The following is a 126,855-nucleotide window of genomic DNA, read 5'->3' as shown; positions in this document are numbered from 1 at the left end:
AACTACTGAGCCTGCGCTCTAGACCCTGCGAGCCACAACTACTGAAGCCCACGCGCCTAGAACCCGAGCTCCGCAACAAGAGAAGCCACCGCGATGAGAAGCCCGCGCACCGCAACGAAGAGTAGCCCCCGCTCGCCGCAACTAGAGAAAGCTGTGCGCAGTAACAAGCACCCAACACAGCCAAAAAGAAATAATAATAAATAAAATAAATATTAAAAAAAAAAGAGTTGGACGGGGTCTTGTGATTCATTGACTCCAACCCACCTGCACCAAACCACATTTCCGTTCAGTAGCTTTCCAGCTTTTGCTTGAATACTTCAGTGACAAGAAACTTACTACCTGACTACCTTGGTTGAACCCAACTCTGTTGTCCTGTAGTTTTTCTACACTGTTTGGTCCTCATTCTGTTCTCTGAAGTGAAAACACACATCTTTCATCTCTCTGCCAGATGGCATCCCTAAAGAGATTTGAAAACAGTAATCATGTCCTCCCACTAACATCCCCAGTTCACTCAACTGTTCTTCTCGTGACCAGGTTTTAAGCATTTCAAACACTGACTGAGCAATTATGGTCTCTGGATAAGTAAGGTTATCAAACTCCCTGCCCAAGTGTGGTACCCAAAACAGACTCCAATACAGCACAGGAAGGAGGACCAGCCCCAGGGAGACAGGATGGTACTTCTGGTAGTTCACTTAGAGATGGAAATAACTTCTGGCTCAAGCCTTACAGCTGCCTCTCATGCAGCTTCAAGGAAACTCAGCCCACTAGGTCTCTCCCACACATACTGCTGCTAAGCTGCCTCTTCGGACCAGTTCCTTTGTATCCCTGACGTTCAGGATCATATGTGCATCTCTAGTGCACTTAATTCTTTTTTTTTTTTTAAACATATTTATTGGAGTCTAATTGCTTTACAGTGGTGTGTTAGTTTCTGCTGTATAACAAAGTGAATCAGCTATACGTATACATATATCCCCATATCCCCTCCCTCTTGCATCTCCCTCCCACCCTCCCTATCCCACCCCTGTAGGTGGACACAAAGCACCGAGCTGATCTTCTTGTACTGCACTTAATTCTGTTAGAAAAATCCAAGGAAGAGAAGGGAACACTTGAAAATAGGACTCACAATCCCCAACACTAGATTCTTTGTTTTTCTTCTGAAATGTGTAAACATAAAGTTGGCCAGTGAAAATGTAGTGACCCAAAAGTTTGTTGTTTTTTTTTTTTTTTTTGCTTTTTTTTTTTTTTTTAACTGAGCATGGACACAGATTGAATTGAAGGGCAAAGGAGAAGCAAACTTCTTTCCAGAGAGTCCAACCTGAAAGACTTTCAGGTGAGCTGTCATTTCATTTAGAAAATAAAAACTGGAGTGAAAGGGCCCTAGGAGGAGGAGAGGAGAAGTCCTTTGTCTTCTCCCTCGGGCCTCAGTCCTGGGCTGCTCCGCACCTGCTCTGGTTCCAGGATGCCAGAGGGGCCTGTCTTCCCTCCCACCCCCACCCCTTCTGCTTAATTACCCTCAACCTTGACTGTGGCCGGAGCCTTGCCACATTGATTTCATCTACAGACTTTGGACTTTGATTTGACTGTATTTTTCATGCAGGAATTTTCTAGAGAATTTGTTACCTGGGACTAGAAAACTTTTAAAAAAAAATTATTCCTCATTGCTGGGCAGCAAGGGATCACTATTTCTAGCTCCGTTTCACAAAGACATTTCATCCATTGTCCTAGAGGGACTGCAAAGCAGAGAAGAGGCTAAATTGTACGTAGGGGAAAAGAGTCCTTTCACTGTGAAATACTTGTAACTTGAAGGGTATTTGCTCATGAAAAGGATGTCCTTACTCTCTGTTACTGCAACAGAACACACCTCTGAGGTTTGATTCCGTGTTACCAAGTTTGTTCCTGACTTCTTCCTTGCAAGGTCACTTTTTAAATCCCTACTTGATTGAAAAGTGTAATAGGCCAAGAGCACAAAGTTTTTCACAGAGAAGAGCTGTATTGTTTGAAATAAACTATTCAAACAATTTGAAATAGTTTATTCAAAACTATTTTTTTCCCTTTTTTTTTTCTTGCAAGATAATATACAGAGCCTCATCTGTGTATATTCACTTCTTGTGTATAATTGCTATAAAATGCACATCCTCCTAAAACAACGTCCTTTAAAGTTTGCTAAGCTGTTATTATATTAAATTTCATTACGATAATCTTTGCCCCAGCCTTAATCATTCCCAATTTTAAAACTTTTGCAACGGGTGATTTGAAGAGTAGTTTTACAAATGTGGTCTTACAGGAGATTAGGAAGTGTTCCTCGTTCACATAGTCTCACATGGAAACCATCTTTCTGCCAGGGGTTAGGACAGATTCTGAAGGAAATGTGAGGAAACAATGAGTTTAAAAACAGCTGTGCCTTTTCTCTTTAATGAGGAGAGTCATTTTAGAAGAAAACGTTAAGTCTATGTTAAAAAAAATCCAAAGACTCCATTGGGTTTTCTTCATAAGATTCGGACATAGTCATGAAAATAGAAATTTGTTGAATCTCAAGAGGGGATTTTTTTCTTTTAATGCAGAAAGAACTATCGTGTTCAAATACCCTTTATACCCTAGTGGGTATTTCCAAAATGTTTGCTGGCATTTAGTTTATCTCTAGTTGTTATGTTAATCTACAGTGTTTTTTATGAAACAACCACTTTCATTAATGTTTAATTTTGTACACTAAGAAGTTTCCTATCTTTGCATTGAATATATAGGAAAAAAAAGATAAGTAATGTATATCCATGGTTGATTAGTGGAATCTTGTGCCTTTTGTTCTTAACAATATTTTAACTGCCCTAATTTTGGATTTTTCATGGGAAAAAAGTGTCATTTCTCTTTTCATCGGCTTTTGAAAACACAGCATGCACACATAAAAACAACTCATTAAGTAACCAAAATCAACACCGTTTCTTTCAACTCCCCTAATCCATCAGTTAGAACATGAACTTGACAACACAAGTGCCAACTAGGACATGGTTTCCTAACTCAGCAGAGCCTGGTGGATGTTTGCTACCCATAAGTCTGACTTCCTGAGATTGGGGGCACGAGAGTGCTGTATGAAGTTGGGAGTGGGGCAGGAAATAAAGCAATGATATTCTGAGTTCAGAAGTCATAGTATAAGAAATGAGTCTTCCAAGCCTGGACGTTCCACAAGGATTTTCTTTTAGGGAACCTTGGGAACCATATACTTTTAATTTTCAGTAAGAAGATAAGTCAGTGGCCCAACTTGTTAATAGGAGCTCTGTAGAGCACCTGCCCTCTTCTTAGGGGATTTAAGCCAGCGTTTGAAATGCTGGTCAACACCTCCACTGTTCTCACCTGACACCTAAAATTGGATGCATTTCATGATTTTGTGCTTGTTATTAATGACTCTGTGGTATCCCTGACCCTGTGACTATCACGGTAAAGCTGGAGTTGCACTTGATGTCCTCAAATCTACTGGAATAGCTATACTGTGACATTTACCCCTCTAATCATATTTTTTTCCACGTAATTTTCTGAAACGTAATCTACAGCTTCCAAAAAGTGAAGGGTAGATTCTTTGCAGCAAGAGATATTTTTCTGTGGAACCGGGTAAGGTTCTTATAAGAGCTGGTTTTAATTTGCAACAAAGTAACAATCAGGGTAAAATTTGCTCAACCTCTATCCACTAATTGGACATTTTTGATCAATGAAATGGAATTGAGCTTTCCACTATTTAAAGGGGAAAGGATTTGCTACATAAATCAATAATCTAAACACGATTACAAAGAGCCCTTTCAGCCTGCTTAAGAAAACCAATCTCTAAGAATTTTAAAAACTACTGTAGTGTTACTGCCTTTGCAACATCACATGATCGTTTACAAATATCATTGATTAAAAAAAAAACAGGTCCAGTAGGAGTACCTCTAAGCAAAACTTTACCAGATGTTTTCAATACTAGTTGAGAATATCAAATAGCATCTGTTTTTAAATAGTCTTAAATGTGATCTTTGTTGGATGCGCCCCACTCCCGTGAGAGCCATTGTTCTACCTTGGGAAGCTCTCTGGTCTGCGGGGTGACCTAGTTGTCTGCATTCTGGCAGCAAGCAAGCGCTTAATTCAATGTAGCCTTAAAGGAGGAGATGTGTAAAGCCACAAGCTTTATCTTCCCTCCCGCACAATTTCCTTTCCTGCAGAGATCTGAGGAAAGGCTTTGAGAAACATGCAAATCTCTGGCAATGTCCTCACTCAGACTGAAGTTCACTCATGTTTGTTCTTTTCTACAGTTTGATCCCTTTACCTTCAGTTTTCTGAAGAGTGTATGTGTTATTAGTCACATATATCAGGTAGGACAGATAGATACTGAATAATCTTGAATTGCTGAATAAGTCTTTCACAGATCCCAACTTGAATTTCTTTGCCCTGCCCTGAAAAGGACCCTAGGCTGTGATTGGTAGGTACAGTAAATTTCCTTTGCTGAATGACTTCCCGGCCAATCATGACAAATTATACAGCACTTTGGTAAATATCTACACGTTGCCATCAGAGAGTAAGCAGAGGTTAGAAAAGCCCATTTTGAGACAAAATTCAATCCTTCCTCTGAATCACTATGATTCAGAAAAAACTAATTTAGGCACAAATCCTGCCTTGGTAACAAAAACTGCAATTTTTTTCATCTGTGGGTTGATTCTTTAAAACCACCCTGGGCCGGGAGAACTCATCTTGAGCACCGTCAGAGATGGATGGAAGGTTTTATATTCTGTGTTTTGATGTCATATTTGGGTCTTGGGAGAATCCGACTAATCCATCTTTTTAAGCAGTTTGGGCCATTCTGAAGGGAGCTGCAGGTAATTAGAGTAGGGAGTCTCTCTGATACCAAGGTTTGCCATCTGCATCCATCACCTGCTATTGTAATTGTCTGATTATCTGTCTCTCTCACTAGACTAAACTCTTGAGATCAGGCACTCTTCAGCACCTTGCTGTGCTGAAGTAACAAAACTTTACCCAAAGTCCATTGCATTCAGGGCACAGCGGAGGGCCTCTGATGATGTAGAACCTCTGCTTTCAAGAAAGCTTAAAAAGTCTTTAAAAAGCAAAATTGATGCCCTCCAAGAAAAAGGAATTTGCAAAGCAAGTAATTGCACAAGTAAGACATTTTTTTTTAGTGGGAGAGATGAAAAATATTGAAACTAGGATTCAAATAGACTCAAACATTTTTAGAATCATCCTGATATGAAGCAGCAAGGCCTTAAAACATATCAAGGGATTTGGAGTTTAAAAACCAAAGACTTAGGTTGAAGAGCAAGACCAACCACTTTTGAATACCTCAGCTTCCCCATATATAAAGCTGATAATACCTACCTCACAGGGTTGCAAGGATGAAATGAGAGGAGACCTGGTAAAGCTACCACTTATAGACATCACTGTCCCGGGAGTTGTTATGCCCCTCATGTCATTCTGGTCTTATTGGAGCACAACCTGCAAAGACTGAGCAGCCATCCTTGGTGAGCTGATTCTGTGTCACACAGACGCCATCTATATACCTGCCTGCATTACAACTATTGTGTATATTGTAGAGTATGTAAATGTGTGTACATACATGTTTTCAGTATATATGTTTGTGCAAATACTTCAGTATAATAAAAACTTTATCCCACTCCAGTCTGTCTCACTATGACTGACCATCATCCTGTTTTAAATAAGCTGTATTTACTTATGTTCCAAAAGTTGTATCAATGTTTTCATCCACTATATTCTTGGGGTACCACAGAGATATTTTCTACCCCAACTTTATAACCTATATTGTTTAAAGTTATCTTTCGTATTATGGTTGTAGAATATTTGTTTATAGTTTGTAACTTACCTTTACATGATCCTCATTTAAATTAATTCAACCTACACTGTGAGGTGTCTGCTAAGTTTTGAATGAATGAATAAGTAAACTGATGGATGGTTGGGTGGATGGATGGATGGATGTGTTACCAAGTCCAAGCTCATATTGCTTGCCACACCAGAGGCCAATAAATTGAGAGACGAGTTGTTGGGACAAGGAATAGTCACTTTATTCGGAAAGTCATCAGACCAAGAAGATGGTGGACTAGTGTCCCAAAGAACCATCTTACGCAAGTTAGAATTCAGGCTTCTTTTATACTAAAAGGAGAGGGGGTGTGTTTGGTTGCTGCAAAGTTCTTGGTGTGAGAATCCTTTGTTCTTACATCTGTCCACTTAAGTCAGGTCATGATGTTCCTGTAAACCTCCAACAAGAAAATATTATTCCCTTTTCTGCAACTTTTTATCTCTATATGAATGGAAAAGTGTTATACCTTTAGAGGTCAGAGCCTTGGGAATGGGCTATCCTGTACATTTCAGACTATAGGCAACACTCTTAACTTGTAGCAAAAGCAATAGAATACAAAGGTTAAAGTAAAAGAAACAGAGCCAATATGGAGTCAGATTTGTTCTTCCCTATTACAGATGGATGGTTGAAGTAGTCTAGACAGATATTTTTGCCCTATTTAATGATGAAATTGAGGTTAAGAGACTTAACTTCATCACTCAACTGACAAGTGCCAAGCTAGGAGCCCAAGGTTTTTTCCAGGATATGAACATACCATGATTAAGTTATTTTTTAAAATAATTAATCATTCCTTGATGTTATCTTAATTTTAACAGTCTGTATGACCACTCTCATGATGCAATTATTCATTAGCCTGTTAATCGTTATTTAGTTCTTATTCAAGGTAGATACATATTTTTCTAGACTTTTTTTTTTTTTACTATTTATACACGTGAATACTGCCACATAAAGTTCATTTCATATTTATTTTGAGGAGTTGAAAAACAAAACTCAAGATCCACAGTGGTTTTTACTGCAATGAACTGAACTGAAAATGAAAACTTCAGAAAAAGGACAAACACTATTCACATTTTTCAGAAGATACATTTTATTTTAAAATCTCCTAACGTGGAATTTTTACTAATACAGACTGACTTTTCCTTGACTTGCCTGTCATCTATTGTACAATAGATTCACTCATTTATGCAACAGATCTTGCTGAGATCCTGCACTGAGCCAACTGCTGTCTCAGGAGCGGTACCTGCAGACAATAAGGTCCATGCTTTCCAAGAGCCCAGAGGAGTAACCAGATCTTTACAAAAGACAAATGACTGCCTGGAGGAAAAAGCAGTTTTATAACAACACCTGTAACAGACGGAGGATGAATATCTCTATCATACAAATCGAAAAGGAAAGGAGCCCCAGTTGAAAAATGGGCAAATGATATAAACAAGCACTTTACAGAAGGAGGAATATAAATGGACAATCTGCTCACTAGATGACTTACCATTTTAACCAATCAGTTTGGCCAGAATTTTAACGATGGATAAAGTCCAGCGTTGGAGAGAATGTGGGGAAAGAGACACTGTTTGGATGAGTGAAAATCAACACAATATTTTGAAAGGGCAGATTCTGACAATGATTGTGAATGTTTATAGTCTGTGATACAAGAGTCCCATTCTAGGAATCTTTCCTTCAGAAAGGACGGCATGAGTATGATGCAGATGTTCGTGACAAGAATTTGAAACAAACTTAATGTCCACCAATAGACCCCTGGTTAAACAAAACTATGAAATTCTTTGTATTGCCCTTAAAAGATGATGCAGATATTTATAAGCTAACTATGGTATATTGTTAAGTGAGAAAAAAATAAAGAGTTGTGAATAAAGTGTTTAGAATGATATACACAGACCTTTTAGCAGAGGGTCCCTTTGGGGAGTAGAGTCCAATGTGGGACTAATTATTAACGAAGGAGTAATTTCATGTTATTTCTATACTTTTTTCAAAGTGCTTGTAAGTGATTTTAACTTTGTTTTAAATATTTTTAGAATAAGAAAATTGGGAAATTCCCTGGCGGTCCGGTGGTTAGGACTCCACGCTTTCACTGCCGTAGCCCGGGTTCAATCCCTGGTCGGGGAAATAAGATCCCACAAGCCACAAGGCACGGCCGAAAAAAAAAAAAAGAAAAGAAAAACATTAAATGTCCAAATGGCACTGTTCAGCATAATTGCTGTAATCGAGGTGTGTACAAAATGTCATGGGAAACAGAAGGGAAAGGGGGAAGGAATCCTGAAGGTTTACTCTCTATCCATGTAGCCCCTTTGCATCCATTAACCATTTAATCCCTCAATAACCTTTTGAAGTCAGCAATATTATCCCTATTTTATAGATGTGCAAACTGAGAAGAAAAATCAGGAAACTTTTGTAAGATCACATAGCTATGTAGTGGCAGAACTAGATTTTTAACCCAGGTCTGTCTGTCAGGCTCCCAGACCCACATGCAAACACTTGGTCCAGGTATTGTGGGTGGTGACCAGAGGAGAGAGCTACAGTCCAGATGGAAGAAACTGCACAGGCAAGAGTTCACTTAAAAGAATGTAGCCTGGTTAAGGGACCATCTCTAACAACTGAGGATCGTTGTTAAAATTTCTCACACCTGATACAGGAAGACTATAAAAGAATGACAGAATCTATAAGTCACAGCAAAATCAAAATCTTTTTTTCTATGGACTTCCTCACTTCCTTGAAAATTAAAGTCTGAACAAGGGGCTTCTGGAATGAAGACAGATCAAGAAAATGCAGATCTGAATCTACACTTCCTGTCTCCCCCAGTGATTAGTGGAAAGGGGATTCTTCATGTGTAGTGGACTTTGGCCATCCATGGGTACCCCAAATTTTAACAGCATCTCCATATTTTGAAAGCTTCCCCCGTATTGTGAGTCTACCTTCCCATTATAGCATCCAAAACACTGCTTCCCAGCCTCCCTAGGAGTGTCACAAGGCTGCAGACACATGACAGGTTCTACTAATCCAATGTAACCACGTCAGATCTGGGGTTGAAAGTGATGCCACAAGCAGGGATCGGGACATTTATTTGCAAATGCAGGTGCTTCTGGGTTGGTAGATGACAGTAGCTCCCTTCCCAGGACCATTCTTCAGTGAGGGGCCAGAAGTTGTTCCTGGGATCTTGGAATAAGTGCCTTCAGCCTTTGCGACATTTCAGTGAGTTTTCTAATATCCCTCAGTAAATCCCCACCCGCTGAAAATCAGCTAGAAGAGATTCTGTCGTCTGCAATTCAGAAACAACACTGATCAACATAACATGGGAACTCTAAGGGGAGAGAAAGAGGCTTTTTACCATCTCATCAGTCTCCCCTTCATAAAAGGAATGAGCAAGAAGTGAAATAAACATAAGGTGCACTGGCCTCTCTGCCAATACCTGTCTTCAAGTCCCTGAGGTCCGTGAGTTCCAATCATGTTTAGGATTTACCCTGGTGTTTTAAGCTCTACCCAGAAGCCACTGAGTCTTCATATATTTACAAGTATTCTAAATATTCCAGTAATAATGTTTGGACCTCATAGCTTCTGAAACATCCACTTCCCCAGCAAATGCTAACAGTGGAAACAGCTCCACCCAAACGCATAACTGCCGGGATGGAGGCAAGGCTGTGCCTAATCCCCCAGCGCCTTCCCTGTGAGACCTGCCCGTCTGAAAAAGAAGAGGGGCAGGGAGGCAGAGGGATGAGAGACGCCATTAAAGTCCTTTGATTTCCTTTGGAGAAGATGATTTGTTAATGCAAGGAGCTGGGAAAAAACATCATGGAGACAGTTCTGCTGGAGCTCACACCGCCTGCTGGGCTTGTCCTGGGCTCTTCGTCCACGTTAATAACAGGAGGTGGATTCAGAGCCCTGACATACAAAGAAGATTCTAGTCACTGCAGGTTGCCGTGCCCTAGGGGAGTCGTATCTTAAGGAAAAAACCCTGAGATAGATTTTCCGCTGCCCAGAACAATTTAGGAGAGCCGGGCCTGTCCGCTGGGATTAGTGTTGGGCCTGGAGGGGGGATTAAACCACGGAGGCCACGTGAGGCCAGTCTTGTGGGTAAATGATGCTCTAGATCTCTGTCCTCTTTGGAGTTAGAGGCAGAATTATTTTTTGTTTATTTAATGAGCAAAGTTTTATTAAAACAAAAACAAAGACTGAGACCAGCAATTGAATATTGAGCGGGACAGTTTTACTGTCTAGTAGGGAACCCAGCTCATCAGCTGAGGCTCAGGACAAGAAACGGGGTAGATCTTTTAAGCCAACAGCCTATGACCTGTCTCTGCCACATTCGGAAAGCAAAGACTGGCGTCACCAGCTTGCCTAAGGGTGAGCTAGACAGAGGAGACAGAGCCTGCAGTGTCCATCTGGGTCACAGGAATCTGTCTCTGCTGGATCCAGGAGGTGCCTGCCTGGCAGGCCACCTGCTGTTGCCCGGCTCTGCCTGGTGCTGTTACCGAGTCCAAGCTGGTACTGATCGCCGCAGCACAGGCCAGTAAATTGAGAGACGAGTTGTTGGGACAAGGAATAGTGACTTTATTCAGAAAGCCAGCAGACCAAGAAGATGGTGGACTAGTGTCCCAAAGAACCATCTTACGCAAGTTAGAATTCAGGCTTCTTTTGTACTAAAAGGCGAGGGCGTGTGCTTGGTTGTTACAGACTTCTTCGTGCTGGAATGTGCTGGAATCATTTGCTCTTGCAGCTGTTAATGCCGAGATCTGGTCACAATGTTCCCATAAAGCTTCAACAAGACTATTGTTATTCTCTGTTCTGCAACTTTTTATCTCTATGAGAATGGAAAAGTGCTATGCCTTTAAAGGTCAGAGCCCTGAGAATGGGCTCTCGTGTGTATTTCAGGCTATCGGCAACATTCTTTTACAAAAGGTGCAGAGCCAGCATGACTAAGCGCAGGTCACAGAGCACAAGGGTCAGAGCTAAGGGAATAGATCCAATATGGAGTCAGGTTTGTTCTTCTCGGTTACGGTGTCAGCTGGCTGGGTGGCCAGTGGGGTTGGTCAGCTTCTTATCTGGGCTGCCATCAGGTGCAGAGTTAAGGCGGCCCTGGAGGGGGAGAAGGGGCCTGTCTTCTGCAGAAAGTGACGTGGTTTACTGTGGGTTCATTCTTACAGGGTGTCCGGGGCCATGCTGGCCTGGGCCCTTTCTTGCCACCGTCCTGCTTGCTGGTATTTGCCTTGGACCCCCGTCCCCTGCTTTCTCACACTGAAGGCCCTGTGGCGCCCACCTCACCCCCTGGGAAAAAGCCCACTGGGAAGCGGCTGCCTGGAGTCGGGCAGGAAACACGCAGGGCACAGGGAGAGAATGGGCTGCTCCTCCTTATCTATGGGCCGGAGCAGGTTGAGAGGAGTAAACAGGAGGCCGCCCCAGCCCTGGAAATTCCTGAGCGCGCTATTTCTTTTTAACTGGAAAGAAGGGATATCCTGACATTGATCAGCGAGATGGGCCCTGCTCGGCATCTTTTCCAGACCCACAAGAGGAAGGGCCAGGACACGGGCTTTGTCCTGTGAACCGAAGGCCAGGACGCTCCCAGGCCAGGCTTGGAGGGACAGCGCAGAGGGAGACCAAGGGCCTGGGAGCCCTGGCCGTGGGGACGCAAGTCCGGCTCCACCCCCCCTCACCACTGGCAATTGAAGCCCATCCCTTCGCCTGCCTGGGTCTGGGCTGTGAGTGGGAACAGCGCTGCTTGCCTCCCCAGGCTGTGTGTGACCTTGGTCCCAGGTGGGCATCCTCTAGGACACCCACAGGCTTGTTCCCCTGTCATTCAGAAGCAACGTCTTGGCTGTGAGGGCAGGAACATGAATGGGGGCCACCTGTCCCAAGGCACTTGGTCTCTCCACACTGGTCCCTCTTCTGCAGAGACCCTGGAGGACAGAGCCTAAGGGGACATAGTGGCCACCTGGTGACCAGGAACTGCAGGTCTGGGTTGGAGCCTGGGTGGAGCTGGGGACACCAGCTGGGAGCTGGCCCACATTGCTGGTCCCTGTTAGACACACGCAGACCCCAGCCAAATCTGCAATGGGGACCCTCTGAGGACGCAGGGAGGACCCCCGAGGAGGGGGCACGAACCTCTACTGTGTCTGGGCAACAGGGCAGAGCTGGAAATGGACAGTGAGGCCCGATAGCCACCAGCCTCAGGTGCCTATTGAGCGCCTAACATGTGGCTCGGGTGACTGAGGAACTGAATTTTGAATTTTAATTTATTGCCTCTTAAATGGCTGCACATGGCTAGCGGCTGCCGCAGTGGACAGTCCAACCCAGGCCTCAGTGGTTCTCAAACTTTCATAAACATGAGCATCACCCAAGCAGCTCGGTGAAAAGTGGAGTCACAGTGGACGCTCAGACACCGGGTTTCCACAGGTCGGGAGAGAGGCCCTGAGGGGTTGGTGACGAGCCGTCCAGCTGACTCGGGTCACCATCCACATGCCCCTTTCCCTCCTTCGTTCCTCCCAGGCCCCGGCCTTCTCCGTCACTATCTTCTTTCTTCTTTCCCTCCACCACTTAATTTCCATTCTTCTCTGCAAATCTAACTGAACAGGCCAATGAGTGCTGACGGGCTGTGATGCAGGCTTGATGGTGGAGGACCGGGGTGCCGAGGCCAGACTGTGCCCACTCAGCCCGGGCCGGTGGAGTCAGACGGACTTGTGAGCGTGGACACTAATTCTCTGAATCTCGGTTTCCTCATCTGAAGAGGAGGGTTGTAACACTTACGGTCCAAGACGTCTGAAGGGCTCAGTGGCACATGGTGGAATCCAACCGTGGCAGGTTCCTCCCTGCATCCCTCAATCCCTCGCTCTCCTCTGGTCCCTTTCAGTGAAGAGGAACCCCAGCAAATCCAGCATCTCACCTCGTGCTTCTCGTTAGATCACAGACCCACCACTCAGCATCCCCTTTCGGCCCATTGTAAACACTGTCTCTACTTGCCCCTCAACATGTTTGAATTCTGAACTTTTGGGGTTTTCATAAGAAAGGGCTTAGCCGGTAAACTGAGTGTTTGGGCTGGGAAAAGTCCTGGGCTTTCTCCAGGAGGCTGGAGAGCATGCCCCCATCATGGTAGATCAAGGGCGTCTGAAATATCCCAAAGGCCTTAGGGAGGCCCCGGGCATTTGACGAGGGTATCTGGGTGAAGTCAGGAATGACAAGCATTCTCAGAAACCAGTAGCAACTGACTGGGGCCTCAGGACCTCAGAAATGGCCACCGTGTCTCAGCAGTTTATGGGGTGAGCCTGGGTCCCGTCATGAAGTCTGGCAACCATCCGTCCCCTGCTCTGGGGCCCCCAGGTCCCTGCTTCCCGACTGAGAGAGAATCACTTTGCAGTGAGGAGATGATGACCCTTTAATCCCAGCGCTGCCGCCTCCCCAGGGTCACTGTGGAGGCTGGTGGTTTCTGTCTGCCAAGCTCTTCTCAATAAATTATAGGCTTCTCAGCTTTCTCAGAGCGATCTTATTACCCCTGGTGTGTTTCAGGTTCAAATAATGCAGTCCACCTTCCTGGAAACTGGATATTGGGCTATCCCAGGGCCAGAGCACAATTGTTGCCTGATGTGGGGAAGGAGCAGGGGCTGGGAGGCGGCGGGCGGCCTCACCTCAGGTCAGGGGGCCAGAGGAAGCCTCGGATTCCTGAGGAAGGAGGGCAGCCGGCAGACCTCATGGGATCCAGACGCCCCCCTGGAGCTAGGACCAAAGTCAGGGCCGCCTGTGATCCTTGCGCTCCTCTCAGCTCCCAGGACCCCCTTGGAGAGAGGTGAGAGGTCGCCCTCCAGGCGAGGAAGGCTGGGCATCCCCGGAGCCGGCCTGGCCTCTAGGCCCAGGGCTGTCAAGCTGTGCGGCCTGGGGATCTTACAAGAATGATGCGCCTGCACAGACCAGAATTTCCATCTCTTTCCAATTCAGTGGGAAGATTTTTGTGAGAGGAATCGGGGTGCCTCACGGAACCCTAGGGGAGGCTTCCCCGGGGGCTGGCACCCAGACAACTACCCCCAGCCAGGCTCCATCTCTATCTCTGGGGTGACACGATCGCCTGTCTCTGTGTCGGCCTCTCTCCATCTCCTCTTGCTTGATGTGAATCCGCTTCCTCTGCCCTTCGTACAGGCTGATCGGGGCCGCTCCGAATGGGTCTTCTGCCTTGAGGCCACAGCCCCAGACGCTCTGCGCCCCGGGCTCCCAGAGTCCCAGCGGCAAACTGCACACCTGACAGCTGGGTGGGCCAGCCCGGCCCCCGGGGTAGGTGGGCCCTCCTGTTCAATCAGCCCCATGGCGGGGAGCAGAGTCACCAGGAGGTGGCCTTGGCCTCTCCCCGGGCCGCATGGGGGAGCACGGCAGAGGAAGGAGGGCTGTGAAGGCGGCAACAACACCGAAAGGGGCCTGTTGCCAGAAGCTTCCTACACCCTTTCAGCTCTAAAAGCACAGAGCGCTTACTTACATTTACCTGTCAGCACACCAGCTAGGCCCTGACAGGGCAGGGAGAGCCGCAGAGCGGGGGCCAGACGGCCCTGCCTGGCCTCTCCTTATGGGCGGCAGGAAGCGCCCTGCCCTGGCCCGTTGCTCCCTTACTCTCCCAGCCCCGTTCAAGGACTGAATTCCAACCCAGGTCATCGGTCTCCAGCTCTCCCGGCACCGGGTTCTGACCCAGGGCCAGCAGGGGCTTCCCCAGGCACTTCCTCCCGGAGGGCCGTTTGAGCTGGGTTCAGGGACCAGTTCATCTGTGTGCTTGAGGATCCCCCGGAAGCTGCCTTGGTCATTGCCTCTCCCTAATCCAGCCCCAGCAGCTGAGCTGCCCCCAGGGGATTCCCTGGCCTGTTGCCTGGCCTGGCCGGCAGTCTCCCCAGGGTCCCAGCTTCCCGGGGAGGCAGCTGCCCCTGTCCATCCCCCGCTGCGTGGTTTGCATCCCAGAGGCCCCGGGAAACTCACAAGGGTAGGAAGGCAGAACTGAGGGCCCGCAGGGGCAGGAGGAGGCACGTGTGTGTTTCCAAGCTCCCCAGGCAGGGGCAGGATGGAGAACCCACGTATCAGGCCAGTACTTCTCAAACATTCCAGTGTGTGTGTGTGCATACCCTGGGGATCTTGTTAAAAAGAAGATTCTGAGTCAGTAAGGAGGAAATGGGGCCTGAGATTCTACGCTTCCAACAGGCGCCAAAGCGGTACTGCTCCTGCCGGGTCCTCGGGCTCCCTGTGGAGAGAGAGGGACCGCAACAGGGGGCCCAACCAGAGCCTGCCGGGCAACAGAGACCAGGATGGGGTCCCCACGGTGTACCCAGCCTGGGGCGTCCCTCCTCTGCTTCTGCAGGGATTGGGCCACAGCCCTGCAGCATCTCACTGCTGCGTCCCCAGAGCCGGGGCTTCTTGCTGGACAGGCTGGGATTGGGGCTTGACATGAAAAACAGCTGGAGCCCAAGGCGTTCACACTTGCTCGGATTTCACACTGTTGTGATTTAGGATTAGCAGGAAGGAGAGGCAGATCAGATGCTGCCATCATTAGAGGCTTATCTCCCCCGGGGCCAGCCCTCAGCCCTGCCCTTCCCTCCTTCCGGCTCCTCTCCTCGCTCTCTCAGCTGCGCTGGGCCCACCCTTCCTTAGGGAGCGCCAGGCGGCCGCAGCTGGTGTGGGTTTCAGCTGCAGGATGTGCCTTTCTGAGTCTAGTAGCCTCGAAGCTCTGGCCCCGCACGGCCAGCGGTTCAGGCAGCCAGGTGGGCTCTGGGCCGCCCACGGAGAGGATGTTGGGTGTTGCCAACAAGCAGGAGGCCCCTGGGTCTGTTTGGGGTGGGAGCACCCGCAGGACTATGGATTTGGGCACTTTGAAATCCATTCTGTTCAGTTCATTACTTGATGCATGCATGCACGCGGCGATTGAACTCTACCTTGTGCTATCAGTGGCGAGGCTCAGTGGTGAGCAAGGCTGTGACCTTGCCCGCAGTCTGGTGAGAAGGAAACCAGCAATCAGAGTGTGAGAGGGCCCAGCTGGGGCTGTACTCAGGGCAGTTCCCCCAAATTCCAAGTATAATCTAGTGCCTTAAGTGTGCCTGTGGACCGGGCAGGAGCTGTACCCCTTTGGCGCCTGTTTGAAGGATGGAATCTCAGGCCCCGTTTCCTCCTTACTGATTCAGAACCTTCCTTTTAACAAGATCCACATGGGATTCTCACACACCCTGTAACGTTTGAGAAGTACGGGCCTGGTAGGTGGGTTCTTCATCCTGCCCGGGAGGTTGGAAACGCACACATGGCCGGTTCCCTCCCCATAGATTCTGATCGAATTGGTCAGGATGCAGCCCTGGCATCAGGGTGTTTGAAAGACCCCGGGGTGATTGTAATATGCAGCCAAGGCGAGAACCACTGGTCTAGAGGGAAATCCTTCTGGAGGAAACGACATGCAAGCTCACTGACTCACTCGTACACTTTCTCACTCTTTGGTTTGAACAGTCCCATTGATTCAGCGTCGAGAGGGTGGAGAGAGATCGGAACACTCCAGCCCTTCACAACTCACGAGCGGAACACAAGCATCACCAGAATCAACTAGAGAACAGAAGCAAGGGACAGATTTTTTTTTAAAATTTATTTATTTATATTTATTTTTGGCTGCGTTGGGTCTTTGTTGCTATGCAGGGGCTTTTCTCTAGTTGGCGGCGAGCGAGGGCTACTCTTCGTTGTGGTGCACGGGCTTCTCATTGTAGTGGCTTCTCTTGTTGCAGAGCACGGGCTCTAGGCGCGCGGGCTTCAGTAGTTGTGGCACTCGGACTCAGTAGTTGTGGCACACGGGCTTAGTTGCTCCGCGGCATGTGGGATCTTCCCAGACCAGGGCTCGAACCCGTGTCCCCTGCATTGGCAGGCAGATTCTTAACCATTGTGCCACCAGGGAAGCCCTAAGGGACAGATTTTAGGGCACAATTCACAGAAAGTTTAAAGCCCCCAAGGCAATGCAGTGAGTCCCACGGGTGGGAGTGGTCAGGAGGGAGGTCAGGGCACACTGGGTCTCCTGGCCAGGGTCATGGGCACAGAGAGAGTTGGGGCAGCACAAGCACAGTCATGGGTTTGGGATCTGGGAGGCTCAGGGCCGGGTTGGGGAACGGGATCCACTTATTCCGGGCTGCAGTGGATGGGAAATGGGCACCAGGGTGTAACTGCCCAGTGGGAAATGTCTCGAGACCCGGTCTGGACTAAATGGGGCGGGGGGTGGGAACTGTGGGCTGGGAGCCACGGGCTCACTTGTCTGGCAGAGCGGATCAGGAAGTTTCCCTTCCACACCCAGGATGTTCTGTCTCCTTGGCAATGAGCCGCAGAGAAGGGCTCAGGATCCCCTCAGACTCATCAGCCTCCTCCTGCGGACTCAGCATCCGGGGGGTCTGGTGTGTCCTTAGTCGGTGATGTGGGCACTGGGGCCTCACGTCACTGATGTGCCTGCTCCAGAGTGCGGCCTCTCTTTGCGCTTCCTTGCAGAGCCCCTTGTGCTCTGGACACAGCGAATCCACCGCTGACTCTAGGGCCCGGACCAGGCCCGTCGCGGACAGTTGTTGGAAAAATCCAAGTGGCCGGCAGAGTCTGATCAATTTCTTTCCTGTAACTTCCTTGGATTTTTCTTCCTCCTTGGGGATGGGAGGAAAGTTGTGTTTTTAAACCTCACATCCCAGTAGCCCTTCCTTCCCGGGGGGGGGTAGTGCCGGGAGAGCAAGCCGCCTGCGCTGGTGGCCAGGGAACAAGGGGTGCCCAGGGACAAGCACGTTCTGGTGCCTCGTAGACCCGAGCCACGTCGTCCACCGCGTCCGTCTGTCCTCTGCTTCTTAGCCGGGGCCCAGCTCTCCCAGGTGGAGTTCTGGGCTGCACACACCCAGGCCCCTCACACACTTTCCGGGATCCCAGTTCATGGCACTAATTGCTGGTCTGTCCTATCTTCCTCCAAGGAACGTCAGATGGCTGGGAAGGTTTTCCTCCCCATTTCGAAAGAACATAATAACTAAGCATTTGGAGGTGAAGATGTGTTTGTCTATGTTCAAATTGGCTGCTCTGTCGGGAAATGACAGCAGCGCTGCCAAGAAGAGCCGCAGGCAGTGCTGGTGGCGAGAGAGGTCGTGTTCAACGGAAACATGAGCGAAAGCAACGTGGACCCGCCAGGGCAGGCGCGCAGACCCTTCTCAGCACCGTTGCAAATTCCACATCTGGTCCCGGGGGAAACAGATGCAAGGGCAACTGGCACCTCATCTCTGCCACCCCTTGGGAGTCCCAGGCATGGGGGGCGGGCAGGCTGGCCTGACCCTTCACGTCCAGGGCCAGCCCTCCCCACAAGCGGAGCCAGGACCCCAAAAGGACACCCCATTGAGAGGTGTTCGCCAGCACAAATGTTTCCTGTCCTTATTCTCCCTAAGCTCCTAGGCTGTGGAATTGCCTTCCCCGAGGCCTCTGGCCTGGGAGACACACTCGGGTCGGCTGTGGCCCAAGCAGCCGCTATCTGTGAGCCCGGGGCTGGCTTCCCAGGCCTTCTAGGAGCAACTGCGTGTCTGGGATCCTCTGGTGACCAGACCGACACTCGGGTCAGGGGAGATGGGGTGTGAGGGTGTTGGGGGCGGTGCCTGCCACATGGATGTCCTGAAAGCGCCACGCCCACACCTGCCAGGGTCTCCCGGGCAATCACCATGGCTCTGGGTAGCTTCCCCACCCCTGTCCAGCTCCGGAGCAAGGCCTGGTCACCCTCCATCCCCAGGGCCAGGCGCCAGGCCTGCTAGCCCAGCAAGGGCCTTTATAGAACGGTACTTGCTTGGTGCCTCAGCTGCCCATCAGGTTCTCGAGAGAAGGGACAGTGCTGGGTCTTAGACACCTCGTTCATCACAAGGCGGCACTAGCCAGACAACGGCCAGCATGACCGTAGCTACTGTTTTCCAGTGCCTCTGTGTACCTGGCGCTTTATATCCATTGCTTCTAATTATTCAACTAGGCACTAGAACTTCCATCTCCAGGTGAGGACATTGGGGCTCTGAGAGGGAAAACGACTTCCCTAAAGACAGAAGCAACGAGAGCCAGAACTGGGTTTCGCACCTGGATTTGTCCTCATGGCCCGTCTTGTTCCCACCCAGTCTCTCCCGTACTGCAGCCATTAGGTGCTCCTGTACCCGCTCCCACCCTCTTCCTCTCCCCATCTTACTGCCGTTTCCCATGCTCACTCGTCTCTGGAAAGAGCACCGTGAGAACCAGCTGCCTGGGAAGGGCAATGATCCAGCGTCCGTCACCAGGTACCCGGCTGAGAAGGGCAGAGGGGCTGGGGGCCCTGGGGCTCCCCACGGGCAGCCTCGCCAGCCCTCGGCTTGGCAGATACAATCTGGGCCATATCTGTACCAAAAAAAAAAAAAAAATTGGTTTTTTATTTGGTATTCGGATTTGACTGGGAGTCCTGCCTTTTACCTGGCCACCTGGCCCTGGACCCCTACTCCCCTGGAGTCCTGTGGGGAGGTGAACCCCAGGGACAGACAGGGAAGGAGCCAAGGAGAGCAGGGAAGGAGAGGTGGGGGCGCGGAGGGCAGGAGGAAAGAGAGGCTGAGAGAGGAGGGTGAGATGGCTCCCCGTGTCCAGCCCGGTCCCAGTCTCTCCGCAGGCAAGGAGGGCTGGGGGCTGAGATCCCACGGCAGGCGGTGGGGTGGGGGGGGCTGGAAAGACAGTGCCTCCTCCGCCCCCCGCGGGGCCTTCTCAGGGAGACGATGGAGGCGGGGCGTCCAGCGGGCGGCCTCTGGGGTGTACGCTCCAGGTGCGCCAGGGAGTTAGTGCCTCCCAACGAGGAGGGCCCAGGAGCTGTGCTTGCTTCCCTCCTCCTGCCAGGGAAGCAGTTCCAGGGACAGAGCAGGGCCAGTGAAGGAGGGCTGAGCGTCCGGACTGGAGATGTCGGCCCCGCTGCTTTCACCCCTCGACCCCTCGTCCGAGCTGGGACAGCCTCCGGTGGGCCCTGGAAGAGGGCCCTGCAGGGCTGGCTCAGGGTGTTTCCAGCCTCTACCCTCGAATCCTCCGGAAGTTCCCTTTGCTCCTCCTTCTCCTGGAAACATAGTCTCTGCAGCTTTTTAAGGCGTGATTACAGGTTTTGCCCTGTGGCTTTTTCTGCTGGGCGTTTCTGCTTTCAGACACAATTGGGAGGCTTCTGAGCCTCTGGTCCCGCCTCCCTCTGCGTTGCTGTGTTTGTGGGATTCCTGTAACCAGGCAGACCTATTTCCAGGTTCAGGAAAGGATGGCAGCCCGCCTGTGTAAATGCCTCCGCCACGTGACGGGACTGGCCCCAGGGCCCAGCTCTGTGTCGGCTGCCCCCCGCCCCCAGCGTTTCCTGTGAGGCTCCCAGGCGTCCTCTGTATGGCTGGCAGCCCCCACGGGCCTCCAGTCATTGGCAGGGGCCCTGGAGCAGCAGCAAGGCCGGGTCCATGGGGCCCAGAGGGGTGTGTGGCGTCCGGTAGAGACCTGTAATGTCCAGGTTGCTTAGTAAGGACCAGGCAGGTGGACACGGGAATCCGCAAGATGTCAGAGGTGGAGGAAATAGGGCACTGGCGATGGCAGTGGTGGGGACCGGGGAGGCCGGCTCAGTGTCCTACCATCCCACCAGACAGGGGGTCCTGTGGAGGCTGAGTCTGACACTGGCAGGTGAAAAATGATGCTCACAGGGCCCTGGGAAGAGTGTCTCAGGCCCATCGTGCTCTGGTTGTCAGGATCGAGATTAGGGTGAGGCGAGTGAGGTGCAAGGGTTCAAAATGTAAGGAGGCGCCACGCTCAGGGCCAACCCCGCACTCGCATGACCCTGAGACCTAGGAGTGAGCACCTCCTTAAAGTGTGTACCTCACTCACCTCAACCCAATCCTGGCCCTGCTGGCTGTGTCTTGGGCGACCCAGCCAGTGGCTCCTTTGGCTCCACGTGACAGCGCAGGTGGGGTGTGTCATGGTCTCTGGGGTTGGGTGGGGTCTTCGCCCTGTCTTTACGCACCTGTCCTGATGGGACCCCTCAGCGGGCCCATGGCAGTTACTCCCCGTGTCCCCATCTCAGGGAAGGGCAATATCCATTCACCCAACTGACCGAAACAGATCCCTGGAGACCTTTTCCTTCCTTCTCACCTGGACAGTTGTGTTGGTTCCTAACTGGTCTCCCAGTCTCCAGTCCCGCCCACACCCACCCATTCCTTCCAGTCAGCAGGGAGGACTTCCTAAATCCCAGATCTGGCATTTCCTCACCATGGCTCTTCTGTTTGAAAACTAAAGGAAAGGAGGAAGTGTGGTCTTTGTGGGGGAGGAGTTCCCACAATTCTTTATCCAATAGAGCTTTGTTTTCTGACTATAAGCATAGTAAATAGGGAACACAGTGAAGTACCAAAAAATAAAAAGAGGATTAGTCCTTTTGGTCCCGTGAAGCTCAGATGTGGTCACATGACTTACTTTGGCCAATGAGCTGTCAGTAGAAGTGACTTGTGTCACGTCAGGCAGAAGCCTCCAGAGCCAGTGTGTGATTTTCCATGCTCTCTTTGCCCCACTCTGAGGGTATGTATGTGTCTGACATAAATAAGACCTATCACTGGTAAAAGTGGCCTGGATGGAGGGTAATGAGGCCGCATCTCCTGATTACTCTCCTGCCTTAGCTGGTCAGCTTTGTACGAGAGGCCATCCCATCCCAGTGCAGCCACCAATTCTGACCCAGCAGCAAGAGAACGTGGATGGCTCCATCCATGCCATCTCCCCTTCTGGAAAGATAATCCATTCATTGAATAAATTCTTATGGTGTGACCAGGCACTAGCCAGCTTTCCAGGACACAGAGGTGAACAAGCAGACAAGGGCAGGTTCCTGCTGTCAGGGAGCTTACCTTTGTGGGCACCTGGACACACAGGTAAGTAAAATAATGCATTAATTGCAGACACTGCTAAGTGCTTCGAGGAAGAGAAAACCAGGCAATGGGTGTGTAGGGGCAACAGGAGACCAGAAAGAGTGACCAAGGAGGGCTTTTCCTGAGAAGGTGACCTGAGCTGAGGAACCAGGACAAGGAGCCAGACATGGCAAGAGGCTGGAAAGAGCACCCCAGGCTCTGGGACACATTTATCATGCCCAAGGAACAGAAAGGGTCCAGCGTGTTGCTGGGGAGTCATAGGAAGGGCTGGGCTGGGAGGGGGACAAGGCTGGAGAGAGGCAGCAAGGATGGATCATGGGGGCCATGTGCCCAGTGGGGATGTGACTCTAAGCATCGTTGGGAAGCTCTTAGGAGGGCTGATACCCTGAGTGTGACCTGCTCTGATGTACCTTGACTTACCTGTTTGAAAGCTTACTTTGGCCATTGGTAGGAGACTTGATTGTAGTGGGGAGAGAGAGACATTGATGACTTCGACTCAGGTGGTGGCAGTGAGATGGGGAGAAGCACACACACTTGGGAAATCCTTTGAACACAGAGCTGATGAGATTGCAAATGAATTGGTTGTGGGAGGTAAGACACAAAGACATCAAAGGTGACTCCTGAGCTTTTACCTTGAGAAGGTCCAGATGCCACTAAAACCTGGACAGTAATATCTCCTAATGGAAATAACAAGAGATTTTTAATTTCCTCAGCTGTTTTCCTAAGAGGTTATTTTTAATGAAGCAGGGTGAGGGCTGAGGTTTGTGTCCCCCTCACACTCTTTTGTCTTCGCCTGGAGGAGGGAACACATGGCCTGTGGTGAAGCCTGAGGAGGAGGATGGCGTGTAGAGGGTTCATCTGTCTGCTTCCTGCCACGTGCCCAGAGGCTGTGGTTTATTACTGCTGGTTTTGACATGAGTCTTTACTGGCATCTGATCAAGCTTGAGAAGGTCAGGGGGTTAATTTTGTCCTGAAGGCAGACATTATGCCTGGCATCTACGCAAGAATTTAGAGTATGTTGAGATCTCTCTGATGTCCAGCTTTGAGTGGAAGGGTGCTTAAGGCTACACTGGAAATAGGACTTGCTCTGCCCTCAAAGACGTGGGACATGAGATGACTGACACAAGAACTCCTGCTCCAAGAAGTTCTTAAAGCACCAAGTGAGATATTTGTCTAGGTGGAGCTGCAGAGAAGCACAGTGTATGTGCCTGGTTGGCTCCCTAAGGATTTAGGGCTTGCCCTGGACTCAGCTTCCCCTCCCCCCTGAGAGGCAGCATACCTGTTCCTATTCCTGTTCTCAGCATCTTGTGTGGAGAATGATTAGAGAAGCAATAAAACTATTGGTAAAGATGCTGAGGTGGGGCAGGGCTGGGGTGAGGGTACAGGTAACAGGTGTTCTGTTGAGATGCGTTACGATTGTTCCTTTGGTACCAGTTCCTATACTTCATTGCTGGCTTTGAATGTGGGACTGAAGCAACCACATGATATAGCTGTGAAATGGGTCTGTTTTCTCTTTTGACATTTCTCCTCTCATCCTTTCATCTTTAAACAAACAAATAAACAAGAACAAATGAACAAAAATTCCTAGATTAAAAAAAATATATTCTCATTTAAAAAAAAAGTCAGTTCAAATGTCCCACACTTATTCAGTCTCATTACCCAGTTAACTACCAGTAACAAAAGCATTCTTCTAGAAATTTTTCATGCATAAACAGTATATAGGGCTTCCCTGGTAGCGCAGTGGTAGAGTCTGCCTGCCAATGCAGGGGACGCGGGTTCGAGCCCTGGTCTGGGAGGATCCCACGTGCCGCGGAGCAACTGGGCCCGTGAGCCGCAATTACTGAGCCTGCGCGTCTGAGCCTGTGCTCCGCAACAAGAGAGGCCGCGATGGTGAGAGGCCCGCGCCCCGCGTTGAGGAGTGGCCCCTGCTTGCCACAACTAGAGAAAGCCCTCGCACAGAAACTAGGACCCAACACAGCCATAAATTAAATAAATAAATAAATAAATATTTTTTTAAAAAACAGTATATATACATACACACATATGGAATATTTATATAATATAATATATAGCATTGTAATATGATATAATTTTGAAATGTAAATGTCAGCAAACTATAAGGCTCTTCTGCATCTATTTTTTTTTTCACATACCTTTTTAGAGTGTTCTACTTCAGCATATATAGATCCATCTCACTTTTTCAGCGACTGAATAACACTCCACCAAACTGCTATACCACAATTTACTTAACTGGTCTCCTACAGTGGATAGTTAGGTTATTTCCAGTTATTTGATGCTGTAAGAATCAAATCAATGAACACGTACAAAAACACACATAGTTAAAGTTAAAAAGTGAAATAAACAAAGACTTCACTCATTAAGAAATGAGAGAAACAGGAAGATGTGGCCTGGTAATCTCTAAGAACTAAAACTAAAAATGATTAGTGGTCGGTAATGCTCTCGGGATGCCTGATAGAAACAAACACATATCCCTTCTGAAGGATGAGGCTTTCAACCTCAGGCCAACAGTCCACTGGAGAAAGCCTAAAAATATGAGCTCAAAAATTTCAAACTACAAAAATAAGCTAGCAAAAACAGCAAACAGAAGAATCAAATCCCCAAGAAAATCAGATATTAGAATTATCAAGTGTAGGCTATAAAATATATATGCTTAAAATTATTATAGGAACTTAAAAGTAAAATTGAAAATATAAGAAAAGAACAAAGTTACTATATTGAAAAAAATATCAGGTCAAGTGAGAAAAAAATACTTCTAGAAATAAAAATAAGATAGGGGAATTTAAAAACACAACCAAAAAAAATAATTATTTATAAATAGAAGAAACAATTAGTTACCTGGAAGATATATCTGAATAAATTACTCAAAACTTGGTGCAAAGGGCTTCCCTGGTGGTGCATTGGTTAAGAATCCACCTGCCAATGCAGGGGACACGGGTTCGAGCCCTGGCCCGGGAGGATCCCACATGCCACAGAGCAACTAAGCCCATGCGCCACAACTACTGAGCCTGTGCTCTAGAGCCTGTGTGCCACAACTACTGAAGCCCACATGCCTGGAGACCATGCTCTGCAATAAGAGAAGCCACTTCAATGAGAAACCCATGCACCGCAATGAAGAGTAGCCCTCTCTCGCTGCAACCAGAGAAAGCCCGTGCACAGCAACGAAGACCCAACACAGCCAAAAATAAAAATAAATAAAATAAATAAATTTATTAAAAAAAAAAACTTGGTGCAAAGAAGAAAGGAGATGGAAAATATGAAAAAGAAATTAATGTCATGGAGGAGATTATGAGATGATCTAACATACGTATAATTGAAGTTCTTGAAAGAGACAATAGAGATTGGGAGAGAGGCAATATTCAAAGAGATTTTTTTTTCTGAGAATGTTCCCAAATTGATGAAAGATATGAATACTTAGATTCAGGAAATAATGAATCACAAGCAAGATAAATAAAGATAAATTTACATTGAGATACACTGTAGTGAAATTCTCTGGGGGAGACCCTTAGTCTAATTCATGTCCTTTTTTATTCTTGTGCTAAATGCAGTAACGGTAGCAACAGTAAAGATACATTATTTTCATTTTCTACTTTTCAAAGTATTTAATAGATATGGTCTCTAAAGATGTCATAGGTAAGGCCTTTAACAGATGAGAAGATGCATGTCAAAGATGAAGGGACTAGTTCAGGGCCAGCTTGCTTGGCAGCAGATGAAAGACTAAACACCTGGTCTCCTAACTGCAACCCTGTCCACTTTGTGCTCCTAAGAGAAAGTGATTTGGAAGCCTACTCCAACTCTAGAGGCAGTTGCACTTTAGAGGCTATTAAGTAGGGGCTGGAAGGAGAAGATTCCTTGATGTGGGGAAGGTCCCAGGCTGCAAGGTCAACTGCATCCAGACTTGCCCTTCAGTCCCAGGATAACTGAGATGCCTCCTGCCTCAGCTGGAAGTTGCTGCCTGTTGGGGTGGGAGGATGGGGCCCAGGGGCTGTGGGAGATAAATTCCTTTCAGCTACTTTGGCTGTGGGCCTGGTTATTCCTGTTCAGCCTTTGATGTTCAAGTGGGTTTGACAGTCTGTGGAGAAAGCCACTGCTAGTGCATCAGTGCATGCTAAGTGCCTCTCCTGAGTCGCTGACACCTTCACTGCCTGCCTAGGGCTGTCTTCCCACTGATGCAGGGAACTGACAAGCAGGAGGCACTTCTGCTTGAGGAAGAACTAAGCCCATCGATGAGTCAGTCTTGCAGCTCTTTCTCACTATCTGTCTCTAAGAGATTTTGGTGTGGCAGTGGTTTTGCCACAGGCTGTGTGATGTAGTGAAAAGACAGTGGTTAATAAGAGTCAGAAGTTATGGGTCAGGTCCTGGTTCTGCCACTTGTTTACTGGGCTTTGGTTTTATAATTAAGAGTTTGTTTCTAACCAGGAGAAGAGTGTGTGTACTTGAAGGAGGTGGGGATGTTTGTAGTTTGCAAAAGTGATCTAGGATAAGACTTCAACTTGCTATTGAGGTTGTCACTGAATAGCTTAAAGTTTCTCAAATAAAGAAATACAGGAAGGGACGAGCTTTTAATGTTTGTCAAAATGGGACATGGGTGGAAAAGATTGAAAAACACATAACAGAAAAATCTTGTTGGTGGTATTACAGGATGAATTTTGTCCCCTCAAAGAAGAAATGCTGAAGTCCTAACTCCAATCCCGCACGCAGAATATGACCTTATTTAGAAACAGAGTCATTACAGATGTACTGTAATAATTAGTTATGTTGAGATGAAGTCATACTGGAGTAGGGTGAGCCCTAATCCAACATGACTGGTGTCCTAATAAGAAGACGGTCATGTGAAGAGGGAGACACAAGGAGAACCATGGGAAGACAGAGGATTGGGGTGATGCATCTATAAGCCAAGGAATGCCAAAGATTGCTGGTAAACCACCAGAAACTAGGAAAAGGCTGACCGTGGAGATGTCTCTTAAGCACAACCAATCATATGCTCCTGCTGCTGTTTCTGAATTTTGAAGAAGTAAATAAAGATTCTGGATCAGTTAGAGACTTCTTTTTAATGGTGGCTGCAGACAGTCTAATGGCTCAGTAGCTGGTGCCAGCAGTGTTAAAGCAAGCATGCAGGGATGGTTACAATGGTCCTACTGGCTGCTGTACTACATTTGGGCTGGATCTCCCCCTCCCTCCCATTTCCTGGTCAGACGCGTGTTCCAGGCTTTCCATGATTCTGTGAGCTACTGGCCCTCCTCTACTTAAGTGGAGGCCATTTCTATTGTTTGGAACATAGAACACTGATCAGTGCTTTACAACCTGTAAGGTTCCTTTCAATTTTAAAGGATGACTACTCTCCATATAGTTTATCTTTAATTACCAATTAACATTTAACCCAGAACCCACAGAGTGCCAATTCCTAATCAGGGGGCCATGCTCAGAGAAAGGCTACTGGTTGATTCTCCCCAGGGTGGAAGGCTCACGCAGAGTGCAAAAGGACCAGATTTCAGATATGACAAGTGAGCCTTTGGGGCACAGTCACATGGGCTACAGAGAACTCCAGAGATCATCTCATCCAATCCTGTTCTTTCCTGTCGGGAAAAAATATGAAAGACTGAAATGGGTAAACAAATGATTACTGAGTGGCCTGTCTAATGCACCTTTTACAGCTCTGTAAATTGTAGAAAACTGCTAATATGCAAATGATTTTTTTTTTTTTTTGTCCACAGAAAAGCAAATTAGTTGTGTACAGTAGGATGCAACTGATTATTGACTTGTTTTGGATCTATCTGTAAATTCATTTCAGCATCCTTTATCTGCCTATGTATATTGAACCAGTAACATCATATTGGTTCCCTCAACAGTTAGTGAATTAAATAAAATGTCTGGTATGTGTTCTTTTTGTTCATTTTATGTCAGTATGAGAGTCACAAGTATATCCTCTTTTAACAAAACAAATGAGAGATATGGGTCTTGAGATGATTAGTGACTCACCCAAGGTCAGAGTGTTAGTCTGGGTCCTCTGAGAGGCAGATGGCAAGATGGGATTAACCATGTATATATTTTATTGGGGAAATGCCTGTGAGAGAAAACAAAGAGGGGACTGAGAAGGCTGGGTGGGTGGTCAGACCACAGTGCAAGTGTGACCATGAGTGAAGAAGAGTGGAAGGCAAGTTGGGTTGGAGTGTCCTTGACCTTGTGCAGTCTAAGATAGGCTTGTCAAGGCCATTGGGAGCCCATGAGCCAGTCAATCATCAGAGGAGTCCTGTGACTCCTGGCTCTTCCTGGAATTCTTTGGCATTGCTTTCTCCCATTTTTCTGCATTCCCACCTGTTTCATACATTTCCACAACTGGGCATGAATATTTGGGGTCTTTCCCCTGTGGAAGAGGGGATTCTGGGACTGGCCACATGGCAGCCAGTTTGGGACATGCCCTCTGGTGACTGCAGTTACTCTCTGACCATATGATGGCACTGTCTCAAGTTCAGCCTAACAGATCATGCCACTCCCCATACTAGATTCTGTTTGGAAGCCACAAGGAAGTGAGTATCCTCAGAGTGACTGTGATTTGGTTGGACATGTTGGGAGAAGCAAGCAGGGACCAGCCCTATGCATTCAAAATACCCTGAGGTCTTGCTATGCTCCTTGGCTTGGAGGCTTGACGGTGCCTTCCAGGTTAGCCGGCTCACATCAATCAATGGAGATCTTTTTGGTGCTTCTGATTATAAGTTCCCTCAGATGGACCCCCAAGAACATGCCAGAGCCCTACCTCTTGGTGAGGCAGCTTCCCGTGCTTTGGAGTGACCTTTGTTCCCTGGGGACTCCTGATTCTTGAATGCTGTGGGATGAAGGATGTTGCCCATGGTGGGGGGTCGGGGTGGTGTGTCAGAGTCTATTCTTTCCACACACAGATCCTTGTCGTTTGGGACCATTCTGTGGAGCTTTCGATGTGTTGGTTTGATGTCTTCTGGTTTTTACCACACAGTCTCAGGTGTCGAGTTTGGGGTGAAAGGGAGATGGCCAAGTGCTTATCAGGGTGGGGAGCACAGCAACAGCCCTACTCTGTGACGTTAGACGCTTTCACATTGCGATGGCCGTTTGAAAGATGCGAACATCACACCTAGGAAGATAAAGCTCTCCTCTCGCTTTGTCGCAGATTGAATCTGGCGCTGAACTCCCTCAACTCCCAGCCCCTCTGTGCGTCTACTCCCCAGACCTCTGTTCAGGTACGTGTTCTTTCACTTACAAGTGGGCGTTGGATGCCTGCTCTGTGCGCCCAGCCCTGGTAGGCAGGAATAACGACACGGCTTCTCCACGTGCCCCTGTCTTGGGAGAGAGAAAGACTGAGAAACTGCTGGGGGACTGGGCGAGACGTGCTGTAGGAACCAGAGGGCACCCAACCCAGGAAGGCATTCTGGAGGAGGTGACATTTCAGCTGAGTCAGGAAGGACAAAGAAAAAGTGGCCTGGCAGAGAAGCAGGGATGGTGGAGGGAGGAGGGCATAGGACGTTGGAGGCGGGGGTTGGAATAGTTAGGGTGTATGTGGGGCAAGCTGACGGGTGAGTCTGAGCGGGCAAAGCAGACACAGAGGGGCCTGAATGCCACTCCAAAGAATTTCGTCTGGAATCGCGGGGCACTGGAGGTTTGTGCGCACACCACGACACGATCAGATTCACATCTCTCTGGGCACATAGACACGTACCTGAATAATCTCCTTTGTCTTAATCTGACACCTCGAACGAGCAGGAGGAGGCAACACACAAAGGGGTGTAACTGACTCTAGGGACGAACCTTCTTTTACTCATTTTTAGGCAGATTTACGCTTACATTTGTGAGACCCAGGGCAAGAGTCCCATACACTGAGGCCCACATACCATAGATCTAAATATCTTAAAGTTATAAGAGGCCAACAAACCATAAACTATAATGTGTTCTAGTCTCCAACCTTGACAAACATACCTTCGTAACAATTGGATGGCCAGAATTTCAAATTTTGAATTCTTTGGTGTCTGTGTCAGAAGGGAGTGGTGCTCAGAGAGCTGGCCAAGCCCACCCCTTTCCCTTCCCAACCTCTTTCTGTTGAGGTTGTGGAGGCCTTGCTGGCACACATGTGCCTCCCTGCTCCAGCCCAGGGTCTTACCTTGTTTCCATCTCCCACAAATAACTGCCTTTTAGCCATCTCTTGGGAGAGATAAGCCAGGGGAAGAGTCCTATGCAGGTCTTAGAAGCAGCTCTGGACTGTGTGGGTTGGTAATGTAGGGGTCCTGGGTTCACCAAACAGGATCTAAATTCCAAAGGCAGGGCATGGGCTCTGGGCAGGGCCATCCCGCTGGTCATATTGACTCTGCCCCGCGGGGAGGGCTGCAGCCCGAGGAAGCCCAGGGGAGGGTCTTCTACAGCACAGGTATCAGGGCAGGAAGCCCTCTTGTCTAAGGTGGCAGGGACACTAGGCCTCATTTGGCAAAAGAGAAAGTGGCTGTGACGTGGGCAGGGGCTGATGCCCCCTGCAGAGGGTTTCCACCGGGGACAGGATGGAGGCCCTGGTTGGGGACCCAGGTCGCTCGTAAAACTCCTCCACTTCAGCCTCTAGCTCCCACTGCTTGGCTCGGCTCCTGTGCTTGGTGCCCTCTGGGCCTCGAGGGAGGAGGGGCAGGCGGAGGAGGGCTCTCCTCACAGCCTGGCACAGCCCATCTCTTCTCCCTCAGGTTTGCCTTAAATCTGTTTACATGCATTTCTACTGTTTGTCCTTTTCCTTCCATGAGTCTGGCAGTCCTATTTTTGAGGGTCTGGGCAGGGACCAGGGCTGAGCAAGTCCAGCCAAATCACACAGAGGTTTATCTGCCTTTCTCAGCCACCAGCACTGCTTATCTTCCTGCTCCAACTCCTCTCTCTCCCAGAAGAATGGGTCCTGTCTTCACACTCTGGGCATCTCAGCAGAGAGAGAGAGAGAGAGAGACACGGAGGGTGGGTGGGTGAGGTGGAGCCTGAGAGGGAAGAGAGCTCGGCTGGGCCTTGGAAACCAAGAGGAGGTTTATTCCATCGCCTAAAATTGAAATATTCATCCTGGGTTCTCTTTTTGGGAACACTGATGTGTAGGATTAATTTATGACTAGATCCCAAACAAAACAGTCTCTAAGCCCAACACCCAGTAACGTCCCCATTTAGCTCCTCCGCACTTTTCTTCCCCACCTGGCAGGCCTGGGCACACTGGCTCTCAGTGTGTTCACCTGAGCGCGGGCCGGCCTTCTCTGGGCCTCCACTCTGCCCTGTGTCTGCTCTCTCCACAGCTTAGGCCCCCGACACCTCAGTCAGCATTCAGCCAGTGTCCTGCCTTGTTCACAAACACTCGGGAGTCCCCTGATTTTAATCTATCAACTAGTTATTACGCTTGGTAGATGGTGGGCTCTGATTCTGCACCTGGGAAGCCCTGAGGAGGCCTCTGAGAAGCACGGGCTGGTCTTCCTTGTGTGGCAAGCCCCACACAGAAAAGAGACCCAGAGACGCAAGGAAAGTAGGACTAGCTGCCTGACTCGGGCTGTCTCCTCTATGGCACCCAAACACATCTTTTCCTAGCCTCACCAAGTCAGAATGTGAGAACTGAAAGGACCTTGGAAACCCGCTGATCTTACAGAGAGGGAAACTGAGAGGGAAGTGAGTTGCCCAAGGTCATACTTCAAACAAGGATTTAATACCAGTTTTCTGCTGTTTTTATTCCAAATAACCTCAGAGGCCCTGGGTGATGGAATCTGCTTCCCTGGTGGGCCTTTCAGGAGACATTCACCTTTGGCCTCTATCCTAGGGTGAGGGAGGGGCTGATAAGAGTAGATACTATGTCAGGCTCCTGACCTTCAACCCCAGGAAAAGCAGGGAAGACAACATGGCATTGTCCCAGAGCTGCAGGAATGGGGGGCAGCGTCTACAGTGAGGACCTGGTGGGGTGGGGAAGTTCCAGGCAGGGGAGGGGGTTTGGTGGGCTTCCTAGGCCAGACCCTGGGAGTGGAGCTTATCTGTACTAGATTCCCTGCTCAGCAACTGAGTGCATTCTATTCTTCATCATTAGCATCCCCTCCCTCCTAGATCCTTACAACTGCATAGCAACATGCCATAATATCTTCCATTTTAAGCAACTTTCCTGTAACCCTGTCTACACCTGCCTCCAGCCACTGACCCATTTCTTTGCTTCCTGTTATAGCAAAACTTTTCACAAGAGAGTCTTTCCTTGCCATCTCCCATTCATCTCCTCCCATTCTTTCTTTTTTCTTTTCTGACTTTTTTTTTTTTTTGAGATAGTCACATACCTTGAGTGCATGAATCTTAAGTGTACAGCCCAGTGACATTGTACAGATATAATCACTACCCAGATCAAGACATCCAACACTGCCAGCTCCCAAAAGGCTTCCTCATGCCCCTTCCCAGTCGTACCTGCTCAGCCCCCTCCCTACCCCAAGAGGAAACGACTCCTCTGGACTCCAGACTAACACTTCAGGGGCGGTGGCATCATCTTGGATGGTCAGCTGGTGTCCTGCATATGCAAAAGATGACCACCTGTCCACAGACAAGAAATCGTATCGCCTGGGAACATTTCCACGTAGAAGAGGAAGTCCCCTGGGAGAGGGGGGCAGTCCCAGAGTGCTTGGATGTGTGTATGGGTGGACCCCAAGGGAAAGACATCCACATGAGAACACTGAGGAGTATTTGTGGGTGGTGGAACCCTTGGGGACTTTACTTGGAGCCTTTCAGCTGTGGATATGTTTTCCTGCCGCCAGCAAAGGAACTCTTGCAGTTTATTGCGTTTTCCTTATTATTCAGTTTTTCCAAAATGTGCATTTGGAAGCCCAACTTGGATTAATTCTTTTTTTTTTTAATATCTTTATTGTAGCATAATTGCTTTACAATGTTGCGTTAGTTTCTGCTGTACAACAAAGTGAATCAACTATAAGTATACATATATCCCCATATCCCCTGCCTCTTGAGGGATTAATTCTTGAAATCTAATAAGCAAACCATATTATTTGGGGGATACATTAGGAAATCTGGTGTTGAAACAGAAATCAGATGTTCTTTGATTCATGGTTCATTACTTCCACATGTAAACGAATACCTTTTCCTAAAAATTTCACACCCTTACCTCTGTAATTAAGTTCCATTCAGCATACCGGGTTACCATTCCAAATGCTCTATTTATTTGTCAAGTATTCATTTGTTTCCCTATTTTTGTATCATTCTTTTTATTTAATGCATTTTTAATAGGATTCTTTTTTATCAGTTACATTAGGCATCATAATCTCATGTACCCAGGACTCAGTCCACATATAATATAGCTGCTATTCTGAGGAACAATGGTTTTGGGACATAAGAGAAGGTGGAAAGGAGACAATATTCTTGGAGAAAGAGAAAGATTTCATTAGATAGAAGATGGAACCCATGGGTGGGAAGGTTGGACTCCAGATGTTTTCTTTCAGAAGCTGGAAACAGTGAGTGGTCATGTGTGAATATATAGTGGAGAATCTGGAGGGGCTGGAGAACCCATGAGGCTCCCATGGACTTATTAACCCCCAGCTGTGATGTCAGGAAGCCACTGTTGGCCCCGGACCCTATGTGGCCAGTAGCCCTGTCCTTTAAGTCCTCTTTGTAAGGCTTTGTATTTGCAGGAGTGCTTGAAAGTGCTAAAGGATCTGTGGGAAGGATTTTCCAAATTGATGTCAAGGACTGAATTTACAGGATATACCCTAGCTGATAGCAAGGCAATCCTTCACTCAATTTAATATGGTTCTTGGCAAGATGGACTTGAAAGCTGAAAACAACTTCTATAGGAAACCTCCAAATAATACCTTGCTCCAATGTCTCCTCCTGTATCTGTTATATTTTCACTGTCCCTTCTAAAAGGCTCATGTCACTTTCTTCTTAGAATTTAGTAGTAGGAAATTTCATCTTTCCTAACAACCTTGTAAGCTTCCTGTGAGAACCATGGAAATATTCCACTTCGATCTCCCTCTAAAAAAGGACTTGCCAATCATCTCTGAGGTGTGCAGTCAGCTGCGAGCCTCCAGCTGCAATGTTTGAGCTAATGCCACACTCTTCCCAGGCAGCCCCCAGCCAATGACAGAGCAAGGCAGGGGCCCCAGGGAATGACTCTTTCTGTCCAACTTGGGATTCTACTAAAGGCACTTTTTCACCAGAGCTCCCCTTTGGGCCGGCCAAGACTTTCTTGGAGCTGCACAACAGTCAGGGGCTTTTCCTACCCCATCCTTTTTCCTCCCCCTCTCCTCTGCCTGTCACAGCCCTCACAATGGGAAGGCTTACTCCTGCTCCTTCCTCCCTTTATCTTTCACACGCATCACCCCCAATAAACCTCTTGCACTTCTAACTCCATCTTTGAGTCTGCGTCTCAGAATGACCCAACTGACACACTATCAAAATCATGACTCCCTTGATTTCCTGGAATCGAGTTATACCCTTAATTGCATTGTCCCAAGTCAGCAACTCTGAAACTGTTTTGCAGAACAACTGTGTTACACACACACTAAAGATAAGATACATTTCCCCAAAACTTTAATGTAAAAAAGCTCTGAGAAGTCTTGCAATAAGTACTTCTTTTGGGGTTATTTTTGCTTAACACAAGTTTTCACATATTTGAACATGGACTCCCTTTTATACGATATACTTATTAACATCCCATGCAACATTAGTGTGCCTTAAAACACTGTTTGGGAAATGCTAATCTAGGTGGTAGGCATTTAAAAAATATGTATTCTTGTAATCTTCTTCCGGTCTGTGGTTTGTCTTTTCATGCTCTGATGGTGTCTTTTGATGAGCAGAAGCTCTTAATTTCAATGAATTCCATTTTATCAAACTTTCTTTTGTGGTTAATTTTTTGCATCTAATTTAAGAAATCTTTGCTTACTTCAAGGTCATGGAAATATTCTTTCATATTTTATTCTAGCAGTTTTATCATTTTTTGACATTAGGTCTATAATTAATCTGGAATTAATTTTTATATATAGTGTGAGGTGGAGGTCGAGATTCATGTTTTTTTCTTGTAAAAATCTAATTGTTCTGGCACTATGTATTGAAAAGACCCTTCTTGGGACTCCCCTGGTGACACAGTGTTTAAGAATCTGCCTGTCAATGCAGGGGACATGGGTTCGATCCCTAGCCCAGGAAGATCCCATATGACGCGGAGCAACTAAGCCCATGCACCACAACTACTGAGCCTGCGCTCTAGAGCCTGTGTGCCACAACTACTGAAGCCCACGTGCCTAGAGCCCGTGCTCCACAACAAGAGAAGCCACCACAATGAGAAGCCCGCACACCACAATGAAGAGTAGCCCCGCTCGCCGCAGTTAGAGAAAGCCCATGCACAGCAACAAAGACCCAACGCAGTCAAAAATAGATAAATAAATTTATTTAAAAAAAGAAGAAAAGACCCTTCTTTTTCCCTATTGAATAGCAGTCATAAACCAAGTGACTCTATATATATATGTATATATATATTTGAACTCTGCATCCTGTTCCATTGGTCTATGTCTATCCTTTCACCACACTCTTTTAATTACTGCAGCTTTGAAATTAATTACTGCACTTTGAAATGTGCTTACCAACTTTGTTCTTCTTCTCCTGAACACTCTTTTTTTTTGGCTGCACTGCACGGCACGTGGGATCTTTGTTCTCTGACCAGGGATCGAACCCACCCCCCCTTGCATTGGAAGCATGGAGTCTTAACCACTGGACCATCAGGGAAGTCCTGACATTCCTGATTAATCTAGATCCTTTGAGCTTGTATATAAATTTTTAAATCAGTTTCTCCATGTTCTTAAAAAAGCTTGCTGGGATTTTGATTGTGATTGCATTGGCTCTATAGATCTAGTTAGGGAGCATTAGCATCTTTAAAATATTGAGTCTTTCAATTCACAGACATGGTATACGTCTCTATTTATTTAGATCTTTAATTTCTTTCCTCAATATTTTGCAGATTTTTAGTATAGGGATCTTGCACATCTTTTGTTAGGCTTATTCCTAGATAGCTGATGTGTTTTTGATGTTAATGTAAATAACATTTTAAAAAATGTTCCAATAAAAAGACATAGAGGGGCTGAATGGATATAAAAACAAGACCCATATATATGCTGCCTACAAGAGATTTCAGATCTAAAGACACACACGGACTGAAAGTGAGGGGGTGGAAAAAGATACTCCATGCAAATGGAAATCAAAAGAAAGCCAGGGTAGCAATACTTATATCAGACAAAATAGACTTTAAAACAAAGACTGTTGGATAAACAACAAGGTCCTACTGAATAACACAGAGAACTATATTCAATATCTTATGATAAACCATAATTGAAAAGATATAAAAAAGAATATATGTATATATAAGAAAAAATATATATATTTACTATGTCATGTTAATTTTGCTGTCCAGCAAAAGAATATATATATATAACTGAATCAGTTTGCTGTACAGCAAATATATATATATATATATATATATATATATATATATATATATATATATATAACTGAATCACTTTGCTATACAGCAAATTAACACAACATTGTAAATCAACTAAGCTTCAGTTAAAAATATTGATTAAAACAAAGACTGTAACAAGAGACAAAGAAGAACATTACATAATGATCAAGGGATCATTTCAAGAAGAAGATATAACAATTGTAAATATATGCAGCCAACATAGGAGCACCTAAATACATAAAGTAAATGTTAACATACATAAAGGGAGAAATTGACAGTAACACAATAATAGTAGGGAACTTTAACATCCCACTTATATCAATGGACAGATCATCAAGATAGAAAACCAATAAGGAAACACTGGCCTTAAATGACACATTAGACAAAATGAACTTAATAAATATATATAGAACATTCCATCCAAAAGCTACAGAATACACATCATTTTCAAGTGCACATGGAACATTCTCCAGGATAGACCACATGCTAGGCCACAAAACAAGCCTCAGTGAATTTATGAAAATTGAAATTATATCAAGCATCTTTTCTGACCATGACACTGTGAGGCTAGAAATCAGCTACAAGAAAAAATTGCAAAAAACACAAACATGCAGAGGCTAAACAATATGCTACTAAACAACCAATGGATCACTGAAGAAATAAAAAAATACGTGGAGATAAATGAAAATGAAAACACAAAATCTATGGGACACAGCAAAAGCAGTTCTAAGAAGGAAATTTATAGCAAAGTTTAAGCCTACCTCAGGCTTAAACTAATAATAGAAAGATCAATGAAACTAAGAGGTGGTTCTTTGAAAAGACAAACAAAATTGATAAACTTTTAGCCAGACTCATTGAGAATAAAAGAAAGGGGGCCCAAATGAATAAAATCAGAAATGAAAAAGGAGAACTTACAACTAACATCCCGAAAATACAAAAGGGTTATAAGAGATTACTATGAACAATGATATGCCAATAAAATGGACAACCTGGAAGAAATGGACAAATTCCTAGAAATGTACAATCTTCCAAGACTGAACCAGGAAGAAATAGAAAATATGAACAGACCAATTACCTGTAATGAAATTGAATCAGTAATAAACTCCCAAAAAACAAAAGTCCAGGACCAGATGGCTTCACAGGTGAATTCTACCAAATATTTAGAGAAGAGTTAACACCTATTCTTTTCAAACTATTTTAAAAAAATTACAGAAGAGGGAATGTTTCCAAACTCATTCTATGAGGCCAGAATCATCCTAATACCAAAACCAGACAAAGATATCACACACAAAAAGAAAATTACAGGCCAAAATCACTGATGCAAAAATCCTCAACAAAATATTAGCAAACCAAATTCAACAATACATTAAAAGGGTCATACATCTTGATCAAGTGAGATTTATCCCAGGGATGCAAGGCTTGTTCAATATCTGCAAATCAATGTAATACACCACATTAACAAATTGAAGGAAAATATCATATGATCATCCCAATAGATGCAGAAAAAGCTTTTGACGTCCATTTCTGATAAAAACTCTCCACAAAATGGGTATAGAGGGAACATACCTCAACATTATAAGGGCTATATATGATAAACCCACAGCTAACATCGTACTCAACTATGAAAAGTTGAAAGTGTTTCCTCTAAGATCAGGAAGAAGACAAGGATGCCCACTCTCACCACTTTTATTCGGCATAGTATTGGAAGTTCTAGCCACAGCAATCAAACAAGAAAAAGAAATAAAAGGAATCCAAATTGGAAAGGAAGAAGTAAAACTGTTGCTATTTGCAGATGACATGATACTCTACATAGAAAATCCTAAAGACATGACCAAAAATCTACTAGAGCTCACCAATGTTTTTGGTAAAGCTGCAGAATATGAAATTAATATACAGAAATCTGTTGCATTTCTATACACTAACAGTGAACTATCAGAAAGAAAAATTATGGAAAGGATCTCATTTACCATCTCATCAAAAATAATAAAATACCTAGGAATAAATCTAACTAAGGAGGTAAAAGACCTGTACTCAGAAAACTATAAGACACTGATGAAAGAAATTAAAGATGACACTAAAAAATGGAAAGATATACTGTGCTTATAGATTGGAAACAGTAATATTTTTAAATGACCATACTACCTAAGGCAATCTACAGATTCAGTGCAATCCCTATCAAACTACCAATGGCATTTTTCACAGAAGTAGAACAAATAATTTTAAATTTTGTATGGAAACACAAAAGGCCCTGCGGAGCCAAAACAATTTTGAGAAAGAGCTGAAGGTATCACACTCCCTGACTTCAGACTATACTACAGAGCTACAGTAATCAAAGCAGTATGGCACTGGCACAAAAACAGACATATAGATAAATGGAATAGGATAGAAAGCCTGGAAATAAACCCATGCACTTATGGTCAAGTAATCTACAACAAAGGAGACAAAAATATACAATGGGGAAAAAGCAGTCTCTTCAATAAGTATACAGGGAAAACTGGACATCTACATGTAAAAGAATGAAATTAGAACATTTTCACACACCATATACAAAAGTAAACTCAAAATGGATTAAAGACCTAAATGTAAGACAAAAACCATAAAACCCCTAGAAGAAAACATAGGTAGAACACTGACACAAATTGTACCAATGTTTTTTTGGGTCTGTCTCCTAAGGCAAAGGAAACAAACTCAAAAATAAGCAAATAGAACCTAATTAAACTGAAAAGCTTTGGCACAGCAATGGAAACCATTGACAAAATGGAGAGACAACCTACTGAATGGGAGAAAGTCTCTGTAAATGATATGACTGATAAGGGGTTAATACCCAAAATACATAAACGGCTCATTCAACTCAATATCAAAAAACAAAACAAAACCAAAAAACAACCTGATTAAAAAACAGCAGAAGGCCTGAATAGATATTTTTCCAAAGAAGACATGCAGATAGCCAACAGGCACATGAAAAGATGCTCAACATCACTAAGTCTTCAGAGAAATGCCAATCAAAGCCACAATGAGATATCACCTCACACCTGTCAAAATGGCTATCATCAAAAAGGCCACAAGTAACAAATGTCGGTGAGGATGTGGAGAAAAGGGAACCCTCATACACTGTTGATGGGAATGGAAATTGGTGCAGCCACTGTGAAAAACAGTATGGAGGTTCCTCAAAAAACTAAAAATAGAACTACCATATGATTTAGCAATTCCACTACTGGGTGTACACCCGAAGAAAACAAAAAGACTAATTTGAAAAGACACATGCTCCCCAATGTTCATAGCAGCATTATTTACAATTGCCAAGATATGGAAGTAACCTAAGGGTCCATCAACAGATGAATGGATAAAGAAGATGCGGTATATACATACAGTGGAATAGTACTTAGCCATAAAAGAAGAATGAAATCTTGCCATTTGCAGCAACATGGATGGACTTAGAGGGCATTATGCTAAGTGAAATAAGTCAGATAAAGAAAGACAAATACTGCATGATATTGCTTATATGTGGAATCTAAAAAAAATAAGTGAATGAATATAACAAAACAGAAAAAGACTCACAGATATAGAGAAAAAACTAGTAGTTACTGGGGGGAGGAGCAAGATAGGGGTAAAGGATTAAAAGTTACAAACCACTATGTATAAAATAAATAAGCTACAAGGATGTATTGTACAACACAGGGAATATAGCCAATATTTTATAATAACTTTAAATGGAGTATGACCTATAAAATTTTTGAATCAGTATTTTTGTACACCTGAAACTATATAATATTATAAATCAACTATACCTCCATAAAAAATTTCCTTTTCCAATTCTTCGTTGCTAGTATATAGAAATACAAGTAATTTTTTATATTGACCTTCTATCCAGTGACATTGTTAAATTCACTTATTAATTCTAATGGTTTGTGTATTGTTTTGGATTTTCAACATACACAATCACGTCATCTGCTAATAGAGACAGTTTTACTTCTTTTCAGAACAACTGCTATATTTTTCTTTCTTTTGCCTTATGGTACAGTGTTAAATGGAAGTGGTGACATTGGGTATCCTTGTCTTTCTCTCCATAATAATGGTAGAAAGTGCTTTGATAACAAAAGCACTTCTCTGGTGCAAGGTAAAGTAATTGCATTTGACCCTACACAATCCTGTCTTTCCTGCACTGAGACAGCAATCCAATCAGCACTGTTAACTCTTGCCAAACACCGCATTAGTGTCTTGGATATAGCTAGGGCCTTCGTCTCCCAGCAAGGAAGGAAAAGGGAGATATCGTTACCACTGTATAAATGGAGAAACTGGGTCACAGCATTAAATCAAAGCAGAACTAGGGCCAGAATCTATGCTGCCTACTGACCAACTGCCCAGTCCCCTGGACCGGGCTGTCCAGAGACCATATATGGGTAGAACTGGGCTGGGCTGGTGCTTGACCTCACGCCTAACCATTCAGTTTTGTGATCAGAAATTGTGAGTTGAAATGGTTTTGTTTTCTGTGACAGTCACCATTTCAGAGACTCTCAAAACACAGCATTCTCTCCAGTGACACTAGGAAGAATATAGTCACGGCTCTGCCTCTCTGACCCCATTTGTAAGATGGGCACATCAGTCCTGGTCTGGGTCCTTCACAGTAATTTTGGCTGTCAGATCCGAAAAAGGGTTGGTCCTTGGCTGAACTCGGAGTAAATTCATTTGCACTGTGATGGTGCCCATACCTTTGTTTCTGTGTGATTTAATCATTTGCTTATGATATTTAATAAAAATCAGACATCACATCATTGGTGTCCTTCTAAAGCATCACCACTGGCCCCATTCGTGATGCTGGTTGTTGATTTTGGACTAGCAAGTTGAACTGAGAGAGACTGACCCTGTTTTTATGTCTTCTGTCCATTTCTAGACTAAATTGGGGGCAAGTCTGAATCATTTGTCTTATCTTTTGGCTCTACCTTTGATCTAATCACTTCTCACCACCCCCAGTGCTAGGACACCATCTTCTCTCCCTGGATTCTTATACAGCTGCCCAACATTTGCTGTCATTTCCCCTCCAAACAGCCAATGTGAGCAATCACACTCAAAATCCTGTGATGGGGAGTTCTCTGGTGGAGCAGTGGTTAAGAATCCACCTGCCAATGCAGGAGACACGGGTTCGAGCCCTGGTCCGGGAAGATCCCACATGCCGTGGAGCAACTAAGCCTGTGAGCCACAACTAGTGAGCCTGCGCTCTAGAGGCCATGAGCCACACCACAACTACTGAAGCCCACGTGCCTAGAGCACGTGATCTGCAACAAGAGAAGCCACCGCAATGAAAAGCCTGTGCACAGCAACGAAGAGTAGCCCCCGCTTGCCACAACTAGAGAAAGCCCACGTGCAGCAACGAAGACCCAACACAGCCAAAAATAAATTAATTAATTAATTTTAAAAAATCCTGTGATGATCTCTTATCACACACAGGGTAAGCAGAGCACAATTTCTGACCAGAGCCCACCAGGTCCTGCAGGAGAGTGCCTCCTCTGTTCTGTGCCAGATCACATCTTCCCACACAGCGATAGCCAGGTTGGCTTCTTTGTTCTCCCCCAAATAGTCCATGCTCCCACCTTGAGCACTCATTGTTTTATCTGCCCGATTCGATGCTCTTTGCAGACACTCACCAGAAGGACTCACTCTCCCAGGTCCTCAGGTCTCTCTGCTCAAAATTCACCTCATCAGATTGGTGACCGCTTTATTTAAAATAGCCCCTCTAATCAATCTGTATCCTCTTGCATGACTTTATTTTCAACACAGCGATTATACTTATTTGTTTTGTTGATCACTGTATGTTGCCCCATTTTAGAATATAAACTCCTTGAGGTCAGGGACATGTCTGCTTGTTTACAACTCTGAGCATCCAGAGCAGGGCTTATCATAAGCGCTTAATAGATGAGTCTTGAATGAATGGGTGATGAATCACGGGTGATGTCCAGGGGTGCTGGCAATTTCTGGTCCTTGTTCAGGCAAGGAGTCTGCATTAGAGACAGAGTTCAAGTGGCAGGTGTCCCAGCAGGGAAGCAGAGCTGAGCCTAGGAGGCTCCATGGTGGTTGGTGGCTTGGAAAAAAGGTCAGCAGACAGCTGGTGGCTGGGCTCAAGAAGGCAGGTCTGTGTTTTGTTGAGTTAGTTGTGCACGTGTCTCCTGATTACAAGTTTCTTGAGGTGCAAGCCTGTGTTTCATTCATCCTTGTATCCTCAGTGCTAAATACAGTGCCTGCCACAGAGATGATACCCCATAAGTATTTCTTGAGTGAACAAATGATTGACTGAATGAGCAGCTGGTGTTTCCCAGGCAATACCAGTTTTGTGGGCTGAGTTGTGTACACTTCCCCCAAGCTCATGCTTGAATTCCTAACCCCCAGTTCCTCAGAATGTGACTGTGTTTGGAGACAGGGCATTTAAAGAGATGATTAAGTTAAAATGAGGCCATTAGGGTGGACCCTATTCCAATATGACTGGTGCCCTTATAACAAAATGAGGTAAGGACACAGATATGTACAAAGGGAAGACCACGTGAAGACAGAGGAGAAGACAGCCATCCACAAGCCAAGGAGGTCTCAGAAGAAACCAACCCTGCTGACACCTTGATCTTGGACTTCTGGCCTCCGGAACTGTGAGAAAATAAATTTCTGTTGTTTAAGGCAGGGGTCCCCAACCCCCAGGCTATGGACCAGTACCGGTCCGTGGCCTGTTAGGAACCGGGCCACACAGCAGGAGGTGAGTGGCGGGCGAGCAGGCGAAGCTTCATCTGTATTTACAGCCGCTCCCCATCGCTTGCGTTACCGCCTGAGCTCCACCTTCTGTCAGACCAGCAGCGGCATTAGATTCTCATAGCAGCGCAAACCCTACTGTGAACTGTGCACGCGAGGGATCTAGGTTCGTGCTCCTTATGAGAATCTAATGCCTGATGATCTGAGGTGGAGCTGAGGCGGTGATGTTAGCACTGGGGAGTGGCTGCAAATACAGATTATCATTAGCAGAGAGGTTTGACTGCACAGAGACCATAATAGATCAGTTGCTTGCAGACTCATATCAAAACCCTATCAGTGAGGGGCAAGTGACAATTAAGCTGCATCTGGTGGCAGGCTTTATAGTGGCAAGTGAATTGATGTACTTCAACTGTACAGCTGCATCTGGTGGCAGGCTTTAAGTCAGAATCTGACACTTATTTTAGTCCGTGCGTGGCCCACCCATTATTTGATTTACCACTTCTGTCCGCGCCTCTTTCCTGAACTGCACACTTGTCTCAGTCACAGTTTTGGTAAGCCCACCAGCTAACCCTAGCCAAAATGAGTAAAAAACACACGTCGCTGGAGAGCTTCTTTGAAAAGGGGGAAAGAACCAATGATGAGACAGCAGAAGACTCTAAGACTGCCAACAAAAAGAAAGCTGCATTTAAAAGAAAATACCAAGAGTCTTACTTAAATTGCAGGTTCATTGCAACAGGTGATTCACATTCTCCAAGCCCGCTTTGTATAATACGTGGCGACTGGCTATCCAACGAAGCCATGAAACCTTCAAAACTGCTTTGCCACATGGAGACCAATCACCCTGCATTAAAAGACAAGCCTTTGGAGTTTTTCAAAAGAAAAAAATGTGAACACGAAGAACAGAAGCAATTACTGAAGGCCACCACGTCATCAAATATGTCTGCACTGAGAGCATCATTCTTAGTGGCTAACCGCATTGCTAAAGCTAAGAAGCCCTTTACTATTGGTGAAGAGTTGATCCCGCCTGCTGCTAAGGACATTTATTGTGAACTTTTAAGAGAGGCTGCAGTTCAAAAGGTGGCACATGTTCCTCTTTCGGCTAGCACCATAACTAGACGACTTGATGAAATAGCAGAGGATACTGAGACACAGTTGTTGAGAGGATTAATGAGTCACCGTGGTGTGCAATCCAGGTTGATGAGTCTACCGATGTTGACAACAAAGCAACAATGCTTGTTTTTGTGCGATATATTTTTCAGGAGGATGTGCATGCGGATATGTTATGTGCACTTTTGTTGCCAACCAACACCACAGCTGCAGAACTATTCAAGTCTTTGAATGATTACATATCAGGAAAACGGAACTGGTCATTTTGTGTCAGTATGTGCACGGACGGAGCGGCTGCCATGACTGGACAGCTTCCTGGTTTCAGTACTCGGGTCAAAGAAGTCGCTTCTGAATGTAAGTCTACGCACTGGGTCTTCCATAGAGAAATGCTGGCTAGCCGAAAAATGTCACCTGAACTTAACAACGTTTTGCAGGATGTGATTAAAATTATCATCCATGTTAAGGTATACGCCCTTAACCCACGTCTGTTCGCACAGCTCTGTGAGGAGATGGACGCAGAGCATACACGTCTTATACACAGAAGTGAGATGGCTTTCTAAAGGTAGACCACTGGCCAGAGTTTTTGAGTTACGAGAGACACTCTAGAAATTTCTTTTAGAAAAACAGTCACCACTGGCAGCACAATTCAGTGACACAATGGATCGCAAAACTTGCTTACTTGTGTGACATATTCAACCTGCTCAAGGAACTCAATCTGTCACTTCAGGGGAGAACAACTGTGTTCAAGTCGGCAGATAAAGTGGCTGCATTCGAAGCCGAACTGGAATTATGGGGGTGATGAGTGAACACTGGGATTTTTGACATGTTTCAATCATTAGCAGAGATTTTGAAAGAGACTGAGCCAGGACCTTCTTTCTCCCAGCTGGTGCATGGTCACCTATCTCAGCTTTCAGAAGAGTTTGAGCATTACTTCTCAACCACAAAAGACCCCCGAACTGGGAAGGAATGGATCCGCGACCCATTTGTGAATAAGCCAGGTGAATTGACTTTGTCTGTGCTAGAAGAGGATCAACTGCTTGAGATCGCAAATGACGGTGGCCTTAAACGTATGTTTAAGACAACTTCAAATCTCCATACGTTCTGGATTAAAGTCAAGGCGGAATATCCTGAGATTGCCACAAAAGCACTGAAAAGCCTGCTTCCATTTCCAACATCCTATCTTTGTGAAGCAGGGTTTTCTGCAGTGACAGCAACCAAAACGAGATTACAGAGTAGAGTGAACATAAGGTATCACTGTCTCCATCACTCAGGTATCACTGTCTCCCATCACCCCCAGATGGGACCATCTAGTTGCAGGAAAACAAGCTCAGGGCTCCCACTGATTCTGCACTATGGTGAGTTGTATAATCATTTCATCATACATTACTATGTAATAATAATAGAAATAAAGTGCACAATAAATGTAATGCACTTGAATCATCCCGAAACCATCCCTGCCCACCCACCTCCCCCCACACCCCGCCAGTCCGTGGAAACATTGTCTTTCACAAAACTGGTCCCTGGTGCCAAAAATTTTGGGGACCACTGGTTTAAGGTACCCAGTCTGTTTTGGTTTCTTATGGCAGCCTGAGCAGACTGATGCACCGGTCTAGGAATAAAAGGGTTCACAGTCATGAAGCATAATTACTCCAAATCCATCCCCACCTCAAATTGTCCTCCAATTCCCCAGAATCTCTTGGGAGTCTGAACAGATGTCTGCCCCTGCTCTTGAGCTGACGGCCATCTGCCCGCCTCCCTGTGGTGATGTCTAACACTGTGGCCAACCTTGAAGCCCCGTGGGTTGGGGGGACTGGCCAGGGGGCTGCTGCCACCCCGCTGCTCACCAGCTCTCACCGGGGGACACTGGTGCCAATGGGGAGGGCCCTGAGATCTCAGGACTGCTGGCCTTTGCTGCTGTCATGTTGATGGTGGGCTGGTGACTGCCAAGGCCACTGGTGACAGCACTGTGCACAGGGGTGCTTTCACACTTAGATACCCAGTATTTAGGGGACCTGGCCTAGACCCCAGTGTGATTCAGTAGGGCCAGGACAGAGCCCAGTGAGTGTAAGATTCTGTGCTAATGACAGATCCAACCCTCTCCTCCAATCCTGGGTCATCGATATTCTTTATCGAACAACTTACAGAATTATGCAATTTTGTTTTATGAGTTTTTATACAAATGGGATAATACTGTTATTACTATTATTTTGTAATTGGCTTTTTGTTGCCTAACACTATATTTCTTTTTTTTTTTTTCTTTATTTTTCGTTCTTTTTGGCCGCATCACATGGCATGTGGGATCTTAGTTCCCTGACCAAGGATTGAACCTGCGCACCCTGCAGTGGAAGCTCAGAGTCTTAACCACTGGACCACCAGGGAATTCCCTGCCTAACACTGTATTCGAGAGATCTTTATTCTAGGAAAATGGAAAACTACTAAGGATAGTATGAATGGACCATGATTTAACCATTCCCTTTTTAGTAGTCCTGGTTTCCAGTTTTTCTAGTTTCTCTTGTTGCAAACAATGTTTCAGGAAACACCCCTGTGCATGTGGGTTCATGTGTTATTATTTCTTAAAGATTTCACATCTTCAAGTGAAATTTCTGCATCTAAGGTAGTGCTGGCCAATAGAGCTTTCTGCAATGATGAAACTATTCTATTCCACACTATCCAAGATGGTAGACACTTGCCAACATGTAACTCTTGAGCACTTGACATGTAGCTACTGCAGCTGAGGAAGTGAAATTGTAATTGTGTTTAATTTTAATTAATTAACATTTAAACTTAAACAAGCACACGTAGCTGGTGACTATTATATATTGGATAGTGCAGGTCTAAGCCAACACATATTTTAAATTTTAATAAATCCAGCTAAAATGTACTTCAAGAGGTCTGTATGAGCATGCCTTCTCGCAGACAGTGCCCATTTTCCCACATCCTCGCCAACACATTAATTTTTGCCAACTGATGAGTAATAGCATCTAATTGTGAGATTAAATTTGTTTTGTGTTGTGCCTATTTTTGTGTATTAATTAGCCATTTTTGTTGCCTCTTCCGTGACTTGCCTATTCATATCCTTCGTTTTTATGCCACTGGATTGGCTTTCTCTTGTTATTTCTTGGAGCACTTCCTGTCTTCTGGGTATTCATACAATCCTTTTATACATGTAGCAGATATTTTCCATCTATAGTAGGAGCAGGCCTGCCCCTCACTGCCCACTGCCTCAAAGAGGCCATGCAGTGGAGATTCTGAGTTTGGAAGCAAACCAGTGAGCCTGCCCTCAGCATGAGACTAGCGTGGGTGTCGATGTGGCCTATTTGCCAGAATGCTGGATGGCCTGTCCTCTCGTTCTCCCAGAGCTTTGCAGTCCAGCCTGAGCTCTGTGACTCGGTCAGCTGAGCCTCAAGTGGAGCCCTGCTCCAAATGAATAAATGAGGATGACTGTTGTGACAATGGGTGCCATCCACAATGGTGTGGGTTGTCCTGCTGGATGCTGATTATACGGGCCTAGCGCCCTTGACCAAGGGGAGCTGGGCAATGCCTCTCGGCCCAAAGCCCAGGAGACTCCTGCACGGGTGGGGGTGGATTAGACGGCCTCAGAGGACCTTTCTAATTCCAACACCGAGTCACACCCTTCCTTGCTTTGTCCCAGCAGAGTGCTGGGGTAACTGGTGGACTTGGACTTGTGTCCAGATATCAGCTGTGTGACCTTGGGAGGGTCTCTGAGTCTGATTTCCCTCATCTGTAACATGAGGATACAATTCCATGTGTGATCTGAACTTGTAGGGCTGCTGTGCAGTGTGTGTGAAATACTGGAAAGGCAACCCTAGAGCCCTGTCACAAGCTGTTAAGAGTGTCTGTCCCTGGGCCTGGCCCATGTGCCGGGAGTCTAGCTGGGTTTCCGTGTAGAATTAAAGCAAGCTGGAGGTTTACCCTGCACGTGAGCCATTCTCTTCTTATTTTCACAAGGGGTTCCCGAGAACTAAAGGGCCCCTCTTTTTGAGTTCCTCAGTTGCTTAGCAGAGATGGTTGACCCCCTTTCACAAGGCTGGGGCCGACCGCAGTGTGCGGCCTGGAACATCTCCACCCCTCCTGCTTCCCAGGTATGTAGGCTTCTTCTAGGAAGGTAAAGGGCAATTTCCCGGCTTCCAAGAGGATCATGAGGGACCCACAGCAGGGAGTTCTGGCAGGGTCTAGAGACAAGATGAGGCTTGTCATCTTGCTGATGAATGCTGTATCTGGATATTTCTCAGAGCAGGGGAATGTCTGTATTCTTACTTTCTCTGACTCTCCGCGAAACACTCATAGTCTTTTAACTTCCCGTCACACCTCCCCAGATAGTCTGGTTCTCATCCTTTTGCCCAGAGTTGGATATACGGTTCCTTTGTGGAGTCAGCCCTGCTTTCAGTGTGGAACGTATTTGGTTTGAAGCCAGGGTCTGCCATTTACCAAATGGAGGAGTTGGTTACCTTGCTCAACCTCTTTGACCCTCAGTTTTCTCATCTTTGAAATGGACATGTTGATTCTTATGGCCCAGGATTGTTCTGAGAAGTCAATGCGAGCCTTAACATAAACACCTATCCAAGTGCCTGGCACTCGGGGAGTTGTTCATCTTTTACTTATTATTGTAATTATTAATGCACAACAAACGTTAATATTGAGAGGTTGATATGGAGATGAATGAAACATGTTCTCTGCTGTTGAGAGGCTGAATCTTGTTGGAGAAGAAACACACGCATCTACAGTTTGAATGTGAACAAGAGGGAAATAGAGAATCATGTTGGCTTTCCAGAGAGCAGGGCGGCTGTGTACAAAGGTGCACATCTGGGCAGCTGTAGATGTAGAATAAAGCTCTGGCTTATGTCATAATAGGCCCAGGTCCAGGGCTACCTCCGACCTGGGTAATAAAACAGTAGGACCGGGCTGCATGCCCACCCTGCTCCTCTTCCTGTGATGTACCCCAGAGCTCCTGGGGGTTCTCCTGCTCCCACTCCCTCTCCTGACACTGCCTTCAGCTCGTCTCCAGAGCTGCCTTGTAGAATTTAGACCTTTACTCTGGATCTGGTGTCACCCCTTGGCTTGAACTCTTGACACTGAAACTTGAACTGTAGCTGGTTCTCGAGCCCTTCACCCATAGCTCCACGAGGCACAACTAAAGGTCAGCTCCGCCCCACGCGAACCTCAGTTCCTGCAGCAGCAGCAGGCCCTGCTCATCTGGGATGGGAGTTCAGATAGGAACGCCCACTCCTGGGGCACACTGCTGTGCTCTCGTGGGCTGGGATGAATCTTCTGGGTTTCCTTGATATCTCCTTGGAGGCCTATGAGACTGGGGACAGGGTGTGGATGGAAGAGTCCCTCAGCCTTGTCCTAGTCATACAAACAGAGGTTGTTCAGTCCTGCTGCTATAAAACATATCATTAAGAAAATAAGCAGTCAATGGACATTTAGGTTGTTTCCATGTGTTGGCTATCGTGACTAATGCTGCTATGAATGTAAGGGTGCAGGTATCTTTTTGAATTATAGCTTTGTCCGGATATATGCCCAGGATGTCTGTCAACAAATGAATGGATAAAGAAGATATGGTACATGTATACAATGGAATACTACTCAGCCATAAAAAAGGAGGAAATAATGCCATTTGCAGCAACATGGCTGCAACTAGAGATTATGATACTAAGTGAAGTAAGTCAGAAAGGGAAAGACAAATACCATAGGATATCACTTATATGTGGAATCTAAAATATGACACAAATGAACCTATCTATGAAACAGAAACAGAATCACAGACATAGAAAGCAGACTTGTGGTTGCCAAGGGGGAGGGATGGACTGCGAGTTTGGGATTAGCAGATGCAAACTATTACTTACAGGATGGATAAACAACAAGGTCCTACTGTACAGCACAGGGAACTATATTCTATATCCTGGGACAAACCATAATGGAAAAGAATATGAAAAAGAATGTATATATGTGTATAACTGAGTCAATTTGCTGTACAGCAGAAATTAACACAACATTGTAAATCAACTATACTTCAATTAAAAAATTAATTTAAAAAATAAGAGAAAAAGAGAAAGAAAGTAATCAGTGCCTACAAGTGGCCGAATGGCGCTAAGATCTAGCCCTGCCCCCTCTTCTGGCATCATTTATTCAGTACTTCGTACTGGAGGAGAATCTGTGATGTATACATGAGACCTGGACTAATTCCAAGGTGGTGGAGAAGGGGACAGTACTCAGTGTTAGAGGAAGCACCGAAGATTTTGTATAAAAAATAGAATTTCCATAAATGATGAATTTTAAAAATCATTTACTCCTAGAGATTATGGCTAAGATCCAAGCATTGGCTAAAATCAACATCAGTCAATTAATGAACAGACTTACAGGAACAAATGGAAAATTACGACACCGTTATCACCATATTAGCATCCCCGAATTTTAGCACGTTGAGTGGAGGGGACCAGCTTTAAGCTCGGCCAACACAGAGACTCTCTGCACATCCTCCCTCAGATTTAACTTGTTTCCGCTCAGGCTGTGGCTGAAATTTTATTTTTTAGAACAAGTTAATTATTGTAAAACTCTCCTTCTATTGAGTTAATAGACAGAGAATTAGAAGTAATTGAATTAAAAACACTTCTGAGTACAAAAACAGTGTGACTGATTAACTTAATTGCCCTGTGCTCACAGTTTTCAAGTCATTGAAAGCACGCTCTCCTTTTAATTAACCTTCTGGGTTTTTTAAGCTCTAAATCAGGCATTTATCAGCTCTTCGCTCAGGAACAGACACCTATGGAGGCCCTGCAGGGCAGAAGCAAGACGATACCCGAGCAGGTCCAATCCATCAGAGCGTGAATGCTCTGGGGTCTGTCTGTGCCCATGAATGAGGATGCCCCATGGTGATCTGTGTGTGCTCTGCATTTCCACACAGTCATGAGACGACCTTGATCAGTTTGTGGAGGTGCAAAGTGACAAGACGGGATGAACGCAGGAAAGCCCACAGGGGCTTCCTCTTCATGAATTTGATAATCCCTCTGTCTGGCTCTCAGCCCCATACGCCCAGAAACTTTGCTGTCAGCACACCAAGAATGGCTCTGTCTCTTGAGTCAAACTTACATTAACCAAACTCGCAGAGGCTGATGTATAGACCAGAATGATAATCCTTAACCATTTAAGGGTTTGCTGAGTTCTCGCTCTATAGCTAGGCTGTTTGGAAAGCTAAGTGACAATTAGAAGATAGTCTTTAAGCTTGGCAGGTCCCCAAGAAGGTAGGGCCATTTGATTTATCCTTCATCTCTAGCACCTAGCACATAGTAGGTGCTCAATAAATATTTGTTAAATCAATGAATAAGTCCCAAAAGGGTAATTCAGATTTGAACAGCTAAGAAGGGAAGGATCATGGTGGTCTGAGAGTGATTAGGAACTATTGTGTTGAGAAAGTGGGTGAAGGATGGGCAGAGGCTGGGTAGGAAAAGAGGAAGAAGGGCATTCTTAGCATGGGAACTTGTAAGGCGACTGGTGGTGAGAGGTCTGAAGATGTCACAGAAAATCAGTCTGGACAGACTGGGACCAGATGTGTGGGTTGGCAAGTCTCTTAAGTGGTCCTACGTGTAGCCCCAAGAAAGACAGTAAAATTGTGAGGAGTTGGTGCTTAAGTTACAGAAGACTGGTTATCCCAATCCTATTTATAACACCAGTGTCATTGGTCTGAAATGAGGTGGTGTGGCCGAGGGGGGAGGGTGTCACTCAGTACCAAGTGACAAACACTGAACCAGCAGATAGTGAGAGCCAGGCAGTGTGCAGGGTACAGAGGACAGAGTGTCCGCTCTCAGGAACCCCACAATTCACGAGTTTCTGGTCTACCTGCACTGAGGAGTAATCTCCAAAAACCAAATTGTGTGGTGCTCAAAAGATCAGAAACCAGGATTTCTTGGCTTGCCAACCGGGGCTGCCCAGACTTCATTCGCCAGAAGTCAATTTTTCACAACAGTTTGCAACTGGAGCTTCCTGTCTGGCAAATGACAATTTCAAGGATGATCTTTCCTGATCATTAACAGATTTTCTTTATCAAGTAGCTGGGTGCTCTGAAACTGAGCCTCAATCCTTCTGAGCCCATGCAAGCAGAGGCAAAGGACTGTTCTAAAAGTCATCAAAATTGTCTTTATTTGGCTCTAAAAGGAGAAGCAGGCTGCACCTCTGAGCTGATCTGTCCCTCACTCTGGGAGGATGACTTTGGCGAGTCCTCTTGTCGCACCAGTGTATGCTGGGCTCCTATTCATTGTTCTCGGGACCAACACTGGAGAAATGAACAAAGACAAGACGTGCAGACGGGGTTGTTATGTTTCCATTTAGGAACATAAAGGCTATACAGGAGAGTTTTTTTTTTTACCATGAAGAAACTGGCCAAGTGGCAAGCTTTTGGGGGTCTCTGGAATAGAGGAGGGAAAATTACAGAAGGGACTCTATGCTGAGGATAAGATTGTTAGGGTTGGGGTTATAATTCCCCAAAACAAGGGCATCCGCTAAGGGGCTCATTCACAAGCCTCCTTGCTCAGTATCATAAATTCAGAAACGGACATGGTGCTCGCCTCTGGACAATACAGTTTTGCTGCTGAAAATCACAAAGTTTTAGACTTTCCCCACATTGGGGGCCTTCTGCAAAGTTGAAGGCGGCCCAGGTCCTCCCCACCAGGCTTTGGCCCCTGCTTCTCCCAGTTACCCCCCTCCACAACTGCAGGCCAGTGTGGGGAGCTGGCTTTCCCGCATCTGCCTGGGACTGCACGGGATATCGGGCATCTGTCATCCTGAGGACGCAGAGGACAGGGCATTGTGGGGAGGAGAGGCAGGGACAAAGGAAAGTGCCAAGGCCCCGCCAATTCCTCCTGGGCTTGTAAAATTCCAGGGCCAAGGCCAAGCTCCCAAAATAGAAGCCGACGGAGAGCAAACTTCCTGGCTTCAGAGGGTCCCTGGTGTGTGGAACGAAGCTGTCGGTCTGCAGGGTCTGGGAGGGTATGTGGGCGGAGGCAGGTGGAGAGGAGCCTGAGCGACCAGGGGTGGCCACGACCCTGGGGGAAGGACACCACCTGGAGCGGTGACCTCAGCCACAGGAGCGGCAAGTTCTGTGCACCCCATCTCGGTGGTCACTTCTTTCTTTAGAAAGAGATAGTTTGCTTTTCGTGGTCTTGGGAAGACAGCAGATGACAAAGCGGTCATAGGCTGTGCATGGCCCGGGTGACACGTCTTTGGCTCGGGGGCAGCATATCTGGGGACACAGGCGGGGTGTGGTTGCTCCGTGTCCACTGGCAGCTGGCAAATGAGAAGCGTGTACCTTGGTTACTGCCTCTGTTCTAAAGGCCACGGCTTATTTATTCAACTGTCGTTAAAAGGTTCTGAGTTCATCATCAGCGCGTTAAAAATTTATAGCTCAACAGTTAGCCTTTAATATATATTTTCTTGCTCACAATTTGTTAGGTTTAGGGAACACTATTTTTGATGTCTTCATGGTCTCTCACGAAGACATCAGACACAGCTAAATAAAAACAGCATCAGATTAAAAAATCCAGACAGCCCTGCAGAACCAACTTGCTTACTGTGATCAGACGGGAGACAACATTAACTTGAATCAATTGTGCATCACCCAGCTCTCCAGATGTGCCCTCGGATTTTGCAGATCGCTTGTGTGAGCAGGGGGCACACGCTTCTTCCTAAGGTGCCTCGGTTTCCTTCTTTGTTAGTTCTTCCCCTAAACGTGGCCGGAGCTGAAACATCCTAAAATAAACAAAGCAATGAAAGAAACAAAATCTCCACGCGCAATCCTCACGCTCAGAAAGTGTCTTCAAGTATTTAATCAGAATTCCCTCTAGGACTCCATTCATTTAAATGCTATTGAAAAGTCCACGCTCAGTAGCTAAGGAATAGCCAAGAGATGGTTCCCCCAGGTGGTGCTGGATTCCAAGGAACCATTGCCATTTTTTTCCTGGTTCCCTTTCTGCGTACAGACACGTGGGGTCAGCTGTCAACAAATGCGTCTGGGGTTGAATTGCATTGAGCACACATGGTGGGGCTGCGTGTGGAGAGTCACTGCACTGGGCAGAGCCTAGCTTATTAGCACCCACTAAGGGGATAAGGGTTTCACTGGGTGAAGCCAATCAGCTCCCAAGGAGAGCTGGATCAGGCCTACGACATATGGCTCCATGGGAGATGGCTTCTCCCACTGGAAACCAAGTCCCTTTGCCTCTTTTTGATCCAACCATTCTCCTCTCAAGATTAAATAAAGCTTGCACCGTTAGCCTATGCATTTCTTCCAGTTGGCTCAAGGTGGCTCATAAGCATTCAAGGATATGGGCAATACGGGCCATGCACACAGAGAAATTGGGTGTTTTCTCCAGTTCAGAGTCCAGAGAAGCTGAGCAGCCAGGTATGTTCACCAGCTGGCACGGTCTGGGCTAGGATTTGAACCTGGGCTGAGAGGAAGCCCACACCCCTTCGCTACCCCATCCTCGGTCCTGAAGGGTCCCTCGGGCATCTAGGGGTGTCCCTAAGGGATCCCCTTCCCGGTCAAGTCTTCCAAACACCACAGCTAATCATCTGACCACAGCAGCCCACGGCAGACCTGTGCCCCACAGGGCTTGGCCGGTCCTACCCAAACAGAGCCATTTTCTTCAATGAGTGATGTTAACATATCAGGGGTTTATGTAATTATTATTGTTACTTCGGTCTTGACTTCCTCTTGCCAGACATGATGTCTAAACAGGAAAGACCAGCCTTCCTGTTTGGAGATCAGTGACTTCCAGAAGCAGTTGGCCTGTGGAGTTCCTCTCGTCCCTCCTCCCCTTCATGTGGTTTCCAAAGATTCCTTTTAGGTCTTGCAGATGAGTGGGAAATGCCAATAATAGCCCCCGTGAAAGGAAGGGAAGCCACAGTAGGCCAAGTGAGTGGACACCATTGCAGCCCAAGAGATGGGCTCTGTTCCAGAAATCTCTCCCTTCCATTCTGCATCCACAGGGAGCATAGTGGCCAGCCTGACCCCGGGCACACGGCACAACCAGAGGGTGGGTGGGGACAAGTGTCCTGGCACCCCTGTGACCTTCCATGGGCACCTGTGCCTCATGCAGTGTCTGCTGGTCATAGTTATGGACAGTGGGGCTGGGTGTGGGCGAGACATCTGGCCTGAAGTCCATCTTCTGGGTTTCAGGGAAGGTCAAGGTCCTTCCCCATTATCTCCACTCCACAAAACTTTAATTTATTTCATTTCATTTAACTTCTGACTTACTGAGCAACTATGATATGAAAGACATTGCCTGCAGAAGGGTCTCTGAGAGACCGAAATGGATATAGGAGCCCTTGTCCTGAGAAGGCCATAGACTCAGTGTGGAGAGGACCATGCAGACACACAGCTAAGCTGGACACAAAGGCCAGGGTGCAGGGACAAAGAGAAGTGGGGCCACCAAATCTTGGGGCCCGAGGTGGTGCCAGGCAGCCAGCCCAGCCCAGAGGGTCACCTTACATCCCCAAGAGGCAGGGTCTAGCTCTGGCTCATGGGGACCCTTTCTCTGGGGCTGAGGGGAAGGAGTCTGGGCAGACTCTTCTCTTTCCCAGGAGCACCCTCGGGCCACCCACTCTGCCCTTCCAGGCCTTCCCAGCCTCCCTGGGTCCGCCTGGGGGTAGGTGCTGCGAGCAGGGCAGGGAGGGAGGAAAGGAGAGTCACTTTCCCCTCGAATCCTGGAGATCCGGAGACCGGTCCCAGAGAGATGAGGTAATGTCTGTAACTGCTCCGTGGAGGAGATGGAACGCGCAGAGCCACGGACCCTTCAGACGCTCCCTCCCACCCTCCCATGCTCGTTTCTCCCTCTGGCAGCCCCCCAAATGCTGATCCTGCAGTGAAGCTGTGAGAGACAGAGAGGGAACAGGATCAATATTTGGGAGGCCTTCAGGAAACCTGGGCCTCCATCCATCAAATCCATGACCTTGTCTGGACGTTTCCCTGCTCTGGCTGCCAGCACTGTCTCTCCATCAGGGCCTGGGCCATGTGAAGCCGGGGAGGGGGGGCCAGGAGGGAAGGAGGGAGGCCTCAGATGGGCACAGGCCCAGCATGCTGCAGGCAGAAGGGTTACAGAGCTGCCACAGAGGAGGGCAGGGGCCTGAGCGTTAGGACGAGGGCTACAGGGCTGGGCTGAACTAGTACGTGGGCATGACTGCAGGTGGGCCAGAGAGAGGGGAGTGGAAGCTTCTGCCCCACGGGGGTCTCATCACTGAGTAGACTCGTCAGAGCTGCTTTACTGCAGGGTGGCTGGAGTTCCCCAGAGAGACGGTGGAAACCGGCAGGCCTTCTAAAGTTTGGGCCTAGAACTAGCGTGGTCACTTCTGCTGCCTTCTATTGGTCCAGGCAGGCTACAGAACCAGCCCAGGGGCAGGGGGCAGGGAGCAAGCCTCCACCTCTTGACAGTGGACAGCACGTGTAGACGGGTAGGGAGGCGGCTGCCGGAAGCCCTCTTTGGAGACTGTCTACACACGGCATGAGGGTCACCAGGTCTCAGAAACGTCAGTGCCTCTGCCCTTCCACATGGGAGGGTTCAGCCCCGAGAGCCATGAACCTGTCCTCTGAGGCTGCCAGCTTTTGGATCCTTTCAACCCCCAGAATCTGAGATCCTTAAAGGTCTACCCTCCACCCCAGCCGCTGGCTCTGGGTGATTCCCAGGAATGAGTGTGGCCATTGGCCTTGGTCCAGCAGCTGTGGTCCCTCCGCCCCCGCGCCCGTTGCAGACAGTGATCAGTGACCAAGTTCCGGGTCATCCTGCCTCGTGGGAAGAGAAGACCCTTCTGCGGAGCTTCAGAGGTGGAATTTGGGCCAGTGGGTCAAAATTCTGGAAAGCAGATTTTGCATCAACATAAGAATGAACTCTCAGCAACAGAGCAGGCTGATTTAGAAAACGGGGAGCCTTCTGTTCCTAGAAGTATTCAAGCAGAAGCTGGATCACCCCTGCCGGAAGGACCAGAACAAACCCCTAGACTAAAGGAGGCTCAAGTCTCAAGATTCCCCGCACCTTTAATCACCCTTCATGCTAACTGTCTGGAACCTACTGGGCGACGGTTGTCATCTTGCAAGTCCTGGCAATTCTCATTTTGGGGGACAACACCCTGTCACTGTTGAGAAACAGGGGCTGGCAGGTTGAACCCTACCTTCCCAGGCACCAAGTTAATGACCAACTCGTCAGGTGGGTCTAAGTGGCTTTGTGTTTCTACTTCAAGCTGCCTGGATGGAACTTGGGCTTCAAGGAATGACTTTGTGCAGAGCCTTGGCCCCTCTCTCTGCTTGGCCTTTGGGCTGAGATGGAGCTGGAGGGGACTCGCAGCTTCGTTCCCTACGAGGTGCCCGGCGCCTGTTGCTTTTCACGTCTCTATTGACCACTGTCCTGGCCCTGAGCACTGTCCTTAGGCCTCCAAGATCCGTAGGGAGCCGAGTTCTGGGGGGTGAGGGCCTCCACAGGTGCGTTTTCTCTCTGGCTCACACACCACCTTGACTGTTGTGAGCAGCGGACGGGCCTGGAGGGAAGGTGGCCTGACCCTGACTCTCACACAGCGCTGGCGTGGCCGACCCTCTGGGGTCTCTGGCCTTAGGGGTTCCAAAGGTCTCACTGGCCTCTGCTCTTGGCTTAATGACAAGCGGTGACCTGCCCTTGAGCTCTGGGAGGGAAGGAACACTGTTCCTGAGTCGCACAGGCCCTTCTTCTGCAAGAAAAGGGAAGAAAATTCTCCCTCATTAGTAGCCAAGGGTTAGGTCCGAAGAGGTTACCTAAAATGTAAAAGATGTGATTTGGGGTCTATCAGCTTTAATCCCCTCCTTTCCATTACCTCATTGATGGTTCTTTCCTTTCAATAGCCTAGAACTCTTGACAAAAATAGCAAAGGTCCGAGGAAACATGTATTGATCAGATTTTCTAGAATATTCCCAAGTCCGTCTCTGCCTGCACTTGTGCCGCCCACTGCAAGTTCTGCAGGTGAATGCAACAGGGGGGTTGGCCAGCTCTTCTCGTGACCTGGCATTTCACGTGGAAGGATGATCACTCAGTTGTTTCCAAATCAGCGTGAATGTCACACAGGGGCCAATTCTGGGATCACCCTTCAAAGCTGCTGTGTGTGGTGTACGTGGTGAGTGTGTGCATGTGTGTGTGTGGTGTGTGTGTGTGTGTATGTGTGTATGTGGTATGTGTGTGTGTATGGCATGTGTGTGCGTAGTGTGTACACGTGGCGTATGTGTTTACATGGTATGTGTATGTGTGTATGTGTTTACGTGGTGTGTGTGTGGTGTGTGTGTGTGTATGTGTGTATGTGGTATGTGTGTGTATGGCATGTGTATGCGTAGAGTGTACATGTGGCGTATGTGTTTACATGGTATGTGTATGTGGTGTGTGTGTGGTGTGAGGTGTGGTATATGTATATGTGCATGTGTGTGTGTGGTGTATGTGTGTGTGTATGTGTGTATGTGGGGTGTGTGTGTGTATGGCATGTGTGTGCGTAGTGTGTACACATGGTGTATGTGTTTACATGGTATGTGTATGTGTGTATGTGCGTATGTGGTGTGTGTGTGTGCGTGTGGTGTGGGTCCCCCCTTGAGTGTGGAGGAATTCCAGGAGGAATGTAGCTGGAGGAGGTAAGCTGATTTCCCAGCCAGAAGGCTCCATCTGTGAAGCCTGGTGTTTGTTTTTTGTCTGTTTTTGTTTGTTTTTTGTGACCTTGAGACTCACAGAGGTTTTCCTCCCTGAAGCGAGCGTCTGTGGATGCTGCGTGGGTCTGGTTTCTGGAGCAGAGGGAGGCGAAGGGGAAGGCGGTCCTCCTCGGCAGGAGGACGGATGGCGGGACGGTGGGCTCAGACCCTTGGGTGCTGGCCCGTGTGGATTCCAGCAGCCGGTCTCTCAGCACTTTGCCACTTCTGACGTCAGGTGGCAGGGACAGGCTAGATGCCTTTGAGTCAACTGCTTGAAAGGCTCTAGAAGGCACTGGAGCATTAGAAGAAGGCCAGGCCTCGAGTTTAAGCTTTAGCCTCTTGGTTTCTTCTCTCCAAGGAAGGTCTCTGGGGGAGCCTTGTGCTGAGGACGGCTCAGGGCTATGGTCCTGCAGCGCCACCTGGGGGCGACGAGGAGAATGGCCACCGGAGGATGAGCCAGAGGGACCCTCCGCGGTGGGTGGCCAGGGGCTCCTCTCTCTGGCACTGACCCCAGAGGAGACTCCCCAGTCTCTTGGGAGACCCTGGGGATTTGCTTCCTGTTTCCATCAGCAGACAGAAAAAAACTTGCCCCGCAAGCCCTGGCTTCTGTGGGATTGCCTTGCTGGGGAATCTCAGAGCGACCAGAAGACCCCATTTCCCACCCTTCCTGCCCCACTTTTTGTTAGAATACCTGTTCTATTAAGAGGTAACAATTATTTAAAGATCCTTAGAAGATTCAAACTGGGGAGACAGTATAACTGATTCACTTTGTTATAAAGCAGAAACTAACACACCATTGTAAAGCAATTATACTCCAATAAAGATGTTTAAAAAAAACAAACAAACTGGGGAGACAGTGGAGTCCGCCAGGCCATTTTACAGATGAGGAAACTGAAGCTCAGAAAGGCTGTCTCCTGAGTCCCAGCCCCGAGCTCCCCCCATCCCCCGTCCTGCAGCGTGTGGCCCACCCGCCGTGCGGAGCAGGCCATCGGACCCCAGCAGAGGGGCTCCGGGGACACACGGAACAGAGCAGAGAGGACCTATGACGATCTGAAGGGAGGGAGGCTGACCAGAGAATAAGGCCAAGGCAAGCGTGGAGCTGAATGTCTCAGAACGGGAGCTGCGGGCACGAGGTGGACAGGGTGACCCTGGGGGGGCGGCACAGAGGCAGCACACTTACCGTGAAGATATCCAGACTTAACCCTGGGTTCGAGAGAGCTGCGGCTCTGGAGAACCTGGACGCAGCTGCATGCAACCTCTGTGGGACAAAGAAGGAATGAATATTGCAATAAATTTCACATCTGAGTTCCACAGCCCAGCCCCCTTCTCCTCTGGCCTGGCCTGGCCGCCTTGTTCTCCGATGCTCCTCATCACCAACCCTCCCCCAGAGCCAGGCCACTGGCCTCCCTGGATGCTCTGTCCCCAGGCATTGGCTTTTGCTGGGTCCCCTTGCTGGGATGCCTGCCTTGCCACTCTCCTCTGCAGCAGGATGAGCTGAAGCCCCACACAGCCAGGGGCTCCTGGAGAGGTGGATTAATTCGCCAGGGTTGCTGTAACAAAGTATGGCAGGCGGCATGGGTGGGGAGGGGCTTAAACAACAGGAATGTATCACCTCAGGGTTCTGGAGGCTGGAAGGCCAAGATCAAGGTGTCAGCAGGGTTGGTTCCTTCTGAGGGCTGGGATGGAGCATGTGTTGCAGGCCTCTCTCCTTGGCTTGCAGATGCCGTATTCTCCCTGTGTCTCTCCACATGGCGTTCTTCCCATATTCCTGCCTGTCTCCAAATTTCCCCTTTTTATAAGGACACCAGCCATATTGGATTAGGACCCACCCTAATGACCTTGTTTTAACTTGATTGCCTTTCTAAAGACCCTGTCTCCAAATAAGGTCACATCCTGAGGAACTGGGCGTGAGGACCTCAACATATGAATTTTGCAGGGGACACAGTTCAGCCCATAACAGTATATAGTTCTGGTCAGACAGTCACTGGGCTCTTCCTCCTGCTAAATCATCTGACAGCTGAAGGGAATGGATTTCTGAATGGAAATTCTGAGATGGAAGATGGCTTGGAAGCTCGGAGAGCACCGAGGAGGAGATTTGGGGGGATGTAAAGGATGGATGAGGCCACTCCAGTAGCAACAGAAAAACTGACGAAGATCAGAGCCCTGTGGAAAGAAACAGTTTGGGGGAAGGTTTTGCTCTTTGAGTGTGAGATAAATTTCTCTTCCATCTCCTTTGGAAAACTTTAGCAAGTGTTACCTTATTTATCCCTAGATTGGAGTTAGATTTGTGTTTGTGTTGGGGATGCAATGTGAGGACACCCAGATTGGCTCAAGGGCAAGGGCAAGCACTGCTGAGGAGCCCAGGGAGAGCCCCAATAAATCTAGATCCTACTCCTCCTCGGAGAGGCTCAAGGCCCTCTTCCCTGCACAGCTGAGCTGCCTTTGTTGCAGCAAAAACACCCACATTACAGTAAACAGATCATCCATACCATTTCCACCACGACCATCCCACTGGCTGTTAGCCTTACTTCCTGGCTGGCTCTTGTGCACATGTCCAGATGCAAACATGAGTCAGTTCTGTTTCTCCCTCAGCCCCACCCCAGGGTGCTTAATATATGCCCTGCACACAGCAGGTGCTCAAAGCATGCTTCTATAAACTGTAGACCTCTGGAAGGCCGACCCACCTCATGCTCCTTTATACCAGCATTAATGCAGCGCCGGGTGCATGCACACCCCCGGCTCCCCAGATGCAGGCCCAGTGCCTAGAATGTTGGTGGGAAGAGTGACCCTCACTTTGTACCCCTTCAGTTTGGGAGCGGCTCCCCCCAAGTTCTTCTTCAGATTTCTCCCTTCTCACCAATGTTGGCAGGGTTTAGAAGTTACTAGAAGGGCCCTGTGTTTAAGAGGGTCTGTGGCTGCCGCTCCCTTTGATCTCAGGCCCGCCCTCAGGCAAAGGAGCCAGGGAAGCGTTTGGCACCCCAGGCAGATCTAAACCAGGCTGGAGGGGCCGTTTGCTTCAGGCGCCAAAGCGATGGAATTTGCCTGATAGTCTCCGAGAATCTCTTCCCACTTAATAAATTCTGTTTGAAAGGAATGATAATGGTTTCAGGGACAACGTGTTGCAGATGGATTGGAACAGTCAGGAGAACAACGGGTTCAAGGCTGCCAGACCCGCTGACACAGGCTTTGCTTCAGGCCGCGCGGGAGGACATATGGGCTGTCTAGACTCTGGGCAGGTACAAATCTGGAGCTGGAGTGGGGCCACGCTGTGAGCGGAGGGATGTGCAAGGACAGCTGGAGCCAGAGGACAGCACGAGGGCAGGAAGGGCGGTGGGGGAAGGGTGGGGGGCCCTCTTTGATGCTGTTCCAGCAAATCGAGTCTTTTCTTTAAATATATTTTATTTTTTTATTTGGCCGCGCCGGGTCTTAGTTGCGGCATGCGGGATCTTTAGTTGAGGCATGCGAACTCTTATTTGCGGCATGAGGGATCTAGTTTCCAGACCAGTGATCGAACCCTGACCCCCTGCATGGGGAGTGCAGAGTCATAGCCACTGGACCACCAGGGAAGTCCCTGCAAATCAAGTCTTGAGAGCCCCTGGTTGCCGGTCAGCAGTGCTGCCAGTGGGCCAATCATGGGCCAGTGACAGTGATTGCCGCCTCTGCTGCTTGGGAAACTTGGCACTGCTGAAGGCTCTGGGCTGCCCCTATTCAAACCAGGAGGCAGAGAGCCCTGCTATGGGCTTGCTGGGAGAGGGAGACTGCTCTCAGCACATTCCCATCATTGGGAAGGTATAAATACCCATGCAGTGTGTTTTACACATTGTTTGCATGTAACGTGGAGCGATAATAAAAATAGACTAACATTTTGATAGTACTTTTCAGCTTACAAATTCTTTTGTGTATTTATTCGTTGATCCCTAACTCTGGGAGAGGGAGCTGCCCCAGGAACCATCGGGAAACGCATGGGAGCCAAGGAGTATATTTTAGAGAAAGCAGGCATCATCATCATCATTGTCATTTCCATTTCACAGATGAGAACACTGAGGCTCAAAGAATCTGGGGCTCCCTGAAGAGCAAGAAGTAAATAGCAGAGGCAGAACGTGTAGCTTTGGGGCTTCTGCTCCTGTTACTCCTACATTCAGCTGTTTATTGAACACGTACTATGTACCAGGCCTCACAACAGCCCTGCAAAGAAAAAACTGGGTCTTGGAGAGTCCAAGTCATTATTAGAGCTGGGCTTTGAACCTCGGTCCTCTGATCCCAAACCCCACGTTCCATGTGCTTCCTGGCCTTTCCTCTCCTCGGGGTGTAGCTCATTCCAACCCTACACATAAGGGGAGAGAGAAAGCTCCTCCAGCCCCAGGTTGGGTAGGACTAGGGCATCCCTTACAGACTGACCCAGTCAAGTCTGACTTTTCCTTGTTAGTGTGTTGTCCTCACAGTTTGTCCTTGGATGTAGCTGAGTCATTTTTTAATAGGAGATCCACTATGTTTGAATTTTTAGGCACACTTTGGGGGAATCAAATCTACTGGCCTCCTTACTCTTTTCATGAGCTCAATAGTCAGCTCCCAGTGCCTGGGGTTTACTGTTTGTGCCTTCAAATGCAGGTTTCAAATATCCACATCGGTCCAGAAAAACTCTTGCCATTGTCTCCAGAGTCAGCTAAGGTGTCTGCAGGAGCTTAGGTCTTTGAAGACAGGCTTCGGAGTTTGTCATTTTCCCATGGTGCTGGGTGATAAATGTTGCTTTGCTTTCTGCTCTTTCTTCTATTTTTTCAGGCTTGTTCTTAATGAAAAGAAATGGCAGTTGGCAACGTCCCTGAAGCTTTTTAGTGGGGCTCCTGTAATGAGGTTTGCTGAAATTCTGGGTAGGAAATGTTTCCTCTGTAGGCTCAGATGCAGGATTTAAAATTTTGTGATGTCTGTGGCCTTTTTCCTTTGAGCCAGCTGGGTTTGCCTCTTCAAAGATGTCATCCCCAGCCTTGCCAAGCTTGGAGTTTACTGCTCCACTGTTAGTGAGGTACGTGAGGGTAAAAATAGGTCAGTGCTTTTTCTTCCCTCTCTTTTAAAGAAGAAAGTGTGTGTGTGTGTGTGTGTGTGTGCGTGTGTGTGTATTTTCCAACATCCCATCTGTCAAAAACAGTTGAAGAAATTTTAGCTCACTTTCTCCCCCAAAAGTTTCACTCCAGGACTGACTCAGATTGTGGAACACTTCAAGGAAAAAAATCTCCATTAAAGTTAGCTGCAATTAACGAAGAGGGAGGTGCCGTGGGGGGAAAGAATTCCTCAGTGTTGGCTGTAATGTCAATTTTGCTGCTGTCTGACAAACACATATAAAACACGTAACAGATCCATGGCCTGTTCCCCTCCACATCCAGATTATTATGAGAAGTGAACACTTCTTTCCATTACGAATTTGCATGGCTTCATTTTCCCAGCTGAAACTTTCAACAAGATGAAATTATACACACAGGAGCACATTATAGTCTTTGAAAATACTGATGAAGAACGTTTCCTAAAAATACATAAATCAAGGAGTCAGTTCATCCATGAATAAATTTGCTGTGTGCTAAAAGGGATGGGTTAGAAGCCTAAATGCAAAACTGCTTAAATGCTTTTTACTGACACAGGGAAGGAGTCAGCTCTGTGAAGACTGTGAGTTTTATCCTATTTGTATCTGACTTCTGTTTCTTCCAAGTTCAAAAGTATCCTTATGGCCTTATCTGTAAGTACAGCCATGGATATTTGCATAGAGTTTTATTAGTTTGCCTGGTCCTTCCCCTCCTCCCCCCCCCATTTACTCCCCCGCCCCAGTCCCCCTCCCTCTCCCTCCCCTCCGCCTACCTCCCCCCTGCCCATTTTCTTCCCCACCTCCAACCACGGACCTCCTATTTCTCCTGGGTCCTCAGCGCTCCCCTCCCTACTGGGTCTTCTTTCCATGAGCATGTCAACACCCTCAAGGCTCTTCCATCTGAAAACTGAACAAAAGCCTTCTCTTTGCCACATCTCCCTCCAAAACACCCTACATATTTTCTGCCCTTCACAGCCAAGTTGCTTGCTAGAGCGATCTACACTCTCTCACCCACTAGACATTCCCCAAACAACTGCTGTGTGGTTTCCTGACCCTGCTCTGGGTTCATCAGTGACCTCTACATGGCCACAGCCAGGCCTCCTCTTATGGGATTCTTAAAAAATTGAAGTATAGTTGATTTACAGTCTTTTAGGTGTACAGCAAAGTGATTCTCATATATATATACATATATATGTATATAGATATGAACTTTTTATGTATTCTTTTTCAGATTCTTTCCATTTTAAGTTATTATAAGATATTGACTATAGTTCCCTGTGCTATACAGTAGGTCCTTGTTGTTTATTTATTTTATTATGGGATTTTCATGTAGCATTTGACAATGACCATCCAACCATCCATCTGCCCATCCACTCATCCATCTGTCCATCCACCCACCTACGTACACATCCACTGAGCTACCTAGCCAGCCAGCCAGCCACCCAATCACCTATTCATCCATCCATCCACCCACTTACACATCCATTCATCCATCCATTCACCCTTCCATCCATCCACCCACCTACCTACACATCCACTCATCCATGCATCCATACATCCATCCACCTACCTACACATCCCTGCATCCATCTATCCATGCATCCATGCATCCATTCATCCTTCCGTCCACCTACCTACACATCCATCCATCCATTCATCCTTCCATCCACCTACCTACACATCCATCCATCCATTCATCCTTCCATCCACCTACCTACACATCCATCCATCCATTCATCCCTCCATCCACCTGTCTACACATCCATCCATCCATTCATCCTTCCATCCACCTATCTACACATCCATCCATCCATTCATCCTTCCATCCACCTACCTACACATCCATGCATCCATCTATCCATGCATCCATGCATCCATTCATCCTTCCATCCACCTACTTACACATCCATCCATCCATTCATCCTTCCATCCACCTACATACACATCCATCCATCCACCACACAGTTGCCTGATGTGTCTCCACTTTTAGAACCAGACCACTGGCTTCCATGCTACTGCTCTTCCCTGGTCTACTCCCACCTCTCCAGCTACCTCTCCTTAGTCCCCTCTCCCAGCATCTTTTCTTCTACTTGCCCCTTAAATATCAGTGTTATCCACGGCCCTGTCTTTGACTCTGGGGTTGCTCAGCATCCACACTCTTCCATTCTTTGCTTCAACTTCTCCTTTGGTACTGATGATGCCCAAAGTTGTATCTGCACCTTAGGTCTCTTCCTTAAGCTCCAGAAACCCCCTGGGTCCCTCCAGTATCAGGTCCTCTGATTCTAAGTTATCTTATCCACAGCCCACTCTTCACTCTGTGATCAGAGAATGGCTCCAGAATCCTGGGGGTCATCTTGACTCCTCTTCTGCTTTGGCCAAGTTCAAATCCCTCCCTTCGGGGCAAATCCCATCCGCTTAATGGCTCCTTTGTGCCTTCAGAGAAGCGGGCCCAGCACTACCCGAGAGAGCGTCAGCTCAACCTCCAATCCACGAGCCTCAACATGCCTGCTTCTCACTGACCCCAGCGGTAGCCCCTTGGTGTTGAAATAATAACAGTGAACATGTAATGCGTGCCTACTGTGTACCAGGTGCTCACAGTACACTTGTACTGTGTACAAGTGTACTGTGAGCTCAGAACTAGCATTATCCCAATTTTACAGATGGGAAAACTGAGGCCCAAAGTGGTTTTTGTTGGGCCCTTCACGTGGACGGCCTCTTAGGCAACCCAGCCTGTGTGGCTGTCCCTCTTGCTTCACTCCACAATCCCAGAGCAGCCACCGACCTCCAGCTCAGGTCAAAGTTCTGGGGTCCCACTTGCTGGGACCTCATTTCCTCTGCCCTCATTCCTGCGTTCCTACAAATTTTTTTTTTTAATTTAAATTTTTTAAAAGTCTATGAACTAAAATCCTATGTCCTCAGGTTGTATCCTTCCACCCCTTTTCCTCACTGCAGCAGGACTATTTCTTCAAAATACTAATCTAGTCATGTCCCTTCTTATTTAAAACCCTTCAGTGACATGACTTTGTTCTCAGGACAAAGTCTGAACTCTGGGCTGGGAGTGGGTCATGGCAGTTTCTTTTCGTATATATATATATATATAACTGAATCGCTTTGCTGTACACCTGAAACTAACACAACATTGTAAATCAATTATATTTCAATGAAAGTTAAAGAAATAAAAATAAATAATTTTTTAAAAGACCTTCTCTGTCACCACAGGTGGTGCTGAATGGGAGGATGTGTGTGGGCTCATCCACAAGGGAATACTTTGTACTACTGCATCTCATCAATTCCAGAACACATTTTTTTCATACTTAACACTGAGCAATCAGGATGCATAATACACTCAATTGCCATTATTTAAATGGCAGTTTAAAAACTTGTATTAGTGATACATCAAATAAAGGAGTATCTTATAATCAGTGACATCTTAGATAGGATGTATTATTTCACTTTTATTTTTATAACCAACTTGGAAATCCATTGAACAAGATGTCTGTTGGCCAAATACATTGTCATCTGCTTCATGGAAATAATGAAAAATCTGCCAATGAAGCAAGTCCTTTGTCGTCTGAGGTTGTGACTCATATATTGTTGATGCCCTGAAACTTTGGGTCTGTTCTGACCCTTGGCAGGAGCCTAAGAGCTTCTTGTGTAGACGGTGACCCTGGTGATGCCAACCCTATCCCTAGGGGCCTGGGGATGCTTATATTCTATTGCTGCTTTTTCTATTACTGTGTTTTCCTGAGAGCTAAGGATTTGCATTAGCTTGGGCAGTAGTCTTAAACTTTACTGGGCAGCCACTAGGGCTCGTCCACATTAAATGTCATGGCGGTAGAGACTATGAAACAACTTAAGGAGGCCAGGCAAATAGGTCTGGCATTCCGTCTACTATTTTCTTTAGGGGTATGTTGTATAAATGAGTTAAAGAGTGGCCCTTGTGTATTGGCCCCTATGTTGTTGACTTCTTCATGCCTACCTGCACTAAAGTCAATTTTTTACACATCAAATGGCTTTTTAAAAAACTTATTTTATTCAAGTATAGTTGATTTACAATGTGTTTATTTCTGCTGTACAGTAAAGTGATTCAGATATATATATATATATATATATATATATATATATATGCATTCTTTAGTGGCTTTAGATAGAGCCCAAGTAAGTATGTTTTTTTATCCATTTAGGGCCTACCTGCTTTGCATAACCCATAAGTCATGAAACAGCACCCAACATCTGCTGTCCATAGATAAAGACAAACCCGAGGTCTATAAAAGATCCTAAACCGTGTCTGCCCTTTGGAGCTCTCTGACCTAAAGACTCCGCACCACGTTGCTGAGTGACCTCACCTAGACACGTGATGCCCTCTTGATCCCCCTCTCCCCTGGGAGTGCCCTTGACCTCCTGCCTTCTGGGTGGTGGCCCTGAGCCTCTGTCCCTGGAAGCTCTCCTGCTGTGAGGGACTCTCCCTTCCAGGTAACCTGTCCAAGTGCCATCCAAATAAAGCTCGTTGTGTGTCACTGCCACCTCGTGGTCATGCCTTTTTCCTTCATCAGCCCTGAAATCCTAGAATTCACACAAGGTATAACTGTGTAAAGACGCAGATACGTACGTCTAATTGTAAACATTGACCTGCCACGAGGCTTCCCTGGAGTCTGAGAGCAGGGCTGATGACACCATTGAAAGGGCATTGTTTTTACCTAAAGACACAATATATGCAGGGGTGAATCATTACATATGCAGAAAATTTCAAGATTAAAAAAATGGCATCAACTCCCTTAATGCAAAGATAAACACATTTAAAAATTACAGAGCAGGGCTTCCCTGGTGGTGCAGTGGTTAGGAGTCCGCCTGCTAATGCAGGGGACACGGGTTCTATCCTGGGTCCAGGAAGATCCCACATGCCGCGGAGCAACTAAGCCCGTGCGCCACAACTACTGAGCCTGCACTCTACAGCCCGAAAGCTGCAACTACTGAGCCCACGTGCTGCAACTACTGAAGCCCATGCGCCTAGAGCCTGTGCTTTGCAACAAGAGAAGCCACCGCAATGAGAAGCCCATGCACTGCAACGAAGAGTAGCCCCTGCTCGCTGCAACTGGAGAAAGCCGGCGCACAGCAATGATGACCCAACACAACCAAATATATACAAATTAAATAAATAAATTTTAAAAAATATATTACAAAGCAGATGAGTGAGTACACTTGGCTCATTGGTTTGTTGCTGTCCTCTGTGGGCCTAAGGGCTGCCCCCTGGACCATTCCAAGGGAGCCAGCTCAGCTCCATTCCCAGGAAGAGGGCACAGCTCTTCCCAGTAGCAGACACCACCGACGGGTGAATGTCAATAGGCATCTCAGATGGGGATGAAGCTAGAGACCTAGTGATCATCACTAGAGATTATTGCACTTGTAGTAGATGCCAAGTACTTGGATTATTGCAAGTAAGACTCATAAAACTCTGTTATTAGCCTTATAATACAAATGAGGGAACCTCAACTCAGAAGAGTTCATTGACTTGCCCAAAACCACAAATCTAATTGGTGGGACAATTGGGATTCAAAACCAGGTCAATCTGAGTCCACGAGTGAGAGGTTTGACCAACTCTCTCTATTGCAGAAATTCAACCAGCCCAAGCATTTTGCAACAGTTCTGACAAAGGGCTGGATGAAGGATGGTAGTGATTGCGAGATAGGAATTGTGTCTTCTCCTTCTGTCTCCCGCAAAGTTATGGGCAGAAGAAGGTGGGGGAGGACTCAGGGGATGGGCAGACCTTGCGGACACCCTACATCCTGGAGTCAGACTTGGGTCCTGACCTACTACAGGGCGAGTGTGGTACAACAGGGCTCTGCCCGCCTGAAGCCCAGTTCCACAGGCCCAAGAACCCTATCAGCCTTCCAGACCTCCTCGCTGGTCACCTACAGCACCTGGGCCAAGGGCTTCCCTATTCAAGCAAGAGTGATGCTCAAGTGACAGGGGATGGAATGGGATGCTGAGACATCAAGGGGAGATTCTAGTTCTTTCCAACCCACAACCAGGCTCTTGTTCCCCGTGACAGACCAGTCAAGAACATCCTACCACCACCCCTCCCTGTAAGAATCCCACCCCCACCCCTCCCTGTAAGAATCCTACCCCTCACCCCTCCCTGTAAGATGCTCCAAGTGTTATTTTCCTAGTGCTGCTGTGACAAATTACTACAAACTGAGTGACTTAAGCACTGACTTTTTTTGTCTCACTGGAGACTGGAAGACCCAGATCAAAGTGTCAGCACGGTTGGTTCCCTCTCAGGGCTGAGAGGGACAGTCTGTTCTAGGCGTCCCCCCAGCTTCTGGTGGTTTGTTGGCAATCCTTGGCCACCCTTGACTTGTAGAAGCATCACTCCGACCTCTGCCTCATCTCCACAGGGTGCCCTCCCTGTGGATGTGTCTGTGTTCAAATCTCCCCCCGTTATAAAGATTCTAGTCACATTAGATTGGGGGCCCACCCGACTCCAGTGCAACCTCATCTTAACTAATTGCATCTGCAAGGACCCTATTTCCCAATAAGGTCACATTCTGAGGTATGGGGGGGTTGAGTTTTTGAGGGGATGCAGTTCAGCCTATAACACTCCATAACTCACATTTTTTCCCTTTTCTGTGATGGTTTCCTTTAGCGATGGGCCACTGTGATAGGAGAGCCCCCTCACATTCACAAACCAGCTGCCCCCGCTCCACACCGCCCCCTAGCTCAGGCGTCTACGATGCATGTCAGCTCAGTACGTGTTTCTTCCTCTGAGGCCACAGAAGCCTCATCGCAGGGCACAGGCTGCTTGCGGTGGACACACGGTGGGAGAAGGGGGGCCAGCCTAGCGTGAGGCCTTGGGCCACCACCCGCTCTGAAGTGCTGGTTTTTCTCTCCTTCAGTCTTGTTCCTGGGCTGTTCACTGTCTCCTGACCTGGTCCCAACTCCACTGGCTGCAAGCTTTTCCTTCCCTCCCTTCTCTGTTCCCTGCACTATGTTTTCGGCTACCACCTTGGCTCCTGTTCATGGCTGCCCTGGCCGCCTTGAGTAATGTCTCTGAGGTCTGGGCTGACCTGGAATCATCCTACCTCTGTGCCTCTCCTGTGAGGGAAACGAGCACACCAGGCCCCAGCTCCACGGAGGGCCCTGAAAATACGACTCAGAGGTTGCAGAGTCCCCTCGTGGGCTGAAGCAACTCTTCAAGGGAACACCAGGTGGTCTGAGGACAACTCGGCATCACCATCTCCCCCTACCTCCAAGGTCTCTTCTGCAGAGAAAAGCAAAGCCAGGAATGTTTCCCCGATCCCCGTCCTGTCTGGCTCTCGGTTAGCGTTCGCAAATGAGAGGTGCTCCTGAAATTAGGAAGAAGGGAGAGGAAAGGCCATTATTCTTTGGAGGCAGCTGTGTAACTGAGCAGAACCCTATGGGCCTTCCCAGGACAGACTCCTTCCCCATATCCTCTGCTGTAGCTCCTTTCTGAAGTACCCAGATAATAGTATCTCATGCATATTTCCCGAGTTTTTCAGATGCTAAAAACCACCACCGAATAGAAGAAACTACTTGATAATCGTGAGCAGACCTACTGGCACCTAAGGACTGATAATGTTAACCCCCGTGACACCGCCCTGTTACCTCAACATCAACCAAACAGAGAATTGCGCACGAGCTGGTCACACACCCTGGGACAACTCTCCCTCACCTTTAAAAATGCTTTGCTGAAACACTTTGGGTAGTTCGGGATTTTTCAGCATGAACCACCCATCTCCTTGCATGACCCTGCAGTAAACCTTTCTCTTCTCCAAACTCTGATGTTTCAGTATTGTTTGGCCTCATTGTGCATTGGGCACGCGCACTTGTGTTCAGTAACAGTTGCAGCCACAGCTGTGGGAGCTGGGATTCGGGATGTCTTCCTGGAGCTCTTTTGGGAAGCAACCCTCAGCTGCCACAGAGGATGCCGGTGGGAGCTTCCTAGAGGCTCTTGCCAGTCATGTGACTTCTGGGGTCCCTCTGCTTAACGTCTTTCAGGCTGAGGCCTCTGGTGTTAGCTTCCCTGACCTTCAGTCTCCAAGGTATTCCACTAGTTCACTATACCCCTAATTCTCTAATTTAAAACTTCGAATACTTGGAATACCCAGAATGAACTTCTGTTTTCCCAAATGAATCCTGATTGAAACAGAAAGAGTCAATCTCCAATGAGGACAAATGTCTGCAGCCTGCTCCAAGAGCGGGGTCCTCTGGTGTTTTGCTAGGACTGGGAGATAGCTCTTTGGCAATGAGGAAAGAACAAGGCAGATCCCAGCAACGAGAGCAGTCTCTCTGAGCAAGCCACAGTGGGGAGAGAAAAAGGGCATTCCAGTGGCCCAGTAAGAAGAAGCAAAGAATCAGAAAAACCCAGATTTGAATCCTTCACTAGCTTAACTCACTGCTTCACCTTTCTGAATCTGAGTCTGAGTTTCCTTCTTGTAAAAGACTGGAAGATCATCCGATGAGTAGAGATCAGTGAGTGGGCATGTGACCACTCCTCACCTGATCTTGTTATGGGGCTTAGGTGAGATGACTTAGGTAAATTCCCCAGCCCGGAGACTAGCAATAGAAGGCACCCAATAAATGTTAGTTCTTTTCCTCCTTCTTGGCAGAGACAGTCATTTGCTTAAAAAAGATGCTCCCAGCAGCTTTCATTGCCTTTACTTTCAGCCTGAGGCTACAACTTCTAACTCTTCCCTGCTATTCAGAAGGAAGAGGGATAAAGAAGCAAAGAACAAACTCCGCAGTGCCCAGCGAATGTTCCCTTCTGCTGCAGTGCAGTCTCAGCTAGCACAGCTCCATAAGGCAGTGCATTGGGCCCCCCAAACCAGTGTGGGGACAACAGATTTACATATAAATGCTAAAACTAGAAAGCCTCCAGAAAACAGCATAGAGAAATATCCTCGTTACCTCGATACAGGCAAACATTGATAAGGTAGGACACAAGAACAACCATAAAATAAATTGATAAATTGGACTAGAAAAATTAAAAGTTTTTGCTCATTAAAGACACTGTTAATAAAGTAGAGGGGCAAGTTGCAAACTCTGAGAACATATTAGTAATATGTATGTCTGATGAAGACTTGTACCTAGAATGTATAAAATACATCTGCAAATCAATGATGAAAAGATAATCAACCCATTTAAGATGGACACAAGACTTGAACAGACGGTTCATAAAAGAATATATGTAAATGGGTAACAAGAGCATGAAAAGGTATCCAACTTATTAGGCGTTAGGAAAATGCAAACTAAACCCACTAAGAGATACCACTTCGCACCCACCAGAAAGGCAAACACACAAAAGGCTGACCATACTAAGTGCTGGCGAGGATTTGGAACAACTGGAGTCCCATACATAGTTGGTAGAAGCGTAAAATGTTACAATGATTTTGGAAACCAACTTGGCAGTTTTTTTCAAAGTCACATACACCTACCCTATGACCCAGCAACTTCATTCTTAGTATTTACCTGAGAGAAATAAAAGCCCATCCACAAAAATATTTGTAAAAGAATGGTCCATGGTTGCTTTACTTGTAGTAGTGAGTAACTGCAAACAACCCAGTTTGCAGAAAACAACAAACCTCAACAGGGGACGGGATAAATAAATTGCGGGCAAGCCATACAATGCAGTGAAAAAGAACAAACCACTGATAGATGTGACGCCTTGGAGAATCTCAAAAAATTATAAGTCAAAAACGCCGGATGCAAAAGGTTGACTACCAATTCCCTTTACCCGAAGTTCAGAAACAGGTGAAATTGATCTATGTTGATGGAAATCATGACTGGTTATCTGAGTTGGGGCAGGAATGGGTACCGGCAAAAAAAATAAGAAGTAAGCAGGCACTTTCCAGAGTGATGTAAATACTCTACATCTTGGCTGAGGTAGTAATGACATGGGTATAGACAATTATCAAAATGTATTGAATAAACCACAAGGACCTACTGTATAGCACAGGGAACTATATCCAATATCTTGTAATAACCTATAATGGAAAAGAATCTGAAAAAGAATGTATATATATGTATAACTGAATCACTTTGCTGTACACCTGAAACTAACATGACATTGTAAATCAACTATACTCCAATAAAAAAAAAAAAACTGAGTGGATAACCAAATATTATTAATAATAAAAAAATACATTGAAGTATACCCTTATGATCTATCCATTTTATTGTATGTTAAAAAAACCCAGCCCAGTGAATTTCCTTCTCAGATTTCCAGAGCAGTTGCCTAGACCTCCAAAGAGGTCAATTTCACTCCAAGGACACTGAATGAAGCATCCAGACTAGAGGAATGGAAGGCAGATCCAAGGAACGAAGGACACCTGGATGGTCAACTTACACAACGTAACCTTGTCTCTGTCACCCACAGAGTGTTAACGTGCATTTATTTTGTGCTAGAACTGTGCTACTTGTTTCTATGTACCGTTTAATCCTGGGGAAAAAAACACAACAACAAACCAAACCCTGAAGCTCCAAGCAGTGAAACGATGCACAGCTAGGGCTGTAACTCAGTCTTCGGATTCCAAGCTGAGTGCTTCCTTTGGTTGTCTCTGGGGGGAGAGTGGGAGGACAGTAGGTGGGGAACTCCTGCCCCAAGCTCCTCTGAGGGCTGCAGGCTGAGCAAGGCTAGAGGCGGCGTCTTCACCAGCCAGGGACGCCCACACCAGCTTTCCCTCCTCTGTTGGACACTGACCCTGAAAGTCTTCCCTAGAAGAAACAGTGGTGAGTCCTGGTCCCCTCTCCAAAAAAGGCTCTCTTGTTTTCACATGGACCAGCGCGCAGAAACACTGGTGAGACTTACTTTTGCAAATCCCGCCATGCTTGGCATGACCTACAGGCCTGGAAGACGCTGGCTCGACAACACAGCTGCAGCCGGGGAAAGAGCTGGGAGCCCATAAATGGCCAAGGTCATTGGAGAAACCACGAAAGCGGCCTCAAGTGTTAGGCCCTGAGGGCTGCTTGAGCGGAAAACCCAGGTCAACGCAGCAGAAAACTGCCCCAGCTTCCAATCCACCAAAGCACCTGCTTCCTGAAGGGGCTGGATCCCCGAAGAGACACGATGTCATTGATTTTTATCACGTCTCAGTGAGGTGACCTTACCGGGGAGGAGAACGGAAAACACAGGCCCGCAGAAGTGCAGGGTCTGTGCTGGGAAAAGAAACACAATTTGCCGCCTGTTGGAGCAGGTCCCCAAGTTTCAGGAATAAAGCCGCCTTGTCATACTTGCCTAGACCCATGGGGCCTGAGAGGGCCACAGAGCCTTAGCGAGTTCCTTCTGTGGAATTGTTTGGAAAATACAAATGTTTAATTTCTTAACAGGCCTATCTAAATGGAAGTTATTGTGGCCATGGAGAAATAAAATATTTGAATGCTAAGCAAAATAGATGAAAAGTTTCTTTAATCTTAAGAAAAATAAAATTGAGCAAGACCTTATATATATTGTGATGTGTATGTAATGTACATATGATACATATTCACATATACATGTGAATATCATGTATATTCACCTGTTGAAAGAATGCTGTTTTTCTTTGATGGTGCTTTAATTTTTAAATTCTGGCTAATTCTATTTTCTCTGTCTTCTGCCAAAGGCAGAAATTATCATCTCCATTTTATACATGTATATGTTGACTGTATATTCTGTATACATCAAAGTATTATTAATGAAATGTCTGCACAGAGTTGAACATTAAATAATACCAAAGACTCATCATGAGAGGTTTGCAGCCCCGTGTCTCACCCCATCCCCCTTCGATCTCCCTAAGCTCCCCCCCGCCCTGCACCCCAGCGCAATCACCTGTGTTTTTCCTTTGGTTGAGGCTGAGCAAGGAAACACACTTAGACTAGAGGCCAGCTATAATGAAGATAAGGTATTTAGGGTTTTGTTTTTTTTTTTAATTGAAGAATAATACCATACAGAAAAGTGAACAAATTCGTTGCTACAGATAAAATGTATTGTCACAAAGTGGACACACCCATATCATCACCCAAGTCAAGAAACGGAACATAACCAGCTTTGGGGACACCCTCCCCCCAACTCCCCTCCCTTCTCCCCAAAGGTAACCATTATCCTCACTATCATCATTCATGAGCTTTGCCTCCTTGAAATTTCTAAAAAATGGAACCACTCAGTATCTGACATAGTTATGTCTCACTTCTTTGACTTGACATTTTTGTGAGATTCACTCATGCTGCTGCATGCAGCTTTAATTGGTTAATTGTCATTTCTGTGGAGTTTTCAGTGACCACAATTTGTTTATGCATTTTATGGCTGATGGATATGTGGGTTGTTTCCACTGTTGGCTACTGCACAGAATGCTGCCGTAACATTTTTGTCTTCTGTTGCATATGGGCATGGATTTCTATCTATGAGTAGAATTGCTGTGTCATAGGACACATGTGGATCCAACTTTGGTAGATATCAATGGACTGTTTTTTAAAGTACACCAATTTACATTCTCACCAATAATATATGAGAGTTTCAACTGCTCCATATCCTTGTCAATACTTGATACTGTCAGTCCTCTTAACTTTAGCCATTCTGGGGGTGGTATTGCAGTGTTGTTTCAATTTGCACTTCCCTGATGACTAAAGGAGATTGACTATCTTTTCATCTGCTTTTGGACATTGGATATACTTTTGTGAAATTCTCAAGTCTCTTGTTCACTTGTCTTTTGTGTTGTCTTTTTCTTATTGATCTGTAGGAGGGTTTTCACATCTTGGCTATGAGAATCCTTTTCAGATACATGTATTCTTCCATACTCTCATTTGCCTATTTGTTCATTGATGGTCCTTTTTGGTGAATAGGTCTTAATCACATTAATTAATTAATTAGTCTCTTGATTTCAGTTGATCCACATCTTATTCCTGTACCTTCACTCTGTTTACTGCCTTATAGTTCTCCAATGCCTTTAAGTAGATTTAAAAAACAGTTTCTCCAGATCTTCTAGATGTCCCCTACAGAAGAATTGGGCAAAACTCCCTCAGGCAATCACCATGAATTTGTCTAGTTCCTTCTTCTGGCATTTTCATATTTCCAAATTCACACTCTGAGTGCTATTTCTTTCTTTTTTTTTTTTTTTTTAAAGGAATTCCTTTATTTTTATTTTTTATTTATTTATTTATTTATTTTTGGCTGTGTTGGGTCTTCGTTTCTATGCGAGGGTTTCTCCAGTTGTGGCAAGTGGGGGCCGCTCTTCATCGCGGTGTGCGGGCCTCTTACTATCGCGGCCTCTCTTGTTGCGGAGCACAAGCTCCAGACGCGCAGGCTCAGTAGTTGTGCCTCACGGGCCTAGTTGCTCTGCGGCATGTGGGATCTTCCCAGACCAGGGCTCGAACCTGTGTCGCCTGCATTGGCAGGCAGATTCTCAATCACTGCACCACCAGGGAAGCCCCTGAGTGCTATTTCTTGATTTAACATTCTAGACACTTTATATTGATTTTATATTGTGGTAGGTGAGCACTTATCTATCTTACACTTGTACTCCACATCCTTCTATCCTCGCAATATAGATATTTCATAATTTCAAGCTCTCAGCCACATTTACTTTACATTATATTAAGCTATCTAAATAGTATTCACCGCAGATTCATGGGGGCGGCAAGAGAATTTCAGAGTCAGTTATATTTGAGATGATGAGTGAGAATCTCTTTGAAGCTTTCCGCAGCCCCAATCAATATTGTAAAATTGCCAGAACAGTCTCAATTCCAAAGACAGCAAGCTCTCACCATTCTTACACCAAATAGTTCCTTCTATTTGGGAGTGACCCCCGAAGGACCATGCTGTATGGAATTTATCAATTTACTGAGGCCTGACTCTAAATTGCTGGGACCCCCCCCCCAGTACCCACATCTCAACGAGGCACTTCTAGTTTTTTCTGTTGCCATACATGCCAACAGTGAGACTTGGAAAAATAGCCTCAAAAAGAATTCCAACTGCTGAGCCTGGTGATGGAAGAGAAGACGAATGAAAAGAATTTAAGAAAGTTTTGGGTCTTTGCCAGAAAAGAGAGGTTTTAGAATAAATTAGAGTGGTGTGTTGAATTCTGTGGTGGCTGGGATTTATTATGTGAACAGGTCCTGCATCAGCTCTGTAAGGAAATGTCCAAAGGTGCTTTTTCAGTGTGTTTCATTTGTGTTTTCAAATAAGAGGATTAGAAAAGGCTGTGGGATAGACTCCTTTCAGAAGTCAAGAGTTACCTGTGTTGCAACTTACTGTTCCTATAAATACACGTGCACTTGTCATTTCACATGTCCGAGGTTTGGTTTGGAGAAAAGAGTCAAAGTGAAGGTCACCCATAGCAAGGGTGATGCTGGATGTAGAGTTACCTGCCTCCAAGCCCCCCAGCTCCTTCCTCCTGGGTCCTGTCCTTACAGGAGGTTCTGATGGGGAGATTTCATCAGTGTCTGCACTGCCCACGCTCCTGCAGCTTGGGGAGAACCATGGCTGATGAGCAGGTCAGGCAGGAAAGATCGCACTGAGACAAAGTGGCCTTGCTGCTCTCTTCTGAGTTTGTGATTGTAACTGTTACTGGCAGCAGTACTTTGTTGTTGGATTTTGTTTTACTGAATTTCTTAGTATGAGGTTCGTGAGGAACTCCTTCACTCTGTTTTCCTTTCCCATCCCTCCATCCCTCCATCCTAGCCCAACTCCTGACTGCTAGTCGAAGAGTTCTACTCATGCCCTATCATTTGAAATGAAGGTCAGTAGGTTTCTTAAAGCCTGTGATCTCCCACCGCTTCAGCACCCATGTGGATGTCCGGCTCTCCTGGCCCCTGCCCTGCATGTCCCAGGAGCATCTAATAGTAGCAGCTTTGACACCAGGGAGACTTTGCAATGTGCTTCATCCATTCACCAGGCATTTGTTAAGCATATACTATGGGCCAGGCAGCATACTGGGCTCAGGATACAAAGGTGACAAGACGAGGTCCCTGCCATCAGGGGTCACGGTCTAGGTAGACACTGCATATCCATACACACACTGGTACAACACAATGTTATATATCAGTGACAGAAATCTGTGGGGTCACAAGGAATGAGCAGTGGTGCTAGTAAATTCACCAGGCAGACGTGGGGTGTGGGGTGGGTATGGAGAAAAGGAATCCCAGGGGGAGGAAGAAGCACGGACAGGTGTAGATGGGAAAGTCTCACGTGGTCTGGAAACCATATGTGATCTGTTATGGCCAGTGAGGGTGGGACACGGAAGAAAGGACCTTTTCTCACGGAGCTTATAGTCCAGAGGGGTGGGTGGTCAGACAGGTTCACAACTCTCAGAGGAAGCAGGAAGTAGTAAGAGCTTGTTTTAAAAGAATGGATACAGCGCCAAAAGATTTCAAAAAAGGGAGACAGGATTTGGGTTGGAGGCATCCAAGGAGGCTTGGTGGGCTGGATTTTGAAGAGCATGTAGGATGGACTGCAGTGATGGGAGAACATTCCAGAAGGAAAGGACAGAGTGGGGGTTGTGTGTGTGTGCATAAGAACAAGGCTAATGGGTGCAAGCATTGTTCAAAGAATAAAGAACAATGGGAGCAGGACAAGCTCAGTCTTATGGATCAGAGGGGCCCCAAGAAGTTGGGATGACAACAGCTAGTGTGTGTGTGTGTGTGTGTGTGTGTGTGTGTGTGTGTGTGCTGGAGTTAGGACAGGGGGCGGGCACAGCGAGGGAAGTGAGTGACATGTGAAATACTGAGTCCCAAGCTGGATTGGATTTGGAGGAATCTGTTTGGGAAGCTGGGGGTAACTTTGGCACACCTTCCTTGGTTTAAATTTTCTTAATGCTTTTACAGAAAGACATTTCTATATTAAAATAAACATGAAAAAATACGAAATATATATAGGTTTCTTTTAAGATAAAAAAATACAACTTCTAAGAAATCACGACTGCCTCCAGAAGGCCGCTGGGTGTGGGTTCCCTCTCATGGCCATTAGGGTGACTAAGGATAAGATCGGAAATGTACAGGGAGCGAGGTCAAGATGGCGGACTGGGAGGACTCGGAATTCGCGTCTCCACACAACCAGGGCACCTACCAGGAACCTGTGGGGGACCACAGACACCTAAGGGGACGGGAGGAACCTCCAATGACCGGGTAGGCCGTGGGGCGTGGGGGGAGTGAAGGGGGAGGAGTAGTGGAGGCCAGATGGAACTGGTGACCCTGAGGGGCGGCTGGGGGAGGGGAAGGGATCCCACACCCGAAGGGGGAAATTGGGGAACCATTGGGAGGGCAGAGGAGCAAAAGGGAGCGTGGCCAGGTTTCCCCTGACCACGTGGACCCCCAGGAACCTGCTGAGATCCCAGGCCTGATCCTCTGCCCACCGAGGCCCCCTCCAGCCACGTGGGTCCTGAGGGAGTGGGAAGGAGGGAAGGGGGAGCAAAAGTAAAGGCCTGACCTCCAGGACCAGAATGGCTGGGGGAGGGAAGAAATCCCTACACCCAGAGGGACTCACCCACGGTTAGGGGTCCAGCTGCGATGGGGGAGACCCAGGGGGAGACCGTGTGGGAGGCATGCAGGAATGGAAGGGAAAGTGGCAGTGCTTTCCCTGTCCACTTGGGCACCGGGGAGCCTGTTGGGTTCCCGGGCCAATCCTCTGCCCTCGGAGCCTCCCTCCTGCTGTGCAGAACCCAAGCCCCGCCCTTACACCCCCACCCAGGGCCCCACCTCTACACTCAGAGACCCCCTCTGAGACCCCCTCCAACACGCTGGGCCTAAACCCCACCCACACACGCTCACCCAGGGCCCTACCTCCAAACTCTGGAATTCCACACTCCAGAGGGCCTCCCTTCCACGCTGCCTCTCCCCTTCTGGGCAGTCCTAAGCAGAGGCCCCACCCCACGCTTGAACATTGCCCCGCCTAGGTCCCACCCCCCAAGGCCTTTTCTGGCTGTATAGGTCTTGAGCCTAGACCCCGCCCCACACTCAAACGTCACCCCCCCACCCACTTAGGTCCCACCCCACCCTAAACCCCGCCCCTGCCTAAGTTCCACCCCCACAGCCAAGGCGTTTTTTTTTGGTTTTTTTCCTCTTTTTGACTGGGGTTCTGTTTTACCTTGTCGATTCATTGCTGTTGATTCTTTTATATTTTTATTTTTCCTAATAAATATTTTATTTTTCCATTTTATTTTATTCTTTTTACTTTGTTATTGTTCTCTCCTTTTGGCTTGTTCCCCACCCCACCCCCCTTTTATTTTTCCCTTTTTCTGTTGTGGTTTTATTTTACCTTGTTTCAATTATAGTTTTATTTTTCCTAATATATTTTTTATCTTTCTAATTTTATTTTGTTTTTTATTCTTTGATGTTGTACTGCTTCTTTCTTTCTTTTTTTTTTTTTAAACTGTGCCACAAAGCTTGTGGGATCTTGGTTCCCAGGCCAGAGGTCAGGCGCGAGCTCCTGTGGTGGGAGCTCCGAGTCCAAACCGCTGGACCAACAGAGAACCTCAGAGCCCAGGGAATATCAATTGGAGTGAGGCTGCCCAGAGGTCCTCATCTCAGCACCAAGACCCAGCTCTATCCAACTGCCTGCAAACTCCAGTGCTGTACGTCTCAGGTCAAACAACCAGTAAGACAGGAATACAGCACCACCCATAAAAACAAACAAACAAACAAATAAATAAAATGAAACAACAAAAAAATATGTTACAGATGACGGAGCAAGGTAAAAACCTACAAGACCAAATAAATGAAGATGAAATAGGCAACCTACCTGAAAAAGAATTCAGAGTAATGATAGTAAAGATGATCCAAAATCTCGGAAACAGAATGGAGAAAATACAAGAAACATTTAATAAGGATCTAGAAAAACTAAGGAGCAAGCAAACAGTGATGAACAACACAATTACTGAAATTAAAAATACTCTAGAAGGAATCAGTAGCAGAATAACTGAAGCAGAAGAATGGATAAGTGAGCTGGAAGATAAAACGGTGGAAATAACTGCCAGGGAGCAGAATAAAGAAAAAAGAATGAAAAGAATTGAGGACAGTCTCAGACACCTCTGGGACAACATTAAATGCACCAACATTTGAATTATAGGGGTCCCAGAAGAAGAAGAGAAAAAGAAAGTGTCTGAGAAAATATTTGAAGAGATTATAGTCAAAAACTTCCCTAACATGGGAAAGGAAATAGTCAATCAAGTCCAGGAAGCACAGAGAGTACCATATAGGATAAACCCAAAGAGAGACATGTCAGACACATGTTAATCAAACTATCAAAAATTAAATACAAAGAAAAAATATTAAAAGCAGCAAGGGAAAAACAACAAATAACATACAAAGGAATCCCCATAAGGTTAACAGCTGATCTTTCAGCCAAAACTCTGCAAGCCAGAAGGGAGTTGCAGGACATGTTTAAAGTGATGAAAGGGAAAAACCTACAACCAAGATTACTCTACCCAGCAAGGATCTCATTCAGATTCGATAGAGAAATTAAAACTTTTACAGACAAGCAAAAGCTAAGAGAACTCAGCACCACCAAACTAGCTTTACAACAAATGTTAAAGGAACTTCTCTAGGCAGGAAACACAAGAGAAGGAAAAGACCTACAATAACAAACCCAAAACAATTAAGAAAATGGTAATAGGAACATACATATCGATAATTACCTTAAATGTAAGTTGATTTAAATGCTCCAACCAAAAGACATAGGCTGGCTGCATGAATACAAAAACAAGACCCGTATATATGCTGTCTACAAGAGACCCACTTGAGACCTAGGGACACATACAGACTGAAAGTGAGGGAATGGAAAAAGATATTCCATGCAAATGGAAATCAAAAGAAAGCTGGAGTAGCAATTCTCATGTCAGACAAAATAGACATTAAAATAAAGACTAGTACAAGAGAAAAAGAAGGACACTACATAATGATCAAGGGATCAATCCAAGAAGAAGATATAACAATTGTAAACATTTATGCACCCAACATAGGAGCACCTCAATACAAAGGCAAATGCTAACAGCCATAAAAGCAGAAACCAACAGTAACACAGTCATAGTAGGGGACTTTAACACCCCACTTTCACTAATGGACAGATCATCCAAAATGAAAATAAACGAGGAAACACAAGCTTTAAATGATACATTAAACAAGATGGACTTAATTGATATTTATAGGACATTCCATCCAAAAACAACAGAATACACTTTCTTCTCAAGTGCTCATGGAACATTCTCCAGGATAGATCATATCTTGGGTCACAAATCAACCCTTGGTAAATTTAAGAAAATTGAAATCGTATCAAGTATCTTTTCAGACCACAATGCTATGAGACTAGATATCAATTACAGGGAAAAATGTGTAAAAAATACAAACACATGGAGGCTAAACAATACATTACTTAATAACCAAGAGATCACTGAAGAAATCAAAGAGGAAATCAAAAACTACCTAGAGACAAATGACAATGAAAACATGATGATCCAAAACCTATGGGATGCAGCAAAAGCAGTTCTAAGAGGGAAGTTTATAGCCATACAATCTTACCTTAAGAAACAAGAAACATCTCAAATAAACAACCTAACCTTACACCTAAAGCAATTAGAGGAAGAAGAACAAAAAACCCCCAAAGTTAGCAGAAGGAAAGAAATCATAAAGATCAGATCAGAAATAAATGAAAAAGAGATGAAGGAAACAATAGGAAAGATTAATAAAACTAAAAGTTGGTTCTTTGAGAAGATAAACAAAATTGATAAACCATTAGCCAGACTCATCAAGCAAAAAAGGGAGAAGACTCAAATCAACAGAATTAGAAATGAAAAAGGAGAAGTAACAACTGACACTGCAGAAATACAAAGTGTCATGAGAGATTACTACAAGCAACTATATGCCAATAAAACGGACAACCTGGAAGAACTGGACAAGTTCTTAGAAAAGTACAACCTTCCGAGACTGAACCAGGAAGAAATAGAAAATATACACAGACCAATCACAAGCACTGAAATTGAAACTGTGATTAAAAACCTTCCAACAAACAAAAGCCCAGGACCAGATGGCTTCACAGGTGAATTCTATCAAACATTTAGAGAAGAGCTAACACCCATCCTTCTCAAACTCTTCCAAAATATAGCAGAGGGAGGAACACTCCCAAACTCATTCCACGAGGCCACCATCACCCTGATACCAAAACCAGACAAAGATGTCACAAAGAAAGAAAACTACAGGCCAATATCACTGATGAACATAGATGCAAAAACCCTCAACAAAATACAAGCAAACAGAATCCAACAGCACATTAAAAGGATCATACACCATGATCAAGTGGGGTTTATGCCAGGAATGCAAGGATTCTTCAATATACGCAAATCAATCAATGTGATACACCATATTAACAAATTGAAGATAAAAACCATATGATCATCTCAATAGATGCAGAAAAAGCTTTTGACAAAATTCAACACCCATTTATTATAAAAACCCTCCAGAAAGTAGGCATAGAGGGAACTTACCTCAACATAATAAAGGCCATATATGACAAACCCACAGCCAATGTCATCCTGAATGGTGAAAAACTGAAACCATTTCCACTAAGATCAGGAACAAGACAAGGTTGCTCACTCTCACCACTATTATTCAACATAGTTTTGGAAGTTTTAGCCACGGCAATCAGAGAAGAAAAATAAATAAAAGGAATTCAAATCAGAAAAGAAGAAGTAAAGCTGTCACTGTTTGCAGATGACATGATACTATACATAGAGAATCCTAAAAATGCCAGCAGAGAACTACTAGAGCTAATCAATGAATTTAGTAAAGTAGCAGGATACAAAATTAATGCACAGAAATCTCTTGCATTCCTATACACTAATGATGAAAATTCTGAAAGAGAAATTAAGGAAACACTCCCATTTACCATTGCAACAAAAAGAATAAAATACCTAGGAATAAACCTACCTAAGGAGACAAAAGACCTGTATGTAGAAAACTATAAGACACTGATGAAAGAAATTAAAGATGATACCAACAGATGGAGAGATATACCATGTTCTTGGATTGGAGGAATCAACATTGTGAAAATGACTCTACTACCCAAAGCAATCTACAGATTCAATGCAATCCCTATCAAACTACCACTGGCATTTTTCTCAGAACTAGAACAAAAAAGTTCACAATTTGTATGGAAACACAAAAGACCCCAAATAGCCAAAGCAATTTTGAGAAAGAAAAACAGAGCTGGAGGAATCAGGCTCTCTGACTTCAGACTACTACAAAGCTACAGTAATCATGACAGTATGGTACTGGCACAAAAACAGAAATATAGATCAATGGAACAGGATAGAAAGCCCAGAGATAAACCCACGCACATATGGTCACCTTATTTTTGATAAAAGAGGCAAGAATATACAATGGAGAAAAGACAGCCTCTTCAATAAGTGGTGCTGGGAAAACCGGACAGCTACATGTAAAAGAATGAAATTAGAACACTCCCTAACACCATACACAAAAATAAACTCAAAATGGATTAAAGACCTAAATGTAAGGCCAGACACTATAAAACTCTTAGAGGAAAACATAGGCAGAACACTCTATGACATAAATCACAGCAAGGTCTTTTTTGGCCTACCTCCTAGAGAAATGGAAATAAAAACAAAAATAAACAAGTGGGACCTAATGAAACTTCAAAGCTTTTGCACAGCAAAGGAAACCATAAACAAGACAAAAAGACAAGCCTCAGAATGGGAGAAAATATTTGCAAATGAAGCAACTGACAACGGATTAATCTCCAAAATATACAAGCAGGTCATGCAGCTCAATATCAAAAAAACAAACAACCCAATCCAAAAATGGGCAGAAGACCTAAATAGACATTTCTCCAAAGAAGATATACGGATTGCCAACAAACACATGAAAAGATGCTCAACATCACTAATCATTAGAGAAATGCAAATCAAAACTACAATGAGGTATCACCTCACACCAGTCAGAACGGCCATCATCAAAAACTCTACAAACAATAAATGCTAGAGAGGGTGTAGAGAAAAGAGAAGCCTCTTGCACTGTTGGTGGGAATGTAAATTGATACAGCCACTATGGAGAACAGTATGGAGGCTCCTTAAAAAACTAAAAATAGAACTACCATATGACCCAGCAATCCCACTACTGGGCATATACCCTGAGAAAACCATAATTCAAAAAGAGTCATGTACCACAATGTTCATTGCAGCACTATGTACAATAGCCAGGACATGGAAGCAACCTAAGTGTCCATCAACAGATGAATGGATAAAGAAGATGTGGCACATATATACAATGGAATATTACTCAGCCATAAAAAGAAATGAAATTGAGTTATTTGTAGTGAGGTGGATGGCGCTAGAGTGTGTCATACAGAGTGAAGTACGTCAGAAAGAGAAAAACAAATACCGTATGCTAACACATATATATGGAATCTAAAAAAAAATGGTTCTGATGAGCCTAGAGCCAGGACAGGAATAAAGACACAGACGTAGAGAATGGACTTGAGGACGTGGGGAGGGGGAAGGGTAAGCTGGGACTAAGTGAGAGAGTAGCATGGACATATATACACTATCAAATGTAAAATAGATAGCCAGTGGGAAGCAGCTGCATAGCACAGGGAGATCAGCTCGGTGCTTTGCGACCACCTAGAGACGTGGGATAGGGAGGGTGGGAGGGAGGCGGAAGAGGGAGGGGATATGGGGATATACGTATGCATATAGCTGATTCACTTTGTTATACAGTAGAAACTAACACAACATTTTAAAGCAATTATACTCCAATAAAGATGTGAAAAAAAAAAAAAAAAAAAGAAAACCAAGGGATGAGATCGGAGATGCCCTGACATCCCTGGTTGATTTAACTTTCACGGCACCTCTGTGAGGTAGCGGCAATCACGCCTACAGATGAGAAAACAGGCCCAGCGAGGGTGTGTAACGTGCTCGAGGTCACACAGCTCATGAGCAGCAGAATCCGAACTCAAACCAGGTTCTTGGTCCAAGTACAAGTTCTTTCTGCAACAGACTGGGTGGTTGATAAATGAGATATGGGGGGACATAAAGCTGAAATAGGCTGTTGCTAAATCACGGAGGTTCTTGAAAGCCAGCCCAAAAGAAAGGTTGCAAGCCAAAAAGAATGTTCACGGCCCACTAGGGTTAGACCCAAAAGGTGAGAAGAAGAGGAGCAATATGGCCCCAAGAGATCTAGTTATTCTCATCCCAGCTTCTTTGGAGCCACCTCTTATCCCTGAGACTGAGGGTGACCTGCGCTGAGCAGTGGCATTGTTCCCATGGATATAGTAGGAAGCACACCTCTTTCTCTTTGTTTTCTACTTAATGTTGTTCTGCCAGGCACAGAGCCCTCAGAATCACCAAGGAGCCCCTTCTGGAACTGAACACTGGAGAAATGGTGTCGGCCACCTGTAACTTCTCCCAAGGTGCCCTTCCCACGACTAGGATATATCCCGTAGTCAGTCGATGCAACAGGAGAGAACCGTGTTACCGGATCTGAAAGGAAATCGATGGAGAGTGGGAACCGTTGCGGGCAGTTGCAATTTTCTAGATCTATTACTTTGCATTTGGAGATCAGTGAAACAAAACGTCGTGTTGCTATGAAAATCAAGAGGTTTATGTAGTTTTTATCGTAGGAAAACAACAACTTCATAAAGGACCCCAAATGGTAACTTAGTGGAAATAAAAGTGAAGAGTTGTTTGTGGCTTGAGAGAAGTGGAAAAGTGCTCCTTTGACTAGGAAATGGTGGTTACACTTTGCAGCTGAATGTCATTGTCTTTCTTCCTTTCCTTTTCTTTCTTTAGAATGCACTGAGAGAGTTTGTTGAGAAACCAGCCAACATCCTGGAGATCCTCAGGCCACCTCAAGTACTGCTGTTTCTGGACAAATCCTCTGATGGAGCGATGCTTCATCAGCTGGTACTGGGACAGGGACCCCACCACCACCATGATGAGGGCGCCACTGAGCTCAGCTAAGCACCTGCTCTGGGCGTAACTGAAGGCTTCGAGGCACCACCCGTCTCTAAGGAAGTGTCTGCTCACGAGACAGACAACCTTTCTGCTGTTCCACAGGGCATCCTGGATGTTGGTGATGTGGTTTTCCCCAGGCAAAAAGTCTCTCTCTTCAAAGCACAGGTTAAATCTGTTTTGGTTGCTGTACTGGGCATCCAGGTGTTTGATCAAAGCATTCTGCACCCATTCAAAGTCTTTGCTACTGAAGCACAAATAGGCATCGTATTTGTACGTCTCTGATTCTCTTCCCTCGATGGGGTCCTTGAACACCAGTCTCTGGGCTTTCTTATAACAGATGAAACAAAACCCCCGAAACTTCGTAACGATGAGGATGGCCACGAGGAACAGAGTCAAAGTGACAGTGAAGAAGATGAAAAGGGAAAACTTTAGGGACTTTAAAACTTCCTCTTCATCACAGTCTTCTGTGGAAAGAGAGTAGAGGGGAGCTCCAGCCATGGAGCTCGGGTACATGCAGTATATGTCTGCCGGAGAGCCAAATATTGTGACGTTGGTTTGATTGAGCCAACTGATAAAAGTGCTAAGTTCGCACTCACAGATGAACTTGTTATGAGTTATGTCCACGGCACTCAGCGATGCAAATAAATCAGGATCAGGAGAGACGAGCTGGTTTCCGGATAAATCCAGGACCTCTAAATTAGCAGGTAAGTCGCCAGGAAAAAGAACGGTCAGCCTGTTGTCCCTGAGGCTGAGTCCCCTCAGTGCAATCAGATGACGAAATACTCCTGGTGGAAGGAAATTCAGGTAGTTTTTATTCAAATACAGGACTCGGAGATGCGAAAGCCCCTTAAAAACATCCCAGCAGAACCCGGCTCCCCAGGCAAGCTGCAACATATTTTCTCCAAGGAAAAGCTCTTCTAAGCTGAGGTTCTCTGAAGGGGCATGGTCTTGGTTACAAAAGGAAAAGCGATTTTGATTTAAAATGAGAATCCGGAGATGAGGTACCTGGAGAAGGAAGTAGAGATTATCCAGATTTTCCAGCCTATTCTCTGATAAGGTGATGAAGTTAGCTGTAAGTGCGATGTTCGGCAAAGTAGCCAGTTTATTGCCACTCAAGAAGATATTAGGTATGCTCGGAAGAAAAGAAATAGTTTTAAGAGCATTATCCCGGAGATCCAAGGTGTTTAATTTCTCCAGGAATCTGAATGTTTGGTCCTGAATGATCCCGATGTGATTCTTTTGCAGATCAATATAGGCTACCTTAGGTAGTCCATAGAAATTAGAACTATACAATTCCCCCAGAAGGTTATGTGATATATTGAGAACTTGGAGGTTGTCGAGTCCATAAAATGCTTTGCCTGCAATATTGTTTATCTTGTTGTAGGCGAGGTTCAGAACCTTCAACTCCTTGAGTGTCTCAAAGAGTTGGAAGTTCAGGGAGAAGATAAACCCATGTGAAAGGTCCAGCTGTATCACTGAGCTTCTGGCCAGACCAGCAAAGGTGTGCTGGTCAGGATCTTTGATGTTATTGAAGCCAAACCCAGAACCCATCACGTGATGGGTAAGAACCAAAGAGAAAATCTGGCTTCCATTGATGGCATTGCTGAAGTTTCTTGTGACGTCCACTGCCCAGCCATTGCCAGAAATATCTAGGGTTTCCAGGACCATGTTTCTGAATGGGTTCAGACATTTCCCCCAGTCCACTGAGACCCTGTTGTACAGGTTATTACCAGCAAGGCTTAAAAAGGAGAGTGTTTTTCCCTGGAGGGGTTTGAGCTCGTGCTCACATACAGTGGTTATTTGGTTGAGGGAAAGATCGATGGACTTCAAGGAATTCAATTCCCCGAATGAAGGATGAAGGAAAAGACTCTGAATCTGATTTTTGGATAGGTCCAAGTGAGTCAAAGACCCCAAGTTTCTGAAATAGCCATCTTTTAATACAGCACTGGAGAGACCACAGTAAAACAGTCGAAGTTCGGAGAGATGGGGCAGTTCCTGAAAAGCATCTGGGTGCAAGAAGTCTATCTGACTTTTGCCCAGGTCCAAGATTCTGAGATTGGGCAGGTTTTGGAAGGCTGCTTTGTCAATGGTCAAGGGGGTAAACTGAGTCCCGAGCTCCAGCAGCTGCAGCTGCTCCAGGAAGGGGAAGGACGCGGTTGTAACTGTCCTGATGTAGTTGAAGCTGAGCAGGAGGCTCTTGGTGGTGCTGGGGACCTGGGGGACTTGGGTGAGATTGCAGAAACGATATAAGGCTCTCCAACCATCGAAGAAGCAGGAAGAAATTCCAAGCGCGGGACTGGCCATGACCACCATTCTTAAGAGAAGGTCCAGGTGGTCTCCCATGATCCTATGGAGAAGACGGGAGAGTGAAAACGCAGGAATCTAAGCTCAAGGCATTGTGCATGGGCTCTTAGGGCTTGGGGGATTCCTCTGTGATGTGGCTTTTCCTTAGACCCTTTGTTTCTCTGGATCCATGGCTGTAGCTGTTGGCAGATACTGTCTGGTGTAGACAGAGCTTTTCTCACTCTCTATCATTTATGTTGCATTTTTCTACATAGCAAGCACGGTTCTAAGTACTTTAGAAATACTTCATTTAACCTTTATGATAACTCTGCATTCATTCCTAAGTTTGTGCCTTCATTCATTCAAGATTTGCTGATGGAAGTTGGAGAAAACGGCAGGAGGAGATACATTTTAACTTCACCTCAGCCAGGGACCCCATTCCTAGCCCAAGGCAGGCTCAGCTGAGGAGTGGAAAATAAATCCACTGATTTTCTTCCCCCTCTAACCTGTCAAGGATACTAGGTCATCTCCATTCATCCATCCTTACTCCCTACACAGTGCGTCTCATAATATAAAAACTGGGTATGTCCTTTTCCACAAAGAGTCAGATTTCAACAGTTTAACAAAAATGTATTCAGCACCTCCTGCACGCCTGGCACTTGTGTGACCCCATGAGTGTACAACTAAACAGAAACCAGTCCCCTTGCCTAAGCCCAATGGGTGAATTGACTGTCTGAGTTGAGCATTTGCCTCACACACACAGCAGCAAAAGGCACTGAATGAGTGTGTCTGGTCATGTTCCCAGTGCTGTGCTGGGAGCTGTGAGGGGTACAGAGAAAGTGCACGAGAGTCCACCCCTCAGAGAGCTTCGCCTCTACCCATCTGCACGGCACCTCCACCTTGGTGCCTGCGAAGTATTCAACTTGCTCTACGTGTAATATCTGAAGGCCTCTGTTGCAAGGTAAGGAAAGACCTACATGGCTCAGAAGGCAGGAGAATGAGGGGGAAAGAAAAGACAGAAATAAGAAGAGGGCCCTGGTTTATAAAACCATCACTGGCACAGTTTCAATATCAGGGTAGACAACGTGAAGCAGTCATGGTACTAGAGGAGGCACCGGCCCTGGACCACTTGCCGGCTCTGAAGACGTTTCGCTGTGTTGGGGTAATTTGTGGTGGGGTTTCCATAGCACCTTTGAGGCTGTGACACACAATTTACAGCAAATCAGAAGTAGACATTGACTTCTGAGTTGACCCAAAATATCAGAAGCAGGCATTTACACATTAAGAGTAGGGCGGCATGGTATACTGATGTATACTGTCAGGTGAGATACAACTATTGCCATTTCATATCTGAAATTAAACAATTTCTTGTTGTTAGAAATTAAATATAACCTACTATTAAAAACAAACCAACAACCAGGCATTTAATAATCATTAGAAAAAACTCACTGAGAATGTTTATCACGGCTCTTAATTTCTCCACCATTTCCACCCAGAGGCTCAGGGTAACAACAGCAGGGTCACCTCTGTTCCCTGAAACGTCACCCACACTTCAGCAGGTCCTGTCAGTTTCACCTTCCAAGTCTACTCGGTTCAAGCCGCCATCTCTTGATGGGGCTAGACTTGGGACTTCTTACTGGTCTCTCTTATATCTGGGCTGACTCTCCATTTTCCAAACAGCAGCCAGCGTGTTCTTCTAGAAACATAACCCAGGTGATACCACGCCTCTCTGCACAGAGCCCTTCCTTCTCCTCCCACTGCTCTGGGAATAAAATCCTGCAAAGACTTCCTTCATCTGGCTCTTGCCTGTCTCTTCAGCATCCCCCTCCTCAATAACTTGTTCAATTAATATCTGCTGAGCATCTATGTGTCTGGCACTGTTTTAGGAAGAGGAGATACAGTGGTAAACACAATAGACCAAGCCCGCCCTTTTGCTCTCCAAAAATGCACATTTGCATCATATACCAAAACTTGCACCCGATTTCAGAGGGTTCACTGACCTCCTGAAGGCTACCCCTTTCAACCTCATGATGAGAACCCTTAGTCTACATATAACAACCACCACGTTTTATGTTCTAGAACGGGGCTTGGAAAACTTTTTCTGTAAAGGGCCAGATGGTAAATATTTTAGGCTTTGTAGTCCAAATACTGTAGCTTGCCAACCTCTGTTCTAGAAGAAAAGAGAAGAGAGACTTTGATTTCACAAACGAGGATTTTAAGTGACTGCAAGATAAATGTGCCCTAATATTGAACTGATATATGCAGGAAAGAACTAGCCTGGCCCCCACGCTGCTGACAGTTTTGCAGCTGTTGTTTTATCCAAACATCAGAATGAATTCTCATCTTATGTAATCTGACAGGAAAATCCCTGCAGAGACGTGGAAGTGAGAACACCGGTTCAGAATAACAGAGTTAAGATGTCTAGTTTCAATTCTGTCTTTTTACAGACCACTCAGGGCTGGCCTCGAAACGCCTACACTGTACTGGGCGGCTTGACCTTGAATTTGTAGTAATAACAGTTGAAAGAAAGCCCCAAACAATACATATTCAAGATACTGAATTTTCAAGTCCATAATAGGGAAGCTAAAATTAAACCATAAGGTAGATAAGGCCAGCTGAACAAACAGATTTTAAAGAAAATTATCTGGGCTTATGTCATATTACAAAGATATCGTGCAGACCTATTTTCTTATGAAATACAGCAAGGTGTGAAATAGCTACATCTTCATCTCTGAAGCAGACTTCTGTGGGTCAGGTGCCAGGACAGGTGAGCAGAGGAGCCAGGTGAGCTGAGCTGACAGGAGTCTGGAGGGGTTATTCATGGAGACAGAAGCTGGGAGGAGGGACCACCCACGCAGGGGTGTCCTGGAATGAGAGCCAGGAGCCAAAACGCGTTGAGATAAATATGAATGAGCACTGATACAGGGCAAATCTAATTCAAAGATGAGAACCAGGCCATGAAGTTGTTTCAGACCCGACCAGACCTCAGAAACATGAGCGACCAAGAGTGAAGTGTAGGCAGTGAGACAGGCCAGGTGGGCAGCAGCTGTGGACTTTGGGAACCCAAGAGAGAAGATCAAATGACCTAAAACCCCAAACCCTGAATGGGTTGAAGCCAGAGGGAGCAAGAGGGATGAGGGTGTGTGGAGTAAGGCCCCGAAGAAGAAGCCTGTGCTAGCCGGGGCCACTTGCTTCTTTCTCCCAAAGTGCAGGTCGCCGACAGCAGCTTCTGACCCTGCAGAGGAGGGCGCCATCTAGTGGTAGCTGGAGTGAGTTCTCTGAGGCAGCAGGTAGAGGAACCCGACAGCGCGCTCCTAAACCATTATTGAAAAGATGGTGAGTAGCGACAGGTACTTACACTGTTAGTTCTGCCATCAGGCGACACAGGCATTCCTTCCTAAAAATCACTCAGCTACGCAAAATCACACAACAAAACCACAGGGCTTCTGGGAAAAAAGAGGACGGCGTGTAGCACTCAAAACCTTCATCGGCGGCACCTAAAAAACCTAATAAAAATGGTAGCACCATTTTACACGTGTTAGGCGGTTAAGAAATACATACACACTACAGTAAATATTCCTTTACCTTGTAAAAGATCTGAGGGTTGCTGCCTCGGGAGCTACTGTGAGATGCTGGATGGAGGGGGTTATTTGGTATCAGGGGAAGTTGTACACGAGTTGGGGATGGGTGTTGACTCAAATCACAGGCAGAGCAAGGAGGTCACTGGCAGATTTTTGAGGTCTTTTTCTTCATCATATGTAGGTCGGTTCAGCTGGGTACAGTTTTCTTCATTTAAACTTAAGATATGGCACCTAAGCAAATGCAAATTTCATGTTCACTAATATGCTAATGTTGTTCCCTAATATATCAATAACGTCCCTAATATATCAGTATTGTTCCTTAATATGTCAATGTGTTGGAACAGATTCATTATTTCAGAACAAGCATTATAGCAGAACTGACTGTACTCTCATTCAAGGCTAACAGTTCCAATTAAGAGTAGAAAAAAAGGAGGTTCTATATATGAGTCTACCCTCTGTGCCTGTGTGATAGAGTTTGGAGAAGCCATGGGACTGGCTTGGGAATCATCCCTGGGGACCAGTGTGGACTCAGGTCCCAAAGGGCTCAGAGACTCGAGTGGATAGTGTCACCTCCAGCAGCTTCAGCTGGTTCCTGTTTCAACAGGAGACTGAACGGGAAGAGGAAGTTCTCAATCCTGGTGACACATTAACCACCGGGGAGCCTCGAGCCCGCTGAAGCCCAGGCTTCCAATAGACCAGTTAAATGAGACTCTTGGGGGGGGCCTCAGGGGTCTGTACTCTTAACAAGTATGCGAATTTTGTACACACCCACATTTTAGAATCACTGGTATAAACCAATGGTTCTCTAACTTGGCCATACATTAGAATCACTGGGGGACTTTAAAAATAATACAGGTACCTGGGTCCCATCTGAGAGGTGAGGTTGGTCTGGGGTGTGGCTAAGGCATCCTGAGTTGTTAAATCTCTCCAGGTGATTCCGATTTCTGAAGGTCGGCTCACACGGCTGCAATTCTGACTGTACCTTGGAACCACACAGGGTGCTTTAAAACTGCTGACTCCACAAATTAGACATAGAACTACCACAGGACCCCGCAATTCCACTTCTGGGCATATATATATACCCCAAAGAATTGAAAGCAGGAACTCAAACAGATATTTGCACACCACGTTCATAGCGGCATTATTCACAATAGCCAACAGGTAAAAACGATCCCAATGCCCGCTGACAGATGACGAGATAAAGTGTGGTACACATATGATGGACTACTATAAAGTCTTAAAAAGGAAGGAAATCCTGGCACATGCTTCATCATACATGAACCTGAAAGATGTTATGCTAAGTGAAATAAGCCAGTCACAAAAGCACATATACTGTGTGATTCCACTGAGATGAGGTCCTTAGAGTAGCCAAATTCGGAGAGACAGAAAGTGGAATAGAGGTTGCCGGGGGCTGGAGGAGGGAGGATGGGGAGCTACGATTCTGTAGGTTCAGAATTTCTATTTGGGATGATGAGAAATTTCTGGAGATGGATGATCGTGAGGGTAACACAGCAATGTGAATGTCCTTAATGCCGCTAAACTGGACACTTAAAATGGTTAAAATGGTGAATTTCATGCCCTGTATATTTTACCACAATCAGAAAATAAAATTAAAGAGAAAAACCAACACCACTGCTACCTGAGCCTAACTCCCGGAAATTCAGTTCGGTAGGTCAGGTGGAGCCGGGGAAGTGCGTTTTACGGCCCAGGTACTTTGAAGCGAGTGGTCCTCAGGCCATGCTTTGAGAGACGCCGGTCTAAAGGATTCCCTCCAACTCAGAAGCCCCGTGATTCTCTTAGAGGAAGAGGGCTGGTAGGAAATTCAGAGGGCTGTGGAGAACTGGGTTTTGATTATTGAGGCTAACTTGCGTCGAGGGCTCTGAGGGGTAACAGGAAGAGCACAATCAATGCGGGCCTCAATACTCCTGCCAAACGCTGTTAATTAAGATAATGAGACCAGAGAGAGAAGGGTCGGCAGCCCTCTCCTCTGAGTGGAATTCATTTAGCTTTAATCCCAGCCGTCAGCAGAATGGGTTCCCTTTCTTGACTTAGTTGCCCGCTCAGCAGAGCCGCGGGCCTCACCTTGGGTGAGTTACGGGCCGTGGTGTCTCCATGGGCAACGGGGAAGCCTGCACGCAGGGGCACCTCTGCTCCCTGGGCAACACAGTTAGCCTGCAAATCCCGCTGGCTGGGGCCAGGGCTTCTCCTGGGCTAAGTTAAATGCTTGATCCTTAACAAATAATACTCATAATGGGCTCTTTGAGAGGATCCGGGATTCTGAGCTTGGCCGCAAGGCTGGGGAGAGAATGTTTCTCCTGGCAGGTGGTAGCTCACATCCGGCAGGCGGTCGGAGTGCTGGGCATGGAGGACCGCTGTCTGAGCAAAACAGTTCATTCATTTCCAAATGGGTGCTGGGGAGGGTTTCTCCAAGGTTCACATAGTAATAAAAATCCTGGACTGACATCTTATTTTTGATAAAGGAGGCAAGAATACACAATGGAGAAAAGACAGCCTCTTCAATAAGTGGTGCTGGCAAAACTGGACAGCTACATGTAAAAGAATGAAATTAGAACACTCCCTAGCACCATACACAAAATTAAACACAAAATGGATTAAAGACCTAACTGTAAGGCCAGACACTATAAAACTCTTAGAGGAAAACATAGGCAGAACACTCTATGACATACATCACGGCAAGATCCTTTTTGACCCACCTCTTAGAGAAATGGAAATAAAAACAAAAATAAACAAATGGGACCTAATCAAACTTAAAAGCTTTTGCACAGCAAGGGAAACCATAAACAAGACTAAAAGATAACCCTCAGAACGGGAGAAAATATTTGCAAATGAAGCAACTGACAAAGGATTAACCTCCAAAATTTACAAGCAGCTCAATATCAAAAAAACAAACAACCCAATCCAAAAATGGGCAGAAGACCTAAATAGACATTTCTCCAAAGAAGATATACAGATTGCCAACAAACACATGAAAGGATGCTCAACATCAGTAATCATTAGAGAAATGCAAATCAAAACTACACTGAGGTATCACCTCACTCCAGTCAGAATGGCCATCATCAAAGAATCTACAAACAATAAATGCTGGAGAGGGTGTGGAGAAAAGGGAACCCTCTTGCAACCCTCTGTTGGTGGGAATGTAAGTTGATATAGCCACTATGGAGAACAGTATGGAGGTTCCTTAAAATCTAAAAATAGAACTACCATACGACCCAGCAATCCCACTACTGGGCATATCCCCTGAGAAAACCATAATTCAAAAAAGAGTCATGTACCACAATGTTCATTGCTGCTCTATTTACAATAGCCAGGACATGGAAGCAACCTAAGTGTCCATCATCGCATGAATGGATAAAGAAGATGTGACACATATATACAATGGAATATTACTCAGCCACAAAAAGAAACGAAATTGAGTGATTTGTAGTGAGGTGGATGGACCTAGAGACTGTCATACAAAGGGAAGTAAGTCAAAAAGAGAAAAATAGGGCTTCCCTGGTGGCGCAGTGGTTGAGAATCTGCCTGCTAATGCGGAGGACACGGGTTCGAGCCCTGGTCTGGGAGGATCCCACATGCCACAGAGCAACTGGGCCCGTGAGCCACAACTACTGAGCCTGCGCGTCTGGAGCCTGTGCTCCGCAACAAGAGGGGCCGCGACAGTGAGAGGCCCGCGCACCGCGATGAAGAGTGGCCCCCGCTCGCCGCAACTAGAGAGAGCCCTCGCGCAGAAACGAAGACCCAACAGAGCCAAAAATAAATAAATAAATAAATAAATAAATAAATAAATAAATTTTAAGAAAAGAGAGAAAAATAAATACTGTATGCTAACACATATATATGGAATCTAAAAAAAAAAAAGGTTCTGATGAACCTAGGGGCAGGACAGGAATAAAGACGCAGATGTAGAGAATGGACTTGAGGACAAGGGGAGGGGAAAGGGTAAGCTGGGACGAAGTGAGAGAGTGACATGGACTTATATATACACTACCAAATATAAAATAGATAGCTAGTGGGAAGCAGCCACATAGCACAGGGAGATCAGCTTGGTGTTTTGTGACCGACTAGAGGGGTGGGATAGGGAGGGTGGGAGGGAGATGCAAGAGGCAGGAGATATGGGGATATATGTAAATGTATAGCTGATTCACTTTGTTATAAAGCAGAAACTAACACACCATTGTAAAGCAACTATACTCCAATAAAGATGTTTAAAAAAAAAAAATCCTGGACTGAGTCCACATGTGAATATGTTCAAGGTCAGCCTTGGAAAAAGGCTCAAGGCCAGTGGACACGGGGACCCTCCCAGGGCAAACGTGTTCTCCGATGCAGAATACAGCATCCCATCGGGACAAGCCAGCAAACGGGAACTCTGAAGGCTGCAATGTCGCCGGGGCCATGGTCCTTCCAGCCCAGCATTCCGCCTCTGACAACAGTTCCAATAAAACCCATGGGTGACTGCAGTGCCTTGAACTCAGAGTTTGCTCCCCAGATACAAGCCCAGCTTCCTCCACAAACCACCATGACTTTGAGGCTCTCCTGGGTGTCCTCTTTTTCATTCAACACCACCTCTTTTCGTGGTGACCAGCTGCTATACTGAGAATCTGTGCTTGTCCTAGAGTAACTCTTCCCAGGCCGAGCCTCCCACTCTGTGTTGGTCACTGCTGGACCCTGGGGAGTCCCTACCTGCAAGGGTCTCAAGGTTTCTAGAAAGACTCTAGAGCAGGGATGCCCCAAGTGATGTCCCCGACAAGCAGCACCAGCACCACTTGGGGCCCCACCTCCTCCTGAATCAGAGGCTCTGGGGCTGGCGCCTGGCAGCCTGTTTTATCATGCGCTCTGGGTGATTCTGATGCACACTCAACATCTGAGAACCACTGGGCTCAATTCTGGAGGGAGGAAAGAAATATAACCTAATAACTACAATACTGCGGAGTGGGCATCTTCGCCTACATGCTCGTCCCCACAGAGCTCTGAGCTTCCCCCTTCCCTCATCCTCCCAGTCTTGGGGAGGTATCATTGTCTCCCCATTTACACACACGAGAAAACTAAGGCCCAGAGCAGTTAAGTAACTTCCTTAAGACCACACAGCTCTGTCTACCCTCTAAGCCTAGCGTCTCTGGCGTGGCTGCACAAGTGGGTCAGTACAGGGGTACTGCTGTAGCCCACCTCTTGGTCATTGTCTGCTGATCTTGTGGTCACTTGCCCTGGGTCACAGAGGGTATGAGCCCTGGCTCCCAGGGGAAGGTGAGCCTCTCAGCCCCTCGCCCCTTTCAGCTCCGCGTGAAGGCCCACCCTAGCCCGAGATGGTCCCTTTGAAATGCTGAGTTCTCTCCCACTCTCTCAGCATGACCTTCCTCCTTCCAGGTCTCTTGGGCCCTTCCTTCCACTACACTGACTCTCTGACGGCCCCGTAATTCCCCTTGAACCTTCCGTGACCTTTAAATGCATCCGCCTCTTTACACCTCCCCATGGTTCTAGACTCCACAGACCTTCTCTTCAAACCCTCTTTCAACACCTCCAACTCGGATGCCTCCTTGCTCTGCTATCCCATCTGTCTATACCAGACTCCTGCCGTCTGCGTGCCTACACCTGGTGGCTGTAGCTCTGTCAGGAAAAACCGCCTTGGTGCCCACACTAATGTGCAGAATCCAATCGTGCTGTCACCCTCTCTCCTACCCCTAAGGAGTGATTCCAAACCTTCACTGGCTTTCCCTCACCCATCCCGCCTGGCCTCGGCCCTCTCAGAAGATGTTGACCTTGCTTCCTACTTCTAGGAGAGAAGGAAGGTCTGGCTCTTGACGTGGCACATGCCGCAGCCATCCAGTGACTCTCTGTGTCCGCCAGCAAGGCCCACAGGAGGGCTTATGGCCCGTCCTGGGGGCAGTGCCCTGTGGAGCCACTGGGAGGTGAGCTCCGGGGTCAAGAGTGTGTGGTGGGACTGAGGCAGCTCAGGCTTGGTCCAGCCAGAGAAGGCAGCTTGTTCGTGCACACGTGGGTGCAAAAGGTGCTCCACGGTCAGACATGGCAGTCCTTTCGTGCAAAAAAAAAAAAAGGGTGCTTCCCACCCACCCTTCTCCTCAGACCCATCACACGCCCGAGGGGAGACAGTCATCAGCAGCTTCCATGGGCATCGCAGATTCACACAGCAGGGCAAAGCCTGACGACTGACAATGGTTCTCCAAAGAGGAAGCAGACAATTAGCACACTGGGTCTCCGTGCACTCATGCGACCTCAGGAGAACGGTTTACTGATTTGCTCGTGCCTGGGGGTCTCGTTAGGGTTTGTTTGTATCTCTCCGTGTGCATGATGCTTCGATACAAAGCTTGTCTAGTGAGTCTAGCCCAGCGAGAAACTTCCCTTTCATGTGTCTGGGTGGCAGTTTCTTAACAAGAAACTCAGTCAAATGCCTTGCTGAGTTCCCAGGGCTGCTGGAAGCTGGTAACCCTGTCAGGATGGAAATGAGCTGAGTCTGATACGACTTGCTGTTCCAGAACCTATGCTGACCTGTCGGGGTTCCCGCCACCTTTCCTCAGAGCTGCAGACCCTGGGCCAGATCTCTTCTAGGAATTTGTCCACAACTGCTGTCAAGCTCACTGGTTTGTAGTTATTTTGTAAATATCTGTTGAATGAATGAAATTGCCACATCCTGCCTCTGGGTCCTCCTCCCTCTTCACGGCCCGCAGGGCCAGCTGCCAGGGTGCTGAGGGCTCATCTGCACTCTGGATCCCTTGGATGGGCTGCTTTGAGGCGGGGGAAAGCCTGGAGCTCTTCAGAGCAGCCGCAGCTCGCCTGCTCTCTCCCCTCCTACCTGGGGGTGGTTATCTGTGCTTATGATCCCATCAGCTTCTGAGAGGGAGCTTGCCCCTTCCTTCTTCCTCCTCATCTGGACATACCTTGAAATACCCTCTTGGGCATCTGTAGCATTTCCTCCAAATTCAGAGCATTTGGGGCTATAGCCTTTCTGATCAAACACTGCACCATATTCATCTTTGGTTGTGGACCCTTATTTCCATCTTCAGTACATATGAAACTCTAACAAGGTGGGTGAAGTCAGACGAGCTTCCTTAATTCCCCACTGGAAGAAGCCTCAAGTACATCAATGCAGATGGTGGCTAATTCTGTGAAGTTCATCTCAGGACGCCACCACCAGCATCGATTCCCCTCACTTCCAATTGTTTGTGCTGCCCAGCTCCACAGCCCCTGCCTCCTGTCTGGGCTGCTGCAGTGCCCACCCCCTCCAGCTGATCGCCCACAGCAAGCCTGACCCCGACACCTGCATCTCTCGCTCAGCTAAGTGAGGGGGCTTGTAGAGCATGGCTCTGACCAGAAACCTTCACTAGCTCCTCTTGCCCACAATGACCCAACTCTTCAGGGCATAAAACTCCACTGTGGACGATAATCTATTCCTGGAATGGCTGATTAGAGAGGTCCCTTAGCTCCTGAACCCTCCCATCGGACAGAGGGGAAACTCCATCCAATCTACCTTCCGGCTTATCTAGTCTTGCCTGGGCTCCAGGGATAACTCACCTTCTCCCAGTATGAAACTGGAGCCCAGAGATCCAATTTCTCTGCTTATGCTGATCCTGGGCTTGGAATGCTTGTTCCCATCTCATCTGCTTACCCAACTCCAACTCACCTCTCACAGGCTACCCCAGAAGCCAACTCTTCCGTGAAACGGTTCTCATATTCCTACAGGCACTTTATCTCCCTCCCTTGTTCCCTTGTTCACCACATCTTGTCTCCTCCAGATTGTCCATCTCCTGAGGGTAAGGACCCAGTTTTGCTCATGCGGTACCCCTGAGACACATAGCACAACTGAAGCGCCCGGTGATATGTTCCCCGTTAACATTTTGAAGGAGAGTGCTTGTCATCAGGAGTACTTACCTCCAGTCCTAACAGAAGGGGCTTCTAGTATGTTCTTATTCTAGAGGCACGGGGTCCCTGATTGTTTAAAGGTTTCAGTTTCTGAGACAATGGGACCTCCTAGCAGCGATGATGGTTGTCAGTGTTTTTCTGGAGAATCGAGAGAAAGGGCTTTTGTTTTCCTAAGGGAGAACAGGAAAGCTAATTAGGAGGGAGAAACAGAAAACATTACGTAGATGTTCTTCTATGCCACACAGTGATTTTCTCTGTAGGGGTATTTAAAACTTTAGGTGTGTCTCTGATTAAGGGGAATTTTAATTGAAAAAGATCAAGACCCTTTTGTAAATCGAGGCATTTGGAACATCAGAGCTGAAGAGACCTGGAGAAATCTCATGCCCAGCCTCTGGGCCAATTAGTCAGGGGGGCTTTCTTCCTTGTCCCTCCAGGGAGGGAACTCCATAATTTCGTAATCCACTCCATCTTTATTGTCACAGTGGTGGTGAGGAAGCACCTCCCTTGGACCCAGATGTCCCTTTCATGACGTTTCTGTGGTCATTTAGTTACTGGGGACCCACACACAGGATGAGGACAATCCACCGTCTTCTCCACAGGGAGCAGAGAGCTTGTGGGTTTCTAGGGAAAAAGCTAGGTTTGCCATCAAAGTTTGACATTTCTAAGCAGTATGATTAAGTAAACTGTGGTTGAGCTAGGAGACATTGGATAATTATTGGGTCTCAGATTTAGGATGAGATGGGCCCTGAAAGTTAAGAATGACATAGAGTACTTTTCACCATTTTATTGAACTCTGGCTCAGAGGTTAAGCATGTACCTGTCACATATCCATCACATTGTGGAGCTAGGATTTGAATCCAGTTGTGAGCTTAGTTGTCATTTTGATCTTCAAAAGAAAAAAAATCAAAATTGTGGACACTGCAGAATAGATACAGAACCTCCAAGGATGATTTGCCTATGAATCACCCAGCGATCTTGCTGAAATGCAGATTGTGATTCAGCGGGTCTGGGGAAAGACCCGAGATTCGGCATTCCTAACAAGCCTCCAGGTAATACTGATGCTGCTGGTTCAGTGACCATGATTTGTGAGGTAGGGACTTAAGAGAGCTGTTATGGGCCTCACTGCTCACTACTCAGGCTGCCTCATCTCCCAGGAATAAAGTATGACCAGGAAGCTGCATGATCACTTTTGAGAAGGGGACCGTACATTCGCCCCCAATTCTTCTTAGTCCTGAAGCCTGAAGCATTGGATGGTGCTCGAGGAGGGTTATTTGAGGCTTCTGAGGCAGGGGAGCTGGGCAGGTCACATCGTTTACTTGGAGCTAAGGAAAAAGGAGAGCTTGGGTACCACTCCTCAGGCTCCCGGACAGGCGCCTCCCCTGGAGACCAGCAGGGGGCGCACAAAGGGCGGAGACCAAGGCAAGAGCCCTCCGAGGGCCTCCGGAAAGCCTGGGCTGAGGGGTGTGGAAGCCACCAGGGTCTCTGAACTGAGCCCCGCTGAGAAGTTCCTATTGCTCGCTTACGTTTAGAAAACACGCAAGTGCTCCTGGCAGGCTGGCACAGGGAGAGGAGATCACGACTGAATTTCGAAACAGGACTGTGATATCTTTTCTTCCTTGGCATGCACCTTAGAAGGAATTACCCACCCCTTCCCCCAACCCCATGCACCCTTTGAGGCTCTGAATCTGTTGGGCAGTGTACACAATTTTGATTTTTAGGAAAGGTCAAAATGACAACTAAGTTTGTAGCTGGATTCAAATCCTAGCCCCACAATTTAATAGATGTGTGACCTTGAGGAAGTGCTTAACCTCTCTGAGCGCCAGCTTAAATCACCTATAGATCGCAACAATAGTAGCTTCTACTTCCCTGGGGAAGCATCCACAGAGGCTTTTAAGGACCCTCCAGATTCCGAATGAAGAGCCCCGTTATTGATGTGTCATCCTCTAATATTTCTTGCTTGCTTAAGTAGACAGACATCATTTATCCAACTGCACCTCACCAGAAATGTATTCCTTTTGGAAACCACTGAAGGGGAACAGTGAGAGAAGGAAACGGAATTATTTCTCAATACGCTGGGGATTTGGTGTTTCTCTTTTCCGCACTCATGGGAAATTATGTAAAAGTTTCTCTTGTTGTCTTTAATATCTTCAGGTGGCAGTCCCCCCAAACCAAAACAAAAAGAGCACCATCCAGAGGCATGACAGTCTGAAGGCAGGATGTTAAAGACCCAAATGGTTCAGGTACAAAAATGGTTTCTCTTCTGTCTGCACATTACAAACTCTTTAGCACACAGTTTTAAAGCACCTGATTGAAAGAAATAATTCCATCCGAGCGGTTATTAAAAACTAACAACTAGCGTGACGCATCTAAAAATCCTTGGGAAAAGATAGCTCACCAAGGAATTGAACATCTCTGTCTTCAGCTTCAGGCAGCACCAATATCCTCAATTAGAAAATTCACATCTGAGACTCTGACAGCCCCCCGAATGCAACTCAGCTAAACCCCGCGTGTTCAGGGGTAAAGTAAATTGCCAGGAAAGATGGGCAGCTCCGAGGTCAGGAGCCCGAGCAGACGGAGTGCTGGGAAGTCTGATATTGCCTCCCCTGAAAGTAATGACACAGGCAACCCGCTAAGAGCGGCAAAAATCATTTGGATTGTGATGTAAATTGGAAGCAGCTGGGGGGAGGCATGGGCAAGAGAAACCTTATTAAACTATGATCCGTTAGACACAGAGAATGGAAATGTGAAGAGAGATTACAAAACACTTGAGAACCGTCCTGGGAGGGATCTGCAGTCCGTGCTGGGTTAACAAGAGCATCAAGAGAAACCTCCCTAGGCTGGTAAAATCAAGTCCGCTCTGCGGCTGAGGGAGACACCCCCTGGTGAGAGGTGAGGGAAGGGAGAGGGAGGGAGTCAGGCCAGGAGGAGGGGGTCCTGCATCTCCAGGCCTGCCGGCTGCAGAGGAGGAAGGATGATTTCACTGGCGGTGCCCCAGGGACTGTAAGCAGGGCAGGCAGGGCTGGGAAACACGCCCCTGCTGGAAGCACGCATTCCTGCTACGTGCCCAGCGTCCAGGGCCCCCAGGGAGGTGCGTGGAATGTGGAATCTGCCCTGGGCAGGCTGCCTGGGGTGGCTGTGTTCCATTCTGAATGGGGGAGGGGTCAGCAAGAAACTTGGCTCCTCAGCGCTGTGGGTGGTCCCTTCCAAGATGCATGAGATATGGCAAAAGCTCTGGGCTGGGAGAGGGGAAACCTGGGTACTAGCCCTCCTTCGGCCATCACCTGGGCATCCTTGACAAGTTTAACTTCCCTTGTCCTGTTTCTGTACGTGTATGATGGCAAGTTTGAACTGGAAGCATTTTCACAGCCTATAAACCCTAAAGTTATCTAATGAGACTTGCTGAGTATCATGACAGCAATCACAGACCAGGACACAATCACAACCCACCCCCCCACTTTCAGCAAATTTACAGATCTGTTATAGATATTCTTGAAAATATCTATGGAAAATAATGGTATTGATGTACCAATAAAATGGATAAATAAAATGGATCCACATGTATCCTAGCCTCGAATAGCAACTTTTTCCCGCCTAGGAATTTATTCTCAGAGGGAACTGCTTCTTTGGCTAGATAATCTTTTGAGAGTAGAAAACTTTTCCCCCTCTTTGTATTTCCACCTTCCGCTGCCCACCTCCACCCTCTAGAAGTCTCCTGATGTCATTGCCCCAGGCCAGGTATGTAACAGGACTGATTCCAGTTTGCAGGATTTTCTGGCTTTCATTTCCCAAACAGGGACTTATGTCCAGGACACAGAGGCTTTTCCAGGAGGTCCTGAGAGGAGTGAAGTTGGCGGGGCAGAACAGTGAGGTTTGGAAGAAACAGGAAAGGAAGAGAGGTCTGGGGGTCCCAGGAGGACAGGACTTTGGCAAGTCCCCAGAGTTTGGCCGTGTGGTACAGAAGCAGCAGAGACTGCGAGGGAGGCAGGGTCAGGAGCGTGCTCAGTGGTAACCTGAATGGACCAGACTGGTGAGTAGGATCACCCTCAGCCCTGCCCCGAGGTCTCGGCACTGTGTAAGATCCAGAAATTATGACACCACCCTGGGGTGGTTTCTATTCTTGCCAGCCTGGTGAGACAAAGGGTGCAAACGGATATTAAGTTGATCTCTAGAAAATAAAAGGAGAGGCAGTTATTTCTTACACACCTCAGCGTCTTATTGATTCGTACTTGCAATCCTTTTGTGTGTTGAGAAAGAAAGTAAAGTTAGCCTTGGGGCTTTCTAGAACCAGTTAAGTCTTGGACCATGATGAGGCAGAAGCTCAGAACACAGAAACTCAGGGCTGAAAGTGGTTTTCAATCTCGCCTTCATTATGGCCAAGTTCAAATGCTGGCTCAGTTGTCCTGTCTACAGAATGGAGTGGTCATGAGGATTAAATGAGATGATATATGTAGCTCGTATTTCTGGGTCCCTTGCAGTGTCTTGCACATGGTAGATTATTTGTTGACTATTACATTATTTATTGACTAGTAAATCATTTATTGATTATTAAAGCTAGCCTAACCTACAATGAATAGACAGATAGATAGATAGATTAGTAATGGGTTTGGTGACCTTGGATAAGTCATGCTGTCAGCAGCGCAAGGACTAAGAATCGTGCAGTAGTGTCGGGACCGTGAACATTCATCTAGAGTAAAGCACGAGCTGCTCATCTTGAATCAGTGCAGTGGTTTAAGCGCGTGGACCCTGAAGCCAGACACATCCAGCTGGAACCCTGGCTCTCCATTCACCGCTGTGTCATTGGGTGGGCTCCCTGGGCCTCATTTCTGTCATTGGAAAAATGAGAATAATAACAATACCCACCCCACAGGGACTCAGAACAGCGTCCGGCTCAGTGTAAATGCTGTTTTTGCGTTTGCTATTATTGCTGGTGTCATGAATTTGTGCACAGTCAAGGAGAAAACATCTGGCCCCCACCGTTATGAAGCAAAGTCAAGTATGGGGCACTTGAGACAAGTTTACCGCATGCCAAGGAGGTGAGAACCAGGTGTTTCCAGGTTGCAATACCCTCTTGTTGGATCTGGCAATACCATGACTTTGGAGATTACCCCAGATGACAGTTCTCTGGGACAACTGTGGGGAAGGGAGGGGAGGAAGGTTAAATGAAATACAATCAATGTGAAGCGGGGAATTTATGTATTTTCCTTAGCATAAATGGGCTCCTTCCCTCCTGCATTCAACTGTGGTTAAATCTCTTACAAAACAAACAAAACTATCTTCTCTTGACATGACCACTCCTCCCTCCCTGCTGAGAGAAAATCTATCCTTTTGTGGGCAAATGCCTCAGACATGAGGTCTGAAGACTCCACCCAATGATCCCACTGCCCAATAACCTAGCCTCTTCTGACCCCAAGAGACCTGGCTTTCTTGTGGGAGCTCCCCTCTCGAAGTTGGCCTCCTTCTCATCTATTCTTGCCTGAATCTCTCTGTTCTTCTTTTTGGCACACACAGCTTTGGCCACCCATCTCTTCTTGAACTATCTCCTCCCTTGGCTTCCTTGATTTTCTTCTCTCGTTCTGTCATTCTGTTTTCCACCAGTTCCTCTCTCCCGCCCCCTGCCCCTAGAATGTAGGTTTTCCCCTAGACCTTGTTCTCGGCTTAGCTTCTTCTGGCAATGATCGCATTTGCTTTCACAAGCTGGACCATCCCTACTACACTCCCACCATCTCCCCCTAACCCTGACCTGAACTGTATTCAAAGTGCTGATTAAAGGACATCCCCACTTGGGTGTCCTGCAATAACTTCAGATGCAATAATGCCCCAAAGTGACTTAACAATATTTTGGTCTTTGAAAATCCTCCAGAAAACAGAAACATTTTTGCACGGCGCTCAGAAGGATGTGAATGGACCTCTCCCTGGGCCAGGGACCCAACTCTCGTGTGAATCAACTTCCCCCTGCCTCACAGGTTATGAGCCAACCTTCTCCTTTACTCTATATTACTCATCACCAAATCTTACTTGTTTTCCTTTCAGATGTCCCTAGTGTTGTCCTTCCTTTTACATTTTCATCACCCAGGTTCAGCCTTCCATCCAATGTATGTTTATTGGGCACTCTCTCCCAGGAAGGCTGTAAGCTGATAGGGCTTCATCAAGGATGAATCCAGTCCCAGTGATCAGGGAGCTAACAGTCAGGACTGCGGCGGGGTGGGGCGCAGCCACAAGAGGGAGGGATGCTGTGAGAGGGTGTGCTGGCAGGGCAGCAGGGCACGAAGGAGGACGTGCAAACCCAGCCTGAGGGACCTCTACTCCCAGGGGATATAGACACTGAGCACTGAGCCCTGTGGATGGGGAGGGGTAAGCTCGGGACAGCAGTGGGCATTCCCGGCAGAGGCTGTCAAACAACACCGTCAAGGGAGAGGAGGAGCCCAGGCATGGGAATCCACTGTGGGTTCAAGGTGGGAGCTGGTGGGAGGTGAGGCTGGAGAAGATACCCTGGGGCTGGGTCAAGAAGGACCTCGAAGTCTGTTCTGAGGCAGAGGGGGCTGCTAAGTGTTTTGAGTACTGCCACCACATTAAACGCGAATTCCTCCACCAAACTTATCCAATCTTTAAATTCCCAATAATAGTGCTTAACCCGCAAGTAGGTGAGGTGCTTCACAGTGCCCAAATCTGGCTGAATTTCAATCAAGAATCATTTACCAAATGCTGCCTGCTATGTGCCAGACACCAACGCCGGCTCAGAGGACCGCGAGACGAGTGAGACACAGCCCCGCCTCTGTAGGTGGGGCAAAGACCCCTCAACCCAACTGGGCAACACAGGGTGTACGCACTTCAGTAGAGGTGCAGGCGAGCTGCAGTGGAGGGCAAAGGAGGAACGCCCCCAACGCTGCCTGAAGGCTGGGGGAGGGGCCAGCCAGGGAAGTCTTCCTTGGAGACGGTGCTATTTGAGGTGCTTCCTAAAAAACAGAGGATTCCCGGGACTTCCCTGGTGGCCCTGTGGTTAAGACTCCGCACTTCTAATGCAGAGGACACGGGTTTGATCCCTGGTCGGGGAGCTAAGATCCCACATGCCGCATGGCCAAAAAAACCCAAAACACAAGAACAAAAAAAACCAAACCCAGAGGATTCCCCAGCAGAGAGAATTCTGGGCACAGGAGAGCAAGCACAGGGAGAGAGAGGCATGCAGAAGAGGCCTAGTCAGAGCGCCATGGGCAGTCAGTGTGGTATGGGCAAGGGGTGGACCGACAGTGGCAGGAGGCGGGGCTGGGAAGGAAGGCAGGGAATTGGGACTGCATGGGGGAGGGGCAGCGAGTGCCTTTTCTTAGTCTGAGCTTCATATTATCCTTGGGCTTTCTGCCCTCTGCCTTGCCTGGTGCCTGACTGTTGTTTCTATAACAAATGCAGCTGAAGACCAAGTAGCTCCCGAAGCCCTCTCTGCCTTTTCCAGCCCACATGGGCTGTCTTCTTTGAACCAGCAGATGACAACACCTAATTTCACTTACTTGCTCTCTAATTGTTACGCAGGTGCTGGTTTTCTCTCCTCCCCTGAACCTGGAAGCTTCTGAAGGGCAGGAACAATGCCTGAAACCTGAGTTGGTCCCATGAAGCTGAGCACACTGTGGGTCGTGGCCCCCATATGGGGGAGGGCGCTGCAAAACCAGTGCTGGGAATTCCTGAAGCTTGAGACCTGACTGAAGATTTGAATCTGCTTTCTGCGTTCTTCTCCACGAAACAAAAAAGGGAAGCAAACACATGTGGATTCAGTAACTGTACATTCCAGTGTTTTCTTGCTCTCCAAGTCTATGAGCATGAATAGACAAACAGGCCTATTTTGATTTCAACACTCAGCAACGCCAAACTTCCGGATGCAGGGAAATCAGCAAAGAAGGCTCTGGGACACAACTTCCTCAGAAGTCTTGCCTCCTCAGAAACAAACCCAGAAAGCTGGCAGGGATGGCTCTGCATTCAGACAACAGAATCTAAAGGCTTCTTGCTCTGCTCAGAGCTATAATACCCAAGGGGATGATCCTGTGATGTCATTTAGGATGGAAGTACCGGTCGGGTTGATATGCATGGTGTGGGCATAGGGATTGTTAAAATATGCTGGGCAGTTAGCTTTGGCCTGGGCCCCTCCTCTGGGAACCCCCTGGAATGTCTCCACAATCCGGCAACTCAGGGATCAGCACTGAGCACCACAGACCTTCTCCCAGGGCCCTGTCCCAGTGTTCCCTTTCAGACTGGCTGTGCCCGGCACAACCGGAAGTTGCTGGCCACTGTCTTCTGTCCACAAGAACAAGGGTGAAGTGAGTCAGAGGGTCCAGGAGATCTTGGACAAATTTGTCAGTGCTCAGCCTGGCTGAGTAAATGCAGGGAAAAGTGATCGAACAACAGACGTTTGGCAAAGGCCTGGCTGCTCCCCAGGGCAGCTCTCCAGCATCAGCGTGTAATCACTATCGCCCTCTTCCAGGCACTGAGCAAGAGGGCACATCCCAGATGCACCTGACAGCCAAACAGGGCGTGGTATTGATTGGGTCACTGCTCAACAAGAGTGCCTATCTGAAGGACACTGGGGTTAGTTGCTTGTAGGTGGGTCCCGGTGCTGGATAGGTGTTCCAAACACTAAGTGACTACATAGCTAACCCACTGCAAGGGAAAGCCTCCGCCACCAATTCCCACCCAACGTGGCCTCAGCAGACTTCCTGGGATAGCACCCCTCACCCCCAAGACAATCAACTAACCCCCTTCCTTACCCCTTAACACATGTCGTTCCAACTGTGGTTTTCCAGGACCATTGCCACTATGCTCTTATGTTCATAGGCAGATTTCTTTTTTTGAACATAAAAGTCAACAATATTTACCTTGGAGGCTTTGCCAGGCTGCTCTACCTGGTGTTATGGGGGCGGAGAGGCGGAGGTTCAAGGCCTTTTGTTGAGCGGCTCAGTAACTTTCTGGGATTTCCATGGCTCTGCTGAAGGTGGCTGTCTCCCTTTTCCAAGGAAGATAGTGAAGCCACCTGCCCCTTCCCAGGGTGGGAACGAAAGTGAAAGTGAGAAAGTCTGACAGCACTGTTCCACGGTGGAGATGCAAGTGACTTCTTCACAGCCAAGGTTTCCCGAGGCCCGCCGGCAAGGTATCTACGTGCTCCCCCTTTGCCCCCACCCCGCCCCCCGGGGCCCCGAGGAGCCAAGAGCGCGGTCCTGGGAATGGGTCCAAAGAATGGGCGCCCGGGGCGCAGGAGGAGAGCTGGAAACAGCCCAGGACGCCCCTGGAGGGGAAGAGGCGCCCGATGGCCACAGGTGGCCCGGTCCCCGCCCCCCCCCACCCCTGGGGACTCCGGGTTCCCGCCCCGCCCCTCCCCTCCCCTCCTCTCCTGCACGGCAAGGCGCTCACCTCTGGGGAAGTCTCCCGGCGCCGCGCGCCACGTCTCGCTCCTCCCAGTCGCAGAAGCGGCGCCCCAGGCAGGGCTCCAGAAGACCCCGCCGGCCCCGCCCCCGGACAGGCCCCGCCCCCGTCCCAGCCCCGCCCCGCAGCCCAGGTAACCTCTGCGTGCTCTCCAGCAAGTGGACCTCCTGCTCCAGCCCTGAGGCTCCTCAGATGCGCCCCGGAGACCCTGCGGCTGCGGGGACCGTCGAAAAGGGTCCGTTTGACGAGGAAGAATATAGGGGACCCATGGATTTGGGAGTCGGGAGGGAGGGACGCGGATGCTGGGTGAGTGGGGCGCCCTGGATCCCAGGGGGAGGGACCGCCTATAAAGGCTGCGCGTGTCCAGGTCCGGGAGAGGGGGACCGAGCTGCAACCTTTGTAGACTCCCGAAATGTCCCTCGAGATCATCCAGGCCAGCATTCCCTTCCCTTCCTCTTCCCATTGTACAGAGGGGGAAGCCCAGGTCCGAGGACCTGGAGTAGTGGTCCAAAGGCACAGCCAGAAGCTGGCGAAAGAGGAACTCGACCCCATGCCCTCTGACTCCCAGTGCAGTGCTCCTTCCACTACGCCAACCGCAAGCTAAAAGCGGAACATTCTGATACATTCCAGTCAGCGAGGGCCAGCTGGGGGCTGGCGTGATTTGAGGAAGGAAGCCCCGGGTTTGTCTGGAGAACCCCGGAGAAGACAGACCCTTTCTGTCCCGTGAGCACGGCGAGCCTTCTGCCCTGCCTTCTCTTTTCTTTCTTCTTCCAACTCCTCCACTGCTAGAGTTTGCAGGTAAAGGGACCTGTCAAAAATTAAAAACCGGCTCCCCAGAGGCCTGTGCAACCAAAGGGTTAAAGAGAGGTGACCGTCAGAAAGTGGTGGAGGGGCTCGCTGGGATGAAACCCAGTTCGGGGACAGATAGGGCACTGTCTTGAGTAGGACTGAGGGTGGGGGGAGCGTGAGGGCGGGCACACAGACTGCTCGGGTGGATGAGACCCTCAACCCCACTAACGGTGGGAGCTCGGGTGTAATCACAGGACGGCTGACTCTCCCACCCGCTGGCCGGTGGAACTGGGTGATAGGATGGGCAGGGCGGGAAAGATCCGTGTAAAACGTGGGACTTAATTACAGCGCAAGGATTTCATCACGGAGTCTTTCCGGCTTCCGTCCTTGCCTGGCAGCCTGAAGTGTGAGTGACAAATTGCCTCAAGTAGGTCTGAAGGGCTGCATGCAGAGGGATAGAGCCGCCTTCCCGCTCAACCCTAACCCCACTGTTGGGGGGCTGCGGAGATGGAGGGGTGCTCGCACTCTGGCTGCCAGGAGTGGAGGGGGGGGCGGTCTTCAAGGGCACCCAGGGAGTGCTGAGAGCTGGGAGCCCCAGCGGCCAAACCCTGACCGGAAACAAAGCCTTGCTGGGACAGGCCCAGGCTTCCCTTTTTTGTCTTGTGGTATCAGGGGCACCACGTGGGAGAGCTTGGTTCATGGCATGTTGACCCTGCTTTGTCCCGGTGGAACTGAAAGGCCAGCAGGGGCCTTGCAACCCGCAGGAGCAAGAGTGCTCAGAATAGGTAAGGGAGGGAGGAACATCCCAGGCTGGAAGGCCTCCCCAGGGACAACCAAAGCCCTCTCCCCAGGCCAGGCACCTGGCTTGGATACCATTTCCATTCACCTGGCTGCAGGGACTCATGTCAGGCCTGGAATGACTCTTAGATCCTGAGGTCATTGAGAGAGAAGACAACTTATGCCTGAATCGCCAGGACAGCTTAGGGTGTTCTCACCTGTGGCCCTTGAAGCGAGCTTCCATCATCTTTCTCCAGTGTGGCAGGGAAGGGGCTGGTGATCAAAGCTTTTGCTGATTAGGGCTGAGGCCTGTTGCTTGCTTTTCGTGCATTAAAATCCAGAACGGTACACACCCTCAGGGCAGCACAAGGTGCTCACAGGCAAAGCCCTCTCAGAGGTTCATATCACTCCCCTGTTTAAACTTTCAGTTACTTCCCTATTCACTGAGATCAACATCCAGATTGCAGACCAAAGCCCTGGCAACTTCTCTAGGCTTGTCTCCCTAACCCTCACCTCTCAGGCTCCAGCCTCACCAGCTGCCTTTCACTTGCTTAGGGTCCTTACACTGCTCCTTCTGCCTGGGATAACCCTTCCCCACGAGTCTGCATGGTTCACTCCCATCCATCCTTCAGTCTCCCCTCAAAATGGCACCTCTTGTCTTTTTTTTTTTTTGGCCAGGCTGCACAGCTTGTGGTATCTTAGTTCCCTGACCAGGGATTGAGCCCAGCCCGGCAGTGAAAGTGCCGAATCCTAACCACTGGACAGCCAGGGAATTCCCTCAAATGGCACCTCTTCAAGAAGTTCCCTATCCCCTCTATCTAAATGACGCTTCTCCTGTAATTCTTTCTCCTTGTATCCTGTTCTTTTTCTTCACAACTCTCACCTCAATTTGTAGTTTTGTACATTGTGTCTATTTTGTTTACTGGTTCAAGGTCAGTCTCCCCTTAATACTTAATAGACCGTAAGCCTCATGAAGGGAAGAGCCGAGTCTGATCTGTATCACTTTGAATCCGGTATCTGAGAAGTGTCTCCCAATAAATATTTGTTGGTAAAAGAATGAATGAAAGAATGAATGATATTAGCACTCTTCATTTTAAAGGACAAAATTAGAACTCAATAAACTTGTTAACATAGGCATTAGGGACTATTTCTATTAAAAAGGTAATAACCAAAACAAGATTCAGGGAAATACAAATTCCAAGGTTGATTAGGTACTTCTTAAAACTAACTGTCCGTTCAACAACCATATATTAAGCTTCTACTCTAGACCCTGTGCTTCTGGCCAGGAATACAAATCTGAATAAGATCTGGCTCTCAGCATCAAGGAGCTCACAGCCCAGCGGAGAGGGTGGACATGTAAACAAATGGCTACAGTATAATTTGATAAATGCTACAGTAACATGTGTACCTAACTCTGCCCAGAAGTCCCTGCATCCAGGACCTGAGGTCATTGCTGCAACTAAAAAGATAACGGCAATTTTGTCACCCGGACAGAGCAGAGAGAGGGCATTCCAGGCTGGGGGAACAGCTTGAAGAGGAACTGAGGGGAGAAGGGAGGTGGCTCCCTTGGGGAACTGTCACTGGTTTGGTGTAAATGGAGTGAGGGGGTGGGGGCCAGATCACAGGAGTCCATCACGTAGGCTCTGCTAAGGAGTTTGGATTTTTCTCTGGCTGCCTGTGGGGACTGGGGATCCATTGGATGGTGTTAAGCAATGGAGTGACACCACGCCTTCATATTTGTCTACTAAACTTATAACCCTGACATCAGTGTGCACAATGAATGGGGTAAGGGATGTGGAGGGGGGCAGGTCTATCAGCAATAAGCCCAGCTAGGAGGCTACTGCTATTGTCCAAGCAGAGATAATAAGAGCGTACATTAGAGCAGTGGCATTCATTCATTTCAACCAATAAATTTTGTATGCATTTATGAACCAAGTCCCATGCTGGTGGTAGGATAGGATATTAATAGCCAGTGTTTACTGGGTGCTTACTAGGTGCCCTACTCTGTTCTGAGCAATATACAGGCATTAACTGATTTCGTCCTCACCACAGCCCTATGAATCAGGACAATTATCATCCCCATTTTACAAATGGGGAAACTGAAGGAGAAGAAGTTGTGTAATTTACAGTTGCTTACACAGCTAGTAAATGACAGAACCAGGATCTGAACTCAGGTAGTTGGGCTTCAGAATCCATGCTCTTAACCGTTATCCTATACTGATAACATGGTAATGAACAAGCTAGACAAGGTCCCTGGTCTTATAGAACTGACATTCTGGCCCTGGAGATGTACAGAAGACAGATTAGAACAAGGTTTAGATCATGGAATCAGCAAAACATGGTCCCTGCAAAAGAAAGGGATGTCAGGGTAATTTCACCGGATCCTGCCTTTGTGATTGGTTACAGTTGTACCAGTCACAGAGCTAGGAAATACAGGTTTGGGGTGGTAGTATGGTAGAAGGTGGACTTGGAGGGACAGGTTGAGTTCAGTTTGGGGTAAATTGGTATTGGGTTGTCTATGGGATGTGTAGGTGGAGCATCCAGCAGGCAGTTGAAGTCTTATATCCGAAGAACAGGAGAAACTTTTATATGGAGACACAGTTGGGAGGCATCAAGATAGAGGTAACAGTTGAAGTACATAGGTGAAAAACTGTCTAGAAGATAAGCAAAGTCAAGGCCCAAGAAGGAGAATAAGTTCATTAAAGAAAAGACTGATAAATTTAACTACATTAAAATAAGACCTCTGTTCATCAAAAGACATTATTAACAGAGTGAGTGAAGAAAACTGGAAATAAAGCTGGAGGAGATGTTTGCAACACATGTAATTGCCAAAGAACAAATATTCAGATCATATAAAGAAGTCATACAAATCAGTCAGGAAAGACAAAAGAAAAATGGACAAAAGATATGGGCAGATAACCTCACAAAAGAAGAAATCCAAGATAACCAGTAAATCAACAAATGAAAAAGTGCCAAATTGCATTAGTAGTATGCTAAATGCAAATGGAAACTATAATATGTCACATATTACACATACATCATATGGACCCCAAGTAAAAAGTCTGATAATAACAGGTGCTGGTGATGATATGAAACAAAAAAAATTCTCAAACATTGCTAGTGGGAATGAGAATTGGTACAACCATTTGGGAAAAGTTTGGTATTAACTTGGAAAGCTGAAGATTCACATGCACTAAGACCCAGAAATTCCATGCCTACAAAGTATATAACCTGGTATTCTCCATACCAGAATATATACATGAAAATGTTTAAGGCATCATTGTTGTAATATCCCTGCAGTAGACAGTTTCTATAATCGCTCCCAATGATTCCTGCCTCCTGGCATTCTTGCCTTTTTGTAATCCCCTCCTCTTGAGTGTGGGCTGTATCTAGTAACTTGCTTCTAACAAGCAGAATATGGCAAAGGTGATGGCAAGCCATTTTTGAGACTAGGTTATAAAATAATATGATTTCTACCTTGATTATACCTTCTCATTGGCCCTCTACCATGTTGCTACCATGTTGCCAGCTGCCCTATAAAGAAGTCCACATGGCAAGGAATTGAGGGAGGCCTCTTGCGAACAGCCAGTGAGGATCTGAAACCATTAGTCCAACAGCCTGTGAGGAATAACTCTTGCCAACCACCACTTGAGTGAATTTAGAAGTGAATCCACCCCCAGTCGAGCCTTAAGATGAGACCATAGCCCCAGTCAGCCTCTTGACTGCAGGCTTGTGAGAGACCAGAGCCAGTTAGACCATGTCTAATGTCCTGGCTTCCAGAAACTGTGACATAATACATGTTGTTGTTTTAAAACACTAAGTTTTGGGGCTGATCTGTTATACAGAAATAGATAACTAATACAGTCACCAAACTGGAAATCACCTGAACATCCATCGAAAGTAGAATGGATAAACAAACTGCAGAACAATAATGGTCATACAATGGAACATTAGACATCATTGAAAACAAGTGAACTATAACTATAGCCACCAATACGGACAAAACATAAAAACACATGTTGAGCAAAAGAATCAAGACCTAAGAGAAAAGATAAATGTTATTCCATTTATGTAAAATTCAAAACAGGCAAAGCTAAACTATCCTGTTTAGATATACATAAATAGGTGATAAATTATTTTAAAAGATCAAGAAAATGATGATTGTGGAAGTCAAGGTGGCCATAGGGAGGAAGGCACCATTGGGAAGGAGCCCCAGTGTTCTTCTAGGGTGGGGACAATGTTCTGTTTCTTGACCTGGGTGCTGGTCACTGAGGGTTTGCTTTATGATTGTTCATTTCAGTGTGCTGCTATGCTTTATCCACTTTTATGTATGTGTGTTATCTTTCACATTAAACAACTGTAGAAAAGATAAAGGAAGAAACAAAGAAAGTGGAAAGAAACATAGGAGGAAAATGAAGAAAGAGAGGAACCAAGGAGGTTGTTGTATGAATTTCAAGCAGGCGGAAATGGTCAACTGTTCTAGAAATCAAATACCAAAAAGAGTAACGTCTTCCCGTTGGATGTGACAAATTGGGAATGTGTGTGGCAGAATTCTGAGATGGTCTCCAAGGTTTCCACACCCTGGTGCACCCACCCTATGTACTCCTCTCCCCTTGAGTGTGGGTGAGACCCGTGACTATGATGGGGTGTTTCCGTCTTTGATTAGGTTATGCAAGCCTCCATCTTAGCAGACTGTTGAGAGATTCACCTGTTGGCCTTGAAGAAGCAAGCAGCCTGTTGCGAACAGCCTTATGGAGGGGAACATATGTTTAGGGCCTGAGGGCAGCCTCTAGGAGCTGAGAGGGGTCGCTGGCCACCAGTCAGCAAGAAAACAGGGGTTTCCATCCTACAGCCACAACCCCAAGCTCCAGAAAAGAACATAGCCCAGCTGATGCCTTAATTTCAGCCTTGTTAGATCCTGAGTAGAGAATCCAGCTACATCACTGGACTACTGACCCATGAGACTGGACTACACCATGCTTGGACTTCTGACCCACAGAAACTGTGAGATGATACATGTGTGTTACTTGAAGCCACTGAGTTATGCGACAATAGAAAACAAACACAGCAGATCATTGAGGACCTCAGCATCAAGTTGGTCATTGAGAGAAGTCTGTGCAGGTCTTTAAAATAGGATGATGCCATGACTCCCATGCCCCTGTGGTCCCTTTGCTTGAATTCAACAAACTCTCCCTCACTCTGCTACCTGACAAATTTGGCTGGAATAGATCATTCCTTCTACTGTGTGCTGCCATCATATGCCATCCCTGTTATCGGTGCCACCGTTCTGCCCTTGAATCCAATTTACTCCTGTTCATCACTCTGCCAGGCTGTGAGCTTCAAGAACGCAGGTCTCTTTGTAGAGTTTCCTTATCTTCACCTTTATGTCCCTGGCCCCTTGATCTGGTTATGACACATGGTGAGTGCTCAATAAACGCTGGCCAAAGGGGTGAAGAAATGAATAGTGAAAACCCATGCTTGCTTCATGATGTTTGTCGGGAGCCAGGCTTCGGGAATGTACAAAGCTGACTTTCTATGGCAGCTTTGGGCTCTGGAGTTCTATGGGACCACCACCATGTCAGGGAATTTGCAAGCCCTGGAAAGGCCCTTATGGGTGACCATGGTTGTCCCCTCTCTAGGGCCAGTGGTCCATGTACCGCTGCAAAGGAGCCCACGGAGAGGGCAGCTGGGATGGCCCTGTCTACCGATGGTCTCAGAGATCTGAGCTGGAAAATGTTTCTAAAAGCCCCTTGGCGAGGTCATTTTATAGCTCTTCAGGACGGCCAATTATTTGAGGGCCTGAAACAGTTGGAGGGCTCAGGAATATGACAAAGGCTGTGTAATCCCAGTTTTATAACTGAACTTCATAAGAGTCCTTTGGCCAATGCTCTAGGTTAGGAAAGGAAATAGCTGCTTGTCACACTCTGCTAATGTGAGTTGACATTATCCATCTGGTCTAGTGCTGGATTTTAGCTTTCTGTTCTTTTGGAAATGTCCCTCACTGGATCCTAATTGCTTCCTTCTTCCCCTCCTTTTCCCCCGTTTCTTCACCTCTTTCCTCCTTTTACCAAAACAAAGTTTTTTATTTTCAGCATGCTTATGCAGGTACACCTCTCTCCTTTAGACTATAAGCAATCAGACTCCCTTTGGTTCTAGGTAGAATCTGGCTACTTCTTCCTGGATCCTCCTGTTTCTACTCTCCCTACCCCTTCCTCCTCCCAAGTCCCATTCAAGGTGGAATGTCTTTTACCTTGTTAGTTAGTGAATGCAGTTAGAGTGAGCAGTTCACCCTCCCGGGAGCCACACTTGCATGTCTGAGATCACAGGTTCAAGCGTAGCTGCAGGGCTGCTAAGATGGCTTTGCTGGGTTGTGCCTTCTGAAGATTTCCCAGTTGGTCGGCAAAAGGTGGTGGGTCAGAGGGAGGTGTGTGTTGACAGGGGTGCAGGCACTTTTCTTCTAGCAGTGTTTCATTCTGCTGCCTGGCAACACCAATCATAAGAAAGGGAGATATTCCCCTCCTTTCCATCCTCTTCTGTTTATGCCAAGAGCATGAATTATTTTCTTTCTCTCCATCTTTATTTTCTGTAACCTCCTTGCTGCATTTCTATCAAAGAACATGTCTCTGAGAATCTCGAGGAGGGCCTGGTGAGACCCTACATCACACACTTCTACCAACGCCCAAGGAGCAGTCATAAGGTTAAAATGTGACTCCCCGCAGGGCAAAGGCAAAAGTATAATCAGAGTGTTATGTTCCCGCTGTGGGTTGGAGGGAGCCTCTCCTTTTGGGTGAGCTGCCATCAGACTCAGGAGTCTTCCATTATCTGGGTCTGGGGGGAAATCTGCCCACCGTGACCAGAAGCTTCATGGTTGTGTCCTGTCTTCTTCCCTCATGGCTGTTGAGCATCTGGGGCAGGGGATGGGTGTTGGTGGAAATGAACTTCATGACCTCACTTCACCCAAACTTGATTCTCCATAATCCGGTTGCAAAATATTCTTAGGTGGTATTGCAATTTTGGTTCCTTAAAAAAACTTTGTGGGGACTTGCCTGGTGGCAGAGTGGTTAAGAATCCGCCTGCCATTTCTGGGGATGTGGGTTTGAGCCATGGTCTGGGAAGATCCCACATGCCGCGTAGCAACTAAGCCCATGCGCCACAACTGCTGAGCCTGTGCTCTAGAGCCCGTGAGCCACAACTGCTGAGCCCGCGTGCCACAACTACTGAGCCCATGCGCCTAGAGCCCGTGCTCCGCAATAAGAGAAGCCACCGCAGTGAGAAGCCTGTGCACCACAACGAAGAGTAGCCCCCGCTCGCCGCAACTAGAGAAAGCCCGCGTGCAGCAATGAAGACCCAACGCAGCCAAAAAATTAATTAATTAATTAATTAATTAAAAAAAAAAAAAACTAAACACTCTGCGGTAAAAAGTTTTGTTTTTAATCCATTTGACCTTGAAGAAACAGTTTGATCTTGTTGATAGCCATCTCCTCCAAGCTGCCTTCTCCCTTTGTTTCTGTGACACATCAGCGTCACCCCTGATCTTTTTTATCACAGCTCCTCATGTTAGACGAGAAAGGTCATCTCTCTTAGCTCAGCTCTCCGCTCCTGGCCACTTCCATGACCTGGCCGGCCCTGTGTGCTTCCAGTCACCTAGCTGGGCCATGATGAAGCTGTCTTGCATGACTGCTTCCTCCCACACTTAATAGGCACAAATGTCCATCCAGATTTTCCTTTTGAGATTTCTCTTGCGACCAGTTCTTTACCTCTAGTCTCATCAGCACTGCCTTAGTCCAGGACCTCATCTCTTTGCTCATTCATTCAACACCTATTTATTAAACCTCTACTCAATAGCGACACGGGCTGGAGAGCCTCCTAGCCCACCATTCAAAGCCCAGCTACCCTATTTCCCAGCTCTATGACCTCGGATGCATTTTTCAATCTCTCTAAACCTTAGTTTCTTATCTGTAAAATGGAAAGAGTAATACCTCCCTTATCAGGCTTTTGTCAGGATTAAAATAATACACGTCCTGTACATCGCTTAGCGGAAGGCTGGCGGGTTATAGGTGTTCAGTACCTTAGTTGTTCCTATTGCTACATGCCAGCTGCTGTGGGAGCACCAGTTAGGAGGGAAGGAGCCTGACCATTTACAAGAATGAGATGGACATACACACAGCTAGTCAATCAATGGCTACAGTTGCAGCAGGAGACATCTGTAGGGGATATGTGGAGTCACGAGCCCACCTGGGAAGGATCAGGAAAAGCCTCAGATGGGAGGCACAGGTGGCCTGATTCTTATTTTTTTTTTATGAATTTTATTTTATTTTATTTTTTATGTAGCAGGTTCTTATTAGTTATCTGTTTTATACATATTAGTGTATATGTCAATCCCAATCTCCCATTTCATCCCACCACCACCCCCTGCTTTCCCCCCTTGGTGTCCATACGTTTGTTCTCTACACCTGTGTCTCTATTTCTGCCTTGCAAACCGGTTCATCTGTACCATTTTTCTAGATTCCACATATATGCGTTAATATACAATATTTATTTTTCTCTTTCTGACTTACTTCACTCTGTATGACAGTCTCTAGGTCCATCTACGTCTCTACAAATGACCCAATTTCGTTCCTTTTTATGGCTGAGTAATATTCCACTGTGTATATGTACCCCATCTTCTTCATCCATTCATCCGTCAATGGGCATTTAGGTTGCTTCCATGACCTGGCTATTGTAAATAGTGCTGCAATGAACATTGGGGTGCATGTGTCTTTTTGAATTATGGTTTTCTCTGGGTATATGCCCAGTAGTGGGATTGCTGGGTCATATGGTAATTCTATTTTTAGTTTTTTAAGGAACCTCCATACTGTTCTCCATAGTGGCTGTATCAATTTACATTACAGGTGGGTTGATTCTTGAAAGACCACCAGCTGAGTCATGTTTGCCAGACTCCACCATGTCAAGCCCAGCATCTTCCACCAGCGGTGGCCCTGACCTCCTGACTGCTCTCAGTGGTATATCTCCTGCTCCCCTTCAAGTCACCCTCCATGAGCAGTCAGTGACTTTTTGAAACATAATTCATGGGTCATTCCACTACTTAAAACCTTCCAATGGCTTCTCCTTGCACTTGGAGTCCAATTAAAACTCCTTTGCATGGCCGGCGAGGCCCAGTGTGACTGGCCGTGCCTCCTTCAAGCTCAGCTGCTGTCCCTCTGCCTCTCGCACCGCTGTCCTTTGCGTTCTTCTTCCAGCCTTTGTCCCTGCGGTACCCCCTGCCTGGAATGCCTTCCCCAGGGCCAGCCCCTTCTCACCCTTCAGGCCTCAGCCCAACCTTGAGACCCTGAGTCCTTCCCTGCCCAGCTTGTCTAACACAGAAATCCTTCCTCATCGTCTCCCCCATAGGAGAGTATCAGTATCTTGTTTATTTCCTTCACATCCTTCATCACTGTCTGCAATTAGCTGTGTATTCATTGGTTTGCTTGTTTAGTGTGTGAGCCCCCCAGTCACCTCAGCTTCTAGTCTGTTGTGCCTCTCACCTGAGGCTTTTCCTGATCCTTCCCAGGTCCATGATTGGCCCATGGGTGGCGTTCAGTAAGCATTTGTTGGTACATCAATAAGCTGAGAGCATCTCTTCATGGCTGGAGAGCTGACAAGGCTGGATGGGCAGGACCCTCTGTATCTCATGGCCTTGCTCCAGTCAACTTCAGATACAGTCAGACAAGCTTTCCTAAAACCTGCTGTCTTCACGTCCCTTCTCTTTGATAACACCCCACTGCTTGTTGCAACTAAAAGTATCATTTCTGGGACTTCCCTGGCGGCACAGTGGTTAAGACTCCACACTTACCCTGCAGGGGGCCCGGGTTCAGTCCCTGGTCAGGGAACTAAGATCCCACATGCCACACAGCACAGCCAAAAGATTAAATAAATAAATAAATAAATAAATAAATAAATAAATAAATAAATAAAAGTATCATTCTTGATTTTATTTAAAACAAGTCTTTTCCATTTCAAAATTGACATCTGGATATTGTAGAAAGAATGGAAAATTCAGTAAAGGAAGGGAGGAAAAGAGATTACTCAGTTCTTCCATCTAGTTATAACCGTTACTAACATTTGAATGAGTTTCTTTCCAAGTTATTTGCTATGAATATTTTAAATGCAATCATCATATGGCAAATACAAAATTGTATATGTTGATTTTTAAGAAATAATCTCTTTTTCCTGACTATAAAAGTGTACACATTTATGGTGGAATATTACAGAAGATGAAAATATAAAGAAGAAAAGAATTACATTCTTCTACATTCTTATATTCTTTTTGTACACACACACATACACACACGCACACACGCACACACAAACCATACTTGGCATTTCATTATATTTCAAAACACAAATTCAACTTTACCATACATTAAGGAGGACTATTTTATAAAACACTTGTTGGAAGACAGAAAAGAGAATTCACATCCTATCCGCAGAAACTTACTTAAATTCCTCTCTTTCCCATTGGTCTCTTTCCTGGGCAGTGGAGAATAGCGGACAGTATAATGAAAGCAATGAACACAGGTCCTGCTGCCAGAACTGCTTGGTTTGAGCCCCAAGTTCTGGTACTTACTAGATCTAGAACCTTGGATGAGTTACTTGATCTCTCTGTGCCTCAGTTTCCTCATCTGTAAAGGGAGGATAATAATAGCACCTACTTTACAGAGTTGTTAGTACTTTAAAAAATGTACCTGGCAAATAATAAGTGTTAGCTATTATTATTCTCCTATTTAGCCACCCCCAATTCTTTGTGTTTCGGAACAATTCAGATACCACCTCATTTTGCATGCCACACTCAGCAAAATAAAAGTCTCCTGGCTGGAAAATTTAACCAGTTGTAGTGTGCCTGTCTGTGTGCATGTGTGTATATGAATGTACTCATCACCATCCACCCTAAGGCTCACTAAAGTAAACTTCTGACATAAGCAAATATTTCCCCAGAGAGGATTTCTGCAGTTTGGGAAATAAGATTCATTTTTGTCTCGCTTTCTCATTCATGCTCTTCCAAGCTCTCTTTATATATATGCATTTGTATGTGTATGTATAAATGACACAGTCGAGATCACACTACATATATTTCTTTAAAGAGTAATTAACATAAGAACATTCACATATCTTAGATAGAAGATGATATGAATAGAGGTTAATGACATAATATTTGCTTCTTGGTGTTGTACTACTTTTTTTTTTTTAACATCTTTATTGGAGTATAATTGGTTTACAATGTGTACTACTTTTTAAACACCAAAAATAAACCCAAAAATTTTGTACCACTCAAGATGTAGAAAAATCGCTATTAAAGTTCCTTATTATTAGGTGGCCATATTTAAAAATTTTAAAATGGAAGGCAAAAAGAGATTCTTCATTTAGTAATTCTCCTGGCACAGCCTTCTACCATGTTAATTATTTACTATTGTACATAACTGCTGGAACAGAACAGCAACAGTTATTGTTTTGTTGCCTGTCAAGCCTGGCAGGAAATACCTTCTAAAGTACGGAGTGATGCACATGGCTCAAACCACACCTCCTGGTGCTAGAAAAGATATAGAAGCAGAAGGGAAAGGAAATGAGGGGATTCTGAATGGTCAAGCTTTGCCCTAGGTAGACACATAATCGGATTGGATTGCTAAGATTGGGATTCAAATCCAGTAAGAAAGGACCCACAAATACTCTTATATGTGATTTTACCAGTCTTGTTCTAAATTTAGCTCTCAGTCAAGTGGAACATATGTTCATGTAATTTTTTTTCATAAAAGTTATGTTTTCCATGCCTCTGTATAAGAATATTTTTCTGCTGCTTCCATATATTACAAACAATTTGGATGGGAGTAAAATTCTTGAATCCTTACTTTCTTCATTCAAAACACTCTGGATATAACTTAAAAAAATATTTAGCATTGTTGAGAAGTCTATAACATAAAATCCATTCCTTTGCTTATAATGCAAATAAAAAATTTCCCTTTTCTGTTTTTCTCTTTCTGACTTAGAGAGTGGCATGGACATATATACACTACCAAATGCAAAATAGATAGCTAGTGGGAAGCAACCGCATAGCACAGGGAGATCAGCTCTGTGCTCTGTGACCACCTAGAGGGGTGGGATAGGGAGGGTGGGAGGGAGGGAGATGCAAGAGGGAAGAGATATGGGAACATATATATATGTATAGCTGATTCACTTTGTTATAAAGCAGAAACTAACACACCATTGTAAAGCAATTATACTCCAATAAAGATGTCAAAAAAAAATTTCCCTTTTCTGGATGGTGATAGTGATTTCTAGAAATGGGTCAAGTAATTAATTGTGCCTGGAATCCAGACTACGCTTTTGTACTTTCAGGCAACTTATGAATTCTGTAACATGTTTTTAAATTATGTCTTTGATTATGTCTTCTATTTGTTCTGATGTTTTTAGGAATCTTTATTATTCCTACGTCATACAATTACCTATTGAAGTGTACAATTCAATGAATCTTAGTGTATTCCCAGACTTGTGTAACCATTACCTCAGTCATTTTTAGAATGTTTTCATCACCTCAAAAAGAAACCCTGTACCCTTTAGCTGTTACCTCCTATCCCTCATCACCTCCAGCCCTGAGCAACTACTAATTGGCTTCCTGACTCTGTAACTTTTTCTATTCTGGACATTTCATATAAATGGACTCATATTAAAACAAAAAAAATTGTATGACATGTGAATTATATATCAATAAAGCTGATTTTAAAAAGAATATAGTGGGAAAAAAAAAACCCTGGCAACTTCTGACATGTTTCCTCAGACTCTGCCAGTACACTTTAGCTGACAAATCTTATCAATATTCTGATGTTGTCTTATCAATTCTGAAGTTTTTAGGAATATTTATTATTCCTATGTCGAATACCCATTCTCTTTCATTTCTGCTGCTCGGAAAATAAGATTCATTTCTGTCTTATTTTCTCCCTCACACCCCCTCAGGTGCTCTCTCTCTCTGTCTTCATACCTGTTATCTTCTTTCTCATAGTTTTCATGACTTTGTCTTTTCTTCTGCTTTCTGGGAGGGCTTCTCAAGGTGGTCTTCCCATGACTGATTTAGCAGATCATAGTGAGCTCTGCTCTTTACTGACACATTGCAACTTTCCATCAACTTTTTATCCTGAAAAATTACCAGACAAAAAAGTTGAAAGAATAACACATAATGATCATCACATAGGTTCACTGTTAACATTTTGTTTAGTTGTAATATATGCATATTTAAAATGCTGACCCATCTGAAAATAAATTGCAGATATTATAATATGTATCCTTTAAGTACTTCAACATGGAACTCTTAAAAATAAGGACATCCTAGGGACGTCCCTGGTGGTCCAGTGGGTAAGACTCCATGCTCCCAGTGCAGGGGGCCCGGGTTCGATCCCTGCTCGGGGAACTAAATCCCGCATGCATGCTGCAACTAAGAGTCCGCATGTCACAACTAAGACCTGGTGCAGCCAAAAATAAAATAATAAATAAATAAATATTAAAAAATGATAAGGACATTCTAGCCACATGGATGGACCTAGAGATTATCATACTAAGTGAAGTAAGTTAGAAAGACGAATACCACATGATATCACTTATATGTGGAATCTAAAATATGACACAAATGAACTTATCTGCAAAACAGAAACAGACTCACAGACGGAGAGAACAGACTTGTGGTTGTCAAGGGGGGCGTGGGGGAGGGAAGGATTGGGAGTTCGGTATTAGCAGAGGCAAGCTATTATATACAGGATGGATAAACAACAAGGTCCTGCTGTATAGCACAGGGAACTATATTCAATACCCTGTGATAAAGCAAGATGGAAAGGAATATGAAAAATAATGTATATGTATGTATAACTGAATCACTTTGCTGTACAGCAGAAATTAACACAAACTTGTAAATCAACTTTACTTCAATAAATTGAATTTTTTAAAAAAGTAAGGACATTCTCCTCTATAATCTCAATATTGTTTCACATTTTAAAAACTTAGCAATAATTCCCTCATATCTAATATCCAGTCCATACTCAGATTTCCTCAATTGTCCCCCAAGTGCCCTTTTTCCAAGTCAGTACATAATCCAAGTTATACATTGCTTTTTGTTGTTTTACTTCTTTAGCCTCTTAATTTAGAACAGTTACCCCTCCCCTTAGCACACTTTTTCCTGTTATTAACTTGTACACTCTCCCACATTCTGGATTGTCTGATTGTTTCCTTTCGGTGTATTGAGCATGTTTCTCCATCTCTGTATTTGTTATAAAGTGGAAACTTGGTTTAAATGTGTGATTGATTCTGCTTAAATATTTTTGGCAAGAAAATTCATAGTGACACTATACTCTTTATATTGCCCGATGTTCCATTAGTCATGATTCAAGTTT

At 46.4% G+C, this 126,855-nt stretch overlaps 1 protein-coding gene and 1 long non-coding RNA gene across 2 annotated transcripts; both read right to left on the bottom strand.

The window, feature by feature from the left end:
- Positions 1 to 63,147: 63,147 nt before the first annotated feature.
- LOC137761617 (uncharacterized) lies at positions 63,148 to 110,920 on the bottom strand. Its single transcript, XR_011073433.1, has 6 exons — positions 110,870 to 110,920; positions 110,338 to 110,498; positions 101,492 to 101,652; positions 71,031 to 71,129; positions 68,396 to 68,483; positions 63,148 to 64,230 (listed from the first exon to the last, which is right to left on the bottom strand). It is a non-coding gene; the product is annotated as an uncharacterized lncRNA (long non-coding RNA).
- On the bottom strand, positions 87,416 to 90,071 carry TLR5 (toll like receptor 5). The gene has a single exon (XM_068538535.1). It carries the CDS (start codon positions 90,069 to 90,071, stop codon positions 87,495 to 87,497), a length of 2,577 nt encoding a protein of 858 aa, XP_068394636.1. The 3' UTR covers positions 87,416 to 87,494.
- Positions 110,921 to 126,855: the final 15,935 nt, after the last annotated feature.

Source organism: Eschrichtius robustus, chromosome 3, assembly GCF_028021215.1.
Source record: "Eschrichtius robustus isolate mEscRob2 chromosome 3, mEscRob2.pri, whole genome shotgun sequence".
NCBI lineage: Eukaryota > Metazoa > Chordata > Mammalia > Artiodactyla > Eschrichtiidae > Eschrichtius > Eschrichtius robustus.
The sequence above is the reverse complement of the archived record's forward strand: the minus strand, read 5'-3'. Positions and strand labels throughout refer to the sequence as shown.

Bases quoted from the DNA above. Each gene is read 5' to 3' on its own strand.
- TLR5 (XM_068538535.1), bottom strand. From the start codon at position 90,071: ATGGGAGACCACCTGGACCTTCTCTTAAGAATGGTGGTCATGGCCAGT.